This window comes from Peromyscus maniculatus, chromosome 8, assembly GCF_049852395.1.
Source record: "Peromyscus maniculatus bairdii isolate BWxNUB_F1_BW_parent chromosome 8, HU_Pman_BW_mat_3.1, whole genome shotgun sequence".
Lineage (NCBI taxonomy): Eukaryota > Metazoa > Chordata > Mammalia > Rodentia > Cricetidae > Peromyscus > Peromyscus maniculatus.
Window position 1 is genome coordinate 47,603,651 of NC_134859.1, and position 144,179 is coordinate 47,747,829.

The following is a 144,179-nucleotide window of genomic DNA, read 5'->3' on the forward strand; positions in this document are numbered from 1 at the left end:
ACTTAGTAATGTCTCTGGAGAATGTTGTTATAGACACCTCTTACCTGGCATTTCTGCCTCCCCAGTTCATGCTATAAATAGGTGAACAGTGGGGGCTGATTTTAAGTTAGATTGTATGTGTGTGTGTGTGTGTGTGTGTATGTGTGTGTGTGTGTGTGTGTAGGGATGGAATCCTTCCCTGTGTGACAGGCTAATCTAGATAGTAGAACTGCTGTTTGTCTTGTGATCCAAGTCTTCTCACCTCCCCTCTCCTAACTTTAGCCCTTAATGGTTCCTAGCAGAGGTGCATGTTGCACTGCCTCTCACTACCAAGACTAGCCACTCTTGCCTGGTACTGATGGTGAATTCAGAAAACTAACCTGATATTATTCATGGGGAAGAGAGAGAATGCTTAAGCTCATCAGCAGAGACTGCAGATTGGCTTCACTTTGGAGATCAGCCCTGGCCCATCAGCAATGATTATGTGGGGTGTTGGACTGAGAAAGGTCTTGAGGCCATGTAAGAACTCAGACTCTTATGAATCTAGAGGTCCAAATGAGAGTGCCATCTGCAGGGGGTCCCAGTGGTTGGGATGTCCACACAGTTACCACCTCCTCCAAATGGCTCAGAATTCTTCCTCAGTTCGGGTCCTTGTTTATCAACAGCAGAGGATTCTGCTGTGTGATGGATGATCCAGTCCCCTGGGACCTTGCTGTTTGATTTTGCTAGGAGCAAACAGGAGACTTTCTACTGCCCACATTTTCCTTTTAGAAAAAAAAAAGTCCTTCAACTACATCATCATAAATCAAGAACCAATTCATCTGGCATCGTGGTTTAGTGGAAAGGAACCTGGCAGGGACCAACAGCACTTCACCACTAGTCTCGGGAAATCGTCCCCGACCCCTGTGTGTGTGTGAATAGACTAAGAACCCCAAGGAAACCCATTTTCAACCACTTCCCCCTCCCTATAATGTGAAGGCCAATCTTGCCGTGACATATTTTTGTACTAGGTTTGAAAGTTCTCATGACATCTTAGCCTTGTGGTCACTTGAAGTTAGGGCATCTTTTTGACTTTCACAAAATGAGGCCCTGCTTGCCTGAGAACCTGCTCTCTAGAGAAACCTACATCTTTATAATGTTAAAAGTCTCTGGTTTTGAAGAATATCCAGGTAGCCCTCATTTCTTGACCCCAACGCATGCCATGTGTGATGCCAAGACAGAGTCTCAAACTTAAAAGAGGAGAGAGATGTATTTCCCAAGACCCAAGAGCATCTCCTACATGATGCTGTGAGAAATATTTCATACATGACACTGTGAGAGATTAATGTGGTGGTATTGTGTTCCCCAAAATATTGTGCACCCTAATAAACTTATCTAGGGTCAAAGAACAGAACAGCCACTAGATACAGAGGCTATAAAATGGTGGCACTCACACCTTTAATCCTAGCATTCCAGAGGCAGAAATCCCTCTGGATCTCTGTGAGTTCAAGGCCACATTGGAAACAGCCAGGCATGGTGACACACGCCTTTAATCCCAAGAAGTGAGCTTTTAATCCCAGGGAGTGATGGCAGAAAGATATATAAGGTGTGAGGACCAGAAACTAGAAGCTTTTAGCTAGTTAAGCTTCAGGCTTTCGAGCAGCAGTTCAGCTGAGAGCCCTGGGATGAAGACACAGAAGCTTCCAGTCTGAGGAAACAGGATCAGCAGAGGAACTGTCGAGGTGAGGAAGCTGTGGCTTGTTCTGCTTCTCTGATCTTCTAGCATTCACCCCAATAACTGGCCTCAGGTTTGATTTTATTAATAAGACCATTTAAGATTCTTGCTACAGATTAAAGCATCTCATACACGATACTATGAGAGATTAAAGCATCGGTGTTACATAACACTGCTGGGCGGGGCAGGTAAGCTTCCCTGTTCGCTAAGGTGAGGGTTGAAGATGTTGGTCGAGCTCTTGAGGGAAAGCAGCCATACCCATGTTCTTGTGAAGCCCTCTACCTTGATGATGAATTGACTCTGATCATTGACCCATGATGCAATAGCCGTAAGACTTTGCCAGGTCTGGACCCGATCCTTGAGAAAGCCTGGAAATTTCTGAATTTGTACCTTTGGAAACTTATTAACACTTGAGAAATCTGAGAGCATTGTGATGTGACAAACTTCCTTTCTGCAGTCACATAGAAAAGCTCACATGGAGAACACTCCCATCTGTGGCCAGCAGCCCCAGGTGAGTTCTCGGCTTGAGTAAGATCATATGGGATCTTTGTCATCTTTCAATACGTCACCTGATGCCATGCAATGGTAAAGAATAAACTATGACCTTGTCATACATAGAGGCAATATTAAACCTCACACCATTACCCTCTTCCTAATTAACTCAGCCTCAACTTCAAGCCTCTCCCAAGTGCAACCTAATGAATGGAATCTAATTCACATCATATGAAATATTTTAAGCCTCTGAGACTCTTTAATATAGTACATCAACTTTTCACAAAGTTTAAGAAGTGATTGAGGTGATCAAGCTATGCCATCCTCCTGGAATCGTGAAAGGTGATATCTACCACAAGCGTGGATTTATCCAACCAACCATGGTGATGGATTTGGATTTTTTTTTTTTTTTTAAAGAGAATACAGAAACTTCTAACGAGTTGATGCAGATATTACTGGTCTTATTGTTCAGAAAGGAAGCCATTGAGGGAGACATGCTAGTCAAGCAGGAAATAGCACACTGCATTTCCTTTTATGCCCCACCAATGGGTGTTTCTACTCTATAAAGAAATTACTGGGGGCTGGAGAGATGGCTCAGAGGTTAAGAGCACCAACTGCTCTTCCAGAGGTCCTGAGTTCAATTCCCAGCAACCACATGGTGGCTCACAACCATCTGTAATGAGATCTGGCGCCCTCTTCTGTATACATAATAAATAAATAAATCTTTAAAAAAAAAAAAAAAAAAAAAAAAAAAAAGAAATTACTGGCCATGGCACATGCCTTTAATCCCAGCAGAGCCAGGCAGATCTCTGTGAGTTCGAGGCCAGCCTGATCTACAGAGCAAGATCCAGGACAGGTGTCTAAACTACACAGAGAACCCCCCCCACCACCACCACCACCAGAAAATAAATAAATTACTGGTAGAAGCAATGCTGTTCCTGGTCCTCAGAAGAGAAAACAGAAAAAGTCATGCACTGGGCATGTGCCACTGAGCTACACCAAAGACGGTGATTTGAGATAGTTTTCCGGTCTACTTAGGTGGGATGTTTCTCTTTTCTTTCTTTCTTTCTTTTTTTTTGTTTGTTTTTCGAGACAGTGTTTCTCTGTGTCATTTTGGTGCCTGTCATCTCACTCTGTACATCAGGCTGGCCTTGAACTCACAGAGATCTGCCTGGCTCAGCCTCCTGAGTGCTGGGATTAAAGCCTTGCACCACCACCACCCGGCTAGGTGGGATGTTTTAACAAAAGACCAATGACTGGTTTTTCATAGGAAAGAATTGGGTACCAATCTGGCAAGACAGGGACATCAGTATTTGTAGAGATTGGCTCCAGGGCTTTCTGTAGATATGAGTTTAAGGATGCTCAGGTCAATGTCCTGAAATGACATCACATTCACACATAACCCATGTACATCCTTCCATATACTATCATCTCTAGATAGGTCCAGTGCCCAGTACAATGTAAAGGTTTGTGAACAGCTGCTATGCTGCATTGTTTAGGGAATAAGGACAAGAAAGTATGATTAGTACCTGTAATTTTTAAAATATTTTTAATCCACGATTGGTTCATTCCACAGATGCAGAACTCACAAGCACAGGATGTGGGTCATATCTGAAAAATATAAAACAACTTTTAGCTAAAGAAGGCCTATTTTCACAATGCAGAAATAAGGTGACCACATATCCATACTCACTAGGAAAAGAATTGAGGATGTATTAAACTTTGTCAAGTGGGACCAATTGTGGCAGCCATTAGTGCTCCAGATCAAGTTATTCCCAACACTCCATCTTCCTGTTCCTTGTGGGTAAGTAGATCCATGTGACTGGAGAGAAAGAATGTGAGTCGATTTTAAGATCATCTACTCAATTGCCAGCATTAGACCCTCCAAAATTCTATTCCTTTTGAAATGGGAACATGACCATGGCAACTCTTAAAAAGGAAAAACCTTTAATTGGGGCTGGCTTACAGTTCAGAGCTTTAGTTCACTATTGTCATAGTGGGAGACACGTGCTGTGCAGGCAGACATGGTGCCGGAGAAGAAGCTGAGAGTTCTACATCTTGGTCTGCAGCCAGCAGAAGGAGACCATGCCACACTGAGCACAGTTTGAGCATAGAAGACCTCAAAGCCCACCCCGCAGTGACACACTTCCTCCACCAAGACCACACCTACTCCAACAAGGCCACCCCACGTCCTATGGACAAAGCAATTCAAACACATGAGTCTATGGGGGCCATACCTATTCAAACCACCACAAGAAGCCAGCGCCCTTAATCCTGAGCCATCTCCCCATCTTTACCACTGTGGTCTTGGTAGAAAAACTAGATGACATCTTTATTGTCCTCACAGAACCTGGAGTATGGCTACCAATGTCTAATCCAGTGAAAGGTCATATAAAAAATAACACAATGGAAATATTTAGAAGAGCACACTGGGAAACTGGGGGAGGGATGGATATTCATCTAATAAAGTATCATGATTGGGATAAGCTGCCCTACATGCTTCCTCCTGTCCTCTGAGCTAAATACCACTCTCTCCAGTTTACCTTTTCAGCATAGAGAGCTGAAAGCCACCCATTCAATCTTAAGCCTCAAGATAGCTTTTGGAATTGTTTCCTATCTTTTAACATTTAAGGCTCCTGCATCAAAAAGGGCTACTTTTTTTTTTCATGGTAAATTTCCTATCTTCCTTCTTACCATCCCCAGGCCCAGCTGACTGCAGTGAGATGCTTCAATTATTTGTCTGCATCCCGCTAATCTGATTTCACAGGCACACTGGAGCATATCCCAGAGGAGCTTGGCTGTCTCCTCCACTTACTTCAGTCATATCTCTATTGTCTGTGAGGCTTCTGTTCTGGGCATTTCCCATAAATGCTGCTCAATGATGTCACTGGCAGCTGCACGGCCCTTCTTGTGGTGCTTTGTTCTCTTGGCGCTCTCCATCAGGTTTTCTGCATTGATGGTGATGTTCTGTGTCTTCTCTGTCTAGAACGGTAGCCACCAGCCATGAGTAGCTATTGAACACACTAGAGTTCCATGTGGAAGTTTAAGGTACCAAAGCTCAGCCAAGTTGAGCAGTTGTTCAAGGTCTTGAAGCCCAAATAGGAGAGCCTCCTACATGACCCTACACCCACTGCTTCCTAGTGATCTTTTCCCTGTACAATGAATAGGACTCATACAATGCTTTATTTGCAGATGTTTTATATAATATCAAGTAAATATAGTATACATTTAGATGGTCACAAGAAATGAAATAATTCCACTAGGTCACCAATGAATGCTTATTAGAAAAGAAATACTTTGATGATATCTGTGAGCCAAGAAGAAAAGAGAACCCTTGTGTTGCCCTTCAAGAGAGCAGACATTCAAGAGAAGAGTTCTGTTCACGTTCTAGGTGGCATAATCCGCTTTCTGTTGCTGTGACAAAATACCATGACCAAAAGCCACTTGGGGAGCAAAGGGTTTATCTTATCTTACAGCTTACAGTCCATCACTGAGGGAAGTTGAGGCAGGAACCTGGGATCAGGAACCAAAGCAGAGACCATGGGAGAACACAGCTTACTGGCTTGATCCTCCTTAGCTCAGCTTGCTTTTTTTATATACCCCCAAGACCATCTGCCCAAGGTTGACACCATCCACAATGGGCTGGGCCTTTCCATATCAATCATCAACCAAGAAAATGCCCCACAAGCTTGCATCTGACGGTGTGTATTTTCTCAGCTGAGGTCCCCTCTTCCCAGGTAACTCTAGCTTGTGTCAAGTTGACAAAACCCTAACCAACACACAGGTGCCACCACTGCTGCTGTACAATGTGCAGTGTAGGTCCTGCTCTGCCTCTGTGCTTGGCAAGCAAGCCTTGGATCACTGCGGGGTCATCGTGCTTGACACATGGGAAATCCCACTCGTGACACCTCTAAATCTTGGGGTTTAGTGGAAGAGATGAGTCTGAATCCATCCAGCTACTAAGAAGTCATGACCTCCTGGATTAAAATCCAGTCCCTTTTAACTTGAGTATTAGCTAGGGTCACAGAGGGTAGGATGTATGCTGTGTACTGACTCCAGTGCTCTTAGCTGTTCGAGTAAGAACACTACTTCCTGTTTGGACTTACCTAACGGGCAGCAGAAAGCTGGAGAAGTATTTGATAAACAGTAAGTAGGAAGGAAGAATCTTCTAGTGGAGTTAACGGTGGAAACAAGGAAGGGTCTCACACAAGGTAATGAGTCAGGGGTTCTATGGACAATGGTGGCCTTGCAATTCACAGTCCCCAGGAAGGTAGGTGATTGATTTCAGACTGGGAAGATGTTGATTTGCAGCAGGCACGGCTGTGAAAATGTTCTGAAGATTATTGATGACGTGGGCTATGAGATAAGGGACCTCTCCTTCATGCGCCAAAGATTTGGAGAGAGGAAGGCTAGGTCCCACGTGCAGGGGTCCCCAGTCACCTCCCGAGGGAGAAGAGTACGGTAGGTACATGTTCATGAAAAGCAAAGAGCAAAAGTAGAATCTGCCACCAGATAAATCATCGAAGGTCCAAGATAATAGTGGAAGGAGGGTCCAGGTGGGGTCCAGGCAGTGCTGGGGCAGATACACATTCTGCAGGGGTCTCAGGAAGCTGAAAATCAGAAACAGACAGAAAGCCATGAAGAGGGTCCCTGATAATGCCTATATTTTTTTCTTTGGGTAGTACAGAGCACCCAGATAACAGAACTCCAGGGAGGGAGGAGACTGTTGCATGGGTTATGGACTCATGGGCTGTGAAAGAAAAGAAACAGCCAGAAACCACAGAGAGAAGAAATGCAAGTTTCTTCAACAAGGAGAAGTCCTGTCCTTATTAACACGGACTTAGAAATTAAATATATTGCAGGCATCATTGTGCTGGTCACAGATGAAACACTTGGTAATAATGTTAAAGTTATTAAGATAAGAAATCTTTCCCTCTCTTTCCAAGAGATCTTCTGGCCATGCTTATTTGCTTATTCCAGAGGCAATATGTTTTAACTATGGCAATTAAAACTGGGATGGGTGGGTTGATCAGTGAAAAGGGACACCCCACCCCACCCCCCACCCCGGCAAACAGTCTCACATATGTGTGCAGAGCCAATAAATGCTTTCCAAACAGCAAGGGAAAGATGGGTTAGTCCAGGATTGGTTATTAGGAAAACATAGAAACCTGATTGCATTTAATGTCGTATTTGAACATCAATTCCAGATGATAACAGATTTTTTTTAAACCATGAACAAAATCAAAAGAAAATTTAAAATGTGATAATAGTCTGAGCATATCAAAAACTTAACATTTGAACCTATGGTCTCAGAACACAGAGCAGAAGCAAATCCTACAGATCATGTTGGCCAGCACCTGCTAAGGAGCCTTCTGAATGTTCTGTGTCCATTTAAACACCCAGAGGGAGAGTAAGAGCATGTTGAGCTCAGAGGCAGTGAATGGTCCCTGAAACACACTTCAGGATGTTTTCAAGTTCTGTGACATAATTCAGGTGCTGCTATACAATGCTACATAGCCCCACCCCGCCTGCCAAATCAGCTACCTCTTTCTCGACTATTTAGAGAAAATAACCAAATACAGAGAGGAAGTAAAATTCTCAGCATTTGCTCTTAGTGTCCCTCTCTTTAAGAAGTTTTGCGAATCTGCTAAATGGGCTGGGGGGAAATCACTTGGTCCATAAAGTGCTCACTCTGTAAGCACGAAGACCTGAATTTGATCCCAAAATTCATGTAAGGAAGCTGAGCTTGGTGGATCCCTGTAAGCTTGTAATCTCAGTGCTGGGGCAAGTGGAGACAGGCAGATCTCTGGGTTCTCTGGCCAGATAAGCCCAAAGCCAACAAAACACACTGTTCAAAAATCAATGTGTGTAGCACCTGAGGAACTACACCTCTGGTCTACACACACACACACACACACATGAAAGAGAGAGATTAATAAATATATTTTTATCTAAAAACTGCTAAATATTCAGCAACTGGGCAAACCACTCAACATTATTTATAGCATTACTATTACAATTATAATTGGCCTTATTAATGGCATCTAGTGATGCTTCAAAAACAAATGAGTAGACAATGATGGGTAGGACTGGGTCTAGTTTTAGGTTGGAGTGTGCATCCTTTGTTACTGCATCACAGATAGTATGCATAATGTTGAACACCAAGTATTGAGAAGAGGTGTGGGAGAGCAAGTTCCTTTCTTTTAATATACCTTCATCAGTGCCCACTTTCTATCATCCTGATGATAGACACATTGTCCAGTTCTGGCTGTGACTCACACAATGATCATTCACTAGAATGAACACATCTCCTACAGCATGGTCCCAGCAGAAAAAAATGTCACCAACTTCCTTGACTACGTATCACTCTTCTATCAGAGTCATTTCAAAAGTTTCTTCACCAATAGGTGACTTACATGTCCATCAAGGTTCGTGTTTGGGACTGAGTTCCCAATATGTCAGTGTGGAGAGGTAGCAGCTTTGAAAGGCAGTATTAGATTATTAGTCATGGATGAATTAATGTCACTATTGTAGGAGTGGGTTTGTTATAAGTCCCACCCTTTCTCTTGTGCTCTGTCTTCACCTGATGCCAGGCACCACACTTTTGGACTTTATTCTGAAGAATCATAAGCCACAACATTTTTTGTTCATTATAAATTGCCAGGTCTATGATATTCTGTTATAGCAACACAAATGGAATGAGATAGTAATTTAGCCAACCGTGAACCCAAACCAAACAGCTCTACTTCATGTGACATTACTCATTATGTACTATTCAGGGGGCACACACATCATATGTTATTAATACTCTGTAGTTTCCAACTTATGCCCAATGGGTATGTTAGTATCACTCAGCATATGCTCAATTATACTGTGATAACAATCCCCAAATATTTGTATCCAAGGCTAGCCTTGAACTTACAATCTTCCTGCCTCCCACCTGCTTGAACTCTGGATGTATGTGATCACAATCAGCTCTCCATATCTTATTCAGCAAATTTCATGTACAAAGCAGATCACCTGTATATCCTTTCAACCTGGAACCAAGGATGATGGAGCATCCTTCTGTAGAAGCAGAGGAGGACACACTGTCCTAGAAGCAGAGGAGGGCAACACAGTGATCACATGTGGTGTGTCCACTCTTAATTCTTGAACAAAACAGATCATATGGCCAAATGTAACATCATAGACATCAAATCAACCCAATCCTACATTGTACATGAAAGGCCAAAGCAGTGAACAGCACAATTGACCTGCACAGGTTTGTTCTACTTCTGTTTGAACATTGATTTACAGTAATTGTCTAGAGTTGCAACATTCCCTCCTGGAAGGAAGCTACTGACTGGCCCCCAAAGTTCTAAGTTAAGGGGAGGCTCCCGAGAGCAAAGGAGTAAACAACTCCCAAGACTCAAGAAGTCCCTGAAACTGACAAGATACACAGGGGCTCTCCCAAAGGTTGTAGAAGCAGTAAACAACTGCCTTGGAAGAGAGGGTGGACGGGAGGGAGTTAAAAGGGAGGGGAGGAGAGGGAGAGAGAGGGGAAGGGAGAAAGAGACAGACAGACAGAGAGGAGGCAGAACTGCCTGGAGGAGACTCACTGGACCTGCCAAGCTGCCCAGAAGAAATTCTCTACCCTGTTAGGCTGCCAGCAAGTTCTTTCAGAGAGCTCTAGGGATCCAGCTTTTGTGAGTCATCACCCATTACAGGGTGGGCTTTTTGCTGATGAAGCAGCTGCCTTTGAGTCATCTCTGCTCTTGTAAGGTAACCCCTCATCCATCCCCCTGTAAGTCCCCCCAATAAATTCATCCGTTTGTCAAGTTGGACTTGGGTGTAGACATTGCTTTTCTGCCACTGATGCCATGTCTGGGATGAACAGGTGTGGGTGTGTCATGTCTCCCCAGGAATCTCACACAAGAAGCATGGAGATGAAAATCTGGGTGCTTCAGGAGACTAGATTGACCTAAACCTGCTTGTATGTTGGAGGAAGCTGTGGGTGTTGGGTATTTGTTTTATTAGATTCATTAAAAACAAACAAAACAAAACAAAAAACCCACATCTGTGAAAGCAATAGTGCTTTTGCTAGAATTAAAAGACCAACATAGTTATAGGATTCCTGTGTATGTGAACATGTCTCATGTCTGTATGCATTTCTTGTGTTCTTTTTCTTTGGATCTTTTTCTTTTTTTCTTTTTTTATAAGTTTTTTTTTTTTTTTTTTTTTTTTTTTTTTTTTTTTTGAGACAGGGTTTCTCTGCGTAGCTTTGCGCCTTTCCTGGAGCTCACTTGGTAGCCCAGGCTGGCCTCGAACTCACAGAGATCCGCCTGGCTCTGCCTCCCGAGTGCTGGGATTAAAGGCGTGTGCCACCACCACCCGACTTGGATTTTTTTCTTGTTTGGTCGCTTTGTCCTATTCCGACTGTTTGTTTTTGCTTTATTTTATTTTAATATTATTCCTTAGATAACTGTTTTCTAATGAGAGACACAAAGGGTGTGGATCCGGATGGGGGAGAAAGAGGGGATTGGCTGGGAGGAATATGGGGAGGGGAAACCATAATCAGAATATATTGTATTAAAAAAATCTATCTTCAATTTTAAAAGAAGACCTCAATGGATTTATTGAAAGGTCACTGTTGAGAAGTGATGCAAAGTCTTCACATGATTGTTCAGCAAGTTTCTAAACAGACAAATCACTGGAGAGAAGAAACAAATGCCTTGGCCTGGAAATCCACTTTACAAAGCTCCCTGTTGAATCCCCATTCACTGTCCAGTGAGGACTGTCTGTAGGAAACACACTTGACGGTCACTCATTCTCGTACACACAGCTCCACAGGCTGTATTAGAGCAGACTTTTCTGGAGATCTTTTCTGTTTATCTCTATGATATCTTCAGCCGCAATGTTTATGTTACTATTTTTCACTACTCATTACTCATTATGTTCATTCTTTGAAAATCAATTTTCGCCGGGCGGTGGTGGCGCACTCCTTTAATCCCAGCACTGGGGAGGCAGAGGCAGGCGGATCTCTGTGAGTTCCAGGCTAGCCTGGGCTACCAAGTGAGTTCCAGGAAAGTCGCAAAGCTACACAGAGAAACCTTGTCTCGAAAAACCAAAAAAAGAAAAAGAAAGAAAGAAAGAAAGAAAGAAAGAAAGGAAGAAAAGAAAAAAGAAAATCAATTTTCAGTCATTGAGTCTTTTTTTTGTGAACTGAGAATTTAACAAGAGAATGGTAACAACAATCAGAGAGAGAGAGAGAGAAAGAGAGAGAGAGAAAATTCAGAAACACAACAAATAGCTTATAAAGAAAATAAAATTTTATGCTCAGTGAATGAAGGTAGATTCCATTGTGCAGATGGATGTATGTGATAAAAGTTGGACCATCATGTCTAGTCTTCCATGAAAAGTTTTTCCCACTGGGGAGGTGGATGCTATGATTTGACTATGAAATACCCCTATAGCTCCATGTCCCAGGGGCTTTAGTGTAGCTGACAAGCTTTTTGAGAAGTGATCAGATCTTGAGCAATCTGACCTTTGCTCAATTCATAATACAGTGTTATCCACGGCCGGTGATGAAAAGGAGGTGGAGCCTCGTTAAGGAAGCGTACCCTGAAGATGTGTCCTTGGCACTGTATCCTTCAATGGGCCCTTCTACTCCCTGCTTCCCTTGTGCAGTGAGATCAAGATCCCCCCCACACATTCCACATCCCAGCTACCATGATGCTCTGCCCCAGTCAATGGAGGCAAACCACGAATCAAACCTCCCTTCCTGAAGTTGCTCTCACAGGTATTTTGGTCACAGTGACTCAAAATTAAGGAATGCATTGCTTTAAAAGGTGATTTACCAGCAATCTAAATTTAGACTACCTCTGAATAAAGTATTTAATGAGAGGTAGCTCAAGTGTCCTGGACATCTGTGTTAGGGGCTAGTGAAAACAGCGAGAGTAGAATTTGGTGTCCCTGGGGGCAGAGAGCGTACACATCTCCGTCTCTTCAAGTGTGGGAAAAGGTAAAAATTGGTAATCTCAGGAGAACGTGACTTTCCCCCTGCATGCTCTAAGAGTTTCTCTCTCAGTGTTCGCACCCAGGATTTTCTCCCCAGTGAGGAGAGCCTCATTTATTTAATTGACCAGTTCTTCTAGTCTACCCTCCTTCTACAGCACACGTGGGGCGGGGGGAGGGGGGGGAGGCTTATCTCTGACCCCTGCTGCAGTACATATGCTGCTTCTTTAAGAAGAGAGAGTCCTTCTTGTTCAGCAGATGGTTGGTACAACAATTAAAATCCATGATACATCCATACAAAGCTCAGGTGCTACCTGGATTTGAGAAGAGTTCTTAGAGTTAGAACAAGAGTTGATACCTTCCTTCCTGGTCCTGACACCATATTTGAGCCCACATTGTGAAGTATCAATAGCAAGAAGTTGACAGCGTGGGCATGGAGAAGACTTCAGAGTCGGAAAACAGGCTGCCCCTCAGAACAGTGATGACCTAGCTGCTTTAGAATCCACCGAGAAGGTGGGAAAGAGTAAGGAACACATGTCTCCTGCCTTCAGCACAGCACCCCTGCCTACTGCTGGACCGCATGCTTCAACATTCAGCGAGTCAGATGGTCCCTGCTTCTCCCCAAGGAAGGAGATTGGGATCAGGTAGAGCAAGGAAGGCCAGGTGTGTCCTCAACACTCTGCTCAAGTAGGGACTAAAATACACCCTCTGATGGGTCACGTTATGAAAAAGTAGAGAAAGTCCTTCATTCTAGTAAATACTAGTGTCAGCTGGTCTAAAGGACAGTGCTAGCACTGAATGATTGAGAGTGATGGTATGGCTCATGGAAGGGAGACAGCAATTACACACACACACACACACACACACACACACACACACACACACACGGACCAATCGGACCATGTCACAGTTAGAAATGTTTGGAAATCAAAGGATGCAATCAATGGAGTATAAAGGCCCATCCTACAGGATGTGGGAAAATATCTGCAGATCATGTATCTGGTAAGGGCCCAATATCAATAATCTACAGTTCTCCTACAACTCAATGGCTACAGCAAAACTCCACAACAATGGAATGAAATAAAGATGGTCAAGGGACTTGAGCTGATACTTCTTCAAAAACATGTGAACAACCAATAAATGAATGAAAAGAAGCTTAGCATCTCTTAATTACTGGAGAAATGCAAAACAACATTACAATGCAGTCTGCATCATACCTATTAGTTTGGCTACTATCAAAGATAAAACAAAAATAAGTGTTGGTGAGGATATGGAGAAAAATTGACTACATATACATTGTTGGTAGGAAAGTAAAGTGATGTTATAGAAAGCATTGCCATAGTTTCTTTAAAAATTAAAAATAGGTTTATCATATTATTTGGCATTTCTCCTCTGGTATATACCTAAAAGAATTGAAAAGAGTGTCTTAAAGTGATATTTATACAATGATGCTTAATATTTTCATGATAGCCCAAATGTAGAAGGCAACTTAAGTTATCAATCAATGAATGAATAAGCAAACTACAGTATACCCCTTCAAGGAAACACTAGTCTTTAAAGGGAGTTTATAACACCTGCTACAGCGTTGACAAGTCTTGGTGAAGTAAATCCCTTACAAAGGGACATTTACTGTGCTATTTGATTTATATGATGGGCCTAGAGCATTCAGTTTAATAGACAGTAGAATGGTGATTTCCAGGGACTTGGGGTAGGGGAGATAGGTACAATTTTTTATGGTGAGAGTTATCTGAGGATGGATGATGGTGACAGTTGCAGCATAATGTTGATGTGCTTAACATCACCACTGCACTATATCTTTAAAGATGGCTAATGTGGACACTTTTCTGTTGTGTATACTTTAGCACAACTAGCATGAATGAAGTAGTAATGAATGAAGTAAGATGAAGGGCAGGTTTGGGGGAGGAGGGCCCTTGTTTTAGTTTACCTGTTGTGATCAAATATTCCAAAAGCAGCGTAGGGGAAGAAGGGTTTGTCTCAGATCACAGTTTCTGGCTGCAGTCTATTATTGCAGGGGAAGTCCAGGAAGCAGGGACTTGAAGCTGCTAGTCACATCACATCTGTCAAGAGCTGAGAGAATGAATGCACCCATGCTTAGTAGTCAGCCAGCTTTCTCTATTCTTATATAGTCCAGGGCCCCCAAACAGGGAATTGTGCCAGCCACTTCCAGGCTGGCTCTTCCTACACCAATTAAAGCATGTTCACAGGCTAACCTGATCTCTCCACAGTCCCTCATTGAGATTCTTTTCCCAGATGATTCTAAGTTATGTTCAGTTGACAATTAAAACCAACCATTATAGAAGGAAAACTTCATCAACAATCTTCCCCAGTGGAAGACCTTGAGTGCCCATTATAACCTGCCAGACAGCCTATGCCCACTGGAGCAACAGTGGCCCGACTATTATGGGGTAACCAAGTACTTTCTGGTTGGATTTGAGGCCTGTCTACAGGAGTGTATTCATGCTTAGTCCTATAAACCTGGACAACAGACCATGGCTGGGAGACTATAGTTCCTGTGGGGGCCCACAGAGGCTCCCTAGTAAGGCCTTACTCAAGGCCAGAAAGTCTGAGCTTGCTTTACCCAGCAAGGCTGCATAATAGGATGATTTGGCCAAGGGCGTGGTTACCAGGTGCTTTGAAGGGTCTACACTTAGTACTTTATACTTCAACCTTAAGAGGAGGAGGTCTTTTACTCCCCTTGCTGATGTATAAAAAGTCCATCATGATTAAACTCTGGCCAGCTGGGTATTGACCCAGGGCCCTCCTGAAGCTATCCTCTGTGTGTTTCTATATTTCTATCTAACAATTCTTCATTCCTCACTCCCCCAGCCCAAGAACCCTTCGACAGGTCAGAGCTGGCCTCCAACAAGTCCCTTAGGGAAAACCTTCTAATATCATTTTGCTAAATGGACACATTGTCAAAGTGCCTTACAAATACTCATGTTTATACCCATAGATTAGTGCTGCTCTCAATCTTCTCCAGAGAAGGTTCTTATTGCCATGGGTGGAAGGTAATGCAGGAACTCCTAACTGGGAAAAGTGCTGAGAATAAATGATAGTAGAGTAATCAGCGTTCAGTGGGACATCTATAGCAACTCCTCCAAAGTCCAGGGGCATCACAGAAAAAGGGGAGGAAAATTGTAAGAGCCGGAGGGTAATGATACATCGCAAAAGACATCATCTGGCTACGACACTCACAAACTGACTGATCCAAACATATCCCCGCAGCTGTGATTATCCACACAAGATTGGGCTCCTCAGCATTTCATCATGGATCAGGGAAGACCCTCAAGTCCTAACCCTTGCTGTTGCCAGTAAATGGCCTTGGGGGGAGGAGGCGTCACTTTCTCCAGTGGTGCAGACACTGGTAAGTTGCCCGTCTACAGTGTTAACTTCCCACTTATGCCCATGCAAGTCACTCTGTTGAAACCCTGTGGGGTGTGTGCTCCGCAACATGGAAGTAGGAGAGGATTTGTTGAGAAAAAGGAAGAGGGAATGAGAGAGGGTAAGAGAGGTGAAAATGATTAAAATTCATCGTATGCATACAAAAAAAACTGTTAAATAATAAAAAGGAATTAAACAAAGAGAAAGATAGGCCACAAAACAGCCACCACCATAAATTGGAAGGGACAACACTCCTACTGAGTTTAACTTATATCTACTTAAGCTTCTGGCAACTTGTATTTAGCCTTGACGTCTAGACACTATGCTAGGCGCTTGGCAGGAATGAAGAGGAAACAGGACTGCACTGTGCTCATGGGGTCATGGGAGCAACCGCATAGAAGAGCAGAAAGGAAGTGTGTCCTTCGAGAAAAGAGAAACACATGGTGTTGGGAGGGAGAACAGTTCACTAAAACCAAGTACAAGCCAGGCTGAGGGGTGTGCACTCTTGATTTTTGAGTCAGACAAAGCTTTAGTCGGGAACTAGCATTCAAAGGATACAGAGAAATTAGTACAGTGAGAAAGGATTGTGGGAATAGTATGAGGGACTGAGGGTTGAGACTCCAACTTAAAATCTTTGGGCAACGCAGTTCATCCCAGAGCCCATCCCTACTCAGAGGAGGAGGGTAGAGCCTTGGCAATCCGTGAAGGACCACCAAGGGAAGAAAATTTGGGAGAATCTGATTTCTCCTCTCCAAAGAAGGACATCCTCTAGTGAAGCAGCTTTGGAGTTTCTGGTGGTTTTTCTAGATGCCTGGCATGAGAGTTTGGAGAAGGGAGGGGTGGAGGACATGAGTAGCAGGAATGTGGGAACCATATGGTCGAGTCGTCTCAACTGTATGCATTAGTCCATGAGGAGACATTGGTGGAGCTAACTGTGCTCTGGGAAGATGCTGTGCCAGTGATGGGTCTATGGGAGGAAGGGCTGGGCAGTGAGCGGGCAGCAGAGTTAGAGCAAGTGGGTGAGCTTCGGCAGAAAGTGCATTTGACTACAGCATAGGCTACAAGGAAATAGAATCCTTATGAGCAAAGAGAAAACCAGAAAGTAGAACAAGATTGGAAGCGGAAGACACCAGGCAGGCCATGTGGGCTCCATTCTTCCGGGTAAGTGTGCCCATTGCTGCTGCCACCACATGTGAACATCAGACTCCAGCTTCTTCTTCAGACTCCCACCAGTGAATTTCTTGGGAGCTTCCAGGTGGCCAGCCTCACGGTGTGACTGTACCATTGGTCCCCTCAGGCGGAGGCAGAGCTCTTGGCCTGAGCAGCTACCAATTCTGTGTCTCCAGCATGCGGGCAGTCTGTTGACCACCCAGCCTCCAATCCTGTAAGCCAGTGAAATAAAGCTCCCTTTGGGAACCACAGGCTCCAGCTTCTTTGGAAGGAGGGTGAGTCACTTCTGGAGAATGGGAGGTGGGGCACACTTGAAACTTCCATTTTCCTTCCATTCAGGGTCCCTCATTAATTGCCAAGGCTGTACTACCCTTTTTTGTGAAGGGGGTATATAGGATATGTAGGGTAAAAAGCCTGAGCTCATTTCCGGGTTTTGAAAACCCACCTATCCCTGAGCTTGAAATCCCACCAATCTCTGGCCTTGCCCCAAGCTTAAGACTTGAAATCTTACCAATCCCCACCCTGGATAACTCCACCCCCAAGAAACCCTATAGAAACCTGCCTCCTGCTCAGTTCTTAGCTGCTTCTCGCCCAAGTAGAGGCAGGCCACTGTCTTGTGTCTTTCCCAATAGATCTCAGGGGAGCCATGTTGTGTGCTATGACTTTGTGGTATTCCTTAGCGCCCACACTTCCACTGCGGAAGCCTTTCCCCTCAGAGCTGTGACACATACAGACTAAGCTGTGTCCCCTCGGAATTCATACGATGAAGGCCTGGCTGCCAATCCCAGCCAATGTGATTGAGTCTGGAGATAGAGCCTTGACAGGTTAGATGACGAATCTGGAAGGAGGCCAAGGGGGGCTTTTGTCTTACTGAAATGACTGACTCAAACACAGAGAAAAGTCCTGAGAAATAGCCCAGGCGACATGACTAAGAAAATGGCAAGCTGGTGACACCTTGGATTTGGAATGTAGATTCCAGAATTATGAGAAGAGTCATGTTATTTGAACCACCCTACCAAGTCCGTGGGACACTGTTATGTGGCCCCAGCATATAGATACAGGAATATGGGAAACAACCCTTATTTTAATGTCTTACAACAGGCCCGTGGATGTTTGGACCAGGCTTTTGTAAAGGCCGTGAGGAAGTAAAGGCAAGCACAGGTCTTTACAAGCTACATCACTGAGCTTGTAAGTGAGGCTTCATACTAGCTAGATACAAAAAGGGTCTGCCTGAGGTCTCACAATGAGTCACTTTGAATGCTCCTGCTGTCTCTTGCTTATACCGCAGCCGCTGCCATTTGTCACAGATCCATGTGCTCCTGTGTGCTGAGACCAGGGCTGAGACACAGACCCACAAGCAGCCTGTGGCTAGAATTTGTGGCTAAGAAAGTAGCAGCAGAAGCCAGATGTCACAACCCAGGCTTGTCCAGAAGGCAGGCTGGCCATCCACGCAATTCATGTGGTCACAGCATCCCATGCATGTTTGGGGAGAGCTGTGAGATGAATGAAGTGTTTATAAGCATTTGGGAGAAAGCTGTGTGTTCCCACATTCCCATGGCCCCGACTGCAAGCTGCAAGCTGGGCAGCCTCCCTCCTGCCAGCTGCACTCACAGGGGCCAACCAGGCTCTTTTTCTGACCGGAGAGGAACATTCCCTGGCACAGACTAGCCCTCCAGGGTGCTCCAGGAAAGCCGTCTTGAGAGCAGGAATGGCCAGGTCTGGATAAACATAGTTCAGTCCCTCAGATGTTTTGAACATGACTAAATACTCAGCCACACGGCACTTCATCAGAGACCTTCAAATAGTTCATATGAAACCCTGGCTGTGAGCCAGGCAGGGGCTGGTCAAATGTTAGATCTACTGTTCTAGAAACCAAACACCATAGCGTTTAGGCATCTGGGATGAAAGCTAAGGCCCATGGGGTTGTTTCTGGGCTTGGGGAGGGAGGGCTGCTCTGTACTCTGAACTTCATTTTCTTGTCTGAAAAGGCCATAATAATAAGGATAAGTCTTCAGTGGCATGAACCCTAAATTTTAAAATTGAGAGGCAAAGGATACTGGTTGGATACTGGAAAGTTCTTCAAGTCCCTGCACGCCAGACACATCCAGGAAGTACTAGAGGTCACGGTGAGGAATGATAGGGATGATGTTAATGACCTCTTGACCTACCAATGGAGCACACATGAAATACCCCACAGTACCGTGATGACACAGTTACTGTAGTCTTCTCTTTCTTTTTCTTCTCTCATTCTTCCTTCCCTTTTAATAGTATGGTCTAGAAATCTAAGTGCAAGGATGGACAGCAGATGACTATCATGGCAGAAGTAATGTTGAACTGCTACAGTATGGTCTTTCTACACACAGCTCCCCCCCCCCCGAATCTGTGGAGGCTTGGAGATGCATTTTTTTAATTGTGCATCCATTCACTCAACAAATACCTATTTTATTTCCCACACTCTAACTTGGCATACCCCCAAAACAGTTAAGAGAGGCCTCAGTCATTCATGAGCTTATAACCTCGAAGGATGAACATAATAAAGAAATACATGCAATAAAAGCCAACTAGACCCTGCACGTGTTATTCTCAGTGTCAGCAATCTGTGAGAAGTGCACGGGCCTGTGGCATGAGGAGACATGGACCTTTTTGAGATGCAATATGAACTGCTTGACCGGGCACAGTATGAAGTGTGGACCTGAGGGCAAGAAGTGGAGCAAGTCACTAGAACGTTGATAGTCCCCCTGCCTCAGAGAGTTGTGAGACAGACTTTTCCTAGGGAGTTGTAGCACACACGTCTACTCACTCCAGGAAAGGAGCCCATGAGAGATCAAAGTGTGGATACTACTGAAGGCCAGTTTGGTGATCCAATGAGTTTTATTGGGGTCACTCACAAGAATATAGGTGAGAGGTAATTTACAGGAGCAGAAATGACTCAAAGACAGCTGCATCACCAAGGTCCACCCAAGCATGGTGATGGCTCACGAAGCTGGGAACCTGGAGCACGAGGCACAGCCTGCAGGCCGCTCACCAGGCTGGAGAGCGTTTTTTCCGGGTTGTCCTTTCTGGCTGTTCTGAGTCTCTTTTAGGCAGCGTGTCTGATTTCTGCTTCTTCCAGACTGGTTGGATGGTCTGAGGGTTTTCTTTGTAGCTTTGTTTATCTGAGAGTGACTCTCAGCCTGCCTTATTATTTACTCTTCGGAGGAAGGGGACTAATTAAGTCAGTTTCAGGGACTTCCTAAAGTTATTTTGAGTTGTTTACTTTCTGTCTTAAGGGGATCTGCTCGGAAGATGGAATGTTTCAACTTGGGGAGAAACTCCTACATGGATGGCAGAGAGGCTGCGTTTTTCTGTGGCAGCCACCAGCCCGGTTACCTTACATGTTACTGCATCTCAGTGTTGTGAAGAACTACCCAGACACAAAGCTGATAGGAATCCATATTAATAGACATGAAAAGAAATGAAGATCTCGGAGGCAGCAATTCCTCATATCTAGAAATGAGAAGCATTTATGAACATCAATGAGGAAAGTCATGTCGTGCTCAGACAGCGTCTCTTATGAGCATCTAGTCTATGTATCATGTGTCATACCACATGGAAGATGTCAGGAGGAGACTCACAGAGGAGGAGTCTCAGATCAGATGTCTGGAGGGGAGCCATGTGCTGACCTGAAACCCCCAAAGCCAGAGGGGACTCTGGCCAAGTTAGTAATAGAGACAGTGTTTCCTCTTTTACTAGACACACCACACAAAGACAGAAGACTAAATGCGTAGAAGAAATAGAACACTGGATATTTGTCAACAAGGGAGGGTTACCCCCGAGAGATAAGAAACAAATGAGGTGGACGACAAGTTCATATCACTGAGTTTCCGGTGCTACAAGAAGAAACCCATGTGCCACTTCCCAGAGTTGAGAAGAGTCGAGAGCCTGGTGTCTCTGGGCTCACGAGGGGTCTCCATCTCCTTCAGGCCAAGCTGTGCTGTCTTGGAGCATCTGAGGAGCATACTTCTTGAAGCTCAGTCCATGGGTGTTTCACATTTCCTGTCAGACCTCACATAGCATCCTTGACGCAGCTTTCAGGGAAGAATGGAGGCCTATGGATAGCTGTGGGAGCTATATGCTTCCTGCTCCAGCCTCCAGCCTGCGAAGATCTAAGCCTTGAGGCTTCTTCTTCTTGTTGCTAAGTACCTCTTCTAAGTAAAGGATTCTGTTCTCCATCAACCTTTTCTCGTTTGGTTTCCCATAGGACTTGCCACACAGATTGAAGAAGTGTCATTTGGCTCCATGGTCAAAGAATAGTGTGAACAGTCTAGTGTGTGATGCAGGTGTAGTGTTGTGACCCTGAGCCCGAGACTACACACGTGTAGATTCATCTTCAGCTCATTTTCCAGCAAAACTACTCAAGATGCATGCTGCATATAAGACCTGTGAGAGTTCATAGACTGTTTTAGACCCCACCCCGAGAGGTAAGCAGAGATACAGAAGAGTTAGGCACCACCGCCACCACCTCCTCCTCTTCCTCCTGCCCTCCTCTACAGTTCTTTAGCATTCTGATGTCTCGTGACATTTAGTGGGCATTTCTGTCTGCCGTGTCCTGCAGGCTTATGTAACTGATTACAATGAATTAGAAATCATGAGCAAACACACAGTGGTAACAATAGTTCCCTGCAGAGCCTTGCTCTCCACGGAGCCTCAGAATGCATCACAAACCCAAAGGACTCGCCAGATTCACAAGCTGTTCCGGAGAATAACTAGACTCTCAGAAAGTCCAGCAATTACCCCGGGACCTCAGGAAACTTCTAGATCTTTCTGCTACTCTCCTTTGTTGGAGATGTGGCTGAGTCAACTCTTAAAGTCAATTTTCTAAGCCTCAGAGACACAGGAGTAAGGAGAAATCAGTTCGCTGCTACAGGAGATGTCTGTCTCCAATGACACAGAGTCCTGCTTCTAAATGTAATGTGGTTGGCACCTATCCCCAGATCAAGGATTATTAATGTATCAGCCACTTTGTGCTGTGTAACAAACCACCTCCTAACAGCACGTGCTTGGCTCTCGACAATTCTCCTGTGACGTCATTGGCATCCCTGTGCTCCAGGCCAGACTCTGGTGCACTTTCCCTGGAGGATCTTAGCAGAGGTGGCTGGGGCTGGGAACCTCTTCTTGTGTTGTGTCTTTCTCTCCAGAAGCTTGTCTGGGCTTCCTGTTACAGCCTCTACTGTGTTGTACTGTTAATATCACACCAGCATGGACAGGCGCCAACTCAAAGAACGGAAGAATAGACTCCATCTCTTGAGGGAGGTGTACATTTAGAGACGGCCAGCACCTGTGGCTATTTTTACATTCTAAAGAAGGTGGAGGGGCCGAACAAACAGTGTTGTTTGTTCCTAGCTACAGCTGCTGCTCAATAAATATCCATTGAATGAATATGGTTTTAAGAGGTCTTCAGTCTTCTCTTCACATAGTCGAGCTGAAGATGTTCAAAGCACACTTGTCCCCAAGTCTGGCTCTTTGGAGTGCCGTGGATGCCAAATACACTTAGTCACCATCTGGAAAAAGTCAGATCTCTCTCACCATGGAAGAAGTCAGCAGAGTCCAGCGACCTTAGTAAGGAGGACCATGTGGCTTTTGTTTCCTTGATGGACGGCGGCACTGGTGGGGACAGGAAACGGATACTTTGGTGTGAAGCTTCTAGTAGATGGCCGGCCTGTTTCAGCTCCACCCAGGAATTCACACACTGTGTGTGAAGACATGAGGATTGACAACCAGATGCTGAAGCTACAGAGTAAAAATGGCTCCTCAGCTCAGGCGGAGGGAGCATGCCTGCTGTGTCCTCCTGGGGTACTGATCTCATGGCCTTCCACCAGCTTACATATAGGTGTGTGGTCCTGGTCGTTCTTCTCCTGGCCCCAAGCTGAAAACCTCATGCTCTCACCCTCAGTTTGCTGGAGTGAAGGCTCTTTCTCTAGAGCAACCCAGTAATCAGTATTCCGCCATGGTCTCTGCTTCAATTCCTGCCTCCAGGTTCCTGCTTGGCTTCTCCCAGTGATGGAGTATGACCTAAGAGTTGTAAGATGAAATAAACCCTTCCCTCCCAAAGCCGGTTTTGCTTAGTGTTATATCACAGCAATAGAAAGCAAACTAAGACAGTATTAATTTTTCTAACACAGCACTGGAGGCAGAAATCCTTCTGCTGGTTTATTGGAAGAAGCTGTGGGATGCTAGCACCCTAGTACTCAATTCCTCTGAGAATTTCCTTGGGACATTGCTGAGCTCTTGTCCCAGACCTAGGGAGCCTCTGTGTTCCACCACTACCTGTCCATATTTGAGACTTTACTCAAAACACTTTGGAAAGGGGCATTTAAGAAACCCATGACACCAAGAGATTGCAGAACATGACAAACTTTGTTGGCAGTGTGCGGACAGGACTACATAAAAAGTCTTGATAACATGAGGTGTACCAGGGGCTATAGCACTAAGGGGTGAGGACAAGGAGCTCTTGAGAAGGAGGACATCAGAGATGGGCCATCCATATCTGGGTAATGCCAATATCACTCAACGGTCTTCTGCATCAGAGAACTCTGAAGGGCCATAGCAGCTTGTGGTCTTACCATAAGGCTCTGTTTTGTCCATAGGTAAAAGCCCATCCCTAAAATGTGTAAAAATTTGAATTGGCAACCAGTAGGCTTTTGAGCTAATGAGTCTCAGCTTAGAGTGAACTAACCAACCCAGTAGCCAATGGCCTTCCCTGGCTCATTTATGTCTGTCCTAGCTGGGTTCTGTGAATGACCACAACAAGGCCACTCACTGAGGTGAAACACTGTAAAATGAGGAGGGAATGAATGAGAGCAGATCCAGAAAAGCCTGGCAACAAAGTGTCACTCTGTGTTGACTAAGGGGGACCCTGCAGGTGTCCGTGCAGGAAAGAGAATCATGAAGAGGTGAGATTGACTTCATCAACCTGGATCAAGACTTCTGAAGAGTGTGATCTCAGGTGGTTTATCCACAACAAGTTTAAACACAGTATAATTTGGAAAAAAAAGTTCTCCTGGTGTAATACAATTCCCAGTGTACAAGGAAGTATAATTCCATCAAAACTTGACTCAGACTATGTGTCATTTCTTCTAAGAAGATGGGTTCTGGAGATAGGCTACCTGTACTAGGTTAAGGGCCTAGAGAAGGTCTGGCCTGGTCTTGGTCCTACAGAAAGCTTAGAGGTCATTTGGTTTATTAGCCACCTCTGGTCTTGGATGTGAGAGCTTGGAGGAGCCTCTGGCTATACAGATAAGGGTCATTTAGACTATTAGGTCCTGGTTGTGAGAGCTTGGGAAGCCTTGGCTGTAAGGGTCATTTAGATTACTAGCCATCCCTGGTCCTGGTTGTAGGAACTTGATATGGCCTGTCCCAACAGATAACACAGGCTATTAATCGCCTCCAGTGGCCAGCCTTCTGGATGGAAGAACCGGTATTTCCTTCTTTGAGGAGACACCCTTGTGTGATTAAAATTCCTGGTTTCTCTTGATGTCTGTGGGTGCAAGGACCTTCATGCTCCCAACACTTGATCACTATATGATCCCAGACGCATCTCCCCAATTCCACTTTGGGGGTTTGTTTGGGACTCCTCAGTGTTGAGTACTGTTGATGCTCCCTGTTTCCTGTCTTGAGAAAATTATCTGGTTGAGAGTCTTTAGTCAATGCCTCCCACCTCAAAATCTGCCTTTTGATTTTCTGAGCTGACCATAAGTCCATTTCCTCCATTGATGAAGCCTATGGCATTAGTGCCAGAGAAGGTCATGTAGGTCAATGTTTTCAACAGTGATGTTCAGTGATCTTGATAACCTGGGAGCAGTTCTGAGGTACGATACATTTAGGAAATGCTTTGGAATCCCAGGAACTTGTGACATAGTGACATATTAAGTGACCCAAGACTAGATAGGACTAAGGTGGGAGAGGATGTCATGTAACCCATCCCCTGGGGAAGACCCAGGAAAACATTTTGCTGAGACAGAAAACTCACAAAGGTCCTAGTTCTCCTCATAATTGAGACATTCACAAGGTAGAGGAATTCAGATGTTGATATTCATAGTTCAGTGTGGACACATACTGTGTGGCTGGGCCTTGAGTAAGAGAGAGGACGAAGCTGAGGAACAAGACAACATGGTAGTAGGTGGGAAACCATGGCGACCACACAGGGCTTTCTCCCTGAGCCAAACTAACCACCATTTTCTGTACTGTGTCAGTCATCTGAATCACATGTCTCACCACACTCTGTGGCTTATTTTCACAAAGCCATGTACTTAAACCACTGAATTCTGAGCTCAGTCAGGACCCCTCAGGCTAAAAACAGATCTAGGCTATTTCTTTTCTTCAGAATTACCTGATGTATTGTTAAAAGTAAAAAAAAAAAAAAAATAGGGTTATCAAACTCGTAATGTATACAAATCTTAGCATTTTACCATCAACATTGTGATACTCAATAATTAGCCCAACTCTAATTTTCCACCTCTGTATCCAGATGTGAGATGAGCAAGACCTGGCTCCTGGCCCTCTCCCTCTTTCCCTGGGGTGGCCTCAGTTTGTATTTCCTCCACTGCCAGAAGACCACAGATTCAGTGTGCTGGAAACCCGAGGTGGAGATAGATATATGATTAGTCACAACAATTAGCTCTGTGGTGTGTTTAGCTCCCTATAGTTGCCTCTCTCATTTTATGTCAGAGCATGGAAACACAGTCTGTTCATCACCCTTCCATGGCCGAATCAAAATATCTGATGCAATCAACTTATAGGGAGGATTCAGGAATCGTGTTGGCTGGCTCTATTGTATTAGGGCCGATGATGAGGCAGAGTACCATGGTGTGAGTGCATTGGAAAAGCTGCTTCTCTCAGGCCAGCCAGGAAGCAGAGAGGGTGTGGGGACGGGGTCCCATTACTGCCTCCGAGGCCCCACCGACGTAGCATCTTTCCATTAGGTCCTACTGCCTGCTGGTTCCTCCACAGACAACATCTCGGCATATGACTCTCTGGAGGAATGATTTTCCCAGTCACAACACATGACACTTATAGAAGTCAGCTGTGATGCATTCTCCTAGCTCCATATAATCATGGTTTTTACTTTCACTGATGTTACTGTGGAGCTGTGTGAGATTATATATGTGTCGAGCCTGGTGGCACAGGCCTATAATCCTAGCTACTTCTGAGGCTGAGGCAGAAAGATTGCAAGTTTGAGGATTGCAAGTTCAAGTCTTGTTGGGTTACTGAGTAAGTTCAAGGCCACCCTGGGCAACTTAGTGAGACCCTGACTCAAAATTAAAACAAACAAATGAACAAACAAAAACCTTGAAAGGGACTAGAGGACTGGGAATGTAGCTCAGTGGTAGAGGACTTGCTTAGCCTGTGAAAGGGACTGGGTTCAAGCCTCAATACCTTAAAAAAAAAAAAGCTGTCCACTTGATGGAGTTGAGTAGTTAAGAATGTGGCCTGGTGGCCAAAGTTTATATCTAGGCCCAACTGTCTGCCAATTGTGTATTAAATGAGATGATTAGCACTGACACACAGAAAATGCTCAATAAATTATGAGTATAATATTGCATATGTTATTATGCATGTCTCTGCATTTCATTATTCTCCCCCTTTATATTACTTTTAAGATTTCTATAATAGCTGAGCTTATGGCTGTACTGAAATTTACTGAATATTCATAACTTCTTTCATTATAGAAAGTATCATAATTAATACATTTGATAGCCAGTTTTTCACATATCCAGGTCTATCTTCAAAAAAACTTCTAAAATTCTGAGCTCAATTTTCTATTACAATCTCAACATGAATCCCCAGCTTGCCACTGAAGTTCCCTGGATTAAGTATTTCCTGGTCCATAACAATGAGGAGGAAACATGCTTGAAATGTTGCCCACTTTTCCTTTGAACCTCTTGAAAGGGTTTGACCTTTGACCTCTGCCTGTGACTTTCCTGGTGTAGCTAAGATTTCACACTTGGGAAGTAGTTGGAGGATCTCAGACGGAGCAAACATCTGCCCTCAGGTTCATCCTCAGACCAACTGCTGTGCCTCAGATTCAGGAGTGTAGGCAGAATGAGCTGCCATGGGACCATAATGGGGTCATGTTCCCAGATCCCCAGTTGCTCTAGCTGGGGGTGAATGACTATTTCTTGGCCAGCCTGTCTCAGGCATCCTCTCGGGATAAGTAGCCGTCCCTGTCACCTCTCTCTGTATATCTCAGATCAAGTCCAGGCTGTCTTTCTAAGCAGAACCACGGCTGGTCTGCGGGAGCCTGGACCATCATTGCCCCCTTCCGCATTTCCAGGCTCTGCAGCAAGACTGCTCCAGTTACCCACCTCTGTCGGAGCAGAAGCCTGCCACCGAGGACTGGGAGTTTTAGAAAAGCTTCAGCATTGCAAATACACGTCTGTTTCTGACCTTCTCGCTCCAACGGCTCTCTGCCAGCTTGTGAGATGTCAGAGAAAGGCAGCTTTCTCTCTTCTCCTTGCATCTCTGGAATCCGCCTTCCCTAAGCAACAACACATTCAGGCACAAAGAGTCTTTTATACTCTGTCGTTTTTGTGTGTCTGCAACATAATTATTCTGTGCTTTCTCTCTCCCACAGGTGAAGGAGCTGAAGATGCACTTTATTCTGAGATAAAACTGTCCCTTGCCAGGGTAGGAAGTGTGTGTGTGTGTGTGTGTGTGTGTGTGTGTGTGTGTGTGTGTGTATGTGGTATGTGCGCATGCAGTGTGTATATGTGTATTTTGTATGTGGGGTACATGTGTGTGGTGTGGTGTGTGTGAGCATGTGTGTGGCATGTATGTATGTGGTATGTGGTGTTGTGTGTGTGTGTATGCATATGTGTGTATGTGTGGTATGGTGTGTGAGTGTGGTATGGGGTATGTGTTTGTGTGTGGTGTGTGTGTGTGTGTGTGTGTGTGTGTGTGTGTGTGTGTGTGTGGTGGGCTGGTTTCTGCCTGCTTCTTTGTTTAAAGAGGACATCTTCCCATCTTGGAAGGGCTTGGACATGACCAAATTTCAAACATGCGCATTGACAGAGGGGTCGATGGAAGTCACACTCAGGCCTATTCCTTCCTTCCTTCCATCCTTCTCTCTCTTTGCTTGTTCTAATAAGCTGCTCTTGCACAAGGTCAGAACAGTACAGATGCAGCCAGAGCCAGTGAGTTGACTTTTGAAAACCCTTCCAGACCAGCTGCATCCAGGTTGGGCCAAGAACTCCCACACAGGCTCCTGTGAGGCAGGCAGCACAGGCTGCCTTTGCTGTGTGGACACTGTCCAGAGAGTGATGGAGAGAGATGCTTCAGGGAGCGCTTCATCATCTGGTCACGTGCCAAGTCCAGGCTCACCTCTGCTTTGCTCTTGGGGAGTGTGCGGGACAGAAAGCCACAGGTTTGGGAAGCAGGGATCTGGCCTTATGTCCCTGCCTGGCCTTTGGGAGCTGATCCTGGGAAAAACACATGAATTCTTCATGCCTCGGCTCCTTCACATGGAAATGGTTATACTGCTTCCCTCTGGGTAGGATGCTGTAGACAACAACATTTTATCAGTTGCCAAATGCACAAAGGGCTTCCTCCTCCGGAGTCTGCTTAAGTCCTAGTCCACAAGGACAACAGTGACAGTCTCATGGAACCAACTGTTTCTTCTGGAGTTGCCCTGGTACAGGTGTTAGGCAGATGTGTGTGATATGGACTTTCTTCCACGCAGAAGTGCCTGGCTTCACAGTAGAATAAGGTTGGACACTGGAAATCAGTACCAAGGGGACTGGTATAATCTTCCCTTTTAACGGAAAAAGAAATAGGACTGACTAAATGTATATAAAGAGTATCTTTCATGAAAAAGGAGATTGAATTATAGAAAGTTGACAGAAGCCTAATGTTAAAGATGTACTGGAAATATTCTAGATGTAGCAAGAAGTAAGATAGAATGGGTCCTAAGTGTGGCCTCTACAGTAGATTCTAGAGAAGTCACTTGCTGTCATGCTGTACCCCTTCTTATAAAAGAGGGTGACATTGGTACCCATTTCATAAGTCACTGCAAAGATTAGTGATTTGATTCAGATGATGCTCATGGGGGTCCTTGATCTTAATAGGCATCTGGTAGATATGAATGGCTAATGCTATTATTTTAGTCCATAACTTCTGAGTGGGGAGATCACTCCCAAGAGACTCAAACTCAGGTGCAGCGGAAACATTCCACTGGTAGAACTAGCCAGTCTGGGGGAACGTCACTGTCTCCTCTGTGAAGTTGCACAAGTCTTATTTTCCCTGTGTGTAAAGGGAGGCAACATCCACGCTGATTAATATGATTGGGTGACCGTTCTATGTGATTATTGTGGCAAGTGGTTCAATGGGATGTTCTTTGTGGCTGGGATGAAATCCTAGTTGGCTGAGAGAGGGAGAGAACCAGAAGGACATTTTCCTCAGGTGGCTCTGGTGGGAGAAGGGAGACAACCCAGTCCTGATGGGTGAAGACAAGTGTTGGATGGAGCGGATAGCCAGCAGGTCTTCCAGGGCCTGGCTACTGAGATTGGAGAGACCAAAGGAGACACAGGTTGAGAAGGTGGATCCAGGGAGGAGTGGCCCATGGAGGGAAGGACTGGCTGACCTGACTGGTCCAAATGGAAAATCCATGCCCTTAGCCCTTACCCTCACTCTACCTCAAATTCCAGGCTTTGAGGTCATAAGTAATCTTCCCTAATGTGACTATTTTGTCCTGGACCAAGGACCGATAGCCTCTGCCTTGCAAACTTCAGTTTAATCACGGGAACACCCACTGGGGGATGTCTGTAAAGGTTAAAGGAATTGTGCTCCTCACTTTACAGAACACTGTGTAGGCCATGTCAGAGAAGGATTGGGATGGACTCTCTTGTCCACACTGCTCCCAGTTTCACCTGGTAAGACTAACCCATATCTCGCATAATGGTAGCCTACCCCGAGCTTTGACCCAGTTTGGACTGAACCACAGATGGAAGTTGGAAGGAAAAGCAAGAGTGAACTAACTCCAGGACACCCAGCTGGGCCATGGGACATGCTGGAGAAGCAGAATGTGACACGCGACCTGCCCCTGAGTCCCTTACCACTAATGTCAGCATGTCTGGCAGGGGCCCTGGGTGAGATCATTGACAAAGTTCTCAGTTGCTTCTGAGCAGCAGTCAGGGCTGAGAACAGGTGCTGGGGGAGTAGAAATGGCCAAGCAAAAGGAGGAAGAAGTGCTTTGGGGGAACTAGAAGAATGCTAGCTGTGACGGAACAATTGGACCATTTGGACTTGCTCCCGACGAGGGAGCCCAACAAGACGAAAGGTCTCAGTGGAAGACAAGGACTTCCTCAAACTCTGGGTTGATTCAGAGTGGGAGTCCCTGACATAAGAGATTGGGGAGTTGTCAGGATTCCAGGGAATCTATTCAATTAAACCTCTCCCCTTTATTTTAGATGAGTATCTGCTTCAAGGCAGTTGCTAGTGATAGGGACCCTTCCGATGAGTTGGAAGGGGTGGGGTAAGTTGAAAAAAAAAATGCAATGAACATCATTTACCAAGCTCTCAACTCCCCAATTGCTCTTCCAGTGTAGCCTGCCTGATAGATCAGAAACCTTTTCTGCAGAGGGTTGTTTACTTGAAATGAATGATCTCACAAAGGTCAATATTTAATAGTGATTTGAGGAAGACATATTAAAGACAGAGCTGGAAGACACATTTCCTTAACTTCCATTCTAACACTGCCAGCATGGTATGTTGGAGCACAGTATGTTGTCAAGGCAGAAAGAGCAGGTAGCATGGACCCTTGCTAACGGGGCACACAGCAAAATGGAGCTGACTTGGGTAATACCGACATACATGTTTGGTTCTCTAGTGTGATGTGCTGAGGGGTTAATTTGTGTCATGTTGGAATGCTGTAAAATGATGCTGTTTTTCTTGCACTGTTAACACTGTGTGTATATACCCATTACACAGTAGATTTCAGCCCTGCAGAATCTGCAGAGTTACAGAGAGCCAACTGGACCTCTTTGCTTATACGTAAGCTAGTGTTTCCAGGGAGAAGAGCCCTGGGTTATCAGGTTCAGGAACACCCCCAAATTCTTTCCAAGATCTCTATTTCCTGCAGGGCCTCTTGGGATCACTCTCTTCCAGAGGATACACAGCGAATACTGTCTCTTTAAATAGTAGAGGCTGAGAACCTCTCAGGCCACCATGACATATCCCAGCATTGGACCAGCCCCTGAATAAACTGGAAAGACGCCTAGTCCAGCCTCAGTCACAGGGAGCTCCACCAGAGAACATCTCAGGGAGCCTGGCTGGAAGCAGCAGAGCTCAGATTCCTGTCTGCTGTGGGCATCTGCTGTCCCGTGGGGAGGGCCTGCCTTCCATCCTTTGCATTTGACTGCAAAGAAATCCGTGTGGAGGAAGGCGTTACACCGTTGTTCTGGTGAGTTTTATTGGCAAATGGTGCCTCTGGGTAGTGTGAGTGGCAATTCAGTTCCCATCCATTGTAGCCTGCCAATGGAAACGACGGTAATGGAGACAGCACAAAGGTACTGAAAATGACAGGGATCCTGGAGTTCTTAAGTTTTTGCTTAAAATCCAGGTGTGTATTTGGCTGGGGAGATAAGAGAGTGGTCTGAGAGCACCCAGAACCTGAACACATCCAGATTGGAAGGGAAAGGTGCACCTAGGTGCCCCCCAACACACACACCCTAGTGCAAGCAGCAGTATTCACACTGCTGGCATTCCGGGCTGGGACGGGGCCTCTCCACCTGTGGCCAGCAGGCTCTGGGTGTGGCTAGGCTTGCTCAGCACTTCCTCAGTAGCATTTCCTCTGGAGCACCGAGAGATGGCCAGGAAGCAAGAGGCAGCAAGGGACAGATGGGGCCACCTTTCTGGCAGCTTGTGGTGTGTCTATGACCCAGGAGATTATTGACTAAACTACGGGATTCAAACAACAGGGAGGAGCAGGCTGTGGCTGCGCCTACAACCAGCCCCTTTTCAGGGTGTGTAGTAGACCGCCTTTAGAAGTTCCCTGAAGAGACAGAAAGGAAAGGGAATCCAGAGTTAAATACAGTGTTAAATCCAGAGTTAAACACGGTGCCGCCACCGAGAATGCTTAGAACAAATAAGGTTTTAAGTAAGTAGGAGCACAGCAGTGACTTCAAGGACACATCCAACCTGAAAATGACCCATAAAATAGAAGACTTGGTTCCATTTCCTCCCTCATTCCCAGGCCACGTGCACTCCATGTAGCTGTATAGCTCTGAGTATTCTAATCTATTTTAGTACGGAGGCGGACAGGTCTGCCTTGTAGGGCCGTGAACGTTAAATGTGGCATTCTTATAATAGTGGTGCGTTTGTGGCCTGGGCCTGCATTTTGTTCCGGACACACCGCTAAAGGCTTTGAGCATATCTTCTTGATGGATCACCACGCCCTTCATTCAGCGCGGGCACCAGTAGCTCTTCCCAGAAACATTGAAAACATTGGAGCTGCTCAGTGAGTGCTTACAACGGGGAGGGAGCGGGCTGATTAGGTGTGCCTGAGCGCAGAGCCTGGACCTGAGCGCAGAGCGAGGACCTCAGCCACTGCACCCCTCATCTCCCCTCCTCCTCCCCGTGGCAGGTAAAACACCTGGCGCAGACAGGCCATTGAATACAAATTTCGCGAGTATTCTTTTTCATCTGGTAAGAAGATTTAAAAGATCGTTTGCCTGAAGAACCCTTCAGATTTATTTATTTATTTATTTATTTATTTATTTATTTATTTATTTATTTATTTATTTATTTATTTATTTATTTCATGAGCAAGAATCTACAATTAGTTCAAATAGTGGCTACTTTCAAATAGCAAAATAATATGGAACTATTTGAGTCATCTAGAGCTTGATGACACACGACTCACTCACTACTCATAATAGGTAGGGAGGGTGTGGATGTGCGGGTAGAGACTTTTAACACATTGGCTCCTTGCTCAGTCAGCCGGACAGGATACAGGTGACCTGATGGCTACTTGGGCACATCTCCAAGAAGAGCTGGCTAGCCTCTCCCTCTATAACTCTGGGAGGGCCACACTCAGGCAGCTATGAATCAGCTAGTTTCTCTGGCTGATCTTCTGCACCTCAGATGGCCAGTTCCCTCACCCCCCTACCCTCGTGGCCAGGACTCCAGCCAAGGCTGGGAGCCAGGCCAGATTGCCTCAGGCAAACTTCGCCTGGAGCTTATATGCGGTTGTAATCTGGTGTTTGCCAAAGCTGGGAGGAACCGGGTCCTAGGGCTCCCTGTCTCTTTGTCAACTTGCCCCTCGCCCTCTGATTCTGGCCCCAGCAGGGTCCTCTGAATCCCAAGAAGCCAGCACACTTTGTAGGTACAAACAGGAATAGCATGGCAAGGATGGGTGTTTTGAGGACAAACCCAGTTAAGACCCCAGCGCAAGCGAGCTAGGTGCGCAAGGCCCCAGAGGTCCGGGCTGTCGGTAGGAGAGGGGATCCAGTCCCGGTAACCCCGCATGGGCACAGTCCACTTCGGTGCTCCCGGAAACCGAGCCCTGCGCACATGCGGCATGATGCCCGGCAAGCTTTACCCATGTGGGAGTGGGGGGCGAAGGTATGCTTTATTGGTCAACAGGGTCCAAGTATCACAGAGCTAGGAGAGGTGGGAGGTGAGAGGTGAGAAGCCCAGGGGCCTCCAGCTCCGAGTAAAAGTCTAGGTTTCGCCGAGATCTGCTTTTTCCGGAGTGTCTTTAAGTCCAAGTAACTGTCTCGGGCAGTCGGCGCCCCGCCCGCCTGCCCCCTCTCCTCGGGGAGGCCCGCCCTCCCGCACACGCTGACCCCGGGACACACCCTTCTGCAGCGACGCAAACAGGGCGTAGTTCCCGTTAAAGGGGAACGCCGGGAGCCTCCCACTGCCCCCTTGCTTTGCGCGCGCGCAGCCCCGCAGCACAGCTGTCTTTGGGGGACGCCAGCAACCCAGAGGTCGCACCGGAGTTTGTGCCCGAGGCCACTCTGCTCTGAGACAGCTGTCTCTTTGAACTGCAAGTAAGTTGGTAGGGAAAGTGAAGGAGGTGGGGGGGATAAACCTGTGCATCATCTGGAAATGGTGCCCTAGAGTGGTGACCAGGCTCCTGCCTTCCACAGGGCTGCCTTGTGGCGGGAGCGCTGAGACCCCTGCCTGCTCACTTTGCTAGCTTTACCCCAGGGACACACCTAGGACTTGCCTCCATAGCATTCAGACCTCAGGGTGGTAGTGGTGTCTGGATAGAGCGTGGCTGGGGCACCCATGCAATTCTTTCCAGACGATGTACTGTTAAAATACCTAGGATAGTATCCCAGACCTCTGGCCCTTCAGGTCCTAGCCACAGGCCTTATCTGCTCTTGCTCCCTGCTCCTTGAAGCCATCCGCTGTAGTTTTAATTTTCTGTAAAGCGTGGAAAAATCCTATTTATATCTTCTGTGCATTCCTGGGTTTTTGTTTTTGATGTGTTCCTTGGGAGGAAAAGGGAGGTGTTTGGGATAGAATATTTGTCAAAACTATTCTGAAGTCTCCTTGGCCCAAGGTTCTGTTCTTAACTGGTCCACCCAGCTGCAGCCAGGTCTTTCACAGCTGTACACATTCGCTATCGATCACCCAAGCTTTAGCTCCCTAAAGTCTGTGAAGTGGAGGGATAGGATCTCCGGACTTCAGAAACACACCTTGCCAGTTCTCATCTGTGGGAATTCACAGACTCAACCAGTCCTTTTACAGTCTCCTTCCCGCTAGTCAGCGGCATCCACTCGGGATGGAAAACTGAACGGGGTACGCGTGGGGGCCCTGCCTGTGGCGGGCTCAGTCTGGCTGTCCGTGGGGCCGTTGGGGATGGCGGGGAGAGCGTGGAACTGGCGAGGCTGAAGGCCCTTAACCCCCTGGGGCGCAGGGAAGGCGCGGAGCCCCGCGCGCGGGAAGCTCGGGAGCCGGGCACTCCTCCAGCCCGCCTGCTCTCCCGATCCCGGAGCTGCCAGCGTCTAGGCTGAGCCCAGGGCGGGGCGGCTCCTCTCCGCTGGCAAAACCCGGTGGAAACTTGGAGGCAAGTAACGGAACGCGAGGCACTCTGGGGTCTGTGAAAGCAGCCTCGGGCGGCAGGCGACCCCAAGCCGCTGGATACAATCCTGGCGCCACCCGCTGAGCCTTCCGGGGGGGGGGACCCCCCGGGAGAATCCGCCCCGTGACTAGGGCAGGGATGTGGCCTCCCGAGTCCCACGAGCCCCGAGAGGCGCCCGGGCTGGGCGGAGGCTTGCTGTGGCCTCGGCTCATCCTTCTGGAAACTCCTCTCCAACGCGCGCCTCCCGGGGTGATCGAGACGTGCGTACCACTGGCTTGTTTTGTTCCAAAGGCAAAAGATGTTTGATCGCGGGCGGGCGCTGGGCGGGGATAGGGATGGCGGCTGCCGCCCCCTCCCGGCCAGCTGGGCCCCCGGGCCAGGGCCAGGGCCAGAGGCCTCACACCCGCCTCCTTCTCCGTGCAGGCATCGCTCCACCGAGCCCGAGCCCAGCTCCCAGTCACCATGCTCCTCCTGTTGTTGGGGATCCTGTTCCTCCACATCGCGGTGCTAGTGTTGCTGTTCGTCTCCACCATCGTCAGCGTGAGTGCGGGCAGGAGGGCGGGCGGGAGGGCGGGCAGGGGAGGCTCCCCGCGGGGCGGCAGCTATCCCTGCTCTGGGTTCCCAGGTGCTTCTCCAAGTGCCAAAGCTGGGATGATATTTGCAGACAGCTGAACATCTCAGAGGCCCAGGGACGTTTGTTTTTGCACTTTCTGGCCACGCGTTTCTTTTCAGTCTTGTGAGAAAGTCGGGCCAGAGTCAGCGGTAGAAAGTGAGCAAGGACTGCAGGAACTTAGCAGGTCAGGCTTTTGAGCCAAAGGACGGCAGGGCAGATAACGTGGTTCTTGGCTGCCAGTTGATAAGACTGGGCTGCATTTTTCCCCCCTTGATGTAGCCTCTTTGAACTAGGTGAGCAATTTATAAAGTCTTACCCCACCCCCCAAATCATAGCTCAGACGAGTTGTTCCATTTATAAAACTTGTGAGGACTTGGAGTTATCAAGTTAAAATCGACTTATCTGGAAAAAAATGTTGGCAAGTCTCTAGCCAGTATTGCAGCAGGCTTGTAGTATCTTAGGGGACTGCCCTCCACTGATAAGAGCTGGCCAGGGAAGGAAGCTGTCAAACATGGTGCATTAATTCATTTGTACGTTTATTTTCTTGCCAATGAAGATGTATGCTTCTGGCCTTAATGACTTAGTGGAAGGCAAGGTGGAAGGGTGGTTTCTGAGAATCAGGCTTGGGATTTGTAAATTGCGTTGTTACTTACAAGATCTTCCTTATGACCATGGTTGACGCTCGTCTTGACAGCAGTGGGAACGATAAGCTCCGTTGGCACAGGGCCTGGCTAGCAAGCCTGAAGCCAGGGGTCAGTTCCTAGCAGGGCTTGAACTTACGTATAGTAGTGCATGCCTGGAATTTCAGCACTTCCTGAGGTAGAAGCAGAAGGGTCAGAAGTTAAAGGCTATGTAGAGAGTTTGAGGACAGCCTGGGCTACATAAAACCCTGACCCCTCCACGCCTACTTAAGAAATATGTATGTAAAGAAGTAGGCTTAGAGAGCTCACGGCTAGGGATGAGGCCCAGAAGATATATAAGAAGTGGGGTAGAGCTAGCGTGCAGTCATCCTTGGGCAAGTCCCTGGTTCCTACTATGCCACAGACCTCTTCGAGAGGTGGCATGTGTATGTGTGGGTGTCTCTGCGTGTGATATCTTCCTATTTCCAAAGTGCTTTTCACACACATAACACGACTCCCACCTCGACGTGGTATCTATATCAGACGGTCACCTCTCATCCCTGGATCACAGTTGTTAACTTTACCAGGGAGTGGCCTGTGCTGAGGGCAGGAAGGGGGAGGGTCAGGCCTCCAGGTGATGAGGCTAGGGAGTGGCCCGTGCTGATCTCACTGGGCAGGATGGGGTAGGGCAGGCCTCCAGGTGATGGCTGCTCTACCACCCTCACCCTGCCCCTTTTCCTCCCTCCTTCCTCACTGCCACACTGACTGAGGCGTTTGATTCTTTGCAGCAATGGCTTGTGGGCAATGGACACACGACTGATCTCTGGCAGAACTGCACCACGTCCTTCTCTGGAGCCGTCCAGCATTGCTCCTCATCCTCGGCAAGTGGTGAGAGACTAGTTTTGTGCTCTGCTCGGAGTGGTCCTGAGGGCTCTTCTTCTGCACCCCCAAAAACATCAATTCTTGAGGTTCTGGTCTAGAAAGGCCCTACTGGATGGGGTGGAATGTGTCACAGAGCCAGAGCCACGAAGCCAACATGAGAGGCAGGGGACAGTTGTCTCACGGGTGTGTGTGTGGGGGTTGTCTTTAGTATCACCGTGCCTCCACCTGAGCCATGCCTTCAGCTTGTCCCAGTCACTTCGTGTAATGTTCTTTGTGGGTAAAGAAATACGGACACAGGTAAGCAGAAGTGGTAACATGCCGGTTCACCTAAAGTCGATCCCATGGCAGCAGGTGATACTGTGGACATACTTGGTTTGGTGACTCTCCGTCAGAAGTGTCCCGCGTCTTTCCACTGCAGCATTAGGCAGTTGAGACTTCAGGAAGATGGCCTGGCCAGGTTTGCCCTCACCCCGGTTACCAGACTGCCTTCCTAGGTCTTGGGCCTCAGTGGTACCATTTAGCATCATAAGCTGAGCCTCTGGGCCCTTCTCCATAGACAGTATTCCTCCTCTGCTCTCACCATCTTTGGCTGTGGCTGAGAATGACATTGAGGGAACACACTAGGCGGGCTCCGCGGGGAGGCTGTGTAGACATGATTTTTCTGGTAGATGTGTTAGTCACGAGAATTCTGCCAAGACCTGGTCTCATGTTCCCAAGGACGGGTCCTGGGGTCCAGGGAGGCCTGGAACTCTGGCTTTAAAAGGGCCAGCTAAGGACAGCCTCCAATCTTACTGTGAACCGCTCTCTCATGTTTAGTTGAAGATGCCACACTCAGTGAGAGGGACCGGTTAGTATCCAGCCCCATAGAGCAGGCAGTGAAGTGACTCTCGGCTCCGTGCCATCTGGTCCCTTGGTTGGGTTTTTCTTCCTATAGACTCTGCAAGAGTATCATTGAAATGTAGCAAATGAAAGACCCTAGACTCAGCAGAAATGGGAACTGGTAACATATTCTTAGGGAGGACAGGTAAAAAGCTGTTTTAAAATTTCACCATTCTGGGGCTGGGGACAGGGCCAAGACCCCAGTCCTTTTGAAACGGGTAGTTCTTCATCTGGGTGTGTGGGACACACTAAATTGAAACCATCCTAGAGGTTGCATGGTGAGTTGGCAGCCAAGTAGATGAGCACCGCTCATGAGCGCCTGAGAATGTGATGAGAGTGCTCTTGGTCCCCCCCAAAGCCACAGCATCAGGTTTCAACCGCTTCAGCTTTAGGGTCTGGCAGAAGCGCCCTAGACATTCAGGATGTGCGGCTTCTGGCTCACCGCTGACACCTAGTGGTCCTAAGTGGCAAGACAGTCTGAAAAGTCAGCTTTCTCTGGGGCTTTGGGCCTGCTGTCCACAGGCGCTGTCCCCAAGTGGCATCTGGCCACGTGGGGTTGGCACAGAATTCGAGACTCTTAGGCCCGGAAGGAGCAGTTTTGGCAGGCATATTAAAACCGCCTGAGTTTCAGCTGAGGCGAGGAGGCAGAGGAACTGCTAAATTGTGCACAAACTGTCTGTGAGAGAATGGCCAGTACAGCTGGGTAACCCGTTAACTGGCCCAAACTCTGCTGTATCATCCTACACGGTAGATAGCCGTCCCTTGATGCCAGAAGCACACGTTAAAGAGACACTAGTGCTATTTTAAAGAGGAAACTTGCCTCTCAACTTCTCCATGCCTGGCAGATTCGTCTTCCTGGGTTCTAGCCTACAGTGATCCTGCTCAGTTTGTTAGTGTGTTCCAAGTCTGCCGGATGGCTTTTCTGGGAACCCCAGGTCATAGGTCTGACGATAACGGGCTTTTGAGGCATCCAGGAAAGGTCCCAAAGAAGCCGGGCTTGTTTCCACTTGGGCTTATTCTAAATTAAGAGTTTCCATCTAAACTTCCTGAGTAGTAATTATCTCGATGACGTCTTCCCGGTGTGTCAGCAGGTTACCAACTAAGCTCTGAGTGATCAGTCCCCTGGGCCTGCTTCGCCTGCTCCATGGTGTTCAACAATGAGTTGTGGGACAATAGCGTTGCAAAGTTACTTTTAAAGCACTGGGCCACCTTCCTGAATGAACTGTGTTGCATTGTTCTCCGAATTAAATGAACCGCGTTTGTTCTTAGGCTGTTGGAAGCATTTTTTTTTTTTTGAGTAATCATTATTGATAGTGATTTGTGAAGAAGAGGTACCAAGCATGTACCTCCATGTACATGGTAGGCTTCCTACCTCCCTTGGGGTTTTGCTACAGCCTAGGTTGGTCTTGAATTCTTGGGTTCAAGGGATTCCCCAATGCCTCAGCTTCCTCGGGGAGCTGGGATACCATAGCCATATGCCACGGTTTAGCTCTTTCTCTGAAGGGAACTGATGCTCTCTTCCCCTCTCTGGGGGCAGGGGGGGTGCTCTGTTGTCATAGAAGCCACTGCTATGTGGATGTGGACTGAGGCAGCCCAGTGTCTACACTGTCCAGGCGGAAGGTATATCAGGTCTTTTCTCAAAGCTATCTCTTCACACTGGATCTGGTTTTACTTGTCCTTCTCAGGCCCTCAACCTCTTCCCATACTCTCAGTTTGTTTCCAAACTGATTCACTACTTTCTGGCCCCTGCCTAATCCCTGCTGGAGACAGAGGTGAACAGCTCCGTGGGGCCCACCCCAAGGCTGGGGAGCACCTGGCTTTGGCAGTCAGGGACCTTGCCGCTGCTGCTGCTGCTGAACCTCACTGAGGAGTCGGGATAAGTGTGGGGGCATGAGTCACTCCCTGTGAAGGCACACTGGGCCAGGTGCCCGAGGAGAGGGGGCAGGCAGACAGCGCCAGAGTTCAGGAGGAAGCGGAGGGGCAGTCTCCAGTGGGAGGCAGAATATGATCCCTCCTCCAAAGGGCAGGCAGGATTTAAGTAAATACAGGCAAGTGGGGAGATAGGCTCTGTCTGGACAGGGACCTACTGCAAGAAGACCGGACATGGTAGACCAGTTGACTGGAATTCTGGTTAGTGTTAGGACTGTCTCCACCGGGCAGAACATCTTCAAATGTTAGTACCGCAAATGAGTTTATTTCCCCCTCTTTTGAGGAAGTCAGAGCACTGCAGCCCGAGAGATGCACGGGTTTCATGACATTTTTAGGAAACTAGGTACTTTGCCATCTTTTGGGCTTGGTGCTCATCCCCCATGAATGTAAAGGCTGCTAGAGCTCCAGCCATCTCATCCATGTCCTCAACAGCATGGTGAACAAAGCAGGAAAGAAAGATTGTACTCTTTCCCCTTTTAATGGAGTGTGCCTGGAAACACACATTTGTTCCTTCCTTTCGTTGGAGCTTAGTTACCAGAGTGTGCCTTACTCATTTACAAGAAGGCAGAGAAATGGAGTAGAACTGTCAAAAATGTCTCTCTCCCTCCCTCCCTCCCTCTCCCCCTCCCTCTCTCCCTCCCACTCCATCTCTCTCTTCTTCTCTCCCTTTCCATGCTCTCTTCCTCCATTTGCTTCCTCCTCCTCAAGTGTAAGGAAATCTCGGAGTCCTTTATCAACGCCTGTGAATCCTCGGTTTCTTCCAGTCCAGCCTGCTCTTCCAAACGCCAGACTTGTGTGTTCAGCCACCTGCCAGAGAGTTCTGCTAGACTGTTTCAGAGGCCCCACCCAAGTGGCCATCTTCAGAGTCATCCCGCACCTTGACCATTCTTGGCCACTGTCTACTATCTTAGTGAGGAGTGCTCCACCGCCCAGCCTGCTGGAGTCCTCCCTGTGCACACTCCTTCTCAGAATCCCCATTTCATAAGACATCCCATCCTCTAACGTCTACAGTCACAGTCCCCGACTTGTGAGAGCCACCAAGGCAACGTCTGACTAGACAGCACACATCTGTTCTTGACCTTCTGCGATAGGTCTTCCTATCTAGGACTCTAGGATAAAGTTTTTAAGAAGAAAGCCTGGTTCCGTCACTTGGTTTTCCAAGGTTCCTGAGGCCCCGTTGGCCCTCATTTCCAAGTTGACAGCCTTGCCGTGGTCCAGGGGAACTGGCTGGAAGGGCCTCTTCCTCACCCACCCTTCTTCCTTCCATCATAGAATTTCAGCACTCCCATTGTTCCTTGGAGGTAAACTCCAGGATTCTCCTTTCTTCTCTCCATTTCCTGCCTCTCGTCCTCCCCGGTATTTCACCAGAGCTGTGTGACACAGAGAAGAGAGCTGAAGAGCAGCCATCCAGGGAGCTGAAGTGATGGCGGGCAGCATCAGGAGCCATGCAGGGAACGGAACAGTGGATTGAGAGCATGGGGGCCTGCCGTGTGTACTTGAGCGTGTGGGTGGGTGTGGGGGGCGGGGGTTAGGAGTTGGAGATTGAGAATGACCCTGGAGTAAGCTGTGTGGACATTTGGGAGGGGCTCCAGGTAGGGGGACCACTGAGCACAAGATCCATCACAGGAAGGAGAGGAATCGCAGAGGGGCAGAGTGGGTCAGGACGGGGAGTGTCCAAAGATCCTTCCAGACTCAGTAAGAGCTGTGCCCCTGGCAGCTCATCTCCCCTCCCCGTTCTGTTGAAACCCTGTCTGCTCTAGACTCTGGGGGATCTGTTTTCTTCTAGAAGTATTCATCAGGCAGACTCTGCTGGGCTCTTACCAGGAACCCCAAAAGGTCTGGCTGATGATTCTTAATACTTTTTTGTTTTTTTTTAAAAAACCTTTTCTGCTTTCCATATATTCCTCCCTGGAGACATTTATTTTTATAATCAGACAACAATTACAGAAAGGATTTTATGTTGGAGAAATGAGTTTTAAGCTGCAGGCATGGTGAATAGGACCAGAGGGTGGTGTCCACAGCATCGCTGAGAGGCAGAAGTGACTGGGGCCTTGGCTTACAGATAAACAAGGTCTGTAAACTCAGGCTCTGCTGGGTGCTGAGCCTTCTCTGGAGTCCCTGTGAGGGAGCTGAGGAGCCACTGCTCCAGGTCTGGGCAGCACGTGCTTTGCCATTAAGTGAATCTGTACCTTGTGCTTTGAATTTATAGATTTCACCTGTGTGGACCTGGCCTGGAGCAGAAGGGTTAGATCCCAGGCTGCTTGGCTGCCTGAGGGTTAGGAGGGCTCAGCCTGGCTCTGGTCTCCTCACTGCCTTCAGAGAACTGGGCTGAGGTCAGGCACAGCAGACTTGCTTTTGGCACGACTTGACTCCTACCCCATTCCTACTTACAGAGTGCTCTGTTGTATGGGAAACCGAGGGCCGTGACCACAGAAAGTCTGTCCATTCTTGACACATCTTTGATTTTAGAGAGTGTCTACTCAACCCAGAACATGAAGGGAATAACCACGCCCAAGGCATGCTTTGCCTTCTCAGTAGTTGGAGACGCCCTGTAGGTCCCCTGGTGACATTGGACCTCTCAGCTGCAGAGAACCACTCCATCTTAGAGTAAGACGTCCTTGCTCTTCTTTTCTGTTCTAAATCACAGCAACGCACAGGTGTGGGTGGCGTTGATCGGGCTGGAAACGGGGAAAACCTGTATCTTGCCAGCATCGGTCCCACCAAATGCTCTTGGTGGCCTCTTTTGTCCCTGTCTCCAAAATGATGCCAGACTTTATCTCACTCTTCCATTTGGTGACACTGTCATTTTGGCAAGGACACCAGAGCATTTCCTTGCTGCGGCTCAGCTTCAGGTCAGACTTTAGGAAACCCAGAGGCCCTCTGCATTTATCGGCTCATGTTTCACAGCTTAAAGTCTTGGTGGCTCCCCAGGCCAACCCCTAATGCCACTGCAGTAATGGCTCTTGATTTTACAGGATCTCATGGGTTCTCTGGCAGGAAAAGCAGTCTAGGGGATGGGATGTGATACTTGAACTCTTGACTTTCCTATCGGATGTCAGTATCTACGTTAATATGGAACATTCACAGTCTTTGCTGTTTAAAAGCTTTAGCTGTGAGGCTGAAGCGAGAGGATTGCCTGAGCCCAGGAGTGTAGGTAGACCTGCACAGATAACACAGTGAGTCGTCCTTTCGTAATAACCAGTTATTATAGTTATTATGGTGCTGCATTGTAGGTTATGATATCAGCTGCATCTGTCGGGTTGCATTGGAGCCCAGTAAACATCCTTTGCATTTTAGAGGCAGGGAGAGCTTGGCTGTAGCTTGACTTGAGGGCATGGTGGCCTCAGAGGAGGATGTGTGGGCCTAGGGACTGAAAATACAGTCACTGGTATGCAAGAGCCTCCGACTACCGCTTTTCCCATCAGTCTAGAGACGCCTCTACAATAAGCCCACTGTGCGTTTGTCCTGTTAGTGATAGGAAGCACCCAGCTTCCAGGAAAGCTTTTCTTTCTGAGGAGACACCAGTGAGCCGCAGCCATGTGTCCTTCATGTGTGTGGAGGCTATCCTGTACCGTATGTAGACTTTGTTCCAGAAATTGGGCACACAGAGGTGTAAGAAAGACCAGGTTTCTGCCCCCATAGAGCTCACAGTTAGTTGGAACAATCCTGAGTGTAGAAAGTGGGGTTCAGAAAGTTGTAGAAATGAGGTAGATTGTTATCCTTGGGGAGGAAGGAGCAGGTCCTAGAAGGCCTCTTTGTCCACAGCGAAGGGTGGGCATTTTGAAAATTAATTCTGGGGAAAGGCAAAGGACCAGTGAGGAGCTGTGGTGATGTTCCAGGCTGGGAATGATTGGTAGTGACAGTCCTGATGACAAAGATGATACAAGCACTATGCCAGGCATTCTTGTTAGAGTCTGGCATTGAACCCACATTGGAACTGTAGGACACTGGTAGAGGTTGGGTTGGTTGGGAGAAGGGGGAGGAGGAGGAGCACTGGTGAGAGCCTTCGCTGCTACGTTAGATGTAGGGTTGTGGAAGCAAGATTAGAAATGATGTCTAGGTTGGTGGGGCCAGGAGATCGGTACGAGATGGAGTCTTGGACTGAGTTAGTAGGGATGGAGGAAAACGGGCATCGGAGGATAGGAACCAGGGTTGGAAATGCTCATCAGCAGTGTCAGCAAAGTCTCTCTTTGGATTTAGCAGTCCCTAGGGACCAGTCTCACTGGATCCCTACAATTGGACATCCTGAATCTGTGAGGGCCGTATTCAGGGTCCTGAGGCTGAAGAGGAGAGGAGAGGGCAGACGAGGAATACAGTCTTGAGCTGAGCCTGGGACAGAGGTTAATGGGGATCTGCTAAGGAGGGAATCTTGGGTCGGGCAACCTGGGATGTGAGAGGAAGTCCATGAGAGGAAGAGAAATTCCCTTGTTTAGCCCACAGCTTCTGTCGCCTGGGGCAGTCAGTCCTGGTGGCCTTCCCCTGTGCTGGTATTCTAGACTTGGGCTCACTGTGTCCTATTGCTCACCCTCAAGAACTGGAAATCTTTCCAGTGGCCTTTGAACCAGCATGGGGGTGACGGTAGTCTCTGTTCTGTTTGACGGAATAGTGGAGGACTGCCGTTTCCTCTCCTCCTTCCTGTGGCTTCCCTGGAGCTAGTGGGATTGTCCCAGGGTCCCCACTGGCTGGTCTGGGTAGGCAGCAAGTGTGCCATTGAGAGCCTCTGAAATGAACCCATGGGTTTGGCTTAGCTGACTGGTTAAAAAAATCAGAGCTGTCTCTCCATGCCACATCATCTCCCTGCCCCCCCCTTCTCGACCTTTGGTGGAGTCCAAAAGGCACCAGGGGAGACGCTGACTCTGACTTCAAGTACATTGTTGACTCTTCAGGCACTCCAGTGCATTGTGGTGGAAAAACCAGTCAATGAGACCCCGGGAATCCAGCACTGGTCTATCTCTAGCAAGCAGGGCAGACTGGTACCCTGATGACTTAACAGTTATCTGTGCTAAGGACACACAGTCAGAGTCCTCACTGCACAGGTCCCAGGGCCTCTGACATCCAGGGCATAATTGGTATGTAGGTGGACCCAAGGAGGTGACTGACCCTTGAGCTTATTCTTGGGAATTAGATAGAATATCAGGGGACCCAGGGAACACAGAAGGCCTTTGTGCATAGGAAGGGGTGGGTAGCATACTGTTCCTGGTAAGTGTGGGGACTGTGTTCTTTCTAGCTCCTAATCTCCATGGTAGCCTTTTTGTATCTGGTGCGGGGAGAGTGGAGGACTTTGCTTTTGTTGTATGGAGAAATCCCGTAAAACTCAAAGATGTCATAGCCGGCCCCTCCACTCCTTGTCCATTCTCCGTTCGCAAGGATTAGGCTCTGCAATGAAATCTGCCTCTCTCTCTCTCTGTAGTCTGTTTCTGTGGCCAAACTCAGTGTTTTCAAGTGGGCTGCCATGGTCAATGATTTTGAAAACTATTAAACTGTAGAAGTTTATCAAGCTTTTCTTATTTTTTTTAAACAAGCACAACTTGTTGTGGCCTCCAATAATTCACTACATGTTGTGTCAGAAAGAGAGGCTAAGGTACTGGAGCATGAAGCCCACGCCCCTTCTTGATGTTGACTTGTGGATTGAGTCTCGGGATAAACATTTTCTGCAGATCTTCCTGTTTCCCCGGCTTTTTAACAGGCTACAGAGAAGCCTCCCTCTGTTCAAGGAACTCGGGGACCCAAGTGAGTGCATGGGGATCCCTGTGCAAATCCAAGACCCAGTGTTCAGAAGAGCATGGGTGTCAGAGCATAAACTAGACTGAGAGTCTGGTTTCTATCTTCCACAAGCCTGTTAATTAGGAGTGCAGGTATCTGAGTACTTTCGTGAATTGAGCATCTTAGCCAAAAGGTCTACAAGCTGGAGGCGGCTCTGGTTTGGGGTGTTTTTGGATGTTAGAACACTTGCATATACGTTAGCCATGTTTGGCAAGGGACTCAAGTCTAAACTGGAAATGTGTTTATATACAGCTGATAGTCGTAGCCCGCAGATAGACATCTCCATGTTCAGTGCACCTATCACTTTGGGTCAGGTGAAGAACTTCCCACTCTGTCAAGTTCCAGATTTTGTGAACATTTTGGATGTTTGGATTAGTGACAGTCCACCTGCTATCATTGGAGTCCCCGGATGGGAGGGTTCTTTCTAAACCTCCCACCCATCCCAGCACTTTGTGTTCACTAATATCCAGCTTCAGGTTGCTCCCACTGAAACACCTCCTTAATTACCGGCTGAAAAGGTCTCAGGAGAGGTGAGCCTCCATGGTCCCTGAGTCCCAGGGCCTTGCCTTGCTTTTCTATTGATAGACTTGCTGCAGGGGTCATGGGCAAAGTTAGCTTGAGCCCCCTTCTCATCTCAAACTGCTGGGGGAAAGGGTGGAGGCCCCCCGGGACAGGACCCACACTGGACTCCGGGCCACCAAGCTGGTGGGCGAAGGGTAAGCATAGGCCACATTGTTCAGGGTGGAGGCTGCTTGGAAATCCAGCTATTTCTGGAATGGCATTCATACTGAGAAAGAAGGGAAAATGGTGATTTTTGTGTGATGGTGGTGGGTTGGAGATTTGGAGGTGGGGGGTCCTGCTCTTAGGGGCTGTCACGTGGCTCTGAAAATAGTGCAGCACTGTGCCTGTGGGAGGCACTAACTCCTGCCTTTGTCATGTACCGGCCCTGATGGCTTTCTTCCATCTTTCCAGTCCGTGTTCTATCTTATCTACCTTACATTTTCAACAGGACTACTTATTATTATGGGTTGTTTTTGGTGGCCCTGGAGTATGCTAGTCACCGATCTACTCAGCTGCATTCTAGGCTCCTGGGAGCTCTCTCTCTCTCTTGGATCAGAAAACCATTCACAAATTGCCCAGGGAGAAGCAGAGGTCAGGGAGAGGCTGGGTCAGTGCTGGTCATGACGGAGGCAGATGAACCGTCCGTGCTTTCTGAGCCCTTGACCATCTAGACTGTAGGCCCTAGGCTAAGAATATAGCCGAGGGGGCAGATGTATTTCCTTCTCTGCTCAGCTGGCTCTGGCCAGGAATCTGACCTTGAAGGGAAGCTTGGGTGAGCCAGCTCCGCCATCCCCTGTGTGCTCTGGGGGATGGGCCTGTCTGTAGCCACAACCCAACACAGAAAGTTGTCTGTAGCCCTGGCACCTGGCAGCAGTCTCACTGGAGCGGCAGGCCCGTGGAGAGCCTGGCCCGTGGAGAGCCTGGCCCATGGAGAGCCTGCAGGCTTTTTCAATCCGATTCAGCAACCCAGGGTTGAGACTGGCTGGCTTAGACCTGGCACCGGGAATTCTAGCGACGTTCTCCGGGTGTCCAGTCTGCATTCCATACTAAGTGAGCTCTGGAGAATGACAAGAGGTTTCCTTGGATTATATACTCAGTGACTGCAGGCTTACTGCATTTAGCGGGGAGCAGAGAATTGCCACAGCGGGCTTGTTCACCGTGGGAATAGCAGCCTTTGCAGGTCCCTGGAAACCCAAGTTGCAAATGGACAGCCTTCTCCCTGACTTCCGTTTCTCTCTGCTGCCGTCACTAGCCTCTTACTTTGCTCTGGCAAAAGCGGGCACGCTAGCTTTAGAGGCCAAGGTAAAGCCACCACCTGATTCACCAAATGAGCCTTTGTTGGCTAAGTCAGCCGCACCCACTGGTTTACGCTCTCCCTGACTGTGTCCTACAGAAGGCAGCTGAGTAGTCAGGGCCCGAGGTCCAGTGACCTCCAAAGCTTGATCTGCCAGCTCACTGCAGTCAGCTTGCTGTGTAGACAGATCCCCTGTCTGCTGACGCTTTACAGTGCTGCTGTGCTGGGGAAGAGAAACAGAGCGATGTCAAAGTTGTGTCAGGATGCTGTTTGGAGTTCTGGTTGGTGCCCCCGTCACCCCAGTTCTGTGAAGTTTGGTCCCCAGTACAGCACTGCTTTGTGTGACCCGGATGGAGGCGCCTGGAGTGGAGCCTCGAGTCACAACATGAAAGGTTCTTTCTCTGCTGCTAGCACCGTCTGAGTGGGGTTGGCTTTCTTTCCCAAAACTCCATTCCTTCCTTCCTTCCTTCCTTCCTTCCTTCCTTCCTTCCTTCCTTCCTTCCTTCCTTCCTTCCTTCCTTCCTTCCTTCCTTCCTTTCTCCCTCCCTCCCTCCCTCCCTCCCTCCCTCCCTCCCTCCCTCCCTTCCTTCCTTCCTTCCTTTCCATTTCTCCTTCCTTCTCTCTCTCCCTCCCTCCTTCCAACAAGATTGGACCCCAAAGCCCCTTGGATCAACTTCTGCACCCTCCTTGAACAGGGCTTTCACATCAGTCCGAATCATTGCAGCCCTATGATCTGGGATAGTAAGCCAAGCTAAAGAAGGGCAATTCAGTTCTCCAAGAGGCAAGTGACAAGTTAAGTAGGTGGCCAGCAGAGCGACTCCAGGGCTGTTCCAATTAGAGCACATGCACATGACTGCTAGGGAGGGCCTGGCTGTGCTCATCATGGCTTGAGCCTGTTCTCACGTGGACTTAAGCACCCACCCTTCTGCCCTGGCCACCCCTCTATTCTAAGTCTGAGAAGGAGTCTGGCTGGGGAGAAACATTAGGGTAGCTGAGCAGCCCCTAAGGGCATTGCAGGCTTCCCCTTGAGCGGCTGGCTGGCTGAGTCAGCCTGGGACTGTCATGGAGGCTGCTTTCTCCAAGGTGTGGCTCTGCTTATCCTCTGCTGTCCTTAGCTAGCCTGATGGATGACACTTGGTGAATAGAGGATCTTTCTTCTCTTTGCCCAGGAATCCTGCAGTTGATCAAGGTTTGGGAACCCAGCCTTTACTATTGACACTGCCATATCTTCTTTGCCTTGTAGTTTTTAAACTTGTTTAAATGCTTGCACAATGCATGTGAAGCTGCCTTTCCTTAGGAAGTGTGGATTTGTTCCCAGCCTGATGCCCCAGTCCTGGTAAACTCAAGTTCCTCACATTCAGTAGGGTAGTTAGTACTTGTGCGTAACCTCTGCACATCCTGTTTGCTCGGCCAGCTTAGCGGTAGGACAGTGGGAAGCCTGTGTAAACAGTTGGCGTTGAATTGTTCAGGGCGGGTGGGTAAGGGAAGGCTGTGCGTGTACACTACAGGCAGAGCTTTGCAAAGCGTCTTTGGCCTGTCTGGTTGAGCCTGTGGATGTGAAAGCTTCAGATAGCTGAAGATATAGATCTTCTTATTAAAAATAAGTCAGAAGATACAGATCCAATGAAAAGACTTTTGACCAAACTCCCCTCATTAAGACTGAAGTTCCCGGAGGTCCCCTGGGCATCAGATCAGCAGACCTTTGTTTTTTTTTGTTTGTTTGTTTGTTTGTTTGTTTGTTTGTTTTCTGTAGGCGGCACTGTAGCAAGTCCTGTCGTTTGGTATATTTACATAATGGCCCCGTGCTGTGTGCACATTTTAATCCTTATTGTCTTGAGGTCTTAAAAAAGTGCTGCTGTCTAATTGTCATCTTTCAAGTGCTGCAGGTCCATTGTAGGTAGATAGCCTAGTGTTGTTGTGGGAGACTGTAGGTAAGACATTATAGGGAGAGATACTAATTCGTTTTTTCCTTATCATAGGACTGACACTACTGTGAGCATCCTGATTGATTTCCTTAATTTATACCAACTCAGTTAATTTTGGATTTACTTCATTCTTGTTTTTGCAGCTTCTGGAGTTGAGCGTTAACCCCCTTCTCTTTAGTATTTCTCTAGTAAAGGCATACAAGGCAGACATTGTCCTCTGAAGGCTGCTTTGGCCGCAGCCTGTGGGTCTGGCGTGTTTCCTTTCAGTGCCGTTCTTTGCTGATGAAGTTTTTAAGGGTATCTTCGAGTATATGTTCAAGTATGTACTTCCAGATACAGACACTAAATTAGTGAGTCATTATGTCTTAAACATTGAAAAATGTACATAGATTCTTTCAGATCTCTAGGTGCGAAGGGCTGTGCAAACAGTGTGTCATGTTGAGCCAGGCGAAGTGACAACTTTAAATTCTATTGGTTGTTAGTGTCTGGGCTCACATGACATGATGCCCGTGTGGAAGGAAGAGGGTGGCTTCGAGGGGAGTTGGTTCCCCCTTCCGCTACAGATTCCTCGAGTGCTTTTACCCACTGAGTCATCTCACCAGACCAGACGCTATCTTTAAACACTTCTTTTTTTGACAGTTGGATAGAATAAAAACTGGTGTCACAGTCTTCATGAGTTCCCCATACACCCCCTGGTTACCTAGTGGCGTTAAGTGTCTTCATATATTTACTGGCTTCACAGTTTACATTTGTGGATCCATATCTATGTGGCTTTTTAATTTAACATTTGGTGCCTCGATCCCTCTGCAGCTTAATCTTGTGGATCTGTGAGCTAGAGACCTAACTTCAGCTGATGTCTCCCCCTCCTTATGGCTTGCAGACTGTATTTAATGAATACTAAATATGTGTCTGTACATCAGAAGCCTTCCTTCTGCCCGACTCGATAACATTTTCTTTCAGTGACTAGAACATATGGTTTGACTTGCCAAAACTTCATAAGCTTTACATGTAAAATATTTTAATTATATATTATAGATATATTTTATTAGTTTTATTACTAATAGCATGTAAGGTAATAGGCATACACTGGAGGTCTATGCTTGATGTCTGGTAATTTTTGTTTATTTTTCTGGTTTTCTTCCCTTTGTTTTATATTGTTGTTGCTCTTTTATTTGTTGTTACTATGCATTCAAAATTTTTTCTTAACTGCTATTTTTTTTCTTTTGCTTCTATTCTTTTTTTGAAGAAAAAAAAATTGAGACAGGGTGTTACGTAAACCAGGCTGGCCTTGAACTTGCTGTGCAGCCAAAGATGACCTTGACCTGTGGATGAGCCACCATGCTTGGTTTGAGCAGTAATGGGGACTGAAGTCAGGGATGTGTGCAGCATGGGCAGGCACACAGTAAACCGAGCTACAGTTACCTTTTAGGTGAAGTTTTGTCAAGTTCCAGTTGAGATACTGACAAGAATAACATTTTTGATAAATTTGGAATCTTACAAATCTTACAGCTTTGAATGTTTCTGTCCAAAAAAAAAAAAAAAAATGTTGCTTTTTTGTTGTCATTGTTGTTGTTCAATTCCATATTGGTTTTCGTCCCTCCCCCACCAGGTATTTTATTAAAAATACATGTTTTCATATTTCTTCAATTTCATTCATCTGTACTGACTCAATTAATTTTGGATTTGTTTCATTCTTGTTTTTCCGGCTTTTTGAGTTGATAGCTCAATCCCCCTTTCTTTAGTGCCGTCCTAGTAAAGGCGTCCGAGGCAGACATTGTCCTCTGGAGGCTGCTTTGGCTGCAGCTCATGGGTCGGACATGTTAATTTTCAGTGTCGTTCCCCGCTGATGAATTTTTTACCTTTCATCTCCACTTCTTTAAAGGATTGTCTAAATCTTCTGTTAAGGTGCAGATTGATTTTGGCTTCTGTTTTATCTTTCTAAGCCGGTGTGCATTGCACAGGGCAAGCGCTGTGCTCCCAGCTGTGGCCTTGGCCTTGGCCCAGGCTGGTTTTTTATTTTTAACTCTGAGTTATATTTTATGCTTAGCTCATCCCTGCTTTCCTGAGATGTCTTCCTTCCAATACCTAATACACAGTCAGTCTGTGAGACTGCCCCATATGGGTTTGAAAACAGTTTATAGTTTTTAATCACTGGACTATACATTTCCTGTGTCTCTGCTGCACTGAGACAGCGTCTGCTGTAGGAATACCCTTGGCCTTGTGTTTTGGCTTTCTGATTTACAGACTGGGAAGGAGAAAGCTTTTCTCTTTGGCTCCCCTTTATTATATTTCGGCTCAAATTCTGTTTCCTTGTGTGCTGTCATTCACCTTTTATTTTGATTATCATTTAGTTAAGGTCTCTTTTTAGAACTGTCCTCAGATTGCTGGTTGATGGGTGAAGCTCTTAGGTAATTGGCTGGACTGACTTGACTCGGAGTCCGTGAGTAATCTGAACCCATGGCCAAGGATAGAGTTGGTCTTACTGTATGGGTCTGTGTGTTTCATCTGTTGTACTTATGGTTGAAAACCACCTTCTTCATCTTCTGATCTCCACAGCCAGTGTCAGTGCTCAACAAATGCTCGCTAAATAATTCTCCCGAATCCCTCACTTCTGTTCCGACTTGAGAGCCAACTTTGGGTCAGACCACTCGTGTATAATGGGGTTCAAAAGTCAACAAATGAAGGTCAGGGTGCTTTTCCTGCTTGTATCCTGTGTGAGATCTAGTGGTGATTCACACTGTGTTAGTGAAAGATCTTAGCGCTGGAGAGGGAGACCCAGGGTGGCACCTGCTCCAGCCTTGCCCCTTAGGACAACGCACTCTGGGGGACACGTCCCAGTCACAGCTGGGTCACAGCTCTAGTTTCAGACTGAGACCTTAGATCTGTGGCTTCTGTTTCATCTCACGGAGCTAGAGGATGAAAACATGTACCATGGTAACATCAGCTTTGTTGCAGAATGATCTTTCAGAACAGTCACACTGTAAGGGAAAGACGCCAAAGGCTAGTGGCATACACATGGGTGGAGGTTGTGTGACCTGAAATTGGGGCTGCTCCTGGCCCCTCAGACATTGTTCTTTAACAGAGAAAGAAATTGGAGAAAGCAGCAGCATGTATTGCCGTGGTGGAAGAGCGCAAGTCTGGAGTCAGGGCCTCTCAGATAGGGAGGTACACTTGGCCTCCTCAAACATCTCTGGGAATCTCTCTCAGTACAAACAAGCTAGATTAGTTTAGCTCGAGTTTCCTCCGTCTGATAATGCTGCCAGTGTGGGTCTGCAGAAGCCTTGTTGGGAACTCTGGAAGTGGTTCACTGGATGCACCTCAAAGATTTCTCCTGAGCTACTCAGAACTCCTAACAGGACCATCTTATTCAATTAGCCATCACAGGTTCCATATCCTCTATCCAAAATGTCCTGCACCAGAAATTCTGAAAATTGAAGCTTTCAAAATCTTTAATGTTTGCACATATACAGTGTTGACCATGAGACCCAAGTCTAAATGTAGAATTCGTATACTATGATGTAGGTAGCTTCATATAGTTTCATATAGTCTGTTTAATAACTTTGTGCAAAAGTTAGCATTTCTTGGTGTGGCATTGTCTACTTGGGGCAGTATCTCTGGCTTTTTAAATTTACATATTTCAGAGCGCTTTTTTGTGCAGGTTTTTAGGTAAGGGGGGCTTAACTTTTATAAACCATCCAGAGTCCATAGCTTTGGATGTTGTGCTAAGCATGGGTGCAAACGTCTTTTGGTGACCGGGTCCCTCTGTGTAGCCCAGGCTGGTCTTGAACTCACCTTGATCTTCTTTCAGTGTTAGAATTACAGATGTCTGCCACCACCGGGTGATGTGTACACTTTTAAGTTATTGCACACCAACTAGTTACTGCTTGAGAAGCTAAAACCATCTCTGTCAGCTCTCTTCTGTGGTGAGAGGAGGGTCTGGACATGGTACAACCCATCTGGTGGACACTGTACATGTCCCTTTGTCACACGGAGCTCAGCCCACTTCCTCCTCCACTTCCTCTGGAGTCAAATTAGCTTGCAGCAGATGTTGACCTGGGGATGCCCTCCCTTTCCTGAATTTCGGTTGGAAGTTTAGAGATTCACCAGAAGCATGGCAGGCTGACCACAGGGAGAACAGGGAAGCCATGATGCTATCTGGCGATTTAACGGAACTGAGACAGCTCTGTGCTGAGGTCAAAGACCACGGTCAAGATGGACCAAGAAAAGAATGGAAATGGCAGAGAACTTGACATGCCCAACATTTTTAGCACTTTCTTCCTGCTTTCTGTAAGAGTGGCGCGCTCTCTCTTTAACAGCCATTCTCTGTGGGGGATGCCAACCTACTGAATATTGGCTATGAACTATTATTTTTGGAATATAGTTGGAGAGGTTCCAACACACCCTTCAGAAACCTATGTGGGGAGATGCCCTTGAATATTGGGAAGCAGTGGGAATGGCTCATATACATCGTCGAGCACATAGACACACACGGATGCTCCATGGTTACCATGGGGCTATGGCTCATAGACACACAGATGGAAGCTCCTTGGTTACCGTGGGGTTGTTTACGGCTCAGTAAAACCACTCTAGGTTGAAACTTAATGTAAGTCAAAGGTGCGTTCAACACCCAAGCTACCCAGCAGCTGAGCACCCTGTGCACTGCAGTGTGGACTGTTTCTGCTCCAGATGGTGGCTGGGTGGCTGCCTGGGAGCCGCCTCTCACCGCCATCCGCGGCTGCTGTCCCCCTTGTGACAGAGAACTGTACTACGCACAGCCAGCCCAGGAAGGGCTCCAAGTTCCAAGTGTGGATTACAGTTTTTACTGTTCATGCTTTACTTTTCATTGTGAAGTCGAAAATTACAACTTAGGACTATACAAGTCCCGAATCGCCCGCTACCTTAAGCAGCCCGTTTGGCAAAAACATGGGAAGGCAGTTCAGTGTATTTTGAATGGCAACAAGAAAAGATGGCTTGCTGATTGTCTTTTTAAAGTGCAGAATGAACTGTTCCCACCAGGTTGGGGGGGTCTCAGGAATCGGGCCCCCTTGACTCCACCTGCCCCATGGCAGGTCTTCCCTGGCCATTCCCAGCTTGTCTAACCAAGTGTTCCTTCTCCTAGAATGGCTGCAGTCTGTCCAGGCCACCATGGTCCTGTCTGTCATCTTCAGCGTCCTGTCTCTGTTCCTGTTCTTCTGCCAGCTCTTCACCCTCACCAAAGGCGGCCGCTTTTACATCACTGGATTCTTCCAGATCCTTGCTGGTAAGTTGTGGACGGTGACGGCCATATGGAATATGGACCTTTTGAAGGACACGGTGCCGTGGTGGTTGTTTGTGAATTGGACTACTGGATGTTTATCCTGAAGCTTTTCCTCCCCCCTCTCTTTTTTTCCAGTGCTCATCGTGTGTGTGTGTGTGTGTGTGTGTGTGTGTGTGTGTGTGTGTGTGTGTGTATACATACATATTTAAACTTGGGAGCATTCCACTGCTCTGTGGAATGATACACACATGAAAGAGTCTTTAGGTCTCAAGAAAAGCCTTCAAACATGCCAGACCCATCACCATGAATGAAGCTGTAGTATGGGCACATCATTAGAAGCTGCCCGCTGAGCCAAGGATAGCCTAGAGGACCATTTCCTTTGCTTTATGATACCCAAGACACTGTCTTGGCCCTGTTCAGAACATGGCCCTGTGCAGAGTGCTGTTGAGGGTATTCTCGGGAAAGTGTCTTGTGCCTATATGTGGAGATCGTCACACTGACACACTCCCCTGGACTTGGATTCCTGCTGCATTCTCTGCTGTCTTCACCAGCATTCCGTGCTAATGCTTCCAAATGAGACTGTGGTGACACACACACACAGGAAAGGCTTCCACCCTCTCCCCGTGGTCTGTGCGATGGCATGTAGGGCCCAGAAGTGTCTGTCACAGAGGTAAATACCTTACAGTTCTGTCTGGAGTCTGCTCAGTGTCTTGCTTCATTGACGCCTATCTTTCTGTCTGATGTTCGCCAATTGACCAAGACTGGAGGGAATTGGAGAGAAGTGAGAGGCAGAGAGTAAACCCCAGAACGTGCCTAGGTACCATGACACCCTCCCTATCCTGGCTCTCTGTATAGTCAAAGATGTAGTGCCCCACGTTTATTATGAGAATGTCACTGGGGTCGTATCACCACCCATGCTCAGAAGCAGCCCTTGGGGGATTAGAAACAACCCCCAAGTCCTTGGTGGATGCTTGTACAGAGACACATGGCCTGAGGCTGGCTGTTAATACCTTTTCTAGAAGATCTGCCAGTCTGTCTGTCTCCTGAGGGCTGGGATCAGAGGTATGTGTCCCCATGCCCAGTCCTGCACCCGACTTTCACTGGTTGCTAAACTCAGTTTCACACCTTTTGCTATTGGTAGGTTTTGAAGCATCGGCTATGAGTGGCAGCACCTGCAGAACTGCTCAGTGGAAAGCCGGCTGGGTGGAGCTGAGTTACTGGGCAGCAGCCTTTGCATCTGCATTGTTTCCATTTTCAGTTATCCAGGGTCTTTTTTACAATACCATCCTTGTGAAAATTCACAAATCTAGTCACTACCCTTGATCTTAGCCCAAAGACTGAGGAGAAGAGCTGTGAAGTCCAGAGATAAGGATCGGGGTGGTCCATGTGGCCTCTGGATTAAGGCCTTTCCATCCACACGGACGTTCTCAGAGCTGCTCTAACTGTTCAGAGTCTGTCTGCTGTGGTACTTGCTTTACACCTTTGCTTCTCCTCTGAACTCATTGTGAACATTCTAGAACACTGCCTCAAGTGCCCCTGGCTTTGAAAACACGTGAGTTGCTTTTCCTTAGGCCTTTCAAATCTAGCTGCTCATCTCTCACAAGACTCGTTTTCAGTCATGGGTCGTCAGCCGAGCGGCCCTTATTTAAGTAAGTAGTTCTGGGGAGTTAGAAATGTTGAAGTGAGACCGTGGCTGTGATTTCTTAAGAACGTTCTGTACCTGGTTGTCACCTCTAGTCCAGACGATCTGAAGGGCGCTCTCGTAGGAATCTCGGGTCTCCAGAATGTTCATTTGAAATTGCTGGCAGGTCTTTCTACTCAAATTGGAAACCCAAGAACCGGGACTTTACCCGGAGACCCCCGAGTCTTTCCGAGGGTGGCAGTTCTAAGTCGAGCTTGTGAGCTTTCCCCCAGGTTGTGGTGTTTATGAAGGAGGTAGGCTCCGGAGAGAAGATGAGGGTGGTGTGGCCGGAGGTGAGAATTAATGCGTACTTGAGAGTTGGCAGTTCAGCATCAAGGAAGAAGCCAGACAAACTGTAAAGCAGCTGGGGAAGGGAAGACAGGGAGGAGGTGTATGGGGAGGCAGATGGGAGAAAGAAGGAGAAAGTAGCCTCGTGGTCAGGGCGTATGAAACCTTCGTGTGGCTACCACAGTAGGCGGCTACCGTTTCCATGAACGGCAGGTCTGCAGAGCACTCAAGTACATTAAGCAGAAGTTAATAGAGAATTGGTTGAGTTTCATAAGGTACTGTTACAGGTTGGGGTATCATGATGCTTCCTTCTTTAAAATTTACTTTTACTTTTTTTTAAATCCTAAAGACTATTTATTTTACATGTATGAATGTTTTCCCAGCATGCGTGTATGCACACCATGTGCATGCCTCCATGTGGGCTCTCTCCCTAGGGACTTTGTGCAACCATTCAAGCACCCTGATCTTGCTGTGAGGTTCTCCAGGACCTTCTCACTTAATAGCAAGCCCTGCTCATGAGCTGTGCATTCTTCTAAACCTGTTAGAGGAGAATGTCCTGGTCCTGCTTCCAAATTTTCCGTTTTCTGGGTACCACTGTTCCTACACGTTTGTTATCCTTTGCTGTGTTGGATCAGGCTTACTAGGTGGGAGAACATGAAGAAAACCACACAGACACCAAGTTAGAATCTGTAGAGTTGTGTGTGTTAATGTCCAGCAGCTAACTAGCCCCAGACAGGCACATGGAAGACCCTCAACCCCCATTGGCGTCCTAGGTAATTGTGTCCCTGAGATAGAATACAAATCAACTAAAATGTCTAGGTACCTTAATCAAACTTGGAGACCACAACTTGTGTCCCATGTCAGGTCCAGCCACCTTTGCTCAAGAAGCCAATTTCAAAAGGACCACATTAAAAGTGGAAAGCAGAAAAAGACTTACTCAGTGTGGCCACATTGGGAAGAGGGACAAAGAGATCAAAAGCTGCTTTCTCCCAAATCCGTCTTTGGGTCCTGAAGTAACATCCAAAGTTCAAACAGAAGGCCATGAATGCGCACACCTAAGCAACCCCAGTCAAGGTGTGGCCCCACCCATCACTCACCCATCATTATCTGGGTTTCAGACTCACCTTGTAAGATGTTCTGACACGTTGATAGAACCCTGTGAAATCTCTTTCTGGGAGATAAGTTCTCCCCTCCTGGCGCCCTTGTCTTCTCTCAGCATGAGATTTCTAGGGAAATTCTTTGGGGTCCATTGTTTCAACAGTCTGATAGTCAGACTGAGAGACTCAAGTGTCTCTTTGGAGTAGCTTCATTTCTGCCAGGCTGGTCCCAGTTGTTGTGACTAAGGGAGACAGAAAGCCAGCAGAGGCTGTGGACTCCAGAGTGAGTCTCATCCTTCCTGTTGGTTTTATTTAACGATGATGAGGGGAGTGAGGAGATGAGCCAGGGCTGTGCCTTCAGCTATTCTGAGTGGGCTTCCGGGGTCCACACTCTAGCCAGCCTCACTGTGGCTTCTGCCCCTGCGTCTGCAGTGGAAATGCTCTGGACAGGCCTCCCAGGTCTTGGGGAGTCTTTGCGTGGTTGGATGTCACCACGGCTGTCTGGACTGTGGGTGACTAGACCTACTACTAAGCCATCTCCCTTCTCTCAGATGCTGAGGTGTCAGGTCCCGGGTGCATGCACAATGGACATGCCTGTTCCATCCTCCTTCCTCTTCCTCCCCGTCCAGTCTACAGTCTGCTACTTCTGGGGTGTGGCATCCTCCATGGGTGCTGTGGCAGCTCTTTTCTCTGTCCTCACTGACACCCCTGCGTGGTGCACAAACCTGCCCCCCGCCGTACCTCCTCACCTCCTGCCCCCCACCCCTAAATTCCATTTCCGCTCAGCTGCTAGAGTGATCTCTCTTCTGCCTTTTTGGGTTTTACATTAAAACTTTTTGTTGTTATTATTATTTTATTGTATGGATGTTGTTGTCCGCACGTGTATCTTTGCCCCACTTGTCTGTCTTGATCATAGAGGCCCGAGGAAGACATTGAGTCCCCTCTGAACCTGGAAGTAAAGATCATTGTGAACCATCATGTGGGTTCTGGGAATCGAACCCAGGTCCTCCGAAGGAGCAAATACTTGTAACTGCTGAGCCATCTCTCCTGCCCTTTTTTTTAGTTTTGAGACGTGACATAGCTCAGACTGACCCTTGAGATCCTTCTGTGCCAGCCCCTGAGTGCTGGGATTATAGACCTTTGCCATCTCATCTGGCCTGGGGGTGGGGGTGGGGCTTCCCAGGACCAGGGTCTGCTTATGTTCCTGCTGTGCTGGAGATCTCTACAGGGCTTCCCCTTCACTGTCCCCTGGCCCTGGATGAGGTCCAGCCTCCTGTCCTGTGAGACTGGTGTCACCTCCTGCTGGTAATTTCAATGCTTTCTCTCCATCTTAGCCTTTGACCTTGCTCCTCTTCCTGGAGTTTCTGTCCTGCTCCTCTTCACCTGGCCACCTCTTACACATCCCTGGGACCCAGCTGAACTGTTACTGCCCTCAAGGCTTATATTCTGCTGTATGGAGCTCAGCCCATCTCATCTCTTGGCCTTGGGGACATTCCTCTCCTTTCTACACTATTTAGTATTGAAAGGGATGGCTGTTTTCTGGACAGGCATCCCTTAAAGGTCGGAGCCTTGTCTCATTTATCCTGGTGCTTCCACTGTCTAGGACAGCACGTGCAGATAGTAAGCACTCCTTACGTGCTGAAGGAACCCCAAGGAAAGGAGCTGATGAGCAATCACCAAGAGTTTCTCAGTTGGCCCTGGGTTTGAAGTGCTTGGTTAGCATTGCTTGGTCACTGCTGTTTAAGGGCAGAGACCTTCTCTTTCAGGGAGCGTGTGCAGAGGGTTGTTGCAGACCCAGCCATTGTGAGACAGATACAAACTGCTGTGACTTGACTGCTCAGTGTCATCATGATGGCTTTAATTTGGCCTGTGGATGAACTTGGCACTCTCCTGGGCATCTCACTTACTTGAATGACACATCTCCATCAGCTGGGCTGCGAGTCACTCTTGGTGGTCAGGGATGGAAACTGATGTTTTTTCTTTGCCAGGGAATGGAGACGTAGCAGATTCCCATGGCTACCGAGGCATCGCTCATGCCTGTGGCCAGGAGCTGCCTCAGGAAGCCCTGTCCAGATGATAAGCATGGTTCTTCCTCCTTTGGCTCTCTGCCGTACCTTGCTCTCTTCTGTGGTGTGCGTCTTCTTGTGGCCCTGCCCTCATCAGCCTAGGCCACAGGCAGCTTAGGTCAATGTGAGTCTTCCTCCTTCCTTCCCGACTTCATTTTCATCCCTCTCTCTTTTTCTATCCCCCTTTGCTCCTCCTTGTTCACTTCCTGTCTTGATTTTCTTATGTCTTGGGACAGGATCCCATAGCATATCCCAGGCTGGCTTTGAACTCAATCTCCCCCTGTCTCAGCTTCCCTAAGTGCTGAGACTTTACAGGCCTGTGTTGCAAAGGCCTAGCTTGCATTCTCCTTTTGTTTTGCACTTGGGGAGCTGGAGCTGGGCCTTGCCCACACTCAGCAAGCACACCACCATTAATTCACATCCCTATCCCCTGTTTCTCAACAAGAAGCGGGTGCCCAGGGAGCAGCAGAGCAAGATAACTGAGGACCCTGGATCGAGGCTGATCAAGTGTGTCTCGGGACATCTAAACTGCTATTGTCCTTCAGCAAGGCTGTGTTTTCCCATGACACGGCCAGCTTTACTGTCTCTGCACTTTCTGTAGGTAGTGGCAGGTCCTAGGTCCCATCCCACGGCGGTCCCAAGACTATTGTTTGGCTTTTCCAATGGGGGCAAGCTGAGTGGGCGTATTCTCCTCTTGAGTTGCCAAAGGACAATCTGATCAGGGTGGATGGTGTGACATCATCCCCCTTCTACTGTTTATTCAAACAAAGTTGAACTGTCCAGCATGTCAGCGGCACAAATAGCAGTGAGGTTAGCTGTAGGTGGCCCAGGGACTGGAGCCCCGGGACCACATGAATCCCACACAGCCTGCTGCCTTTATAATAGTCTTTCAGAGCTTCTCAAAGGCTCTGTTTTCAGAAGGGAACAGATCTGGCTTTGTCCAGCTCCAGGCTGGGGTGCTGATGTCATTGGACCCCTCTCTGTGGAGGGACACGGCTGTCACGTGGGCATAGGTGGTCAAACTTGAGCATGGTGGCTACACCAAAGAGTTGGGGTGGCCTGATGCACCTCTGTGTCTGATATTCTTTCATCTGTTTTGAGCTGCAGACCGTGGGATCACCAAGTGGAATGGAACTAGCTGCTCTTTCTTATCTGTCTCCTCTCGATGCAGCTTTGATTCTCTCCCTCATTACTGTCCTTATTTCTCCCTTTCCCTCCATCCGCCCTGTATCACCGCTGGGTACTTCTCACTACATCCACAGGACAGCATCACTAAGGGACCCTGGTCCCCTGTGGTCAGCAGGAAGTCAAGCCTTTTCTGTTATTGACTATAAATAGTCAAGCCTTTTCTGTTATTCCACGACACCGCCAGTGGTACAGTATCACTTCAATTCCACTGGTTTCTGGTCACACACAACACGGCCCGTGTGTAGAGTGGACCACAGGTTCAAAAGCATATCCACACCCAGTCACTTCTGGGGAGAGGTAGGCAGGCTTCTCTGGCAGCCCGAGTCCTCACTGTCCATCTTGCATGGCCTGGGAGAGGATGACGGAAAGAGAGAGGCATGAGGCAGGAAGTACACTGAGGAGCCTCAGAAGAGGTCTTGGCATGGGTGGCCAGGGTCGGGCGTAGGGAGCTGTTCATTGTTTACTCATGTATTCCGGCTGTCTCCCCCCAGTTCTGAGCTGGGAGGCCCAGCCAGGTTAGGAACATTCTCCCTGCCTAGCACTGTGGATGTTCATGTGGCAGAGCGCCACAGCCCCACGGTGAACCCCCAGTTACCTGCTGTCTTTCTCCTCCCAGGTCTTTGCGTGATGAGTGCCGCGGCCATCTACACAGTGAGGCACAGTGAGTGGCATGTCAACACTGGCAACTCCTATGGCTTCGCCTACATCCTGGCCTGGGTGGCCTTTCCCCTGGCCCTCCTCAGTGGCATTATCTACGTGATTCTACGGAAACGTGAATGAGGCGCCCGACGCACCATCCGTCGAGGCTCTGAGCGTGCATAGGGTACACGGGGAGGGAGGTAGGAAACCAGAAAAGAAGCCCCACAAACCAAAAAGAGCTAGCCCCAAATCCAAACTCAAGTCCAACCAAACAGAACGCAGTTGAGTGGGGATCGCTGTCAATTGAAGATGTATATAATATCTATGGTTTATAAAACCTATTTATAACACTTTTTACATATATGTACATAGGACTGTTTGCTTTTTATGTTTGACTGTCAGCCTCGTGTTGAATCTTAAAGAACTTTACATTCTAACACTATAACCAAGCTCAGTATCTTTGTTTTGTTTTTGTTTTTATTTTTGTTTTTTATCTTTTGTTTTGCTCAGAAGTAAAAAACTCCCACATGGTCCCTTTCATCTAAAAGCAGATACCTCCCTCCCACTCAACCTCATAGGATAACCAAAGTGTGGGGACACACCCCAAATGGCCAAAGGCCTTCACACTGTGGGTGACCTGGTGCATTTAGCAGGACTACCCACTGCCTGGATGGCTGTGTGGAGCCCGAAAGCACTCACAGACGAACCGCCCTGAACCAGAGCCCTCCGCAGAAACACGGCTGGTAGCTCTGGAACCCTTGTCCTTACAGGCAGAGTACCAGGGCCACGCATTTAAATGAGAAGTCAGAGACAAGGAGTCTGTGAAATGGTGCTATGGATTTACCATTCCTCGTTATTACTAATCATTTAAACCACTCACTGGAAACTCAATTAACAGTTTTATGACATAAGGCAGAATGGAGACCTGAATAATTGTGCGTGACATAAGCGGTCCATAACTGCTTTCGTACCTAGCTAGGCTGCTGTTATTACTACAATGAATAAATCTCGAAGCCTCCATCGCTCCCACAGTTTTCTCACGGTCGGAGCATCAGGACAAGTGTCTAGACCCTTGGGATTGCTGGGTTCCCTGGCTTGCTGGGTCTAGAGTGTTCTGTGCCTCCAAGGACTGTCTGGCAATGACTTGTATTGGCCACCAACTGTAGATGTATATACGGTGCCCTTCTGATGCTAAGACTCCAGACCTTTCTGTTTTTGCTTGCTTTTTCTGATTTTATACCAACTGTGTGGACTAAGATACATTAAAATAAACATCAGAGTAACTCACTGTGTCTCCCTGGCTTTTGTGGGTCCTGGGTGTGGGTTCAAGGCACGGACGGGGGTGAGGTGGAGCGCTTCAGTGGAGGGGGAGGTGCAGTTAATGGTGTGGGTTGCAGTGTAGCGCTTCAGGAGTGAGCTCAGAGCCATCTCACAGGTAGCTGGAACATGTGATGCCTTCAGTGTCTACAGTGTCTGCCAAGTGCACAGAGCTGGGGCGTGGGGCCAGAGGGCAAGGCCGTCAGTGGCCTGGAAGGAACTGCAGTGTTCATGTGGTCCCACTCTTTGATGGCATGCATAGGGGACATGGGCACGGCCGAACTGTGTTCCTATGCAGAGGAGATGGGCATGAGCAGCATCAGCCTCTGAATTATTGTCCGAATGGTGTTTGGAATAGTAATGGTAATAAAGTGGGAAGAGCAGAGCCTCTGATCCCACCAGGAGGGCAGAGGTCATAAACATTAGCCAGCTCCAGCCTTGTCATTCCCTGGCCCTCTGCAGTGGTGCAGCATGTTGGGCTACGAAAGTCATCCACATTTATTGAACTGTTCCTGTGAACTACGCCGAAGACCAAGAAAGAGTGAGAAAATTCCCATCGTTGACTTTTAATGAGCAAGGTATGCCAGAGCAATGGTGTGAGACCATGGCAGGTAAGCAGCCCAGGCGGGGAGCCTGCCCTCCGCTGCTTCCCAACAGGAGCACGTCCTCTTCCGTGTCTGTAGGGCATGGATTCTGGTGTGAAGGCTCTCAGGTTGTGAGAATAAAAAGGAGGTGATGGGAGCAAAATCCTCAGCGTAGTGACTGCACTCCAGAAAGCACCCCTGTGAGTTAGTTGCCACAGATCATCATAGGCGAATATTTGAAAGAGCATGGGAGGACGTCCTGATGGCTTACCTGGGTCTTGGCTCCCAGCCTGCACATTAGGCCTTGTTTTACAGGGGTCCCACCCCAGACACTTGGATTCCCTGTGCCTGGGATGGTAACATCACCTCATGATGCAACAGCAGAAAGAAAATGGTGGCATACAGAAGGGGCCACACATGTGAGGTGGCCAGACTTGATGACAACCTGCTGTCTTGAGGGCTGATCAGCTGTTTACGACCAGCATCAGTCCCTCAGGAGGGCGACACCAGGCTCACCAGACCTCAGTGTGCTCCTGAGTCACTTGGCAGCCCTGGATGATGCTGACTGAGATCCACATATGAGTGGGGCCTGAGATCCTGCATTTCCAACTAGTACCTGGGTGAAGCTGGTGTACCCAGTGTGTTTTGAGTATCAGCAGCCCACAGGGCAGCCACTGCAGCCACCTGATCCTTCTGCCTGAACACCTGTGGCAGAGTTGTGAATCCCATCTGAGACTCTGTGAGGACCTGTACTCGTGAGTATGACACAAAGACTTTGGCTACATTTCCACAACCAGCTGTGGGATGCATGAGAGTGACTGAGAAAACCAGGACTCTGACTCCACAAGCCTGTAGTCTGAAGACACTCTCATTCTATAAAACTTATCTTAAAAGACAATTTAAATAAAACATTATTTTATTTAAATTGGTGTAGATCATGCACATAGAAGAAAGCTAACAATGGACCCCAACTCTCCCCACCTGAGTAATTCCATTGATTAATATAAATTATAATATATACATTATGATATATACACATCTAGGCTTATAGCATCCTAGCCATATCTAGACAGTAATAAAACTGGAAAAAAATTTCCCCCATCTCATAGTCTCTTGACAAAGTGCCCACAAAATCAGTAACAGAGGTATAGTAAAGTAAGATACTTGCTTAAGATTAATTCCAGAAACATTGTTGAACTTAACATTGGACATCGATACCTACAGAGTGAGCACCAAGTGGTCAGATGGCACACACTTCTCTGTATCTTGTTTTCTGGTAAAAGCTGGAGCTCACTTTATGTCAGCATGCACCCCAGTTTCTTTTAAGGAGCCCTGGTTTAGTCTTTTACCATGTAGCTGCACAAACCTTGGTTTACTATCCCCCATTGATAGGTACTGAGTCTGTGTCCTAATTTTTTTATTATTACCCCAAATGTTTCAATGCACATCCTCACGCATGAGTACTGGTGGGTTTTTTAACTTTGCCCTCATGTCAAATTCCTGGTAGGGAGGGTACCGAGACCAAGGGCAGTTGTGTTTAGAAAACAAGCAAAAACAAACAAACACACTTGGTTGGCAGGACCTGTTTCATCTCCAGAAAACTTGTACCACCTGTGTTTGAGAGTCCAGTGTTACTTTCCTCTCTTGACTCTTGGGGTTCAACAAGAAGAGGATGGCTGTTGTTGGATTTTCTTTTCCTCTAGCCCCATGTTGGGCACCAAAATGATGTTGGCTATTTTTGTTCTTTTGGCTTTTTTTTGGAGGGGGGGGCCACCACCCAGCTCCCAAACAAATCACACATTGAGGCTTATTCTTAATTATAAACACCCGGCTTTAGCTCGACTTGTTTCTTGACAGCTTTTCTTAAATTATCCTGTCTACCTTTTGCTCTGGGCTTTTTCCCTTTCTTACTTTCACTCTTATTCTGTGGCTGGCTGGGTGGCTGGGTGGCTGGGTGGATGGCTCCTAGCATCTTCCTCTCCTTGTTCTCTTGCTCTTTCCTGTTTTCCTCCCAGATTTCTCTTCCTCCCATTTATTCTCTCTGTCTGCCAGCCCCACCTATCCTTTCTCCTGCCTTGCTATTGGCTGTCAGCTCCTTATTAGGCCAATCAGATATTTTAGACAGGCACATTAACACAGCTTTACAGAGTTAAACAAATGCAACATAAAAGAATGCAACACGTTTTTGCACCATTAAAGCAAATGTTCCACAGCATAAACAAATGTAACACATCATAAAATAATATTCTACAACACTGAGCCTAGGTACTTCATAAGGAAAAGAAATTTATTTAGTTTGAACTGGACTGGGTGATGCTATTTGTGCTGTCTCTGGTCAGGGCCCCACAGCTGTACCACATCATGGCAGAAAGACAAATGGCTGCATAAAAGGGGTGGGTGGGTGGGTATGTAGTGTGGCCTTCCTTAATGGCAACCTGTGGTCTTGAGGGCATTGATCCCCTGACATAGTGATACCTCCAGAGACATAATCACCTTCTACCAGGCTCTACCACTGAACATTGCAGTTAGGGAGCTCTGAACCTTTGGGAGGCACACCCAAACCACACAGAAATCCTTACTGTCTGCTCAGCGATCACCCTGAGCACAATCTGGCTATGGTCTCACAGGGTTGTTCTTTCCTTACCCAAAGTATGAAGTTGGCAAGGGCAGAGACTGGCTTCCGATCCACAGGGCCAGGATCCCCACCAACCCACTCCTCGGTCAAACCAGAAAAAGAACACTCGGCAGATGGTATCAATGAGATAGCAAGGAAAGTGACATAAGAACACTCAGGAAATTTAGGTGCCCAAGTTGAGAGAGTCTGCTGTTCGAACTGAGATTGCCCTCTTGTTACCCACCTTATCCCAGTTCCCTGAGGTTGAGATCATACTGAATGGCAAGAGCCAAACACAGGGTTCCACCTCCCCAGTATCTAGCCAAAGAGCTTGCTTCCCTGGGGAGCTGGTCCTTGGCATTTCTCATTCTACCCTCCTACCCACTCCTGAGATCCAGCCCTAGCTGAGTGCCATGTGAGGTGGCGGCGGGGTGGGGGCGCTGGAGGGGGCTGCTTCCTTTCCTCACGCAGGCTCCTTTTGAGGTGGAGGCACAGGAGTTCAGTGCTATGATTACAGGATCCTGCTCATTCTCGCCCTGTTTCAACCAGGAAGACAGGGCCTCCTGCCTTTCACAATGCTCAGATTCTTGAAGGAATGAGGCTGTCACTGAGAGCAGTGGGTTCACACTTCGGTGAAAGAAAAGCTGAACTGAGCATGGCCAAGGCATGAAAGTGAGGGATGATGGATTCCCTGAAGAAAACAAGATCTTGGGAGCTGTTTCCAAAGCAACACATTCCCTCCAATGAAGCACTGAGATTTTATTCTAGGAGCCTACACCCATTCACATCCCAACCACTCTGGGGGTGGGCACATGTCTGAGCATGCTCAGTTAAGGAATACATCCTAGCTCATCCTCAGCTTAAAGGTATTAAGATAAGAAGGTAGAACATGATTTTGTTTTGTGTTTAGCTCAAGGTCATAGAGCACTGTTTAAGAGACTACAAGGGTGGACAGGAATGCCTCTAGATATCCTCAGGTCATGTCACGAGGGTTTAGCTGAAGGTAAAGGGGATGTCGCATTGAAAGCATTAATACAGGAGTTGTCCTTCAAGGCACCTGACCCAGAACTGCTGAGGAGCCATCTGAGAGGAGATTGCTGTGTTCCTACTCCAAACCCCACAGCCTTGGCTCCAAGAGTACCAGGGTGAAGAAAAACTGGGCCACAGAGCAAACAGCTCCTCTCTTCTCCCCAAGGAACTGACTGCATTTGTCCCAGAGTGAAGAGATTGAAGGCCAAAGGCACACTCAAGGAAAAGGAAGGTTACGGCAAAGACATTTGGGCGGAATCCAAGCTGCAAACTGGAACGCAGGCACCCTGGTTCGTGAGGGAGATCCAGACATACGGACGAGGAGGAGGCTGTGGGTCTGAACCAAGCCAACCCCTGACCATGGGAACTATTTATTCAAAAGAGTCAGAATCTGGGCGAGCTCCTGGTGGAACAATTTACAACCCAGGACATTGTTGGAAACAGTGGAGGGTTCATTTGGTAACAAGCGGAGTTTAACAACTGGGTGTGGGAAGGGACCGAAGAGAGTCCTCCCACCCCACTGTCAACACGGGCGCCCGTGGACACACCCAAGCTGTGCCTCCTCCTGATCCACTGTCAACATGGGTGCCTGTCGACACACCCAAGCTGTGCCTCTCTAAAGAACATTCGAGGCGGAACACTGTGGTGTCAACTTTCTGTCGCTGTGAAAAACTGGCTTGTTTGGGCCCAGTTTCAGAGGGTTCTGTTCCTGGTTGGCTGGATCTATTGTGACTAGTCCAGGCCTCTGCTGAGGTAGAACATCAGGGCAGGTATAGCGTGTGCAAGAGTGTTAGGGGTGTGGGTTTGAGCGGGTTTGAGTCCTGGGCACCAGGCTTGTGTGACCAGCAGCAAAGAACTGGACCAGGGGCACATGGTTAGAAATAGGACTAGAGAGGATGATCAAGAAAGGGAGACCATTCCTGAGAATGGGCGTGGACTAGTGAGCTAAGGAAAAAGCCCCAAAGTGCTGGGCCGTAAGCCACGTGACCCTGTGTAGGATCCCTCCACTGCCCCCGCCTCACCCACGTTTGTATCCTGAGGGCTTTCTTGAGTATTCTCCACTTGATGTATGAAACGGGTGAGGAAGGGCTTCCAACCTTTGCCTGACAACTGGCTTTTTTATATGTTAAGCTTGATGTAGCTCCAACCCGTGCCCGCCCCGCCCCCATACCTTCTTGCCACAGGAAGCAAAGAAGAAGAAATAAGGGACAGGGGACAAGCTATATCCTTTAAAGCCACAGCACAGTGTGTAGTCAGATTTTCCTTTGTGCTGCCAGCTCACAAATAATGACACTGAGACTTCTTACTAATTATGAAGGCTCAGCCTATAGTTTAGGCTTGTTCCTCACTAGCTCTTATAACTTGAATGAACCCACTTATTTTCATCTACGTTTCATCACATCTTGTTACCTCTCTTTCATATTGCACCTCCTGTTTCCTCTCCATGTCTCCTGGGGTCTCCTGTGTGCCTAGATTCTCCCCCTCTTCCTTTCTCTCCCCAGAAATCCCACCTATACCTTCTGCCTAGCTACTGGCCATTCAGCTTTTTATTACAACAGTCATAACAATAGAGCTTCACACAGTGTACGAATATCCCACAACACCAATGACCTATTCCCAGAAATCAGGCCTCACTTTCTAATAGTCCAATTAGCTATAGACTCATCTGTGTGATAATCTATTGATGGTTGGTATCCTTATGGACCAATCACCTTCCAATAGCACCACAACTGGAAACCAAGGCTTTAACACATGAGCCTTGGGGAGTAGGGAATGATGACACTTTTTTTTTTTTTTTTGGTTTTTCGAGACAGGGTTTCTCTGTGTAGCTTTGCGCCTTTCCTGGAGCTCACTTGGTAGCCCAGGCTGGCCTCGAACTCACAGAGATCCGCCTGGCTCTGCCTCCCGAGTGCTGGGATTAAAGGCGTGCGCCACCACCGCCCGGCAAGGGAATGATGACACTTTAATCCAAACTGCAGTAGACAAGAAACAGACCCACCTAAATAATTCAGCTAGTCACTAAAGAAATAAACATGAAAATAATGACCAAAAGCTCTAAGTGGTAAGGAGTATACTCTCCACTCTGTTGTTATAATATAACATACAAATATAAAATCTAATTTCTCACATAGAAAAATCATGAGATGTGAAATGAAAATGAAAAATACAACCCATGCTTTTTGGAAATAAAGCTGATAATGTGTATAATAGTCTCTTTTTACCCATGGGAAATATTGCCCCAGAACCCCTAGTGGACACAAGAAGACATTACTGAATAATTACAAAATAATTACATTATTATAGCATAACCAGACTAATGTATGTTATGCTATACTCTCTTGTAAATATATACTCACAATGAAGTTTATATTATAAACTATGTACAGTATAGTACTAATAATAATTTAATTAAACAATATTAATAATGTACTATAACAAAAGTTACATGAATTTAGGTCCTGTCTCAAAATACTGTACCATATTCAGTTCTCCTTAATTGTGTGTGATGATGCCCACATGGTCAGACACAGTAAATGAATGTGAAGCAGAATCAGGCCACCACGTAAGGGGACTTGAAAATAAGTACTGTGACACTGGGATGAACGGAATAATAATGAAGATGACTCCAAGGGACTTGCAAGTGGGTAGGATAGATGAAGTGGAGATGCTAGACAAAAAGATTTGTATCCTAGAAGAGACAGGGCTGTACACCATTAGATTTCATTACATGACTCAGAGTGACACCTAACTAAAAAGGTATAATTTTTCATTTCTGGAATTTTCTATTTAACATTTCCAGACTGCTATTGACAACAAGTAACTTAAATTATATATATTTACAAACTTCGGACAAGAGCTACCCATTCTTAATCTAAGAGAACACATACACACACACGACTTCTAAGCAGCCATCATGAAGATATCACAGAACAAAAGTTAACATAACTGAGAAAGGAAAGTTTGTGAGCAAGAATTTTGCAACCAAAGGAGTTTAGAGCACATAGTGTGAATTGCAAAGCATTTGCTGAGGATATTAATCAAGATTTGTTAGCTGGAAAACCATCATGAGGCACTACACTGAACACTGTGAACAGGAGGATGTTTCCAAGTGTGGTCCTCACTTTCAATACAACCCATCTGAATCCCAACTAACATCTTTATAGACACCACCAAGCTGACTCTGAAATCCAAATGAATGACAAGGGCCATAGGATAACCTAGCCAAAATAATCTCACAAAAGAACAAAGTACTAAGATCCAAACTTCCTGATTTCAAAACTCACTCCAAAGCAGTGGTATTCAGGGGAGCAAGAGGCTGGCAGGCCAGATACTCAATATACTGAGGTCAATATACTAAGAAGATGCCCAAGTGTCAATGTGGATCTGGTGGTCCACGCCTGGAATCCCAGCACACAAGGGGCTCTGAAGCACTGTAAATCTGAAGTCAGTCTGAGCCACATAATGAGATCCCCAGCTCAACAGCCCAACAGTAATAATTATCATAATAGTAGTCTGGAGCCCCTGTACAAAATCATACACAAAAACTAATTTGAAGTGGACCGACAACCTTAAAAAACGGTTACCGTAGTAAGACTTTCAGAAGAAAACATAGGACCTTGAATTTGTCAGATTCTTAGATATTTTACACAAATAGTGGAAAAGGTGAAAATAGGTAGTATTTTATCAAATATTTTTAAAAAATCTATTGTGGTTCAAAAGACACAGACTGAAAATAAGACAATCCACCAAATAAAAAAATATTTTCAAATCATGTATTAGATAAGGGACTTATACCTACATTATATAGTGAACGTCTACAATTCAATTAAAAAAATATATAACTCAATTAAAAATTGTCAAAAGACTTGTTCACACCTATAATCACCGCACTCAGGTGGCTGAAGCAGGAGGACTGTGGCAAGTTGGATGCCATCCTGGGCTACAGAACAAGATCTTTTCTCAATCTCTCCTCCCCTTAACAAAATAAAAACAAACGAACAAACAAAAACCCCAAACAATAATCCATGATGAAGTATTTGTCCAAGGAAGATACAGGATTGGTTCAGAAGCACATAGATAGTCTTAGTCATAGGAAATGTTAATAGGACAGTGAGATGTTGCTTTATACCTGCCAGGCTAGTTAGAATCTAAACTCCAACCATACTCTTTGGCAAGGATGTGGGAGAGCTGGAACCTTCACAGGCTACCGGTGAGACACATATAAACAGTGTGTCTACTTTGAAAACGTATTTTCAGTTCCTCAAAGGACTGAGCAGGGTTACTGTTTGTCCTAGCAGATCTGTCCGCCTATAATCTCAAGAGAAACAAACACAATGTCCGTACTGAAACGTGCACAGGGATGTTAGAACAGCTCTAAACAACCCAACAGCCACAAAGAAATGGGTGAGGTATGGTCTGTTCACACCAATGTTTATTTGTAAAAAGGTGCAATGTATCACAATGTGATACCAAATGGGTGAACCTTGAACACATGATGTTAAGTGAAAAAAGCAAGGCACAAAAGCCTGTCTACTGTATGATACTATTTATAGTGAGGTCGAGACCAGATCTACACAGAGGGGTTAGTAGTTGTGTAGTGCTGGGGAAGGCAGATAAAGGATTGGTGAAGAGTATAATGTTTCCTTCCGAGGTGTTGATGATATTCTAAGATTGAGAGTGGCAGTGGTTACACACTGACTTATCGAAGCTGAACATACTAAGAACCAATGAATTTTTTATGTGCAGTGGGTCACTCCCATGGAGTGAAAGCTCTCACTAATGACAGGGAGATGTGGCTGTGTGCTCAACTGTTCCTCATTGTCTCATCGAGTCTGTTCATTAAGAAATACAATATCTTTTATGTTGATGGGTTTGACTATTATTTTCAAAAAGCCACTTTAAAAATATTTTATTTTTATTTTTTAAAAATTATGTCTGTATGTTGATGGCACACACCTTCAATCCCAGCAGAGGCGGGTGGATCTTTAAGTTCAAGGCCAGTGTGGTCTACAGAGCAAGTTTCGGAATAGCCAGAGATACACACAGAAACCCTGTCTTGAAAATCAAACAAACAAACAAACAAAATCGCATGTGCCTCTGAGTGTGGGTTTCTGCACACCTGTACGGTGCCCACGGAGGCCAGAAGAGGGTGTTGAGTCCCCTGGAGCTAGAGCCACCCGACATGGATGCTGGGAACCAAACTCCAATCCTCTGCAAGAACAGCAAGTGCTCTTAACCACAGAGCTATCTCTCCAGCTCTTGGTTTGTTTGTTTATTTATTTATTTTTAAGAGATGACATTCTTCTTCCTTCTGAAAGAGCAATAGAAAGCCAAGCAGAACTGTGGAGATGAACAGTTAGCACATTTTTTTCTTTTTAAGAAACAAGATCTTGGGTCTTCCCAGGGGATTAATTTGTGACATTTTCTTTCCATCTTGAGCACTTCTGAGAAATATTTCAACCTCAGGAATTTGCAGCAGGACAGTTTTGATTAGAAACTGCCCCTTTAGTCACAGCATTCCGCTCTGCTTGGGACTCCTGGAGCGACTGTCTACAGAATGGCAACATCTTCAACTACAGCTGTTCAGGGCACATATTCTAACAGCGTTGAGATCTGTTTACCTCTTTTTCCTTTGGGGGGCCTAATTCTTTGCTTAATTTTTCTTCCTTTAGCATAGCTTTTCCACAGCCTTGTCTGCTGTTCACAGACCAGAAAATTCCTGAAGGAGGTATCAGATGAAACTATTGCGCTAACTAGAGTTAGTAGGATTTTTTTCATTTTCTGATTGGCTGGTCCTCAGGTGCGGAGGGTCTTAATCCCACCCCACCCCCACCCTGCCCTTACGTTTTCAAGTGAGGTTTTGTTTTGGTTTTGGTCTTGCTTTGTTTTCTGTTTTTAATCCAGATTTGGGGGTAGTTTTTAAGTAGACCAATCTGTCTGCTATGGGGCTTCACACAGGACTTTCCATTTTGAAGACAGAAATTCAAGGGTTTCGTTTTGTTTTGTTTTCAATATATGTAAGCAGGGGGTGGTGAGTAGGGCTGGTTTTCTTGAGGGTTTGATAGGATCTGGTGCTGAGGAGTCATCCGGCAGAGGCTGGTACCCCCACCCCTTTCTCAAATCCTGGACTCATCATCTGTGTCTTGTTTAAGCATTCGAGTTCTTAACGTACCTTGACACTTAGTGTGTTTTAGAGGAAGCACTAGGCTGTGTCTGTATTTCCAAGTTTGTTTTCGTGGGGCAGCCTAGGCAGTGTAACAGGCACCCTAATTTCTTGCGTCAATGTTCTTGCTCCTAACGGTGCACATTTGTGCTTTCTCGTCTTTAATTTCTCCCCATCCTAGGCCCGATAGTGCTTCGTTTCTCTCATCGGATCTAAAAATGTTAATTTTGTCATTGCTGCATTTTTAGCACTCATATTTCTTGTTTTCCTTCAGTTTATGGTATTTTTGCTGATTTGTCCTCTGATCTGTTGTATTTTTTGCTTTATACAAGATATTCATTAATATAATGAGGATCAGGAATATATCATGATACATTCATTGTATTAAGAATTTCTTGTTTAACTGAATCGGACCCTTCAGAATGTAGTGTGGCTATGTCTGAATCAGTGTTTTTTGCACATTGTCATTCTATTTTTTTAAATTTTTATTTTTTGGCATTTCTGCAGGGTTCCTTCATCCATGCCTTTACTCTTAATGGTTAACATCTTGTAATGCCCCTGCTTTGACATGAACTATATAATTTTTACTATAAATACTTCTTCAGTGTCTTGACCATGTATCTTTCTATTCCCTCTGTTTGTTATGACATTTGGACTCTTAAAACTCTTGAACCCAAAGCTATTTAGTTTTCAGATCTGAACAAAGTACAGAAGTGCCCCATGTACCTAAGCTCTGACCTCATACTTCCCCTTTCATCCCATGAGCCCTTTCGGTTTTTATGATGTGTGTGTGTGTTTTTTTTAATTCGTGTTTTAAAATACACAGAGGAGCGAAAGTAAATCTCCTGTCCCGACCACCGTGAGATCGATGTCTCACACCCTGCGACAGAAGACAAGCACGACACACTTATTTAACCAAAGTTTTACGTGACACCAGGGCTCAGAAACAGGGATCTTAAGAGGCAGGAGCGCTATGCCCTTAGACTTGATGAAGGATGAATGGACATGGCGGTATACCTGAAGGCAACTTAGCCAGACCTGTTTGCTCAGGTTCAGGTGACCTTCTGTGGGAAGTTATGCGTGGGGAAAGATGCCTGTCACTTGAGGGTCTTCAGCAGTTTTGCTCACAGAGACCCTCTTGCCTCTGTACTTTTCTCTAGTTCCATCCTGGTAAACAGAATACCAATGTGCCTTACAGAAGGGTAACATTTCCTGTACCTCACCACATATACAGAGCCTGGAAATATATGTATTATAAATAAATATATATAAATATATGTATTATAATATATAATTAAATACATATAAATATATGTAGTATAAATAAATATATATTAACATTTACAACCATTTTGGGTAAGTTTTGAAAAAACGCGTCTGTGTCTGGACGTGAACACAGTAGTGCAGCTTCTTGCAGAGTCTAGAAGGAGGGAGGTCAGATGTCCTAGAACTGGAATTACTTAACAGGAAGCTGTGATTGCCCACTGCGTTGGTTGGTTAGCTTTTTGTCGATTTGACACAAGCTAGAGTCGTTTGGGAAGAGGGGTTCTTAATTGAGACAAGATTGGCCTATAGAACGCAGCTGAGATAGCTCAGTTGGGAGAGCGTTAGACTGAAGATTGGCCTTGTGTAAGCTGGCAAAGTATTTTCTTAATTGCTGTGGGAGGGCCCCGGCCCACTATGAGTGGTGCCAGGTAGGTGGTCCTGGGGTGTATAAAATGACTAAGCAAGCCGTGAGGATCAAGGCAGTAAGCAGCACTCTTCTGTGGCCTCTACATCAGCTCCTGCCTCCAGGTTCCTGCTCTGACTTCTCACAGTGTTGGACTATGACCTGAGAGTTGTAAGCTGAAACAAATCCTTTCCTCCCTAAGTTGTTTATGGTTATGGCACTTTATCATAGCAATAGAAACTTCAACTATGACAAGCAATATGGATGCTGGTAGCCAAACTTGGCTCTAGAAAAGCAGCAAGTGCTCTTAACTGCTGAGCCACCTTTCCAGCCCTCGGTTCTTTTTAATGTCGTAAAGTAAGAAATAATGAACACACTGTAACATTATAAAAGGGACAAATGTAACCAGGCACTTTGCAAGTGAAGAATTATAAAAGGTAGTAAGCAGTTCAAAAATACAAATCAAAGTAGGATGTTTCTCCTCATACTGAGGAACCACGGATTCAAGCACACGTTGATATGTATTGAACTGGAAAAGAGACATCAGTACAAGATTTGTACTGATACAGTGTATTTTGATACAGTGTATTTGAAGGGCAATTCATGAATATGTATCAAAATTAATACATATGAAAATATCCTCAAGTCTAGAAAGCCTACTTTTGGGGTTTTATTCTAAGGAAATAAGACCACATGCAAAGATTTAGCTGAGTCAAAGATTCTTATTCCATCTCCTGTTTAGGAGAAGAAAGTCTGGAAACAACAAAAAAAGGTTTTTTGAAGAAATTATATATGTGTGTGTGATGGTACATCTGTAAAATGATACCAAACAGCACTTAAAGAGTGTTATAAAAAAGCCAGATAAAAGATTCAGTGAGTAAGGGCACTGGCCACCTAGCCTGATGCCCTGAATTTGATCCCCAGAAACCACATGGTGAGAGGAGAGAATTGATTTTCTCAAGTTTTCCTCTGACCTCCACACATGCACCATGGCATACTCACATGTGTGTGCAGGACACACACACACACACACACACACACACACACACACACACACACACACACTGTATAAAATTAAAGTAAGCTGTTGTAAAAGAATAATTGTCCAGTTGATGATATGATCACAACACATCATGAAACTATAAAAGCTGGCTACTAAAAGCGTCTCACTTTATCCATACTCATTGGGCTCAGGTGTGGGGCTGGAGAGGCACAGCTGTCACCTTGCCATTGTGTGGAATAAGGACCATTTCCTTCACCTTTTGGCTCTCTTGAGTTCTGTTTCGTGTTCCAGGGAGATGCCATTGCTCTGCCAAATTGAGAATAGTAACAGCAACAAACACGTTTCCTGAAAACACTTTTGGGAGTGTTTTCTATACTCAAAATGAATCAAAAATGAATATAGACAGCACTGTCTATGCTAACCCTGTTCACGCAAGAACAGATTTGAGCTCCTCCCACACCCCGGCATGGTAAAGCTTTCACTAGCCCATAGAGAAGGGCTGCGGGCATTCAAATCCTACACTATGAGTGTTTTATTTGTTCCACTACCAAGTAGATTACTCAAGGAGGTGTCACCTACAGTTTATGGAGTTTGTGACCAATTTCCAGATGGGGAAGGCTCTGGGTGGGAAGACAGTAGAGGGATCATTTACTTCCTTGTTCTTTTCGTCTACGTCCGAGCTCACAAGGGAAGGATGTGGAGTAGAATTCATTTCCAGACTTTTCCCTCCCAGCTTTACTAAATACAAGACACTTTTTTTCCTTAAACTACTTTATTATTTTTATTTATTTATTGTTTTGCTAGCATGTATGTCTGTGTGCATGCCTGGTGCCTACAGAGACCAGGGAGGTCTTCAGGTTCCTTGGAATGTAGTAGAGATGATTGACAGCCACCATGTGGATGCTGGAATCATACCTGGGACCTCTGGAAGAGCAGCCAGTGCTCTTAACTGGGCTGTCTCTCCCGGCCCAGCATGCCTTTCTTTTATACTGAGTTGATCGGTTTCTGTGTGTGTTTCTAGATCGCAAGGCAGAAACATTCAGAAGGTCTCCCCCTGGTGGCTGGTAATTGACTGAGACGCACTTAGAAACATTAGAAACTTCTACCTGTCTTACAGGCTTTGCTCCACTGCATGTATTTTGAAGTTGAGGTGTGTGTTTACTCATGGGCTGAAAAGTTTAGCGAGTGTCTGGTGCAAAATTCTGTGTTCCTGTGACCCAAAGTCTCTCCACCCCTCCTGCTGTTTAGAAAAAGATACAAATGGGCAGAGTGAGGAACTGGATGAATGCTTACATGTGCTGGGCCTCATCTAGTCCTTGGAGGGATAGACATTCAGAGATTTTTTTTTTTTTTTGGTTTTTCGAGACAGGGTTTCTCTGTGTAGCTTTGCGCCTTTCCTGGAGCTCACTTGGTAGCCCAGGCTGGCCTCGAACTCACAGAGATCCGCCTGGCTCTGCCTCCCGAGTGCTGGGATTAAAGGCGTGCGCCACCACCGCCCGGCCAGAGATTTTATATATATTCATTCTTGAATTGACTCATTTTAGAAATATGTCTAACTTGCAATGAAGGTGGCCCCAGGCAGAATTAGAACCTGGGTTTGGGAACTGGGCCTTCAAATCATGGCTCTTTCACTCACTAACTATATAGCTTTCATGCATTCAGCCTTTCCAATATTTTATGATGCTTCTATCATAAGGCTGGTGTTAAGTGATTAGTGGGGCATATACCTAGCCTCTGTCAACACTGTACCCCATTGCTATGGTTACCTCACTACAGTTTATTGTAGCTGGAGAGTTTTTTCTCCAGGTCCCGCCAAGCTCCGGCAGTCTGACAGCCCACTTAAAAAATAAACACACAGATGCTTCTATTATTTAAACTGTTTGGCCTAATGGCTCAGGCTTCTATCTATCTAGTTCTTACATCTTAAATTAATCCATTTCTATAAATCTATACCTTGCCACATAGCTCGTGGCTTACCGGCATTTTCACATGCTCCTTGTCATGGCGGCGGCTGGCAGTGTCTCCCTCCACCTTCTTGTTCTCTCAATTCTCCTCTCTGTTAGTCCTACCTATACTTTCTGCCTGGCCACTGGCCAATCAGTGTTTTATTTATTGACCAATCAGAGCAACACATTTGACATACAGACCATCCCACAGCAGGTTTATCATTGGGACTTAAAGTTATTTAATTAGTACTTTAATTCCATTCCTTGTTCCCACAAGCTCTGCCTCATTCTTGTAGCTTGACGGCACCTGCAGAGCACATGATTAGGTAATTGGTATACTCCATATACTATAGCAATATCATAAATCATCCCCCGCATTTAATCACCTTCAATTATTAATAATTTATGCTCACAACTGTGGTATCACTAACACATATTGCTGAGGGTTAAGCAGAGCAGACAGCTAAATGGATTACACACTAACAGTCATTTATTTACTCATTTATGAACAGTGCACTACAGGTATCCAGGCAGATGACAGAATACAGGTATATCTCTTCCATAAAGGAGTTTGTGAACTTGGAAATAAGACTTGTGATCTTTATCTCTGAACCATCTCTCCAGCCCTTTCTAAAAAAAAGAGTTATGACCATAGGAATACCTGAAAACCAGAAATACCTGAACTTTGCCCATGGATTATCCTTCCACACAATAAGCCTCCAGGGAACATTGTTGCTATAGTAAAAGTTCATTGCAGGGAATGTCTTGGGTGAGAACAAGGCTTATTCTGATTTAATGATATTCTTGGGATTTTGCCATCTTATCTCCAAAACTGCACTTTGTCTTGTCATTCAAGGCTGTGCTAACATGTTCTAGATTGTTTTTAAGCCTCCTGAACAGGTGGGAAAGTAGGACATTAGATGTTTATCTTAACACCTCGATTCAGTGTATAGAATCACTGAGGCCATCATGACACCACCGTCATTTTCCTGTGCAACCCCGCTTTGGCTCAACATCCCATCAGCAACTGGTCAACCTCAGCATATGCTCCCTGGACTGAATAGTGCTCCAGGTATGTGCTGAGGCACAGAAATAGCCCAGTGTTTCCTGTTACTGCTGACTGCAATCTCTGCTGGCACAGATGTTGATAATTGCTCCTCCACATTCAGATGTCAAGCACAGCCCTTTCCAAAACTCCAGGGTCTGGCTTCTAAGAGCAACGGTTTCAGTCACTTCCCACCTCACCCTCTGTCTGCAGGCACAGGTACCAGCTGGTGACAACATCCTGACTTTTGCCTGTCCAGATGTGTGTGAGTCAAGCTCTTGCTCTTCTGCTCCTCAAATTTCAGGGGGTGAGTACCAAGCTGTCCAAATGGTTCCTTTGGGGCAACATATTAATTGTGCTGGCCCCTCAGTCACCCATGGTAGAACTCAGGCTAGAATTGAGAAGAGACTGGGCATTGGGTCTGCTCAGAACACCTGAGCCTTCAGGATACATGCACTCTCAGATTTGAAGTCTGGAAGGAAGAGGGAAATTTCGGGAGGTCCATGATTTGGGTTGTTTGGGAGTGGGCTGAACTCAACAGATAACAAAGATGTTAGCTTTCACACATCCTCCTCCTTGCTTTCCCTCCCTATTAACTTGTGCTGTGTTATGTATGTATTTTTACCATTGAATTCTAGTGGGAGGTGCTAAGAGACATTGGATTATGAAAATGGCTGAATTAAACCTATATATTTTATATAGTTTATATATATTTTATATAGTTTATATATAAACTATATATTTTAAGAATGGCTCAACTTCAGAATGGAAGTCAGAAAATGTATTGCATTGGAGGAGAGATTATGCTTTTGTTACCACAAGAAACAAAAAGCTATGGATTTCTTAAAAATTAATAAAGATAAAATTTGATTGGGGGAGACCCCCTGGATATCTTGGCTGCAGACATGAAAAAAATAAGCCAAGACAAACTACAAGACAGGCAATGTATAGGCTGATGGAAACATGGGACCAGCTCTGAGACTGAGTGAGATATTGTACTGGCTGGTTTTGTCTGCCAACTTGACACAAGCTAGAGTCATCAGAGAGGAAGGAGCCTCAGTTGAGGAAATGTCTTGATGAGATCCAACTGTAAGGCATTTTCTCATTTCGTGATCAGCTTGGGTGGGCCCAGCCCATGGTGGGTGGTGCATCTCTGAGCTGGCGGTCCTGAGTTCTATAAGTGGGCTAGGGGAAGCAAGCCAGTAAGCAACACCTCTCCATGACTTTTGCATCAGCTCCTGCCTCTGGAATCCTGCCCTGTTTGAGTTCCAGTCCTAAACTTCCTCCAGTGGATAAGCAGTATCACTGAAGTGTAAGCCTCATAAACCCTTTCCTCCCCAGCTTGCTCTTTGGTCATGGTGTTTCATTGCAGCAATAGAAACCATAACTAAGACAGACATGATAAATCTTGTTGGCTACAGAGTCCACATGACAATTTGGTTATACAGTCCAAACAGACTTATAACGTTGACAGATGCCTTTTACCTGCTCAAACAAAGAAAAAAATCATCTTTAACTAACTTGTGTACACTGCAATTCCATACTTGTGTTAATGTAGATATGTTTGTTACCTTTAAAAGTTTGTGTGTTTTCAGGAAAAAAAAAAGGACCCGACACCACTGAAGTCAAGTAGCCCCAGTGATCCAACCTCTCAGAATGCCTCTGTTGAAGTTTCCTCAACAATCTGTATCCAGAACAACTTTGAAGCTGCTAGCTGAGATGATCCAGCCTCACAGACTACTCTAGCCAGGACTTCAGATAAGCTCTACACTTTCCCATCACACAGAGACTGGACAAAAAATGATACAGTTAGCTTTCCCAGGACTTGATCATTATCCCAATTATCTCAGGGTCCCCTAAAGATGTTACTGCCCCCAGCAGAAAGCAGTCTAGAGAACATGACATCCACATTTTCAAGAGGTAGGGTACGTGGTTTTTGGTTGTTTGGTGGGTTATGGATGTTTATTATTGTTTAGGGAGGTTAGTTGCAAGTTGTTGTCATTCATGGTCAGGGAGGAAACTAAGCAAAGAAGGTTAGATTCAGGGATCTCTTTCTGAGAATATAAGAAAGGGGGAATATAGGAATGATAGAATAAAAGGGTACATTATTGAATCTCCTTTTAAACTAAAAAGCAATTATTAATATCAAATATCTTACTTTGGTATGGATTTTTGTATATTAATAGAAATTTAAGATTATTTTTGTTATAACATACTATATGTATGTTTTTATTCTTGTTTAAGGTATTGTACCTATGCAGCTCATTTAAAAATGTAATGTGTAGTTCTAGTCCTTGAAAGCTATTATTATAAACTATTTAGGATAATTAAAAAGTGCATGTTTGTTGTTAGTCATTTATAACAATCAAACTTGTAGTCATGTTAGGTATGTTTTCAGGGTCAAACATAGATTTGTTTTAGATAGATAGATGGTCTGCAAACATTTCAGAGATCTATGTAATATGTCATTTAAGACGTTTTAATAATATAAGGCTTTTCGTGACAATAATACACATCTGCTCCTGGCAGCACCAATTTACTTAAAAAAGGATGATGGGCATTGAAGAACCTCCATATGGGGTTTGCTTTCATTGTGGCAAAGTTAGCCACTGGTCAAGAAACTGTCTTTGCCTCAACTACTGACAGTATGCTGTCCAAATTGGACAAGCAGAACACAAAAGGTGACTGCCAAACTTGGCCAAGACAAGGTAGGACAGTCTTTCAAAAATTTTTGTTTCACAGAGAAGTGTGTCAGATATTCTGGTCCTGTAGGCAGGAGATGGATGCCCCAAGATGCAGAAAAACCTTGGGTGACTGTTCAGGCAGCCAGATGTCTTTGTCATTTTTATAGTTTTGAAAGTTGCTTGCTCTGCACTTCCCATTTTACTTAGGTAATATTATATCCTTTTCGGGTCTCTGATGGAGTTGAAGATGAGATAGTTATAGTTTTACAGTTTTCTCTGTTAACCAAATTCAGAAAAGAAACTTACAAAAAAAAGATGTAAAGGTTTTAAGATTGAGAGACATCAAAACTTAAGTTGTTTATCTAAGAAGATGTTTTAAAGTCTAAAAAGGTATTTTTAGGATGGCAATACAAGTTATGATAGAAAATGGTTTAGATATAAAACTTTGGACTCATTAAGATAGGATAGCTAATAAAGGCATTTCCCAAAATTTGCCAAATACAAATGGACTTGACATTGTGAATGTAATCTTTACTTGATAATTTTCTTACTGTGCATAGTTTTACTGTGTTAGAGTTAAAACCTTTCCTTTTCATTTAGACAAAAAGGAGGAAATGTTGCATGCTATTTGTTTACACTGTATGAAGATATATTGTGATTGGTTTAATAAAGAGCTGAATGGCCAATAGCTAGACTGGAGAGAATAGGCAGGACTTCTGGGCAGAGGGAGGAACTCTGGATGAATCTAAGTGCACAGGAGACCCCAGTGGGACACTGAAGAAGTTGGACGTACATTATGGAAGATAGGTAACAAGTGATGTGGCAGAATGTAGACTAATATAAATGGATTAATTTAAATTATGAGAGCTATTTGGGGCTAAGCCTAAGCTAAGGGCAAGCTTTCATAATTAATAGTAAGTCTCAATTATTTGGGATCTGGCAGCCCAAAAGAAAGTCTGAAAAGAAAGTCCAGCTACAGGGAGATGAGAAGGGCCCACCCAGGGCGTTCGGAGAAGTGAGCTGGGAAGGGCCATGCAGGAGAGACGGCAGGAGGGGGGCTCAGAATCTCATTTTAGTTGTTGAGAAAAACGTCTTAGAAAGCAAACCCCATGACACAGACAAAAACTGGGACCCAGTAACAGTGCTTCTCTTGTTGAGCACTGGTGGGCCTGCCTTTCCTTTCCGTTTAGGGAAATAAAAGGAAGAGCCACCGTCTTAGTCAGGGTTTCTATTGCTGCAGCAAAACACCGTGATCAGAGAGCAAGCCGGGGAGGAAAGGGTTTATTAGGCTCACACTTCAGCATTGCTGTTCATCACTGAAGGAAGTCAGGACAGGAACTCAAAATGGCAGGATCCCAGAAGTGGATGCTGATGCAGAGGCCATAGAGGGGAGCTGCCTACTGGCTTGCTTCCCCTGGCTTGCTCAGCCTGCTTTCTTATAGATCCAGGACCACCTGCCCAGTGATGGCACCACCCACCATAGGTTGGGCCCTCCCTCAATGACCACTAAATGAGAAAATGCCTTACAGCTGGAGCTCATCAAAGCATTTCCTCAGCTGAGGCTCCTTCCTCTTTGATGACTCTAGCTTGTGTCAAGTTGACACACAAACCAGCCTGTAGAGCCACAGCAAGTGTGTGTAGACAATGTTTACCTTATAAACTGCTCATCAAATACAAACTGAAGAACTGAACAGCTCTGCATTACTAATACCAGGCTTTGACCCACCTGCCCGGGGCTGACTTGGTGACTCAGAACTTGTAATTATTGGATTTCTCTAGGAAGTCTTTCTCATTTTATGTCTCATCCACTGTTTGGGTGGAAGTGCATTCAGGGGGCTGCATTGGAGAGGGTAAAGCAGGGTTTATTTGAGAAGGTGTTGAAGCCTCGGGCAGTTTTAGCTTCTAAAAATTCTTTTCTTTATTAGTGAGAATTTCATAATGTGTATGATGAAATAGATCTTACTAGATATGATCAATACCCACCCCCCATTTCCTCTCTCCAATTCCCTCCATTATCACCCCAAACACATCCACCTCCCAGAATTCACATCATTGTTTTCTTTTTGTTTGTTGTTGTTTTTATAACCCTCTGACCTGGTTAAATATATAATGCATTTGCAGTTGTATGTGGGATAGTTATACCATGTCAGGCATAGTTATGACCTGGTTATTTTTGTTTTGAAATTAAGCAAGGCATAAGGAGCCATGATTATGTGTCAAGGTGACAAGGGGTGGACTTGTAATGGCTATTCTTGGTTGTCAACTTGACTACATCTGAAATTAACTAAAACCTGAGCAGCTAGGTACACTTGTGAGGGATTTTTCTTGACTGAATCATTTGAGGTGGGAAAACCTACTATAAATCTGGGCCACACCTTCTGGTGGAAGCTCAGCTAAAGGACATGGAAGAAGGAAGCTCTTGCTTTTTGTCTGCTTGCTCTCACTCAAATAGATCCCATATAAATGGGATGTTCTATCGGTTCTGTTTCTCTAGAGAACCCTGACTAATGCATCCACTAAGCCCGGTTAGTGCTGCCCACATGTGCCTAGGCGTAGGGCCATCTGCTCGAGCATGGGAAATCTCCCGCGTTCTCACACAAGAGTGGTGCTCCTTCTTTCCTCAGCAGTATCCACTGTGACAGTTTCTCAGCAGGGCCTGGAGATCATTTCACCACTAATGCCAGGGTTTGGGCCGCCTTGATCTTGTGCAGGGATGTGTAGGCAACCACGGCTACTGTGAGTCCATGCCTTTGACACTTCTACTATGTCTATAAGACAGCGTTTACAGCACGTCCATTTTGCCTCCTCTTGTGTGGCGGTCCCTGAGCCTTGGTGTGTGGGAATGATATAGACCTGCTGTTTAGGACTGAGCACTCTCTCTCCTATTTTCAACACTTTGACCAGTTAGTCTTCTCTCCATTGACTGCTGCCCACAGCGTGAAGAAGTTTCTCAGACCAAGGCTGAGAGCAGCCCAGATCTATGTCTATAAATGCAAATACTTAGAAGGCATTTTGACAGTGTGACCATTTAGCTAAATAACAATGGCAGGTTCTTTATCAGGATTACAGCACCAAGGATAAAGTTCCCTTCTGTGGAGCAGGCCTCATATGCAACCAGAAAGCAGTTAGTTATCCCTTAATAGTCATGCCACTATTGTGGGTGAAGGGAAGTGGGGGCGGATAACGGGTGGGTGGATTAGCCAAAACTAAGGGGTATAAAAAAGCCTTGTGGAAACCACTAGACAGCTGGCTAAATTTCAAAACACAACAATAATAAAAGAGAACTCCAATGGGGTGGCTTTTCCTGTAAGAACTTCCCTGCAGTGGGAGACGGAAAGCCTCTGTGGGATTGTAAAGTGCCTCTGGGGCATGGGAAGCTTCACTTTTGACTGTGCTGGGGGAAACCACAACTCTCAGAAATAAATGGCCATTCTCAGGGAGCTTGGGGCCCTTCCAGTGGTGAGGGAGGACGAGTCTGAAGAACCAGGATCAGCAGAACATACCCAGCTGCTTCCCACGTGTCTGCTGCAATCTCTTTCTAAAAATGAGGTGTTAAGACACGGAGAGGAGAAAAGGTGTGGCTGCCTCACTTTTTGCTGCTATGGATGGAGGCTTCAGTCATCTGTGGTAGGTGGTGAAGGGACACAGGGCTTTGTTTTCACATCAATACAGATGACTGAGGAGCAGGTGTTCAACTTTAGTCATAATTATCCATGTTCAATTTATATTGGTAGTTTGTGTATTTGTTGTGTGTAAAACTGAAAGTGTTTTAGATATATTGGGCTAAGTATATTTTTGAAATTAATTTTATACGCTTTAGTGTCCATCCTTGAAAGCACATTTTTGAGTGGACCAGTAGGTCAGTCCATTTAATTATTAAGTGGTATTCCATCCTGGTTGTCACACACCCTGTTACTCATTCATCTGTCAGTAGATGTTTCAGTGTGGGGTTACTATAGTAATGCTTCCATGAACATTGTATACAAGCCTTTGTAGGTGAACCAAAGTGTGAGATGATTCATCCTTCCTCCAGCCGGTGTAAGCTTGACTTGGGGGGGAAATTGTCAGGCTATTTCTGAAGTGGTTGGAGCACGCAGTGTTCCAAGTGTGATCTCAGTACAGATTTCCACCTCTTCAGGAAACTTGTCACCATTTGCTCACCTTTAACGCTAGCCACCTACGAGTTTGCAGTAGTAAGTCATGGTGATTTTCATTCAGGCATCTGAATGACTAATGATATTGAACACTTAACGTTTTTGAAGATTGGTATTTTTATGTGTATGTGTGCATTTCTGTGTCTTAGCACATGTATGTGCATGTGTGTGCCCACAGAAGCCAGGGGAGAGGTTGGACCTCCTGGAGTTGGAGTTACAGGCAGTTGTGAGCTACCAGTCATGGGTGTTAGGAGCTGAGCACCAGGCCTCTGCAACAGCACCGAGTTTTCTTGACTGATGACCCATCTCTTCTGTACCTTGAATATTTATAAAATATATAAACTACTGCAGTCAGGATATCACTGGTGTCCTGTTTAACTTTTGTCAGTCTAGACTCACCTGGGAAAAGGGAATGTCAACTGAGGAGCTGCCTTCATCAGATTGGTCTCTGGGCACGCCCATTGGGTCATTTTCTTGATTAATGACTGATGTAGGAGGGATCAGCTAACTGTGGGCCATGTCACCCCTGGGCAGATGGTCCTGGATTATATAAGAAGGTAAGATGAACAGGTTAGGGGAAGTGAACAAGTAAATTATGTTCCTCCCTTGTCTCTGCTTCAGTCCTTGCCCCGAGTAACAGCCTTTGCCTCCCTTGATGATGGACCCATAACCTGTAAGTAAAAGCATCTCCTGCCCCAGGTTGCTTTTGGTCAGTGTTTTAATCACAACAACAGAAAAGCAAACTATTTTTTGATCATTTTGTTCACTTTTTGATTTTTGGTTTTTAGGCAGAAGCTCATGCTCTAGCCCAAGATGGTATTATACTTGCCATCCTCCTGTCTCGGCTTCTGGAGTGCTGGGATTACAGCTATGTATCATCAAGCTTGGGTTGATTTTTTTCTTATTATTGAATTTTAAGATTTACTTACATATTTTGATTCAAGTAGTTTGTTGGAGTTATAAAATATTTTACTCCACTCTGTAGCTTACCTTTCCATTCTACTAATAGTGAATTTCAAAAAACAAAAGTTTTTAACTTTGAGAAAGTTGTGTTTACAAATTAAAAAAAAAACATGTCAAAACACATAGATTTATTTCTCCTGTGTTTTCTTCTAGAGTTCTATAGTTTTGATATTTCATTTAGGTAAGTATTTCATGGGACACTAGGAATGTACCAAAGTGTGTGTGTGTGTGTGTGTGTGTGTGTGTGTGTGTGTGTGTTCATTTGTGTTGACTATGCATATCTACTGTCCAGCAGGATTTGTTGAAAAGTCAGCCTTTTCCAGACTGTGTTACCTGTGTACCGCTATGAAAGTTCAGCTCCCCACTAATATTTGGGTCTATTTCTTGTCTTCTAATCTATTTGTCTGTTTTGATGTCAAAGGCAGATTCATTTATTTATCTCTTATACAATATATCCTGAGTGCAGTTTCTCCTCCCGCTTTCCCAGCCCCTCCTCCAACTTCTCTCCCCCAGATCCACTCCTTCTCTGTTTCCCTTCAGAGAAGAGCAGACCTCCCGGGCATATCAATCAAGTATGGTATAACGTACAATAAGACTAGATACAAACCTTCAGGTTTGTATCAGGGCTAGGCAAGGAATCCCAGTAGGAGGAAAAGTGTTCCAAGAGCAGGGAAAAGAGTCTGAGATACCTCCACTCTCCACTTTTAGGAGTCCCATAAAACACCAAGCTAACAACTATAACATATGTGCAGAGGACCTAGCTAAGACCCATGCAGGGTCCATGATTGCTGCTTCCCACTCTGTGGGCCCCTGTGAGGCCTGCTTAGTTGATTTTGTGGGCTGTGTCTTCTTGGTGTCTTCAACCCCTCTGGCTCCTACAATCCTTTCTCCCCCTCTTCTGTGAGGTTGCTCAGGCTCAAAGGGTAGGGACCAGTGGAGGTCTCCATTTTGGGCTTTCTCTCTGCCTGATGTTTGGCTGTGGATCTCTGTGTCTGCTTTATGGTTCCGGCACCAGGAGGAAAAGGAGCCTGTGGGATGGGTAGCTAGGTTGGTGGGCTTATAAAAGACAGTTTAACAATCAGCCATGAAATGGGATCCCTTCAAATCTTGTCCTGTTTCTGAGTTCTTTATGTTTTCCATATCCTTTGTATTTTCATGTGGCTTTAGAATCAGCCTGTGAATTTCTACAAAACTTATGGAATTTTGATTGAATTGAATTTATACATCGATTTGGAGATAATTGATTCTTTGATAAATCTGAGTCTCCAAATCTATGAATAAAGGCATTTGTCCACTTATTTAGATCTTTAAATTTCTCTCAGTGATTGGATATTCATTATATAGATCATACACATCTTATTTTTCAGATATATCATTAAACATTTTATATTCTGTTGATATTGGAAATATCACTGACTTCTTAACTTTATTTTCTAAGTTTTTGTTAGTATGTGAAATTACAAATTACTTTTGTATGACCTTGTGTTTTCTTTGCTAATCTCAATAATTCTGGAAATTTTTTTTTGTAGATTCCATTGCTTCAAGTCATGATATCTTTGTTTAGTTTTCTGGTCTTATTGCACTGGCTAGAATTTCTAGAATTGCATAATTGCTGTCCTTGATATATATTGTTGGATTTTATTTGTTACAGTTGTCTTTGTAAAGTTTCTGTTCATGAGAAACATTGGTGTATGGTTTTTCTTTTGCCTGGTAATACCTTGGTTTGGTTTTGATGGCAGTGTAACCTGGCTTTAAGGAGACGTTGGGAAGCCTTTCTTCCTTTGTGGTTTTCTGAGTTTGTGTAGAGCAGCAGTTCTCAGTCTGTGGGCTGAGACCCCTTTGGGGGTTGAATGACCCTTTCACAGGGGTCGCATATCAGATATCTTGAATATGAAATATTTACATTACAATTCATAATAGTTACAAAATTATAGTTATGAAGCAGCAACGAAAATAATTTTATGGTTGGGGTCACTATGATGTGAGGAACTGTATTAAAGGGTTGCAGCATTAGGAAGGTTGAAAATGTGTAGAGTATTATTTATTTTCAAAAATATGTGATAGACTTCACCATTAAAAATTTCCAAGGCTAGGACTGTCTTTGTGAGAAATTTTTACACTATTCGTCCAATTTCCTAAGTTACTTATAGGGCTAAAGTCCACAAGTTGGAAGTGTTTATTTGGGGTCCTTTAGGAACATAATTTCCTTTTTCACTGAGTTTTTATTCCCTTTGTGTCATCCAGTGTTCAGCTGTTGAAGAACAGCAGCAGACACACAGACTTGTGCACATTCATGCACTCACATGTTCACATACATGCATGGGCACACATGTGAACACCAAGATTGGAAGGCAGGCAAACTGACTTGTGAGTCCCAGCTTAGCTGACTGTGGCATTGGTAAAGGAAGTGTGACAGACACGTGTCTGGTAATCAAGAAGAGATCATGAGCAGATGAGGAACACACACACAAACACACACACACACACACACACACACACACACCAAAGCTGTTCTCTATAGACAGGGCAATCTAAAGGGGAAGAATAATTATAGGCCTATCCTCTTTCTCAAGTTACCTCAGGGACAGAGTAAGCTTATTTTAAATTCCTCCACTGATAAGATCAGTCTCACCAAGACAATCTCTTATACATAAAGTCAGCTGGCTAGGGATATTAATTACATCTGCAAAATCCCTTACAGCCACCATTAGATTAGCCTTTGATGAAATAAATGAGAAAAGGACTGTGTGTGTGTGTGTGTGTGTGTGTGTGAGAGAGAGAGAGAGAGAGAGAGAGAGAGAGAGAGCATGTGTGTGAGTATGTGTGTGTGAGAGAGAGCATGTATGTGTATGTGTGTGTGTGAGAGAGAGAGCATTTGTGTGTATGAGTATGTGTGTGTGTGAGAGAGAGAGCATGTGTGTGTGAGTATGTGTGTGAGAGAGAGTATGTGTGTGTGAGCATGTATGTGTGAGAGAAAGCATGTGTTATGTATATGTGAGAGAGAGCATGTGCATGTGAGTATGTGTGTGAGAGAGAGTATGTGTGTGAGTGTGTGAGAGAGAGCATGTGTGTGTGAGAGAGAGAGCATGTGTGTGTGTGAGAGAGAGCATGTGTGCATGTGTGAGCATGTGTATGTGTGAGCATATGGATGTGTGAGAGAGAGCATGTGTGTGTGAGAGAGAGAACATGTGTGGAGTGTGTGTGTGTGAGAAAGAGAAAGAGAAAGAAGGAGGGAGAGAGAGGGAGGTAGATGAGAGTATAAGCATGTGTGTGAGAGAGAAGGCATATGTGGTGTGTGTGTGTGTGTGAGAGAGAGAGAGAGAGAGAGAGGTGGGGGGAGGGAGGGAGAGGGGGGAACATGTGTGTGTGTGTGTGTGTGTGTGTGTGTGATGTGTTGAACTGCAACTTCTGCTTTCCTTTCTGTCCTCAGAGTTTGGTGTAGTAAAGATAACACATCAGGAAAACATCACAAGGTCTTATCTTCCTTGTTGGCTATGGGTCTCTAATATTTTAGTGCTTTGGGATTTATAACTTCTATTTTGAACTTATGGTATTTTAATCACAGCTGAGAAGTGCTTTGAGAGTCTCTCCATTCAAGTTGTTATTGGCTATGAGATTGCTGTAAACTGCCTTTATTACGTTTAGTTATGTCCAACGAATTGACCATGTGTTTTTTTCTTTCATTTTGTTTATATGGTAGATTGCATTTATTGATTTTCATATATTAACCTATGTAGCTTGATTTTTTTCGCCTCGCCCACAGTCAGGACAAATCTCTGTCACCCGCCAGTCCCACAGCCGCTCAGACCCAACCAAATAAACACAGAGACTTATTTTGCTTACAAACCGCATGGCCGTGGCAGGCTTCCTGCTAACTGTCCTTATCTTGCTAACTGTGCTTTTATCTTAAATTGATCCATTTCCATACATCTATACCTTGCCATGTGGCTGGTGGCTTACTAGCGTCTTCACATGCTGCTGGTCATGGCGGCGGCTGCAGCCTCTCTGGTCATTGCGGCGGCTGCAGCGTCTCCTTCTGCCTTTCTGTCCTTTTATATCTCCTCTCTGTTAGTCCCGCTTATCTTTCCTGCCTAGCCACGGCCGATCAGGTTTTATTTATTAACCAATCAGAGCAACTTGACATACAGACCATCCCCCAGCACAGCCAAGTGCAGACCATCTCAAACACCTGCACTCAGGCCCATGGTCCTAATCATCCTCTATACGGACCTGCTGGGTAATGCCACAAAGAACCTGAGAATGGGCTCCCACAGGACCTACAGAACATCCCACAGCAAACCTATCTCTGTATCTCTAGAATGAAGCCTACTTAACCATGGTGGATTATCTTTTTGAGGTGTTCTTAGATTTTGTTTGCAAGCATTTTATTTTATTGAGGTTTTTTTTTTTTTTTAAATCTATGTTCATAAGGGAAATTGGTCTGTAATTCTCTTTCTTTGTTGGATCTTTATGTGATTTGGGATCAGAGTAACTGTAGCCTGATAAAATGAATTGGGCAATGTTCCTTCTGTTTCTATTTTGTGGAGTAATCTGAGGAGTATTAGTGTTAACTCTTCTTTGAAAGTCTGGTAGAATTCTGCACTAAAACCATTTGATCCTGAGCTTTTTTTTTTTTTTTTTTTTTTTTTTTTTGGTTGGGAGACTTAATGACTGCTTCTATTTTACTAGGGGCTATAGGTATGTTTGAATTGCTTATGTGATCTTGACTTTACTTTGTAAGTCATATGCACAGAGAAAATTATCCATTTCTTTTAGATTTACCAATTTGGAGTACAGGTTTTTAGATTCTCTTATCCTTATGATCATAATCCTTATGATTCTCTGTTTTCCTTGGTGTTTGTTGTGATTCCCTCTTTTTTTGCTTCTGATTTTGTTAATTTGGTTATTCTTGCTGTGGGATGTCATTCTGTATGCTGTGAGTATGTGTTGCTCTGATTGGTTGATAAATAAAACACTGATTGGCCAGCAGCCAGGCAGGAAGTATAGGAAGGATAAGCAGACGAGGAGAATTCTGGGAAGAGAAAGAGCTGAGTCAGGAGTTGCCAGCCAGACACAGAGGAAGCAAGATGACAAGGCAGAATTGAGAAAAGGTATGAAGCCACATGGCTAAACATAGATAAGAATTATGGGTTAATTTAAGTGTAAGAGTTACTCAGTAATAAGCCTGAGCTAATGACTGAGCAGTTATAACTAATATAAGCTTCTGAGTGATTATTTTATAAGCAGCTGCGGGACCTTGGTGCTGGGTAGGACAGGAGAAAACTTCCAACTACATATTCTCTCTCCACATTTAGTTAGCTTGGGTAGGTTTATCTATCTCTTTGATTTTCCCAAAGAACCAACTTTTTGTTTCATTGATTCTCTTTACTGTTCTCTTTGTTTATTGATTTCAGTTCTCAGTTTGATGATTTCCTGCCATCTACTCCTCTTGGTGTGATTATTTCTTTTTGTTCTAGAGCTTTCAAGTGTGCTGTTAAGTTGCTAATATGAGATCTCTCCAGATTTTTTTTATGTAGGCACTTAGTGCTATGAACTTGCCTCTTAGAACAACTTTCATTGTTTCCCATAAGTTTGGGTATGCTGTATATTCTAGAAAGAAAGAGATAAAGAAAGAAAGATAGATAGGAAGAAAGAAAAGAAAGAAAGAGAGAGAGAGAAAGAAAGAAAGAAAGAATTTTTAAAATTTTGGTCTTGTCCCCTTTTTCATCCAGTAGAGAGTTGTTCAGTTTCTATGAAAATTTGTAAGCTTTCTGTTGTTGATAATATCCAGCTTTAATATGTGATGGTCTGATAGGATGCAGGAAGTTATTTCAATTTTTTTTGTATCTGTTTGGACTTGCTTCATGTCTGAGTACGTGGTCTATTTTGGAGAAAGGTGCAGTGTAGAAGGTGTATTCTTTTGTGTTTGGGTGAAATGTTCTATAAATCTCTGTTAGGTACATTTGGTTTATGACACCAGTTAGCTCCAGTATTTCTCTGTTTAGTTTTTGTCTGGATAACCTGTTCATTGGTGAGAGCTGGGTACTGAAGTTTCCTAGTCTCAGTGTGTGAGGTTAATATGTGATTTAAATGGTAGTAGTTATTTCTTTTACAAACTTGGGTGCCCTTGTTTTGGAGCATAGATATTAAGAATTGAAATGTCATCTTGGTGGATTTTTCCTTTGATAAGTAAGTATTATCCTTCTCTATCTCTTTTGATTAGTTTAGGTTTGAAATCTATTTTGTTAGATATTAAAATAGCTACATCAGCTTGCTTCTTAGGTACATTTTCTTGGAGTATCTTTTTCCAACCCTTTATCCTGAGCTAGTTTCTATTCTTGATGTTGAGGTGTTTTTCTTGGATGCAGCAGAATGATGGATCCTGTTTTTGCATCCACTCTGTTTTTCTGTATCTTTTAATTGGGGAATTGAGGCCATTAATATTGAGAGATATCAATGACCAATGATTGTTAACTCCTGTTATTTTATTGTTGTTGTTGTTGTTGTTGTTGTTGTTGTTGGTGGTGGTGGTGGTGTGTGTGTGTGTGTGTGTGTGTGTGTGTGTGCTTCCCTTCTTTTGAATTTACTGCTGTGAGATTATTTGTTTCCTGTGTTTTCATGGGTGTAGTTAACCTTCTTATGTTGGAGTTTTCCTTATAGCACCTTCTGTAGGACTGGATTTATAGATAGATATTATTTAAGTTTGGCTTTATCATAGACTATCTTATTTTCTCCATCTATGGTGACTGAAAGTTTTGCTGGGTATAGTAGTCTGGGATGGCACCTGTGTCTCTTAGAGTCTACAGCACATCCATCTAGGCTCTTCTGGCTTTTAGAGTCTCCACTACAAAATAAATTGTATTTCTAATAGGTCTGCCTTTATATGTTGCTTGATCTTTTTTTTTCCTTGCAGCTTTCAATATTCTTTCTTTGTTCTATATGTTTAGTGTTTTGGTTATTATGTGTAGAAGGGACTTTCTTCTCTGGTCCAATCTATTTGGTGTTCTATACACACACGGGGGCAGGGAGGGGATTTATACAACATCTCCTTCTTTAGGTTAGGGAATTTTTCTTCTATTATTTTGTTGAAGATATTTTCTGAGCCTTTGAGCTGGAATTCTTCTCCTTCCTCTATTCCTGTTATTCTTAGGTTTGGTCTTTTCACAGTGTGTCAGTTTTCCTGGATGTTTTGTGTCAGTAGGTTTTTAGATTTAACATTTTCTTTGACTGATGCATCCATTTCTTCTATCGTAACTTCAGTGAATGAGATTCTCTCTTCCATCTCTTGTCTTCTGTTGGTGAAGCTTTTCTCTGTAGTTCCTGTTTGAATTCCAAAATTTTTCATTTTTCAGAATTCCCTAAGTTTGGGTTTTTCTTTATAGATTCTATTTCCATTTTAAGGTCTTGAATAGTTTTATTCATTTCCTTCCACTGTTTGTGTTTTCCTGGATTTCTTTAAGTGATTTGATAATTTCCTCTTTAAGGACTTCTATCATCCTCATATGGGCAGCTTTAAGGTCTTTTTCTTGGCTTCAGCTATCTTGGAATAGTCAGGGCCTACTGTGGTAGGACAACTGGACTGTAGTGGAGACACATTGCTCTGGCTGTCATTGACTACATTTTTACTCTGGCATCTTGGATTGGGATGATTATAGGTCTAGGTGCTGATTTCTGGATTTGTCATTGTTGGGTGGGTATTTCGTTCCTTAGTTTCTGTGTCTTTTCTGGAGTTTTGGATTGTGTGACCTGTGTGTTACCTGGCAGGGAAATTTCTTTTGATCTGCTAAGTGTGGCCACTGGGGGTTCCAGGCAAAATGTGTTTCTAGGTATTGGGAGCTGACACTTAGGAATAACGATAGGCTGGGGGTCTGAAGGGGTTCACAGGAGGGAAGAAAACAGAGTGGTCAACCAGGATCTGCTTATTTCATCTCCTTGGAATGAAGAACAGTGAAAAGAGGTCACCTCAGAGGGTCTGCTATGGTGCTGGGGATGAGACTGGGGAATTGGATCTATAGGAACAGAAGGAGAGGGGAAGATCCGTACAGACAACCTATCTGCTTCCCTAGCCAAGACGGCCTGTGGGTTAGCAGGAAGTGCCCCCTGGATGTGGGGCCTGGGATAAAGCGACAAGTGGGGAGAGGAAGGTAAGGAGCAGAAGATCTGTAGGATCCACAGAAGATGTGGGCAAGGGGGAAGGAAGGCTGCGGCAAGTGTGTTGTTGCTGAGATAGGGATGAGACTGGGGAATTGAGTTTGGAGGAGAGGAGGACATGGTGAAGGCCTGCAGTTAGCTTAACCATTTCCCTGACCTGCTTAGCTGGTGTGTTTGCAGGGGATGCCTGCTGGTGGTGGAGGCTGGGATACTGGGATGAGTTGCAGGGAGGGAGGTTAGGAGGAAGATCTGTGGGATCCACAGTGGGTGAGGGCAGGGGGACAGGGAAGGGTGCAGGAGGTGTACTGCTGCAGAGCTGGGGCTGAGACTGAGGGCTTGGGTCCGGAGGAACAGGGTGAGATGAAGATGGGCAGTCTGCCTACCTGGTTCTCTGGCAGGAGTGAAACTTAGTATATTTTATAAAGAAATTATAGTCAAAGAAATAGAAAGAACTCTAGGCTCTGGAGAGATCACAGGCTGATGGGAGGGAAGAAAAGCAAGATTCAAACCCAGGGTGGCTGGGCAAGCGTTAAAAGTGATCCGAATTCAAAATAATGTGGGGGGACTGCGAATGAAGAAATGATAGTGTCACCTACTGTTTACTGAGTGCTTACTGTTTACACAGTGAGTACACATTTCCATACATTGTCACTTTGATAATGCACATGAAACCTGAAATAAAAATCTGAATTTACCAAACAGTTCAATTAAGGGGTGTCTGTGTCCATTACAAAAAGGTTCTTGGCAGTACAAAAGGATTAGCAGTGGGGTTCCTTTAAAAAGCATCTCCCCTAGTGCCCTAAAGTGTTTATTTATAGATCATTAACTGCTTGACCAACCTGCCTCAGGGCACAACAGCTTAAAGGCAACCATCAGGAAGCTGCCTCAGTGGAGGATCAATGAAACTGCAAAACAAAGTGCCTTCAAAATGGTACATCACATCAGTGGGAGGGGATTCATGGACCCGAATGTGCTTTATCTCAGTGGGGAGCGCATGTGTTGGCTGAACGGCACACCTGTGTATTCTCATTCATGCCCGTCCAGGGCGGATGTGGTCTCCAATCTATATGGCTAAACTGTGATATGTCCAGGGTCATGGCTATGTTTGGCTTCCCTTCGCCTGTGCTTTAATTAAGAGGTAAAATGATTAAAGCAGCAGATGTTTCTAGCCCGAGGTCCTGGGCCCTAGCATATCAAGCAGATGGTCGCAAGCAAGGCAGCATCTTTTAATGATGAGGTATTTGCAATTCATGAGCCCTCACGGTGTCCCTTCCTTTCACTCTGCGATGTTCTGCTTGTCAGGGGTCCCATTGTGTGGCCTGGGGAGCATGATGAATTAGGCAAAACCCTTCTGGTTTGGGACACAGTCTTGTGTGGATGTAAATTAAAAGTATCATCTCCCAGAAGATCAAGAGATTCCAGAGTGTAGACTTCTGCCCTCTTACCACCAACCTCGTAATATGGCTGAAAGTCATCTTCCATGTCACACCCCTACCCAGGAGTCAACCGGGGGTTGAGAAAGAACTGGCCTGCTTCTCTGTTTGATCCCTCAACTATTCACCTTGGGTTCATTCTGGTCTTTTGCCAGGACAACTAGCCGCTCCAGGCATACATACTATCTTTAGGCAAGGCATTCTGGCCAGGTACCAGGAAACAGATTCCTCTTTTATTGTCAAGAGTGACCCAGGGCAAACACACACACACACACACACACACACACACACACACACACACACACACACTGAATTGCAGTGTCTCCCTTTTTATCTATGCAGTAAATAATGAGAGGGTCCCCTCCAAGTAAGTGAATGGGAGCAACCAAAATTTGTTCCTTTCACAGAATAGCGAGAATATTCAAATGAAATAAATAAATGATACAGTTTAAAGCAATGCTTATGCTAAGGTGTGTTAATAGGAGAGTACTTGGCGATGCCAGGACATCTAACCATGGAATGTGCTCAGGAAAACACACTGGTCAGAAACACATTTGGCTGAAAGTCAGAGAGCAACTACAGTGATGGACTTGGCCCTTTGATGCTCTGGTTTACTATTTTATCCGCTTCCAGAGGATGAGTCTAATAATGACAGCAACATTTCCCATGGAGGATGTGAAGCCAGTCCAAGGTCTCAGGCCTTTTAGTCTGGGCAAAGCAGAGGGAAAGAGAAAGCCAAAACAGTGCAGGGCTGGCCTGTGGCCATCTGATTGAGTAGACGTGTTATCTCCATGCTTCTCCCCTTGAGGTACCTCTGTCAACCCCCCAGAGCCCTCAGATCCCTCTCTCTTTTGAGCTCTCAGTACCCTGGCATTTCCAGAGAACCCAGTTAGCGGGCTGCAGTGAGCTGAAGACTTTTTTGGCAATGTCCCAGCTAGGAGTAGTGTTCCTCTCCTTCATCCTCTGTAGAGTTCCTATGCCCAGCCTCCGTGGACTGTGAGCCAGGATGCGGCCGGATGAACTAACTCCCTCTGAGGACCCGATAGGCAGACCACGGCTTGTGCAGCGGGATCTGTCCCTTTGCTTCCTTGACTTGTGTGGCTCTAGGAAGATGTGCCATTGACTTAACATCTTCCCAGGAAAACGAGCTGTGTTCATTAAATGGATGACAAATTGTAGGCACGTCCCATTTAAAGAAGTGTTAATATGCAAAAATATGTGTATTTTGAAAGAGATGTGGCACTTAAAAATATATATATATCTATATAAGAATTTACGTGAGCCCAAGGGTGGATGATGCAGTGTTCAGCACTTTTCATATGAAGTCAACACTGGTAACCCGGATGTACTCTTAGATCAGACATCCCTTGTACTTTAATTAGCCTTATTATTTAGCCCCAATGGCTAGGCCAAATTCCATTTGACAGCACTGGAACTCAGTGCCCTATTTCCTTAGAGCTTGAGATAGTGGGTGCCAAGTGCCTCCCCAAGGCTGCGCTACATCAAAATTCCCAGCATACAGGAACACCCTTTGGCCTTACGTGGGTGTCCGGGGCTCTGAGTGCCACTGGAGAACACGTGCCAAGTCACCGGCTGGAGAGCATCTTTAACCCAGTTCCTGGAGCTTGTGCCCGCTCAAGCATTCTTGTCCCTGCCTTTCTTCCTCCCCTCCCCTCCGAGCAGTGCTGTAAGAAGTTGCCTTACTTTCAGAGAGTCCTGCTAACTGCTTATGCCGAAGTAAGTGTGAGACAGCATTAGGAATTTCATCTGGCTTATTAGAAAATAGAGTTTTCACATTTTAGGTGAGTTGTAACAAAGATGAAGTATCAAAATATACCACAGTGTAAATCATAGAGCCTCCATTGAAAGGCTTACATCAAGGGAGGAACCTTAAGGTCTGGAATGGTAATTCCTCCATCACTCTTCTTTTTACTCAGGAGTTTTTGGGCTATCCAGGGTCTCTTGTGGTTCAATATGAATTTTAGGGTAGGATTTTCCCCCACCCTGTTTCTGTGAAGAATGAGATGGAGATTTTGGTTGCACTGAATAAGCTTTTGGTAAAATAACCATTTTCCACAATATTAATTCTACCAGCCCATGAACATGGAATGTCCTTCCATTTTCCAGGGTCTTTCTTCACTCTCTCTTTCTGCAGAGGTTTAAAATTTTTATTGTAGACACCCTTCACTTCCTGGGTTAGGTTTATTCCTAGATATTTTATTTTCTTTGAGGTTATCCATGATCTCTTTCTCTGTATGTTTGTTTGGGATGTATAGAAAAGCTCTTTATTTGTGCAAGTTGATTCTGTTTCCCGCTACATTGTTAAATTGATTTTTTCTATAAGTTTCTGATAGAATTTTCAGGATCTCTAGTGTGTCATTTTATATCATCTGCAAATAGTGGTAGTTTGATTTGTTTTCCTGTTTGTAGCCTTTTAATTTCCTCTTGTTGCGTTATTGCTCTATCTAGTATTTCAAGCATAATATTGAAGAGGAGTGGGGATATTTAACATCTTTGTCTTGTTCCTGACTTCAGTGGAATTGCTTCAAGCTTTTTTTCCCATTTAGTATGATACTGACTGTGGGTTTCTCATATACAGCTTTTATTATGTTAAGGTATGTTTCCTCTAGTCCTACATTCTTTTTTTTCCAAGTGCTAAATACTCTTTATTTGATATTATACATAGATCACAGTAAGTGCCTTTCAATGGTAAAAGGCGGCATCCTTTGACAGGGAATTCTAATTAAAATGACATCATCCAGTCAAGAATAGACAGTGACTTCCTGATGTGTAGCCATTGCCTGTAACAGACCAGTGAATACAAACTGAATTACAGGTGAGTCTTCTCGTTTCTGAGACAGTGATAGAATTTTCCCAGTATTTAAACATATTCATATTCCCAGTTATATAAATTTAAATATAAAACCAATATATTTATATTGCACAAGAAACTTCAATAGGCTGGAGGTGACACCCCATCTTTGTGGAAAGTAGAACTTTAATAAATCCAATCCGATCTTGAGAAAAGGAGAGATGTGATAGGATGTGACTGAAATTGTTATTTTTAAAAAAGATCATAGCCACTTTACTACAAGTCAGTTTTACTTAAATCAGGGCCATCCCAACAAAAACATTGTTAGCCATTCCTGATCTGAATGTTGGTGTATGAATTAAATTATGGTACACATTAAAAGCCATGAGACATTTGTTTTGTAATAAATAAGGCAGTGGAATTACTCATTAGTAGCCTTTTTAAGATAAGCTATTAGGTCTGACCTTTCTCCCCCCTTTTGTTTTGTTTTTTTTTTTTTTGTTTTTTTTGAGACAGGGTTTCTCTGTGTAGCTTTGTGCCTTTCCTGGATCTCCCTCTGTAGAACAGGCTGGCCTTGAACTCCCAAAGATCTGCCTGCCTCTGCCTCCCGAGTGCTGGGACTAAAGGTGTGCGCCACCACTGCCCGGCTTTCCCTTCTTCTTCTTTTCTTTTTTTCTTTTTTTTTTTGGTTTTTCGAGACAGGGTTTCTCTGTGTAGCTTTGTGCCTTTCCTGGAACTTACTTGGTAGCCCAGGCTGGCCTCGAACTCACAGAGATCCGCCTGCCTCTGCCTCCTGACTGCTGAGATTAAAGGCGTGTGCCACCACCGCCCTTCTTAATTCTAGCGAAGATCATTTTTGTTCCAGGGATGTACTTTTTGGGATTCTCCAGATACTCCATCAGGGTGTCCTCTCCCCAGGTGATGCCTTTGTTTTTGTTGGCATCTGTGTACGAGAATCCAGCGGCCTGACCAGTCTTCCTCCCAAACAGACCATGGAAATTTGGTCCAGTCTTATGCTTGCCTCCCTTTTCCACAGTGTGGCACTGGGCACACTTCTGAACAAAAACCTTCTTGCCTTTCTCAACATCACCCATTTTTATTTCGCTCCCGGGTGATCAACACCACGATAGCTAAGACCCGAAGATGGACGTCCTGCTCTCTAGCCCAAAGACATGCTGGCCCATGCCTATTTACCGGTGTCCGTGCCTAGTCCTACATTCTATAGGACTTTTATCATGAAAGCATGTTGGATTTTGTTAAAGGTTTTCTTTTCTTTCTTTCTTTCTTTCTTTCTTTTTTTTTCTAATCATGTATTAAGGGAAAGGTTTTTGCATGCCAATAAACCTCTCTGCGGATGCAGCAATGCAAATCAGACCAAATTAGAAAAAGCCTCAATTTAATGGGTAAAGCTTTCTGGGTTGATTCTCCATCGCCGCCCCTCTCCCGCCCCCCTCCAGAGAGATGACAGGGACAAGAGATCAGAAAAACCACGAGTCTGTTTTCTGGGATGCAGCTTAGATACCCTGTGGGAGTGGTCTTAAGCCTCTCTGGGGGAGGAGCCAAGTTTGGCAGGCTTTGAAGGGGCGGGCTTGGGGGAAAAATTGGGGAGGGGAGTTGAGATGGATCTTCCACCACAACATTCCAGACTCTTTGGGTATAAGATGCCAGGTTGCCAGGGGCTGAAAATGGAGCTTCTACCAGAATATTCCAGACTCTTTGAGTATAGGGAAGCCAGGGTACCAGAGGTTGAGGTGGAGCTCCCATCCAAACATTAAGATGATCATGAGGTGTTTTTTGTTTTTTTTTGTCTTCAAGTACATTTATGTAGTTTATTGCATTTATTGACTTGTGTATGGTCAACCATTGCTGCATTTCAGGGATAAAGCTAATTTGGCCATGGTGAATAGTCTTTTTTATGTCTGCCTATATTCTATTTGCAGGTATTTTTTGAGAACGTTTGAGTCCATGTACACCGGGGATATGGGCCTGTAGTTTTCTTTTGCTTGTTGTGTCTACCTGGTTTTGGTATTAGAATGACACCAGATTCATAGAAGGAGTGCAAGAGTGCGCCTTCTGTTCCTTATTTGATTTCTTTTCTCTTCTTCTTTTGAATAGTTTAAGACAGATTGGCTTTCAAAGTCTGCTGGGTTCTTCTGTGAATTTATCTGGCCCTGGACATTTTTTTAGCTGAATGGGTTTTTATTACTGTTTCAACCTCCTCATTTTTTATGAGTCTGTTTACATTGTTGACTGCTTGGTTTATTTTGGGTGGTTTGGCTCAATCTAGAAACTCACCCATTTCTTTTAGGTTTTCTGTCTTAGTCAAGCACAGGTTTTTAAAGCAGTCTCTTACGATATTCTCTATTTCTCTGGTGTCTGTTTCCCTGTTTATTTCTTAATTAATTTGGGGGCCTCTCTTTCTTTTGGATAGTAGGTTCTGTCATTCATGATTATTGTCTCATAGAACCAGCTCTCAGATACACACACACACACACACACACACACACACACACACACACACACACACAGTATAGTAGATGGAATTTAAGAATCTACATTCTATAGTAAGTAACAATTTTTGGTTGTTGTTTGTATTTTAGCTTTCTGCTCTGGGTTTTACTATTTCTTGCATTTGCCTGGCTTTGGATTTGGTTTGATTCCGTTTTCCTGATTCTTTGGGTTGCATCATTAAGTTATTTATTTGTGCTCTCTGATTTTTTTTTAATGTGGCCCTTAGACCTCTAAACTTCCCTTGTAGCGAGGCTTTCAACAGCTCCAGAGGTTTCGTTGTGTTGTGTTTTCATTTTCACTTAGTTCCATGCAGGTTTTTACTTCTTTGTTGGTTTCTTCTTCAACCCGCTCAACATTCAGTAAGGAGTTGTTGAATCATGTGAATTATGTGTTTGCTGTCAGTTTTAAGTTTTGTGGTATTGTGGCTAGATAGGATACAAGGAATGATTCCAATCTTTTTGATTTCATAAAGATTTGTTTTCTGTCCCAGGATGTGGTCTATTTTAGCAAAGCATCCATGTCATGTGGAGTAAATGTGTATTCTTTGGCGTTTGGAAGTAGTATTCTGTAAATATATGTTAAGTGATTTTGATGTATGATGTCAATTACTCCTCTGCTTATCCAGATAACCTGTCTTTTGGAGAAAGTGGATTGATGGATGTCAACCTGTCTTTTTAAATCCAGTAACACATTTGTTAAAAAATGAAATTGGACACCCCAGAGTTTGGTGTGTATATGTTTAGGATAGTAATGTCTTCTTGGTTAACTGTTTCTTTGATTAGAATGAAGTGTTCTCTTTTATCTCTTCTGATTAGTTTTACTTTGAAGTCTATTTTGTCAGCTACTAGGATGGTGATACCTGCTTGCTTTGTGGTCCCACTTGGCTGGAGTTCTTCTGTTCACTCTTTTATTTTAAGGCGGTCCCTGTCTGTAAAGTTGTGTTTCTTGATCCACTCAGCCGGCAGTGTTTTTTGATTGGATTATTTAGACCACTGGTATTTAAATTTATTATTGAAATATGTGTTACTTGAGGTCATTGTGTTGTTGATTTTTGGTGTTGTGTTTTCAGTGGTACTTCATATTTCTTTCCATGGTCTCTCTATTCTGCTCCTTCTTTTCTTTATCCAGGAATAATGCTTCCTGTATTTTCTTTAGTTTTTATTTGTTAGATATAATTTTTTAAACATTTAGTATCTTTGCAACTTTTTCTTTCTCTTTCATGGTGGATAGTTTGCAGGGTATGTATTCTAGGTTGGCCATCATAGTCTTTTGGGACTTGGAATACATTGTTCCGGATTCTTCTGGTTTCTAAAGTTCCATTGAGAAATCAGTTGTCCTTCTAATGGGTCTTCCTGTATATGGGACTTGTGTTTTTTCTCTTGCAACTTTTACTATACTTTCTTTGTTATGTATATTTAATGTTTCCTTTTTTTTTTTTTTTATTTTTCGAGACAGGGTTTCTCTGTGTAGCTTTGCTCCTTTCCTGGGACTCACTTGGTAGCCCAGGCTGGCCTCGAACTCACAGAGATCCGCCTGGCTCTGCCTCCCGAGTCAGAGGTGTGCGCCACCACCGCCTGGCTATATTTAATGTTTTAATTATGATATGCTGTTAGAATTTTCTTCTCTGGTTTTGTCTATTTAGTGTTCTGTGTGCTTCTTATATCTGTATATTTGTGTCTTTCCTTAGTTTGAGGAAGTTTTCTTCTATGATCTTGTTGAAGATCTGGTCTATGCCATTGACTTGGGATTCTTTCCCCTTATCAATGCTTATAGTTTGAAGGTTTGATTTTCTTTTCTTATGATATCCTACATTTCCTGTATGTTCCTTTCCTGTGTTCTTAATTTTTTTTCATAATCTTTGCTAATTTGGTCCAGATTCTCTGCTTCATCTTAGAGTCCCGATATACTATCTTCTGTTTGACTCATTTTTTTTTCATGTGAAAAGTTTTATTATTAAAGGGGGAAGGGAGAAAGGAAGAGAGGGAAAGAGGGAGGGAGGGAGAGAGAGAGCGTGCAAGCAGGAGGTGCAAACTCTCACAGCAAGAGATAGGAAGGAAGAGCTGCTGGACCCATTCTATTTATAAGGCTTTCCGGTGAGTTTTCTAGTTAAGTTAGTAGGTTTCCAGTTCCACCAGGGTTTTAGCTTGAGTCCTCTTCACTGTTTCTATCTGCTTCTGGAATTCTATTTTCAAGTCCTGGATATCATCGTTTCCATCAGCCGTGTGTGTGTGTGTGTGTGTGTGTGTGTGTGTGTGTGTGTGTGTGTGTTCTTGGGCATCACTCAGTCATGTATTCTCCTTAAGTTCTTTGTCCTTTATTTCATTGAACTGCATCTTTTCTTCTTCTTTAACCTCCTTAAATTCTTGGATAAAGTTTCTGAAAGTTCTTTTAAACTCTATATCCTGGGGTCCATCTAGGTAATTTTTTTTGGCAAACATTTCTACAGGAGTGGTAGGTTTGAGAGAGAAAATGTTGGCTTGACCTTTCATATTGGTATTTTCTGCGATGAGATCTGGCCAGGTGGACTTCTTTTGTAAGGTCTACATCTGCTATGGACAGAGGGCAGAAGAGAAGACGTACAGATGGGTTGGACCTGAGGTTGGACATGGCTTGGGTTAGATGAAATCAGGTGGGCGGGGGAACTGGGCTTGTATCTAGGATGTGCCTTCTGGGCCAGACTAGAATGTGGGGGTAGATCTGAATGGGTGGAAAGGTTGTACGTAGCCTAGGAGGGGCTTGTGGGTTGGGGAGTAGGTAGAGTGGGCCTTGGCAGAAGCCTAGGAATGGGTTGCAGCATGGGAAAGGGCAGCCAGATAAATCATGTGGGACCCTGGGCTGGATCTGGTGGTTTGGGGAGAAGAAATGGGTGGGGAGAGTCAGGGAAACTCAGCAGGCTGGACCCTGGAGAAGGATGTGGGAGCTGCAACTGGGTGAAAAGGTTTAATGCATTGCGAGCAGGACCTGTCAAATTTTCCTATTTTTGATCTCTTTCTGGTGCTTTGAAGTGACTTTTATTTTAAAAAAATTCATTTTAAAAAATTGGATCCCCAGTTTATATCCATAATCTGCAAGAAGATAAATATCATAGAAGTACAGCCATATCATCTGGGAAAGCGTTTCAACGATCACAGAAAGTGCATTATTTTTGGTTTTGAGCTGGGAAAGCATTTCAGTGATCACAAAAAGTGCATTATTGTTTTTGGTTTTGAATAATGGAGTACGTTTCAGCAAATGCAAGCAGGAAGTAAGTATATGGGATATTATTAATGTGTTAGCAGGCTAGGACTATCAAATAAAATATGACAGACTGAGTGGCTCAAACAACAGACACTTTTTTTCTTATAAGTATAGAAGCTAGAAGTCCACAATCAAGGCTCTGGCCAAGTCCCTCCTCCTACCTGCGCAGACCAGAGAATGATCTAGGATTGCCATACTTTCAGTTTGGAATGGGCAAGCATATTAGTATATAGCAAGCCAAAGTAATAAAGAATAAATGGCAAGTAGCAGTTAGACAGACAGACAGACAGACAACAAAATATCATTGAACCAGGTGCTCAAAACATCCAACAGAAATTGACCAGGGAAGCCCTGTTGAGGCTGTCAGTTGGAATTTCCAATAGAGAGAGCCCTGGACAGAGCAGAGAGTCCCCTCAAGTGAGGCTTCCAAAAAGAATAGCAATAGCTAGAGAGGACACCCCTGGATCGGGCGCCCACAGACATCCTGCAGACATTGGCTCGGGGCTGAGGCCGTTGGCTGGAGTGGCTAATTGAGCTTTCATTCCACTGATAACCCTCCCATGGCTGGACTCCCGGCTTCTCTCTCCCAATGTAAACACTTTTTTATCACGGAGTAAACAAGTAGCCTCTGTTGGACATGATCTACCTTCCAGCAGTTTATAAGGATGTGATTTTTTTATTCTTGGACTGTTCTCTACCCTCCCTGTCACGGAGTTAGAGGGGCCAGACCACCCCCCCACCCCCGAGACAAGGCGCCTTGAAGGACCACTTGTCATAGACACGCTTTGGTTTAAAGTGTTGGGTGGGGAGGGTGGCAGCAACCTACTTCCTCAGCCGGCTCCTCATGAGCTCAAAGAGCACACGACAATAATAATGTTCATCACACCTTGTGGCTTTTTTCTGTGTGCCCACATCTAAAGGAAGCTGAAAACATCAGAGAAACTAGCTGCAGAAAGGCTGTCGGACTTGACTTTTCATGTGGGCAGCATCCGTAAAACTCCTTTGAGACAGAGCCTTCCCTGTACGAGGGCAGGGGAACCGCCTTTCTCGCCATGGCTGCAATGGGCCCGAGTACATACACTGCTTTTCACTGTCTTTACACTTCCCCGGGTGTCTCCTTGTGACTCTCCTTGGACTTATTATTGTAGTCCAGAGATCTCTTTGTTCTGCTGTTTCTTCATACATCATTGTTCTTTGTCTAAAAGACATAAAATCATTCATTTGGCCATCTCTTTTGACTTCTGCCTCGTGGAGGCCTTATGTAATGTAGATTAAGTCAACAGTTTCCATGGAGATCGTCTTCCTATCACAACTGAGTGTCTAGGATTTAAGTTGTTTCTTAAAGCCGGACATTGACTGTTCCTTTTGAGCCAATGTGGCTCCCGGGAGTTAGATTTTGTGTCACTGGTGGCTTTCCACTGTGTTAGTTGCCTTTGCTTTTACAAAATGTCTGTCACCAGCAACTTCCGGGGGTTGAGGTGGATGCTGAATTTCACAGTGTTGGAGGTTTCAGCCCACAGTCCTTGGCTCCATTGATTCTGGACCCATGGGAGGCAAAACATCGTGATCACTGGACCACAAGGCAGGGTCTACTCACCCTGGGGCAGGCAGGAGACAGAGTGAGAGAGGGAACAGGGACTAAGTAGAGTCTTCAAAGGCATGCTCCTGTGCCATGATTCTCCCACGTAGTTCCAGTCATGGTGACACCAACCAGGAACACAAAAGCTTGAGAGAGATTTCACATTTAAGCCAACACCATGGGGGGCAGTACTTCACAGCTTAAAATCCTTAAGTTTCTTCTATGTAAAGCTCACTGTTAAATCTCAGGTCATATATCTATTCTAGCAATAGGGGTCTCTGGGAAATGTGGTCTTCTGACTTCTACACAACAGTGTATGCACTGACAAGACACAGACATTCTCAAGCATAAGAAAGAGGCACAAACTTTCTGAGTGGTTAAAAATAACAACTAAAACACAGCATGACCCGTGGAATGATTGCATAAGATTGCAAGCATTTTCCTTCTTGAACAATTGTAACTTCTTTTGAATACGATACAAACTTCTGTTACTTGGGTGGCAATTTCTCCAGAGATAAAGGCAGTTAAAGAAAATTCTGCAAGTGATCACATGCTAATAATTTTAAATGATTAAGAAAATGGGTGATTATTTTTTCTTCTAGGAAATAGCAGTTACACTGGACTGAGGAGGAAAGTTAAAAAGAGACTGTTGTGGGAAAATATTTTTAACATTTGCTGAAGTATAGTCTCATCCCGAAAATACTAGGCCAAGAGGGCACTAGAGATTAGTTCTCTGACCTTCAAAGAATAGAAAGAATTTTAAATATTTAGCATGTTCCAGAGCATGGATAAAAATAGGAGGCTTTCCAGCATGGTTTGCTAAGCTGCCCTAGCTTCTGCTGTCTGCTTTGGAGTGAGCAAGGGCCCCACCTACTCTAGAAGATAAAGGTGTAAGGAGGGCATATGGAAATGCCACTGTAGGCTGTGACCAAGCCTAGGCCTGAGGGGTGGGGCAAGATGACCATCAGACCCTGGACAGCTGTGGCCTTTGTTCCTGGGAAGCAAACGAGTTTAGTTCATCTTTCAGAAAGGGGGTTGAGAGGAGAGATGACCTTGGTTCTCATCCTCTGTCCTCCAACACCTTTCCTCATTGGTTGCCTCATTGGCCAAGGCTAAAGGTCAATGGAGGGGGTTGATGGGGGTCCTAGAAGCCAGCATCCCAGAGCAGGTGGGGACAGATAAAGGGTGACTCTGGAGAGATAAACGGAAGTCAAATCACAAACTGTCACACCATCTAACTGTCTTGATAAAGGACTGAACTGGGTGAGCAGGTGCCACTCGGGCGTGAGGACTTGACCAGGTGCCGAGGATGATCAGATACACAGCAGCCGCTGCCTGGGTAAACGGACGAGCAGGCGGGGCTCTGCTGAAATGGGCTGTGTACAGATGGTCCTAGTAGAAGGGTCAGGGTCTCTACTGACAGGCAGATAGAGAATCTGTCATCAGCCATTCCCCCTTTCATCACACCAGAGTCACATAGCCACTGAGTATTCAGAGACATACTGCAGCAGAGCAGCATCAGGAGAGAGTCACTTCACTGACTTTCCAGCTCAAAGGAGAACATTGTAATCCTCGAACCAGAGTTAAAATCGTGGCTCTCTGTAGGTGTGTGTGTATGTGTGTATGTGGGGGGGGGCAGCTTTGACTTTTTAGAAAGGTGGCTTTATGTGGAAGAACTCAGAGGTGAAGTTTATACCATAGATCAGAGCATGGGAAGAATTCAAAGTGGAATGGAAATCCATCATGAAGTGAGAAGATCTGGACTTTTAGTCATCAGATGAATCAATTCTGGCCATCTATTGTCTAGTGTGGTTACATAGTTAGTGGTGTTCTATTAGACCAGTGGTTCTCAACTTTCCTAACGCTGTGACCCTTTAACACAGTTCCGCATGTCGTGGTGACCCCCAACCACAAAATGATTTTCATTGCCACTTCATAACTGTAATTTTGCTGCTGTTATGAATTGTAATATAAATACATGATATGCAGGATATCTGATCTGTGGCCCCTGTGGGGTCATGACCCACAGGTTGAGAACTGCTATATTAGATATTTGAAATGTCCTGAGAGAATTGAACTTATGTGTTCTTATCACACACTTAAAAGATAGATCTTAGTTTATGGCTGTGCTAAGAGAGTAGGCATTAAGACTCAATGGGGCTGGGATCTCCAGTCTCCCACCTGAATAGGTGACATGAATCTAGAAGGTACATTGTGGGAAATAACTTCCTCCCAAACCAAAGAACTCAGCTGTGGCAGTCTGGTAGTCAACAACTGTGCCTTATAGAGGAAAGCTATTGGCCTTATTACATGGCAGTCGAAAAACCCAGAAAACATGCGTAAGTGGAGCTGCCCCCCTTCAATAGGTAAGTTTAAGATTATAAACAAAACAGTCAAGGGGGACTCCCTAGGTAGGGGGGATTGAGTGGTGCCCATTGAGGAGGGGTGTTTGGTAAGTTAAGGGGGAAAAGGAACATATAAACATTTCTGTGGGCCTCAGTTTACTCTTTTAGAAATGGGTGAACTTAAAGATCAGCACAGTGAATGTGAACAGGGGTCCAGGAGAACTCAGAGGCTTATCAGGGTGAAGGGAGAGAGGAACAGAAATTCTGGTGAGGGCAGGAGCCCAGAAGAGAGAGGGGCAGGAGTCTGGTAAGGGAACAGGGGCTTGATAAGGAGGAAGGAATTTGGTTAGGAAGCAGGAGTTTGGTTAGGAGCATGAGTGTGTAGTTAGGGGACAGGAGGTTTGATAAGGAAGCAGGTTTCCCCAGGAAGGAAAGTAGCAGTTGCTCACTAGCCAGCAGGAGGAAAGAGGTTTTTTTCTGAGAAGTAGATCTTTGATAATGGGTTGTGGAAAGCAGCATGCAATTGGCAGAGAAAGGCAACTTTTATGGCAAGAGAAAGAACATGGACAGGACAAATTAGGAAAGAGATCTCGGAGAGAGGCAGGGAGGGTGTTATGGAGAATGACAACCTGAAAGTGGAATGGGATGAGCAGAGAGTAGAAGCTGAGAAAGACAAGACTTCAGTGCAGGAAGCTTGGATCATATTCCACTGTGTTGATGTAAGGTCCTTTTGAATCAGGAAGTCAAACATGCCACCCTCTGGCCAGCAACAGCCATTGATGATGGGTATGACTGCCAGGCTGCGTTACAGCAGAAACATTGTTGAGGAGACAGGCCAAAAAGCCTCAAGGTGGTTAGAGGATTGTTGGAGTGAGATAGGAGATTCTTCCTGACAGAAAACAGGTCCCCCATGAACAATGGTTCTGTTCAGTAAGAGGGTTCATTGAGAAGAGAAAGCTGTCTACACTGTGAAGGCTACAGTTATGTTTTACATTTTAAATTACTGTGCTTAAGCATTCTATGAAACAAATGCCTCTAACCTGCCAGCCTAACTGGCCCAAGGACAGATAACTTCCTGGAATGCTAGAGGCTGTTGTTCATGTAAGATAACAAGCCATGTGTTTTCACTTTTGTAAATATGGTTTATTGCCTGATTTGCACAGGATGTGCTCAATCACACATAGGAGGGAGGTATGTAGGCAGGAAGTACATCATATGTGCTTGCCCCTAATTGGACAAAAGCAGGAAGTGTGTAGATTTGGGATTTTGCCTTTATTATCACTTGACTAACATAATTTGTGGCCATTCTCTGAGAATCCTGGGTATGGACCTGGCCAGTGTCCATTGTCCTGGCCAGTATTTAATAAAACTTGCTTCAAATTTGGCTCAAAAATTGTGGCAATGGTCTTATTCTTGTCCAGTGGGATTAACAACACTGCTCCTCTCAAGGGAGACTGGCAGTTCAATCTGGGGTAAATGCTACACCTGGCACCAGAGTTTGAGATATCTATCCACTTAGCAGATGGTCAGAACCGAAGCATTTCTGGAGAAGGGAAAGATTCTCCAAACTCAAAAATTCTCACTCCCCCCCCCAAAAAAAAAACCCCAAAGAAACAAAAAACAAAATCAAGGTTGAATTAGCACAGTGGAGAGATGGTTGCTGTATAAACTGACATCATGACTATTCCAGGGTATAGTTAAGGGGAAGTATTTTGTTGTGGCTATGAGAGAGAGCACAGCTAGAGGACAGCCAGAGAAGAGCCATCTGTAAGGATCCAGAGTGGAGAGAGAAAGTAGGAGATTGGATATGGCCATGAGAGAAGAATGAGCAGAGGGAGAGAGGGAGAGAGGGAGGGAGGGAGAGAGGGAGAGAGGGAGGGAGGGAGAGAGGGAGAGAGGGAGAGAGGGAGGGAGGGAGAGAGGGAGGGAGGGAGAGAGGGAGGGGGAGAGGGAGAGAGGGAGAGAGATGGTATGGTATGGGGAAGGGTGGAAGATGAAGACAGAGTGCTGGTAGAAGAAAAGATCAAGACAGCACAGCTGGAATAGCAGGGTTATAAGGAGAATGAGGAGCTGGGGACAGGGAAGGCCATGAGCAGGAGGGAGTTTAGGGCAGGGGAGGCGGTGAGAAGGGGGAGGATGTTAGCATGGACAGTGAAATGTGTAATAGGCATTTGTGATGCTGGGAAGCCTGGTATACTAACAGGCACCACAGATAGCCATTTGTCCTTTCTGCCAGTGGTAAGGGAAATGACTCCTTTGGTACTGGGAACCAGCTTCACAAGTTCCCAAGGAATGCAGGCTTTTGTCTAACATCCAGAATTTGGGGAAATGGAATTACCTTTGGAGCTGGCAGTTGCCATCAGAGTCACTCAAGGGAAGGAAGGTTGTGAAGAGTTGGCGCAGGAAAGCAGAGACAGGAGCAGATGAGGACCCCTGCCCCAGTTGGAGAGCTGTGCCCTAACCCCTTGTCTGGCACTGATGAATGAAGTGTCCATGAGAAGGAAACACAGATACAGGATGAGAGACTCTGGATAGGGCCAGCCTTCGTGTCGGGGGAGACCTGACCTGCTGAGGGTCCGAAAGATCAGAGTCCACTGTCTACTTACAAGCTGGGTTAGTTATAGACAGAAGAAGTGGGCAAGGATGGCCAAAAAACTTTCCTTTTTGGGCCGTTGCTAGGGGTAACCAGTGAGTAGTCAGTTAAAGAGTGTTAAGTGATGGGTAAAGGCCACAGCAGCCATTACTGGGGTCCATACAGCAGGTCAGTCAAGAACCTCTAAAAAGAAGTTAATTTACTTCTAGAAGCCAGATACTATAGTTACAGGGATTGTCAGTTTCCACCCAAATGGAGGAGGCACACGAAGGGACATGGCCTTGGCTCACAGGCACACTTGCTACTCTTCTCTGCAAATGTCTTTTGGGCAGTGTCTGGTCTGTAATCCAGGGAGGCTGGTGGCTGTGTATATCCTCTAGAGCTCCAGCGAGTTGATAGAGGTAGAGGTGCCTGCTTGCCAGATAGCTGGACTGTATTTCTCAGGGGCCTTTTCCTGTCTTAGGATGCTCCCCTGTGTCCTTGCTCCCTAAGTTACACATTTACGCTGTATTAGTTCTGATCTGCAAGGAATAAATGACCCTGACAGGTTCTAAAGGGCCTGAAACAGTCAGATGAGGACCAAAAGACGGGTGGAAGGTAAGTCGAGGACCCGCAAAATGACCCGCCCCCTCAAAATATGTTCTCATAGCAGCATTGAATTTGGGTTATTGAGCAATGAGGAAAACAAACCACCAGTAAGCCAGCATATTAAAAAAAAAATGACCTCAGAAAACAAAGCCGTGGAGCAGACCCCGCCCTCTCTCCATCTCCCAGGGCTGTGAAGACCCGTTGTGGCCATGATGAATGCCAATGGACTTTTAATGAGTTCTCAATCAGGTGCTTCATTACTGGGTTCTCAGCGAGCACAGCAATGGCCCTTGGGAGACAAAGGCCAGTGTTCAAGCCAAAAAGGAGCTTACAGGTTCTGTTTCCTTTCAAGGACGAATCTGTAGCCTTTTTCTCCTTTGCCCCGGCTGCCCTGCAGACATGGACGCAAACAAAAGGAAACCACCAGGTCCCCTTTGCATTCACTCTGGGCTGCCCTTGGCCTCAGAGCTAATGAAGTAATAGCACATTCCCCCTGAAAAGTTGACTTCATTTGCATATGTTAATTTGTTCCCAAAGTCCCTACTTCCTAAGGTTTCTGTGACCCTCAGAAACCACAGGAAGCTACATTTCCCCTCCTTCTTCCTTTCCCCGGCCCTGGCCCAGCTGCCCAATCTAGCTGGTGAAGACCATTAGACAACAAAGTTTAGCCCCTGGCAGGTTTTCACACAATTCAAAGGCAAATATTCATATGCCTTCAGTTAGAGCTGAGGACTTAGCTGGAAAATCCCGACTTGACCTCATTTTTAACCGTATTTTTCTCCCTCAGAAGAGGGGGGCGTGGATGGTGCCACTGCTGGATTACAGGATGCTCCTAAATAAGCTATTCCTTTTCAATTGCTTTTCTCAAATAATGGGGCCTATCATAAGCGTGAAGTCTGGGGTTTCAGGATCATACTCAGAGAGAATTATTGTAGACGTTTGGGGCATTAAACCGATGTCCTGGAAAATGAATTCTTGAAAACAGAAAAACGTCTAATATTCTAATACTGATTCTAAGCACATAATTCTCAAATAGAATGAGATGGACATCCAGGTGTTTCATTCCTTGAGGATTTTGTGTGCAATAAGATGCTAAAAACACGAGTGTGTACATATGGGGGTGGCTGCCATAGGTAGCAGGAGAATTGGTATTGTTTGTTAGTGGATAGAAATAATTCATATGTGGAAAAGCTTCAATATCTTCCCTTTTCTGTTTTGTGCCTGTAAACATCGTCAACAAGAAACTGACAGGGAAATTGTCACCTCCTAAGTGCCACCCTAAGGACGTTGGTTTTTGTATGTACCTTCTTCACCTCTTCCCCCAGTTAGCACTGAGCCACCACACACCCAGGGGGCCTGAGAGAGAATGTGAAGCAAGAGCTGAGCATCCTGGGACATGCTGTGATAAATGAACATGGCGAGCAGCTAGATATTAGCAGACATGGAGGACATTAGGGCTGACTCCTGTCCTGGAAAGCCAAGGACTTGAGCAGCAGGTCTCTGATGGCTTGTGTGAGGAAGGGCCCCTGAGTCGCAGCTCTAACCCTGGGAGGAGGTGTGACTTCTGAACTGTCCCAAAAGGGATGAGTTACTAAGTCCAAACCTAAACCCCAAACTGCACAGGACTGCAGAGTAGGAGGCTTTCCATAAGGAACCAAGATGGACAATTGCCCCATCCTGTGAGCCCATCTGAATGGACAGGAAACCCCCTCTCGGGAAAAGCTGTATGATCCAGAAACTTCAAAAAAGTGCAAAGTCTAGATTGGGCCGTGATGCCTTTGGCCTTTCTGAAGGCCAGTTCTGAAGTCCCCAGGAGTGTGCTGCCCTCTGTGGCGAGCTCAGCGTATCTTTTGCATTATACTTCATGTTTCTCAGATATCTTTCAATGGAGCTCAGAAGGAAGCTCAGAGGCCTCCAGAGGAAGAGTCTCCCATCAAGCAAGCACACGCCGAGGGTTTGTTTCTGCCATTCCTTTGTCTTTTGGGTTTCCCCAGCCTCGTGGTTGTGAGCTAAGAGGCACAGAGCAAATCTATAAATAGGAAAAAATGACATACTGTATGAGGCAATGTCATGACAACAGTGTTGTTTCTTACCTTACATGGTTCAGGGAAGGAAAGGTATCTTTGCCCCTATCTTTCAGGTTGGGAGTGCATTGCTAAGACTCTGTTCTGGTTTGGTTTCTGTTGCTGTGATGAACGTGTCCCTAAAACAACATGGGAGTAAGGGGTGGATTTCATCTTATGGGTTAAGGTCTGTTGTTGAGGGAAGTCAGGGCAGGAACCTCAAGACAGAAACTGAGGCAGAGACCCTGGATAGACACTGCTTACTGGCTTGTTCAAGCGTTATAGTCAACCTAGGCCCAGCAGCTTTCCAGGACCCCCTCATGCCTTTAAAACCAGCACCACTTGCTAGACTCTTACACATCGCCAAGCCTGGCTTCCAGCTTGAGATGCAGCCTGGTCACCCTCTGGACCACAGCTTCTGTGTGCTGACCCTGGGGAAATACTCCCAGAAGATTCCACCTCAATGATTCTGGTCTTTCATTAAGCACAGCTGATTTTTAAGCCCCAGCTGACCACATTCATTGAAGCCCAGAAGGTTTCACTTCCACATACTTTTAACTCTAATTTATCACACAGCCAGTTCCACTGAGTCCGTAAGAGACTCCCACACTGGCCCGAGTCTTCACAGACTTGGGATCAATATTAGGATATTAGAAGTTCACTGTTTTCAAGACTCCCTTCTCTAGGACATCTGTTTAATGCCACCTGCTCTCAGCCAATTGACTGTAGTTGGGGGCGGATTATTAAATGACTGCAATAACTTAGGCAGGCTTTGCTCTCAGTGCCCTGGGAATACTGTGGAGGCCTAGAGATTTCCATGAGAGGAAGGTATGATAAAGTTGTTCTTTGAAGAGCAGAATGGGATTTCACTTAGACCACCAGACTGGAGGTGACCAGAGGGAGGTACCTGAATTTAAGGAACATCAAGATTAGTGGGGCAGTGCTAATTAATGAAAGTGCTCCTTAAGTGTGGTGGGCAGGGCAGGTGATACATTTCCGCCATCTTGTGACAGAGGAAGTATGTAATTCTTCCTTCTTCACAGGAAGGGCTGTGTCCAAGGCATGTTTTTCACAGTTTTGAGTATAGTTTATATTTTAGGAGAATTAAAACATCACTGCCTCATCTATATAACAATTTAAAAATATCAAAATATCTTCCTCACAGGCTATCTATGAGGTACCAAGAATTCCAGTACGTGTGAGGTAAGCATAAGCTAATTTTGTAATCATTGTGTACCAAACTGAATGTTATCTAACCTAAAACACTCCTGTAATTTGGTTCAGTTTTATGAAACTCATTACACTGTTTAACATAAACTACAGAAGGGAAATAAATTTAGCCAACCATTTTTTTGCAAGAAGATGATTATATATTTTTATATTTGGTGTTTTTCATAATATGTATCTATTAGCAACATAAGTAGAATTCTGGATTAAACACATTTTAAACTATGATCAATTCTGGCTTCTTCCAGGAAGTTGTGCAAATTTTTTACCCAGTGAGATCAGTGTGAGACTGTGCTCCTAATCAGTATTTTCAGCATTTAAAAGTACTGATCTGAATAGCAAATATATATATATTACTCATTTTTCCATCCGTCTGTGAGATAGACCACTTTAATGTCATCACTGGGTATCGTATTCCTTCATTTCTATAAGCTTGTCCCTTGTTAATTATTCCATTTTCTTGTTCACCCTTTCCTATTATTTTGCAGAATTGTTTTAAGAGGGAAGAGAATTGACCATATAGCTTTCTTGTGTTGTTCTTAGTTAACTTTATTCTTTACATTTATTTAGTGTGTGTGTGTGTGTGTGTGTGTGTGTGTGTGTGTGTGTGTGTGTGTGTGTGTTCTTACATGTGTGGAAGGACAGCTTGAGAGAGTCAGTTCTCCTCTTCTACCACGTAGGTTCTGGGAATTGAACTCTGGCTGTCAAGCTTGGCGGCAGATGTTCACAAGCTGAATCATCTGGATGTCCTGGGTATTTATTGCTCTTATTTTGTCCAACAGTCTGTTTGCCTTTTGCTCCTGATTTTTTTCTGATAATATGGAGATTTCTAATTTGATTTTATTTTTAAGATAAAGTCTCTGAGATGTAGGTTGGCTAGCCTGGAGTCAACTATGTAGATCAGGCTGGCCTTGAACTCATAGTGATTTGCCTGCCTCTACCTCCTGAGTGCTGAGATTAAAGGTATGTGCCCCTTACCCAAGTAACACAGAGATTTCTAAGCATATTGTTGTTGTTATTAAAATTAGTCAATATGTTTTTTGCAACTGGGGTCTGTTTAGAGAGAGGACTTGGTGAGTGTTGATCAAGTTTCCTCTTTGCTGTAGGACAATGATAGTTTCATTACCATTTATAAACATAAGTATGGACCCCAGGTCCACACCAAGAGGCCAAGTCCCAAAGGGAGAGAGGAGCCTTACTGCTAAAGATGCCCCTTACTATGTCGTCGTGGACCACAGAGGAATCAAGCTGGTGACCAACTAGAAGCTTCACCCTATCGCCTCATGTTCATGGTGCTAGGAGGTACTTCACATGCTACCAGCCGAGAAAAGTGAGTATCAATATTATCCACCTACAAACCCTGAGACCTGCAACAGTGACCGGCCTACAAGATGTGCTGGTGCAATAGTGGCCCACATACTATGGGAGTTACCAATCACTTTTTGACTGGCTTTAAGGCCCACTCCATGAGATGGAATCCATACCTCACATTGCTAAAGTGGTCCAGAACCTGAGACTTAGATAGGTCATGGGCCCTAGGGGAAATCTACTACTATTATTCTGATAAAGGAACATAGTAATAAAATGACTCTTAGTGCTATGCTGTTGTACCCATAGACAGTGCCGCACTCGACCCTCAATAGAGAGGCTTCTTCTTGCCATAGATGAGGATTAACACAGGGACCAGCAACTGGACAGTGAGCAGAGAATGAGAGACTCCAGAGCACTTAGCCTTAAATGGGATGTCTTTAACAAATCCTTTCCTCAAGGCTCAGGGATCTGTGTGGAAGTGGGAAAATCGTAATTCCTCAGAGGTGGTAGATGACCCCGAGGAAACAGCATCTTCCAGACACCATGGGGCTGAGGCACACATGAGCTCGGAGACTGCAACAACATGCATAAGACTGGGACAAGTTCAAACCAGACACAGCCCCGGCACTGAGAGGGTAGAGAACACACAGTTCTGCCCCAGACCAAGAGGCTGTTTTCTATTGATATCTGCTGGGAAAAAGAAAATCAGTTTTCTCCAGTGAAGCATCACTGGGTCTATCAGCCACACCCCAGGGCAGACCCCATTCCTGGGAGTAGCTGGGCAGTCCAAACTGGGCTTTGGGGGGCACTTTTCTTTTGTTGTTTTAAATCTTCTTGTTTGTGTGTTTTGACCTTTATTGTTTTGTGGTTTTAAATTTTGAGGAAGAGGAAGAGGGAGAGGGGGAGAAGAGGGAAGGGGGAGAGGGAGGAGAGGGGGGAGAGGGGGGAGGGGGGAGAGAGAGAGAGAGACCTTTTTAAAGACTGCCCCCTCTATATTCTCAAGGAAAATTTAGAACAGCTGTGGTTTTTAGCAGGATTTCCCCCATTCTCTTCCTCTGCCAGCTCCTTACACTTGGTCAATGTATCCCCAGGAGGTCAGCATGGTTCTGTTCACAGGCAAGAAACAGAATCCCGCCAAAGACTATTGTGAAGCAAGTTGGAACTCCTCATTTACAAGAATGGTTTCTTCCGCAGGTACAGCACCCAGCCGGTCCACTGGGCGGTGGGTATGGCCGAGCAACGTGGAGGGCAGGCTAGCTGCGGCCTGCTCCTCTTGGTGGAAACACATTTCTAGGAAATGAAATGTTTTTGCTTTGCGCAGCTCACTGTCAATCTGATGTTCAAACAATGTGCAAGTTCCTAGTTATTTGAACAAGCCTACCTTGGCTTTTAACGTTTTAACATGAAAGGGACAATCGATAAAGTGACGGTAAGAGATGAAAGGGAGCCCCGGAAGAGCCGGCAGCGGCTGGCAGCTCCCCTGGGACCGAAGACCAGGAAGAGCCTGGGATCTGCTTGTCCTGGCAGCCCCATTGTCACTGAGGCGCTCCGGGTGAGTAAGGAGACCATAGTGCTGGTGACCGGCCAGCTATGAAATTCCACCACAGCTGACTAACCAAGGGGTTATCGATGCAGTTTACATGTGAGGTACGCATCTGGTCTGACACCGTGGTGTTAGGAAGGAGAAAGAAAATTAGGAATTGAGAACTTAGGGAAAACAAATAAATGTTAGTTTTTAAATTTAATTTTTTTTTCTTCTAAAATCAAATCCAAATAGACCTTCAGAAAATTAGGCCCTCAGAGAGGAGCTAGCTTGCTGGAGGATGCTCTTCTATGAGAAGAGGTTCAATTCAGTTCTTCATCATGGCATCCGTCCGCAGCTCAAGTCCTTGAATGGCCCTGGAGTGGGAAACTACAACAATAGCCAAACAACATCAGTGTGCTCAGTGAGTGCTCTCAATGGGTTGTTGTATAGAGGGAAGTGTGTGCCTTCATTCATTTAATCCTCCTGGCTGAGGGCAACCTGTCAGGTTCCAGGGATGCCTCCATAACAAAGCTCCTCACGGTCTTTGTGTCTAAGTGGGAGGTGCAGACAGAGGAATACAGCATCATACAGTGAGTATCAAGTGTTGGAGGGGCAGCTGTGGAGGTGGGAAGGGGAGCCTGGGTGAGGGAGGCCCCGATGGAACCTTTAACACGATGCTTCTAGAAATCTTGGCTGCTCCTGGTGGTATTGTTTTGTTGCTGCTAACCTGTCAAATCCATACTCACCAAATACATCTTATGTATCTTCTGTGTCTTAGGCAGGGCTGCTAGGACCTGGCTCTACAGACATAGAAGTCAGCTCTAACTACGATGAGTATCCCTATCCAGAAAGGTTAGGAATGGTAGTGTTTCCTGTAACGAGTCCTTCTGCAGTTTGGATTATTTACAAGAGCGCAATGAGATATCTCAGGTTGGATCCCCAGCTAAGTATGACGTCTGCTTCTAATTCACAGATGTAGATGCAGCCTCAAGGTGACTTGGTGGAATACGGCCAGTGTGCCTGTATTTTGATTGCAGCCTATGTCAGGTGTGAACATGTCCACGTGTGTGTCATGTTGGTGCCGCTAAAGCTTTGGATTTTGGAACATAAATCTTGAAAGATGTTGTCTGTGCTACCCTGAGTCAGTCAGTGCTTAGTGGCCACCGGCTAGGGAGCCTGGGTGTGTTAATAAAGTTATTTAAACCCCAGTTTACACATCTGTATCATGGGAATCCTGATACAGACTACCTCTGGGTTATCATAAGAAGTCACACAGATGCTTTTAAATGTAAAGCGCCAAGAACTATGTCAAGTAGGATGAATGAGGGTTAGCCGAAGGACGGAAGTGTGAGAACACATGTGGTAGTGTGGGAAGTGTGAGCAGGCTCAAGCGCTTGGCACAGGAGAACACACCGGATGCTGCCTGCTCCTGTGGTTCCTAATCTTTCAGGAACTCCTGTTTGGGTTCCAGGTGGCACTCCAGTTACCACACAGCTCCCTGCCTTCCTGTCATGGGTCCAACAAACGATTCTTCCAGAATATTAGGAACGAACTTCTGTTCACTTCTGGGAGGTAAGCTGGTCAGTGGTGGCTAGACAAAGGGACAGGTCCTAAGGAAAGAGCACCAAAACTCAGTCCAGGGCAGCCTTGTGCCAGGCATGTGGGTGTGGTGGTGCACACCTGTGGTATCACTGCTTTGGGTTCAAGGCTAGCCTGGGTAACTCAGTGTATTCTGTCTCCAAAAAGACAAGGCTGGGATGTGGCTCCATGGTAGAGACCACTTGGGCTGCTCTGGCTGTATCAGCAGCAATCCTGAAAAAGATGAGCAGCTTTGGCAGGGAAACCCTTGACTCCAGGACTTTGTTAGTCTCTAATTAAAAACAAAACAAAACAAAAGTTTAAATGGAGAACAGGAGTCTGCATTCTTTGCAGCCTGTAGTGCTGTGGGAAGGTGGCAGCAGTCTGTCTGCGTTTCCATGCAGGGAGATAAATTAGGCACCCAGCTGTGCAAACGATTTACACTTACATGAAAACCTGGAGGTGGGCAGAATGTGGACGAAAGGGCCTCTGGGGTGCTCAGGCCACAGGAAGATGAGTTGACTTCTGCATTGATGTTGGTATGAAGCCACACGGCCCAGCCCTGCCGGCCGCAGTTTTCTCTTGGAAGATGATGTTTTAGTATCAAAGGAAAACGGAAGCGAGTGACAGCGATTCCTCTCCTGAGCCTGCAGTGTGAGCGCAGAAGGTAGAGGTCTCCCCCACTCCATGGTGAATAATTCCAGTCTGCTGAGGGGCATCCCTGCTGGGCGAGGTCACAGGGTGAGGAGATCCCGCTGTCAAAACCTCCTCCAAAGCTTGTGATCTCACTTCTTCTCGAGTGGCCCGCACTGTTTGATCAGCACAGAGGTCGGTCTGACTGCAGTGTAGTGTGAGGCATCTTTATTAATTGTGTACTCACAGAAATTTCCCCCGCTGAGGTAATGAAAGCTCTTGAAGCGCTCGTTCGTTCTGTAGACCGCTCACTGCCTTCTTAGCACTGCCTGGCACTGGCCGTTACTGCATGGTTCTCAACCTGTGGGTCTAGACCCACTTGAGCATCCAGTGACCCTTTCACAAGGATGTCCTAAGGCCACCGGAAAACACAGATATTTTCATTACAATTCATAATAGTAGAAAAATTACACTTAGGAAGTAGCAGCAAAATTTTATGGTTGGGGTCACCACGACATGGAGAACTGTATTAAAGGGTCACAGCATTGGGAAGGTTGAGAATCACTGAGTTAGACCATGAGAATTATCTCCAATACCCACACAAATGTTGATAACACAGAGTTCCAAGGTCTTTCAGGAGGAGTTCTCAGACCATTGGAACAATGAAAAGCATAGAAAATCCTGGACCATTTTTCAGTGTGTCCTGTGGTTTTTGGAAAGCCTGGGAGAGGTGACCCAACCAATCAATAAACATTATAGGAAAAATATTGCAATCAAATCAACATGATAAAGGAACATTCTGCCTTGACCAGCTGAAACTTCATTTCTTTCCAGACACCAGGGTGTGATGTAATCTTGGACTCGGGGAAATTATTCGTATTTATTACAGCGTTTTTGAAAAAATCCTTCAAAATTATTAATCAGAAACAGGATACCCTCTGCACAAGACAAAAGACAGCTTTTGGAGATAAGCTGTAAGAACCTTGTTATGAGCAGGATTGGAGGTGGTTCACCAGTGTTCATATCAAACTAAGATGTCGGGTTCCCTCTAGACAGACAGCCAGTACAAGATCAGTAGTCCCTTTCTGTGCACCCCAACAGTCAGTTGAAAGTTAAATAAAAGAAAATCTAATGAAATCAATAAATCATTAAGTAAATATAAAGCAAATAAAAGGATGAGAAGAAAACCTTTTTCTAACTGGTGGCATAAGTCCTACTTATTATCCTACACAGCAAGATTTAATAGTACAAAGATACCAAAATGTTCTCTAAGTTGACCTACAAATACACATTTTTACAAAAATATGAGTTACCCAAATTCTGAAGAGTGAATCTGTATGTTTTACAATAAAAAAACAGGCAATCTTTTGAGGAGTATATATGAGTTACATGTGTATTTTCCATTTGAAAACATTTATCATTTTTTTCTATATGAAACATCTCCTTTCTTGCACTTTAATGTCATATATTTGATTCAGAACTGTTTTGATCTCAGGGCTATAGACCTGTCATCTAAACATCCTACTACCTCTTTAGAAAGCTGCACTGGTACTGAACTTATAACACAGGAGTCCTTGGGACCAGCCACACTCAAACACATGCCTCTGCCTGTCATTTGTGTGGTCAACACACTGCCAGTTCTATTAGATTAAAGATGCTCTGAGTTCCAGAGTGAAGAGCAGATGCCGCGTTTCCTGGGATCCACATTGACACAAACACAGAAAGAGTAGCTGTAGCTGGTATTGGTACACTTTCTGCTACTATAACCAAATACCTACCTGGGCATGGTAGCACGTTCCTTTAATCCCAGCACACAGGAAGCCAAGGCACGCAGATCTCTATGAATTTAAGGCCAGCCAGGTCTGCATAGCAAATTCCAGGCCGGCCAGGCTTTCATAGAGATACCCTGTCTAAAACTAACCAACAAACCAAACAACCAAACAGTGAAGCATCAGCTGTTGGAGAACTTTGTGAAGAGAAAAGGCTTGTTTCGCTCACAGCTCTAGGAATGTAGCACATGGTGTTGGTCTCAACTTGGCTCTGGTCAAGGCCACATGGAGCAAGTGAGAGTGAGGACCAGGTTAGACAGGAAGCTGACAGTGACTCTCAGGGTCAGACTCAGGCTTTTGTTACAATTTTCTCTCTTTTGAGGTCTAACTTAGGGGTCCCATGAGAAATACCCAAAACCTCTTCTGAGAACAGCCCCTAGTGACCTAAAGATGTCCCATTAGGTATATCTCTTAAAGGTCTCATCACCTTTTTAACATTGCCACAGTGGAACCGCGTTTCCATCACATGAGCCCTTAGGGACAAACATATCCAAACACGGCAATGCTTACCTTGGTAAGGAGCAAAGGGTTGCTGCACCTGTCTACACCAGCAGAAAAGGTTGTTTTGGGTGTTTCTGCAGTTCTGTATGTTCCGAGGAACCAGAGTCGTTCCTTACTGTACCTGCTAGCAGTCCTTAGCTGGAGCCAAGTTTTCAGGGAGTCAGTGTGTGTCAGGTGCTTGTTGTCTGCCCTGGAGTCCCACGACCTTCCCCCATGCAGCAAGCTAATTTTTAGTTGCATGCAATGCTTTTGAGACTCCTGGACATGCAGAGGCTGGAATCCCTGAGCACAAGGACCTGCTGGCCCTTATGATGAGACCACTGGAGGCCATTTTTCTTTACCTTCACGTGTGATGGTGTGGCTATGTGATCATCAGCCTGTTCTCTACAGTGAGAGTCCAACAATGACATGGAGAGTCACCGCGCTGGGGGAATGGCTAAATCCCCGAGTTACGTGATTGGATCAGCTTTCTTCCTCTTCAGTTTTTGATCTCTTGGTTTCTCCAAATCATCCGGCTAGTTCCTCGGCGGTCTGCATGCTGATAGGACGGTAGGGCATTGAGTTTTTCCTGAGCAAGTGACGCCAGGCTTCTGTACCAGTTTTTCATCCCCAAATTGGAGATTATGGAAACCATAAGGCAGATATAACCAGCATTAAAAAAACAAAACTTCATAATAAAGACATTGTTTCTCTTCCAGTATTTCTTTTTCTTCAAATTACTGTCTCCCAGGGCATTAAAAATGCATCTGGAACTCAACTGCGCCATCCTACCACAAGAGGGTGTATTTGACCTTTGTCAACGATGAAGTCTAATATTGAAAGCCTCGCTTCATAGACGTGGACTTCTCAGAGAGCTTAATACGTAAGAGATGAATTCCAAATGTCAGCATCAAATTATTTAGGAAAGTTATGCCTGTGTGCGTGTGTGTCTCTGTGTGTGCACGTGTGTGTCCAGGAAGTCTGTAGCTTCTTCCCATGTGTTTTCTGATGACTGCAGAATGGGAACCACGTTCTGACAACATTTCTCCCACCCACCAGTAAAACTTTGGCTTTAAAAGGAGAGGCTGTCCCATGAAGAAGACAAGGGTCTTCATTTGGAATCCATTAAAAAAATACTCCAGCTCAAGAGCATTGCCGCCACTGTCTCACCCTGTGTAGCAGGTTGGACACCTCATGGGTGGTGAGTTCAAGACCCAGAGCATTGAGCCCAGGACACTTTCAGTTCTAGACATCCCCATTTGGCAATTCAGATTCTCATTTTCCGCTCCTCAGATGTCTACCTAGTGCTCTTTTCTTGACACCAGGAAGAGACCCCCCCCTCCCCGTGTCAATTTCCTCCCCAGCTGGGACATCTTTTGGTATCACCTCACACAGGGCTTGCTGGCTTGTGCCACCAAGTCATGATGTAAGTCACACCTCACCCCATTGCTGTCTCTATTCATTTCCCCAAATCTAGAACACTAGACCAAGAAGAGTCTTGGGGAAGTCAGATTTTTTTGACTTAAATTTTCATGGTCACTTAGTAGGCGGGTTATCTCACATACATCCATCATATAAAGCTCATAGGCTACTGTTTAGCTTACATTTATCTCACATACATCATATAAAGCTCATAGGCTACTGTTTAGCTTACATTTATCTCACATACATCATATAAAGATCATAGGCTACTGTTCAGCTTTAGTCAGATTTTGTATTGCTGTGACCAGATACCTGCTGGAAATAAGGTAGGGAGGATTCATTTTGCTGTGTGGTCCAGAAGTTTCAGATCATGGTGGAAAGGTCACTGGGAACAGAGTAATTTACATCATGGGGGCTAGGAGCCCTAGCAAGTGGAGCAGGTTACTGACCTGACATGACCTTCAAGGGCCCACCTCTGGTGTTCTTTCCTTCAGCTAGATCCATCTCCTGAAAGTTTCATGGCTTCCCTGAACAGTACTACCATCTGGCGACCAACCGTTGAACATGATCCTGTTGGGACATTTCACATTCAGGTTCTACAGTCATTCTCACAAACTTATTGTGAGGTTATGGAAGCAATATTAGTGTGGCAGACACTATTTGAGAAACTCTCTGAGAAAAAAAGGGTTTTTTTTTTTTTTTGAGGGGGATTCATCTACTTTCCTTCTTCCTGTCTGGACCCTCAAGAACATTTTTATGCTTTGCAGAAGGATTCAGTTGTAGCAGAAATTGCCTCTAAGTCTCTGCTAAATCCTGAGCTTATGATGGACTCTGCTAAGGAATTTCCTTTGAGGGACACAGGGCAGAGTGGGTATGGGAGGAAGGGAGAGATGGTCAGTTTAGAGCCCGTCTTACTGTGTTCACACTATAGGGCAATGGAGGTTCTTCAGGAGGTCTAGAGACGGAGCCCCATGTTTTGAAGCCTTCTGTAGTCCTTATGTCCCTATACTTAAGCCATAAACAATGTGGAAGCAGACACATCCAAAATCAGTGGCACCGTGGACTCAGTCAGCCAGGATCTCAGCAGGGCTATGATGACCTAGAGGCTGGAAACCCTTCCTGATGCTGTATGTGAGGGGAGGGGGCTTCAGAAACCTTCCTAATTCTGTTGAACTTTCAGCCAGGTGCAGGATCCTGTGGGTGAATAAATTGTCTACTAATTTATTTAACAGTACTCAAAAGTCAGATTTTATTGGATTTAAAGAAAATAGAGGAATAGATACTCCTGTCTGTGCACTGGGAGTCTTGTACATTTGTGAGATCTGTAGATAGGTCATGGCAGTCAGTAACTTGATGGCAAAGCCTAGCTCTCTCCCCTGATGACAGATTGTGCCTGTGTGACCTGCATATCCCCGGTATCTCTGCATGCTCCAAGGTGCTCCCATGTGATAGGTAGAGTGAGTATCTACCCCACGCTGGAACTGTGGTAACAGCTTACCAAGTGATGGTGAAGGAAGATAAATAAAGTCTCTGGCAGGGTTTGGTTTGCAGGTTACAGGGAGACCAGAGGATGCCTCCTGAGATAGGAAGCTTTGGCATATGGTCGATTTTAAGATCAATTTTAGTGTGTGTGTGTGTGTGTGTGTGTGTGTGTGTGTGTGTGTGTGTGTGTGTGTAAAGTGAGGGGGGTATGTGTGTTGTGTGCACATGAGTGTGGGTGCCATGGAGGTTAGAGGCTCCAGATCCCCCTGGAGCTGGAGTTATCAGAGGTTGGGAGCAGCCTGATGTAGGTAGGTAGTGGGAACTGAAATCCAGTCCCCCAGAAGAGCAATAAGTGCTCCTAACAGCTGAGCCATCTCTCCCATGGTGCGACTGACTTTAAATAGAAGGAACTTAGAGACCAGTGACTATAGGCACAAGCTGTTTTTTCTAGAAAGAACAGTGTAGTCTGGATCATCTTCTGCAGGGAGACGGAAGGCTAATACCACAGCAGACACTCTGCCCGTTTATTCTCTCTCCCACACTATTTGTCTTCCCTAATCTGTCCATAGCCTCTCCTCTGTTTTCCCAGTGATGTAGATTTCTTCTAAATCCCCCAGCCACCTAGACTCCACTAGGATGCCCTCCAGCGTAGTTTAACCCTGACACAGGCCTTTACCGTCACACCCCTCAGGATTAGGGAGTTAGTCTCATAAAACGGCTCTTACTGTAAACATTCTTCAAAGTCTCATGTTATGGTATTGATACCAAGCAGACTAAATCAGGGACCCCCTCCTCAGGGTCAACAATGTGCTAGAATAACTCTTAGAACTCATATGTAGATGCTTGATACATGTATACTCCTCAGCCTGTCCTGGAATCCACCAGTCCATTCTCTGAACAACAAACTCTACCAAGTAACTGTCCTTCCAGACTCAGGGGCAGTCAGTGGGGGATTTATCAACATGCCCTCTAGGTGTTTCTTTTGAGAGCTGTTATTTTCACACAGTTCTGTTTTCACCATTTTAACAAGCTTTTTTAAAATAAGTTTTTAAGAGTTCTTCCCTTGACCCACCCCCCCCCCACCATGAGGGCCCAGAGAAAAATTCCAGTTTGTGTTATATTAACTTGTTTAAAGTAATGTTGAAACATGCTGAGGCTTGGGGGGCTTCTAATAGCTTGTCCAACATCACACAGAGTGATTTTACTAGGTCTTTACACACCCAAGCTAACAACAGCTGGAGTTGGCCATCTTTTCCCACCTGCTGTGGGAACCCTTCCTTCCCTGGTTCTTGGACTGTCCTAAAACTTGGCTGCAGAGGGTTTAGGTCTCCCCTGGTCCACAGATCTCTTCTCCATTCCTACTTCAGGGTGGTTGTCTTTGGCCCCAGGCTTGAGCTCTTAGAGGTCTCTCTTCATGTCCTAGCTTGTGTGTGGTCTCACAGTAGACCCTGTGGGATCTGTGTAGTAGATCTCGCTGACACTTGGAACTCTGAAGACCTCAGAGGTCTTTACCTCTGAACTGTTTCTTTGCGTTAATCCCTGTATCTTCCTCTGACATCATCTTCCTCCCCTTTTATGCCCCCCCCCCAAACTCAGCAGTTTCAGGAAGGCCCGTAGAACACCCCAGAGCTGGAGTCTCTTCCCATCACTATATCACCAAGACATGTCCAAATATGCTCTTCTTCCGGTGTCCCAAGCACCACGAGAAAACCAACCACATGTATATGCCTACAGGTGTGTTCATCTGAGATGCTGCAACTATGTTCTCTCAAGTCAGCAAGCATTTACCAAGCATTTCTGTGCAAGGCATAGTAACACGCTTACCTGGGAGTTCCCGAAGAGGCAAAACATTGCAATACAAGCGAGGGGAAGAAGGAAAAACTCTGGCTACTCAATTAAAGGAGAAATTGCCCCTGAGCTCTGAGTTTGGCCCCCCAGCTTCTGATCTGCTCCCATCTTAGTGTGTTTTGCTAGCTCCCTCCAATATAATCCCCTAGTACAGGGACCCCTGCTCCATGCAGCACACTAGCAGCATCCGTGCAAGTCCTGAACACCTTCAGGAAGTCTCACTTGAGGGTGAATTCTAATTGACTTCATTGTCTAGTCCATTACCTTTGTTTATTGAGTTTAGTTTGCTCCCTGCAGAGATCACACTATACACACAGCATACGGAGCCATCAAGTAAGAGCACAACGCTATCCCTCTGTTTCTTTTAGTGTCCAAAGCCTAAAGAGGTCATCTGGGAGCATGCTTTTCCTCCTAGTTCAAAGCCATTAAAGGAGGGAGCCATGGGCACCTTAAATCTGGAAGAGATAACCCAATGAATGTTATTGAGGTGGGGCAGTGGGAGGAGGGGAATCAGGGGCCATAAACCCAACTCCACAGCCAGCTGCACAGTCTACATTTTAATTTTAGATTGCTTTCGGTGTGTGTGTGTGTTTGTGTGTGTGTGTGTGTGTGTGTGTGTGTGTGTGTGTGTGTGTGTGTGCATGCTAGTGTGTCTGTGCATTTGGAGATTGGAAAAGCACTCTCCGTTCTGGCTACAGGACTTGTACTTTGTTGGAAGATGTATGTGGACTGTCCCTTTGCCGAACTAACATCTAAACCTGTGTAGTTGGTTGATAAAATGTTCAGGGACCTGAGAGAAAAACTGCGCAGGACTGCATGAATTTCTCAGTCAATTTTTAGCTCCTTGGTTGTGGTTGGGAGAGCTCAGAAATGTACAGTGTGAACATGGGCTTCCTGTTCTTTGGTGGTTTGCAGCTGATCTGGCTAGCAAGTCTTTGTGGATCTTTCTTCTTTTCCCACTAAATGTTCTGAAGACAGTAACACTGAAGTTCAGCCTGATGGCTAACACAGCCCCCACACATGGACTGTGGGAGTTGGAGAGTGAGCCCCCACAAATGACCTGACTTTCTCTCCTGATATGTTCACACTCCCTGTGAGTCACCAGGGAATCACAGTGGCAGTCACTGAAGCAGAGGTAAGGAAGCATCTCCTGTCTCACCACAGCCCAAGTCTGGGAAGGAATCTTTTGTATAGGCTTCCCTTTTGTAGTTCCTTTAAACAAACAAACAAACAAACAAACCAAGGAAAACTGATTCATACACAAACAATGGCTTGAGTTTCCCATCCCTGTTGGGATCTTAACTCCTCAGGGCTGCAGAGTTAGAGAAGTGAGGCCTCATGGGTGGTGTTTGGGTCAAGGAGTAGAACGCTCATGAATGGGTCAGCTGCCCTGCAAATTTGCATCCTTTCTCCTTGCACAGACTCTCCGACCCTCCCCTTCACTCTTTGTCACATGCTAAGCAGCAGGAGGTACTTGTGAGAAGCTCTGTTTTCTGCTGTGGACTTCCTCCCCTCCAGACCTGTAAGCCAAAATAAATCTCCATTCTTTGTCAACTATTTACCCTTGGGTTCTGTTACAGCCACAGAATGTGGACTAAGAGATGGCTGAGGGTGTGGCCATGGTGGGTGACAATGCTCCAGCTGTGACCAGAGGAAGGACTCTGGGGCAATACATGGTAGACTGTGGATTCTCATCCCCTGGGTACTTTGAAGCAAAGGAGCATCTAGCAGGAGGGATGACACACACACACAAACACACACACACACACACACACACACACACACACACACACACACACGCGCGCGCGCGCTCCAGCACATCCAATGTCTACAATGTACAAGATACACACAAGATGAGTACTCTAGCTGTGGATCTGAGAGAGGCTGTAACTGACTCAGAAGTGAGCAGTGAACATGGCCAAGACCAACAACAAGTTTTCATCTCTTATTAGCCTGGTGTTTTGTAAAAACTGTAAAAGTTTATTCTTACTTAAACGTACATAGGAAGAAAATTAAAATTCTATGTAAGAATAAAATCTTAAACTTGGCAGTAGTGGCTCATGCCTTGAATCCCAGCACTTGGGAGGCAGAGGCAGGAAGATATCTGTGAGTTCAAGGACAGCCTGGTCTACAGAGCGAGTTCCAGTACAGCTAGAGCTGTTATACATGGAAACACTGTCTAGATACAAACCCCCCCCCCAAAAAAAAAAAAAATCCTAAACTGGGTGGTGGTGCACGCCTTGAATCCCAGCACTCAGGAGGCAGAGGCAGGCCGATCTCTATGAGTTCTAGGCCAGCCTGGTCTACAGAGCAAGTTCTAGGACAACCAAGAATATCACATAGAAAAATCCTGTCTTAAAAAACAAACAAAAAACAAAACCAAACAAACAAATTCCTGCCACAGTCTACCTAGGTTCCAAGTTTGGATAACTGTTTAGAGACTGTTTTAGTTTATTGTCTGGTGCTGTAACAGAAACTTCACCCACTGCTGCTGTGCAGGTTCCAGCCCCTTCTCTATTGCCTTAACTGCTACAATAGTGTCTTGTCTGTCTTAAATGTAAGTGTGAAATGATCCATTTCAAGACAAAATTAGATCGGCCCTCCTCATGTCCAGTTCAGTGCCCCTGAGTGAAGCTCTTCCCAGGGCTCTGCTCTGTTGCTACCCCATGCCTCTTCTGCATCCTCTCTCTGCCCAACCTTTCTACCCTTTCTTTTCCTTTTGTGATCTGATCTCTGGGAGGCCTTCTTGGACAGCTTGTCAACAATACGTGCTTCTGTATTCTGAAGAAGGTTATTCCAAAGGGAACCAAAACTATCCAAGGGAAGAAGCAAGGAGAGGCTTTGGAGCTACGCACAATGCTGATTTGAAAAGAAATGCATGGTAGAGGTGATGCTAGGTTTGGTAGGAGCTGCTGAGGCCACATTCACATGCAGGAGTCTCTTTCCCTCTCCATCCTTATGGCTGACTTTGTAATTCTCAGTGCTATAGGGAAACAACAAAAATCCCACAGAGAGGTCCGCTTGTCATTCTGCAGTCCTATGCAACTAAGGTCTGTAGGTACCACATCCTGTATGATGGATTAAAGGGCCAAGCCTTTCCCACTTCCTCTGATGCCTGGGGACAAAGACATGCTGAACTGCAAGCTCTGACCATGGGCTGCTCATCAACTGTGTGACGTGGGATGCCCTTTCTCTGAAACCTGAGAGGAAGCCCTCTCTTTGCCTTGTGGGCCTAAGTTCTCCTCAGAATCCGCTCCACACAAGCTGTTTATCTGTAGCCTTTTAATAAATCTCTCACCACTAAAGACAACACATATTGATGCCCCTCTAGAATCCCCAAATCTGAAAACCTTACAATAAATGTTTATAGTTCCCAAAGTAGGTTCAACTGCCAAAAATAGTCTAAAATGGGAAGACATTTAAATTAAAACTATATTTGATTGTCATAACACAAGTCTTAAATCCCAGACTTTACTAACTCCACGAAACAAGTAAGTAGATAACAGGAAAGTGTAGAATAAAAAAGGTACTAAATTGTTCTGAAGCTGCACCTGAGAGAAATTGCAACAATATTGTTGCCCAAACAAGACCTGTGTCATGGCAGCACCAGTTGACATGCCAAGGTAGGCAGGGATATTTCACAGGGTCCTACCCTTAGGTGAAGAGCTACAGGCAGCAAAGGCTTCAGAGAGAGGAAGGATCAGTTTTCTCCAGGGACGAGGCCCTGATCCCTGATAGGTTATTACTTCCAAGTGGTCTTTCCAAACACACGTACATATGAATAACACTAAGTGGACTCAGCAGGTTGTGTGTGTTGGGGGGGTTGTGTAACAATAATAATTAAAGAAGAGATTATTAATTTGAGAGGGAGTAGGGCCATGGGAGGAATTTTACAAAAAAGATAGAGGAGTGGAAAAATTCTCAAAAACTTTATTAAAATATAGAATAGGAAAATCTTTTAAATGGCATTTAATTTTTACTTTATAGTTAAAGAACGAGGTTCAATATGATTTTGTGATGCATTAAGCTAACTATTGTTACAACTAAAACAAGTATATATTGAAACATGCAGCCAAAGACAGAAAGTAAATATTGTATATTTACTATGGGTCAGCACTGTGCTATAATCTCCAAGCCTAATATATAATCTATTTAGTATTATAATTACCCAGTGAGGAATTTGAAGTTTAATTGGATTATAGTATAGGTATTAATTTGATAGATGATAAAAGTCACATTTCCAAACATTAAATAAAATATAAATTATTGAGTAAACACTCATGAGAAAATTAATTCCCCATTCATAAAAAATGCTTCATTAGAGTAAACAAAACAAATGGGTTTGAATTGAATAACACACACACACACACACACACACACACACACACACACACACACACACACGAACTGAAAAAAAGTATGAGAAAATTAGATTTTTTTTTTTTTTTTTTTTTTTTTTTTTTTTTGAGGAGGACCCTGCAGGTGTCCAGGCAGGGAAGAGAATCATGAAGAGGTGAGATTGAAAACTCAGTTCAGATTGACTTCATCAACCTGGATTAAGACTTCAAAAGAGTCTGATCTCAGGTGGTTTATTCACAACAAGTTTAAACACAGTATAATTTGGAAAAAAGTTCTCCTGGTATAATACAATCCCCAGTGTACAAGGAAGTATAATTCCATCAAAACTTGACTCAGCATACATGTCATTTCTTCTAAGAAGATAGGTTCTGGAGATAGGATACCTGTAGCAGCTTAAGGGCCAAGGGAAGGTCTGGCCAGGTCTTGGTCCCACAGAAAGCTTAGAGGTCATTTGGTCTATTAGCCACCTCTGGTCCTAGTTGTGGGAGCTTGGAGGAACCTCTGAATATACAGATAATGTAAGGGTCATTTAGATTACTAGCCACCTCTGGTCCTGGTTATAGGAGCTTGATATGGCCTGGCCCAACAGATAACACAGATCACCAGGCTATTTATCACCTCCAATTCTCAGCTTTCTGGAAAAACAGGTTATCCATCTTTCCCTTTGAAAGAGTAACCCTGGGTGCTTAATATTGCTGGGTTCCCTGGAAATGTGTGTGTAGCTGGAGTTTTCTCTCTGGGTCCTGCCAAGCCCCAGCAGTCTGACAGCCCACTTATAAAATAAACACACAGATGCTTATATTATTTACAAACTGTATGGCCATGGCAGGCTTCTTGCTAACTGTTCTTATATCTTAAATTAATCCATTTCTATAAATCTATACCTTGCCACGTGGCTCGTGGCTTACCGGCATCTCCACATGCTGCTTATCATGGTGGTGACTGGCAGTGACCCCCTCTGCCTTCCTGTTCTCTCAATTCTCCTCTCTGTTAGTCCCGCCTATACTTCCTGCCTGGCTACTGGCCAATCAGTGTTTTATTTATTGACCAATCAGAGCAACACATTTGACATACAGACCATCCCACAGCATGTGTGGGCCCAAGGATCTCTGTGTTCCCAACAATTTTTTTTTGTTCAAAAGTCATAAGATAGAGGATTCTTAGTGGCTTAACTCACAAAAGCTTCAACTTATACTATATGTTAAGAATCCCTGACGAATGGGGTGGCAGGCTGATTCTGGAACCCAACAATGCTATCAGAGCTATTTTTATACTTTTACTCTGATGTTCTCATCAGTTTGACATTCTTTGTCCTCAGTCACAGCTTTTCATGGAAAAAATACAGGTACCACTGTTTCAAGCATTCTATTCATATGTGAATTGCTCCCAAGGATGGACCGAGTGCATTCTTTGGCAAGTGTCTCTCTCTCTCTCCCTTTTTGACATAATTCTTTGGGAATTTCATATCACGCACCCCATCCCATTCACCTCCCAGTCCTTCCATATCCACCCCTCAGCCCTGCAGCATTCCCCCAAAAAGAACCTGCCCAAGTTAATTAAAAACAGAACAAACAAAAAGACACCTTGCTCCCCAGTCTTTCCTGCCTCTCCAACACCTCTTCATTCATCCCTGCTGCATCGGGAACTGCTGTGTGTCACACAGTACATCTTCTTGTCTGACCAGCCCCACCCACAAATGTTTATGGCGATGAGTCATTGGTCTGGTTCAAGGCCCCTGGCACACCATCATCACTGGACCCTCACTGAAACTCCTCACGGAAAATCCTGCTGTTGCCAGCCGGTTGCTCTGAATCACGGGGATCCTGCAGCTATTGTTCTGCAGGACCAGTCCCTTCACACGCTCCAGCAGGTCACAGATAGAGTAATTGTTAGCGTGGGCCAACCCAAGGCCCAAGATTTGGGTCTGGGTGGTAGCTGAGCTGATCTGTCCAGGCCACTGGGACTGCCCCCCTCAGGCAAGGGGTAGAGCCAGCTCTCCTAGGCCCTTGTCATCAGAAGGGCTCTCCCACACCTGCAGTATGGAGTGGGGCCATCTCTCCTAAGTCAATGATTGGTAGAGAGTGGAGGGTGAGGGGGCAGTGTCCCATGAGGGGTAGGGCCAGGTCTTCTGCTGCAGTGTCCAGCGAGGGGGAGGGCCAGCCATCCCAGGGCCAGAGAAGGGCAGGGCCAGCTCAGCATGGTCTTCAGATTTCGACATGCATGTTCGTATGTCCCCCTGTGGTAACATTGGGCATGGACATCAACACAGATACCAGTTGCAGTAGGCACACAGACCCAGACATAGCCCTCAGTAGCAGCTCAGCCTGGATGTCATCAGGGACCCTGTGATTGCACAGACCACTCAGATCAGTATGACCCAGCAGTAGCATGGCCCTTGGGCATCAGCATGGTTTCAAGTGGTTGATCAGACCCCGAGAATCTTCACAGACCCTAGTGGCAACAGGAGCCATGGATATCAATTTAGAACTTGGTTGCTGTAGAGCCACAGACCCAGACATGGCCTCAGCCAGCAGCTCCGGCCTTAGGAGAGAATCTTTTTACCATAAGGAAATATTTCCCAGAAGTGCCTGAGTATATATTTTCTTTTATTGGCCAGTAGTATGTCACATGACTATCCTAGCTGCAAGGGAGGCCAGTAAAATAAGATCTAGCATCTTCACCTCTTGAAGTGAAAAATGACTTAATGGAGACTTAAAAATTTACTAACACATTGAATTTTAAAAACATTACATTTAAAGTTTTTATGTGTATGAATATTTTGCCTGCATGTATGTATGTTCACTGCAGGTAAGCTTGGTGCCTGCAGAGGCCAGAAGAAGTCTCTGGATACCTTGGAATTGAAATTAAGGATACCTGCAGGATGCTGGGAACTAAACCTGGTTCTTATAAAAGGACAATAAGTGCTCTTAACCTCTGAGTCATTTTTATAGCCCCACCTCTCCCGCTGAATTTTCTTTGTAAATGGAAGGGAGAGTCTCTTTAAGTACACATATTAAAAAAAATACTTCACCCCCAAAGTATTAAATGTTCAGTGTTGGATACAATATTTAATCTAATTTCTGAAATAGATTCAAATGCCAAGATGATCTAAAATGGGAGTATATTTAAAGTCTATTTTCATAAAACAAAACCATAAAGAAGAAAACATTTTTTTTTACCAAAAAAAGCAACAACACTTCACTATCATACACATGAATTAATGTATTGGCAAAGTATATTGGAAATATATGAGATTAATCTGAATAAATACAGATTGCTTTTCTTGTGACTTGTCCTCTTATTAGTAGTTGGTTCTAGTATCACTTGGAATAGCATTTGAGTCACAGGTGTAAAAAGTAAAACACCAAATATATATCTTTTCTTTCTCCTTTTTAACTTTCAAGTAGGATTTAAAAGTGAAAGCCTGTGGTTCTGTGTACAGTAAACAAGATGTGGTACTTTGCCTTCCAGTAGTGTGGATGGTAGGGCCAGACTGCCTTGCTGTAGTTACCATGGCTATCGGAGCATGCTCAGCATCCACAGGCTGTGCCAGAGAGCCAGGTGGAGTGGGGGGCATTTCTCATAGCCCGTTCCTGATGCTCACGGGGCACAGCATTATGGGATATTCTGGGAGCCAAACTGTGCTTTGCTGTGTGTTGATGACTTCCTTTACTGAATCCTGTGTCTACTGTGCACTGCCTGGCCCAGGATGCCAACCCAGGTCCTGATGCTGCCAAGATCTTTCAAATTACCCCATGTACCCAAATCTCCTCCCCATCCCCTGGGCTTGAAACAGGCAACAGATGTCCTTAGCACCCAGCTGACGAGAGGCAGTGTAGAGAGCAATGCCCCGGCACCTGAACTCAGGTGGAAATGGATGGAAGTGAAAGCCGAGACATGTTCCTTAAACAGACAGAACAGCGTGTGCAGCCTTGTCAATGTTCCTGAGAAAGTCAGTTTCCTAAAAATGTTTGGTTCCATGTTGCAAGATGTAGTTATTTCTCAGCCTTTTGAAACCCACAGTCACATTTAAGAAAGATGAGGGTTTTTTTTTTTTTTCTCCACCCACACATCTTAGGTCAGGTTGAATCCTTGCATCTTAAAGTCAACCAGAGGCAAGTGATAATCTCCATAATTTTTTTAAAATACATTTTTGGCTGAGTTTCATTGTATGTAGTTTATAAGACAAAATGAATATGTATTTTTCAGCCATAGCCACTTTCACCTCAAGAACAAAGCAGCTCCAGCGTGCCTGTAAACCCTGCACCCCACATGTACATACCCGTTTGCATGTTTGACGTGGAAGTTAGAAGGCGGGACAAAGCATTCTTGTGTTGATGTTGTGTATTGAGTACGGACACTAAGAGCTGCCAATGGCCATTGTATAAAAGGCCAGCAGCAGGACTAAGTGGCCGCTACACAACTTACTATGTTTATTTTTAGAAACCAAAAATGGTGGGTAAGTAGAAATTTAGTTTGGATTTTAGCTAAAGTGCTGTTTGGAAAACCAATGGCTGTCACTGACAAGGGTCTCAGGATACAAGGAAAATCCCACCCAACTAGCGTTTCTGAGGGCATGAAGGACAGTGTCATGTCCTAGTGTGGACCACTGACCCCAGTGGCTAGCATCACATTGTCAGGAAAGGTAGCACCCGGGGGAATCAAACATGTCATCCTTTGCCATCTCTTTGTCCTGTATCCTGCTATTGATGCGAGGATGTACTCAGGTTTTCCAGAAGGTGAAGGAGCTAGACCCTTCGCGAATTCAGGGAGTGAGACAGTAAGTCTACAGAATGGGCTGATGGCTCAGGCTGCTCAGAGGAGTGTCCTGGAAAGTGGAGACACATGTCCCAGGAAGAGCCCAAAGCCATCACCTTGGTAATGGGGATACAATCACTGCCTGGAGTCTGTGTGAGTTTTGCATGGTCACATGATCAGTAGAAGGGAGTTCCAGGCTGAGTTCCTCTCAGTTGAAGACAGTTAACACAGGGTCTTTCCAGAATTCTCATTTGGGGGCAGCTGCAGGGGGAAAGATTTCTTCCTTTTTCTCTTTCAGGGAACAGAATTTCTCATAGGGTCACTGGCTTTGTTGTTGTTTGGAGATGTGAGAACTGATTGACAGCTCTCTGAAAGGGCATACTGCCTGTAGAACTGGAGTTCCTTACACCTCCGTCTCACCTGAAGGAGCCCTTGACAGGTAATTGGGTGGGGTGGGGGTGGGGAGGCCTACTTACCAGTAGGCAGGAAGTCAGCTGAGTTCTGGGATCTGGTCAGCAGGGAGTTGAGCTGGCATGGTGAGGAATGCCTTCCAGAGTAGCCTTTATCAATAACAACGGTGACATTTTTGGTCCCCATGTCTACTCAGCTTGACTGATACTGAGACGGGAAGGGAGGACCCATGTATTGAGACCTCCTTGGAGATATCAAGCATGGGACAACTCATTGCTTTGGTGGCCATCTAACACAAATATACTGTCACTGCTTTATCTGTAGTTTGATTTCTGAAGCTTCAGTCACCCACAGTCACCAGGTGCCTGAACATAGCATTCTATGGAAAATTTCAGAAGCAAATGATTTTACATGTTGTTCTGGATAGCATGATGAAAATCTCACGTCCTGTGACTCAATCCTTCATCTATAGTAAGCACCCTGTAGGTGCTGCCTGATGAGTAGGAACTCAGTAGACACTCTCCTCCAAGTGTGTCAGGGTTTGCACATGGAGCTGAGTGCCATCTGTGGTTCTAGGAATCTACTAAGGAAGGTCTTATCCATGTAGCCTCAGTGAATAGGGAGAGAGGTTCTGATGTATCCTAAGTCATTCTACTATAAAGGGGTGTGGGTATTTTCTCCACACCTAGGTCGCTGGAGAATGTGGAAAGGAGTGATGTGATATGTCACCTTAGAAACCACCCGGCTTATCCTCCTACTGCTGAGGCAGTGTGGCATCCAGAGCAGAGCACATCGGTGTTGTTGGCTGTCTTCCAAGTGTCCCATCCTGTTAGCATGGTTCTTAGGGCAACATGATGGTTAGAGGACAGTTTCTGGTTTCTGTGGCCTGTTCTGTCCAGAAATCCTGGCCTTTGCTATCATACAATGTGCATCTCGGCTTAAATAGGCTCTGGTCTCAGGTGCTATGGATGCCTGGAGCCAGGCATCACCTCTTCCCCATAGTATCCCTTTTCCTTTTAAGTCTTAGCTGCTAGGAGGACCAAGAAAATCTCTGGCCCATTCATTGTTGGTATTCATCCATTTCCATGTAGGTATCAATGTGGTAGTATTGTGTTCCCTAAAATATTGTGCACCCTAATAAACTTATCTGGAGTCAGAGACAGAACAGTCTCTAGATACAAAGGCTAGAAAATGGTGGCACTCACACCTTTAATCCTAGCACTCCAGAGGTAGAAATCCCTCTGGATCTCTGTGAGTTCAAGGACACATTGGAAATGGCCAGGCATGGTGACACATGCCTTTAATCCCAGAAAGCGAGCCTTTAATCCCAGGGAGTGGTGGTAGAAAGCAGAAAAGTATATAAGGCGTGAGGACCAGGAACTAGAAGCATTTGTCTGGTTAAGCATTCAGGCTTCTAGCAGCACAGTTCAGCTGAGACCCATTCTGGGTGAGGACTCAGAGGCCTCCAGTCTGAGGAAACAAGACCAGCTGAGGATCTGGTGAGGTGAGGAAGCTGTGGCTTGTTCTGCTTCTCTGATCTTCCAGTGTTCACCTCAATAACTGGCCCCGGGTTTGATTTTATTAATAAGAACTTTTAAGATTCCTACTACATATCATAAAGGGAACGAAGCCAGAACAATGACCCTTCCATGCTCAGGGTGTAACGCTGTATAGCTGATCCAGTGCTTTGCTGTCTGGGGCTGGAGTGTGGGAGGCCACAGTGGTTTTCACAGGGTCACTTACAAACTGGTCGGGGAAGCCAGATATGTCTGGGGTCAAGGCTGCTTCGCAGTTAATACTGGTACAAAAGGACCCATGAGTGGTGGCCCCAGAGCCCTGGAGTCACCTCTAGCTGTGCCGTGGAAATAGTAACACCGAGAGATCACCAGTAGAGCATGGTGTGGATGTACAGATTACAGGGATGGGCCTGTGGTGCTGTAAATGAGAATGGCCTCATAGGTGTTTGTATTTGAATGCATGATCAGCATTGGTGACACTGTTTGAGAAGGATTAGGAGGTGTGTCCTTGCTGGAGGAGGTGTGTCACTCGGGCTTTGAGGTTTCAAAAGCCCATACCATCCCAGTTAATTCTTTCTACCTTGTGCTGTGGATCAAGATGTGAGCTCTCGGCTATTACTCCAGTGCCTTGCCTGCCCAGTGCCATGCTCTCTCACATGATGATCACAGACTCTAACCTTCTGGAACTGTAAGGCTCAAATTAAACACTTTCTGCTATAAGTTGCCTTGGACATGATATTTTGTCACGGCAATAGGAAAGTAAGACAGAGCGTCAGGTGGAAGCACGCGAACGATTGTTCACTCATTTAATTCCCTCATTTTCCTATATTTGCTGGGGACCAGGGCTGGTTTCAAAGGCCGAGGAGCACTGGACAAGCAGAGAAGACTCGGAACACAAACACAGGTGGTAGAGGTGTGGGGTGGTAAGCATGATCTTTAATCCCAGCTCCCCTGGTGAACACCAGAGCATGTAAAAGGAAAGCCTGCCAGCAGAGTACGCCACAGAGCCTTGGTAAGGTGCTTTAAGCATGGACGTAAAACCTCAGCACCAAGGGGCTCGTGGGGTCCCACCGCTGCATGTCTCCTTCGCATGTGTGCCTCTTAGTTCTGATTCTGGAAACCCACTCATTCATTCAACCTCTTGCATTCACTCCGTCTCCCATTTCCCCCCTCCTCTTTGCTTTAGTCATGACTTCTCCTCCTCCAAATCCCTGCCCTCTTTGTACATTTAGGGTATCTGTTTTGCACTGAAGAATTCCGGATATTTAAGGCTGGGTTTTGCTTGGTTCTGACATCCGTGTGATAAGCAGTGCCCAGCTTGGCACCCTCTGTGTTTTTACCACATTAAGGAGTCTGCAGGACAGGGCTGCCTCAAGCCTCAGATGTGGCTGCTGTGGCTCTTCAGACAGCTTGCTACAGTCACAAACAGTGCTGATTCAAACATCCCTGCCCTCAGGGAGAGTTAGGAGGAGAGCTCCCGAGTGCTGGGAGACACTCCATCCCCTCTATTCTGGCCAAGGCCTCCCCAGTCTGCTTTCCTATCCTCCCCCACACACAGCCACCCTGCTGCACTGTAAGCCACTACCATGTTTGTGTGGACATGTGATTAGGCCCCTCAGTGAAAAGGCGGGGTAATTGTTAAAGCTAAAGTTTAAACATTAAACTTAGGAGCAGCGAGCCATTTCATGAACCAGGTAGTCCTCAGCTCCAGAACAGCAGCCCCCTTCTGGGAAAGAGAGAAGTATCAGCCAGTGGGTGCGGGGCGGGCTTTATCTGAGTGTAGTCTGCTCAGCTGGCAGCCTGTGATTGGCTGAGACTCAGCTAGTTCTTACAGTTACTTCAAGTCTGTGGCTTCTGTTCTGGAGGAAAAAAACCTGAAATGAGAAAAAAGTCTGTCGGCACGGACCGTGCACAGAATGTTTTTCTTAAGCAAAACACTATGACCACCATTTGCATAGCATTTATGTTATGTTGATAGGAACGGGAGATACTGAAGCAGAATGACAGCTGGTGGGCTCAAGCCTTGAAGGTAAGGAGCCTACACAGCAAGGGACTGCTGACTGACAGCCCGCTCTCGTCCCAGCCAGGCTGGTGGTGCAGTGGCAGTCAGGCTAGGAGATGCTGGGCGTGTGATTGGGGTGAGGAAATAGGCGGTGCCCTCACCAGGCTGCTGTCCTTGGACTAGGTCCTAACAGTGGCCGCCGGACCTTTGTGTCAACAGCAGTGACATTGTTCCTGGTGAGCGCCATTGCTACTCCTCCGTCTCACCAGGGAAACAAATGGATCCCTGTCTGACAGCTGCAGACCTTCTTCTCTAACACCTCAGCCGTGGGAAGAGAAAGGTTTGAATTATTTTTATTGGGCTCGGCTTCTTCCCTTCCCACAATGGGTTTTGACAGCTTTGATTGGTCCCATTTTATATCTTTTTTGCATATATATGCACATACATACATACACACACATATATACATATACACACATACATACATACACACATATATATTCAACTAACCAGGGTTCCATAGGCCCTATAAATCCTGTGAAAGAGCACTGAAAGCTTATTGAGAAGTCCAGTCTCTTCCTGAGGGCCTGCTCATAGCCAGCTCCTGGGTCTGTTTGGAAAAAGAAGGTTGACATCAATACTCAAAGGTGACAGACTGACCTGCCAAAGGCTCCCTGCACCTGAGATGTCTGCCTCAGGCAGGGAATTCAGGCTCCCACTGTTTCAGCCCTGAGGATTTGACCTGTGGCTACTGGCAGGGGAACTAATTTTTGCCTCAGTCTCCCAGACTCCAAAATCCCAGAATTCAGGTCCCTTTGTATAAAGTGGCCTAGCGTTTGCAATATAACTTACACACATCTTCTTGTATGCGTCAATCCTTTCTAGCTTGCTTATCACACCTGTTACAGTGCAGCTGCTCTTTCAATAGCTGTGATTCTGTGTTGTTTAGGGGATACTGGCAAGAAAAATCTGTAACTGCATAGTCAGTGTAAATGCTGGCATTTATACATATGTATATATTCTTGTAGCAGTAACACCCGCATTACCGATACCCGTTCACCATTTCCTTCTCACCTAAGGCTCACTGGAGGTTCTTTGTGTATACTGTATTTGGTGTAAACCGCTTAGATGCAAGAATGTAGAACATTGGGTCTAGAATGTAGACCATTGGTAGCAAACTTCTGCCCTCCCGGTATCCTCCACTTGTGTTGTAAGCCTGTATTTAAGGTTTCTTCCCTCTTTCAATAAACGACATTCGGCATTCAGCTGTGGCGAATGACTCGCTGTCTCTTGTCTCTATTTTTAATCCGCAGCCCTTCGCTCGGACATGGTGAACGGGTATCGGTAATGTGGGCGTTACCGCTACATATTCTGTCTGCAAACGGTTGCATTTGAGGCTGGAGAAGGTGTGGTTAACTGTGCCATGGATCTTGGTATCCCCGAAGGTCTCGGAAGCAATCCTTTACGGATATAGAAAGCTGCCTGATGCCGCTGACTGACTCTGAAGTTGCTTTCTCACGGGTTGTCCATGTGTTGGGTTAGGTTGCAGTTCGTTAGAGAGGAACTCGGTGCATCCAGGCAGCCTCAGGCCAAGCTTAGTTTAATGTGACACTAAGCAAGTTCTCAGCTTGGCTGCTTCCTAAGCAGCCCCCCTTCTTGTTTGCTGCCTCCGCCTGCTCCATATGTTCACGGATTCCTGGGTTTGCTTGGGGGACAGGGGTGCTTGTGAGAACATAGGAAAGTCCCTGGAGCGTCTGCCATTGTCTTGACTAAGAGTCATGGAGCTGCCTCAATGTCACGACGTGACAGCGACAGAGTGGAGCGGGAAAGGGGTATTCCTCGTGATTCCCATGATTCACTGATGCCTCACAGAGAACAAAGAAGTCCTTCCGAGGCCAGTGGGAAGGGACCCGGTTGCTGCCCCAGCCTGGGCTAATGCATGGCGTGACCTCGGTCAAGTTCTCTGCTGTAATAGTCTTCTGTCCAGTCACCTGATTCTGCTTTCTAGTCCACGTGCACTCTGTCATATCCCATGGGTGGCGGTCTGCCACTATGAGCTCAGCCACACAAACAAGCTCCTAAGTCAAATTGCCGTTCTGCTGCAGCAGATGGAAAACCAGATCCCGACAACAACAGTTTGCAATTCAGTGTCGTAGAGCAAGCTACCACGGAAGACGGTCGAGTCGACATTTGCAGTCTGAGAAAAGGACATTGCTGAGCAATGCCAGCCTTGGCTTTATTCTCAGATGGGGGCAGGCTTCAATAATGGGAGTGAGTGAGGGATTACCTGGATATCTGTGGTTGCAGAACAACCAGTAACTAGCGACGGTCGCCACATAGTTGGCACCGATCCTCATGAGCTGGCCATTTCCTCTCGGGAGATGCTGGGCTCCCAAATTGTCTGTTGGGTCCAGTGCTTCATCAGCTTGTCTTGCTGCAGCAGGCCACTTCCAAGTGTTGCAGCTGATCCTATTATTTCTTCTTGAGAATGCCAAGCTAGTGAGGGAGGGGGCCCCGTTAGCTGCCAGGGTTTGACTTTTACATATGGCCCTCACGCTCTACCCTCTCGACTCCTAGTGTTTAACCTCCCTGGTTACAATTTCCTTATCCATAAAATGTGGGAACCCGGCTCCTCCCACCGCCACAGTTTTCTACTTCATCCTCTCACTTTGCCCCGGAGTAAGTGGAGTCAATTTCACATTTGCTGTTCCAAGAGGAGAGAGATCTTCACCCTCTTCCCTTCCCTCATCTGGGATGTTTAAATATATGTGCCAAGATAACAAAGTTTGAAAACGGAGTTGCTTGTTACAAATGGCCTTGTAACATCGGGAGTGGAGTTCAAGGCCACAGTATACAGCTTGCCTCTTTAACAAGGTGCAAGCCCAGATTTGGCCACACTTCTTTGGCAGAGGCGATGAGGTAAACAGTCCTCTAATCTAAAGCAGCCCCATTACACAACACCTTGGATCCATCGTAGAGCCACTCGGATGGAAATACAGGGCCCCGGCCTCTTCTACCCCCAACCCGCTTCCTCCAGCTGCTCGCAATATTCACTTCTAAGCATATAAAACCCATTAATGTCTCTAGGAGTTGGCTTGTTTTTTAATCAAGATAAATATGGACAACTTCAGAACAATTAAAAAAAAAGTACTGAGTAAAACCGTCTTTAACATATAAAATTCATTAGCCGCGTTTCTAAGCAGAGTCGATCTGCAGTGCTCTCATATTCTCCAGTCAACCCGCTATATAAACGTTGCCTTCAGTGTTTTTCTAACGTTGTTAATTTATCTATGGCTGTCAGTCTGGGGCTGTTAACTTTGAACAAATGACTGGTATTAATCACCACGGACCACTAGGTGCCAAGACCTAGTGTGAGCTCAGTCCAAGGATAGCATGAGTAACCACCCTCCGAATAAATGTTGAAGCATGCTTTGTGGTTAGTATTTGTCCCTGCAAGTGAGACTTGAGCCTTTGGGAGTCGGAAGTGTGGGTGGTAGGAGGGTGTCATCCAAGGGCCCCACTGGGGAAATAGCCTTGTGCCTGCGGCTAGCTGGCCCACTGGCTCTCACGGTACTCAGTACAGTGCCATGGGAAATCCTTTGCTAACTCCCACCAGGACCAGATGAAGGCGCAGAGGCTTCAGGCCTGTCACTGAAATGGGTGTATGCTGGACTCTACCGCTGGGCATCACAGAGTACTGATGTCTAGTTTCCTCTCCAGAGGCCCTCATGGCACTGCTGAGGGATGTAAAAGCGTCTGGCTACATATACTGCTGAATGAACAGAGAAGCTGGAGGGTGGCATGCTGGAGGGCAG

At 45.4% G+C, this 144,179-nt stretch overlaps 1 protein-coding gene across 3 annotated transcripts; it reads left to right on the top strand.

Moving 5' to 3' along the window:
- Positions 1-31,011: 31,011 nt before the first annotated feature.
- Positions 31,012-62,786, top strand: Pmp22 (peripheral myelin protein 22). Of its 3 annotated transcripts, none has more exons than XM_006973529.4 (5): positions 31,012-31,184; positions 35,241-35,357; positions 36,839-36,938; positions 54,403-54,543; positions 61,477-62,786. In XM_006973529.4, exons 2-5 carry the CDS (start codon positions 35,280-35,282, stop codon positions 61,638-61,640), a joined length of 483 nt encoding a protein of 160 aa, XP_006973591.1. In that variant the 5' UTR covers positions 31,012-31,184; positions 35,241-35,279; the 3' UTR covers positions 61,641-62,786. The 3 variants fall into 3 exon arrangements, with proteins under 3 accessions (XP_006973591.1, XP_006973590.1, XP_015847877.1); XM_006973528.4 differs by lacking the exon at positions 31,012-31,184 and adding an exon at positions 33,594-33,777; XM_015992391.3 differs by lacking the exon at positions 31,012-31,184 and adding an exon at positions 35,055-35,077.
- The last annotated feature ends 81,393 nt before the right edge of the window (positions 62,787-144,179 follow it).

Coding starts and splice junctions, on each gene's coding strand:
- Pmp22 (XM_006973529.4), top strand. CDS start 35,280: ATGCTCCTCCTGTTGTTGGGGATCCTGTTCCTCCACATCGCGGTGCTA. Junction 35,358..36,838: donor TCGTCTCCACCATCGTCAGC/GTGAGTGCGGGC, acceptor GATTCTTTGCAG/CAATGGCTTGTGGGCAATGG. Junction 36,939..54,402: donor CTCCTCATCCTCGGCAAGTG/GTGAGAGACTAG, acceptor TCCTTCTCCTAG/AATGGCTGCAGTCTGTCCAG.